At 52.8% G+C, this 141,843-nt stretch overlaps 2 protein-coding genes and 1 long non-coding RNA gene across 5 annotated transcripts; 2 read left to right on the plus strand and 1 right to left on the minus strand.

Moving 5' to 3' along the window:
* The first annotated feature begins 2,670 nt into the window (after positions 1-2,670).
* On the plus strand, positions 2,671-67,538 carry C1QL1 (complement C1q like 1). Its single transcript, XM_038385726.2, has 2 exons — positions 2,671-3,560; positions 66,932-67,538. Exons 1-2 carry the CDS (start codon positions 2,736-2,738, stop codon positions 67,109-67,111), a joined length of 1,005 nt encoding a protein of 334 aa, XP_038241654.2. The 5' UTR covers positions 2,671-2,735; the 3' UTR covers positions 67,112-67,538.
* LOC122457673 lies at positions 37,313-43,066 on the minus strand. Its single transcript, XR_006277331.1, has 3 exons — positions 42,958-43,066; positions 39,875-39,879; positions 37,313-37,332 (listed from the first exon to the last, which is right to left on the minus strand). It is a non-coding gene; the product is annotated as an uncharacterized LOC122457673 (long non-coding RNA).
* A 28,053-nt stretch (positions 67,539-95,591) lies between the features above and the next one.
* KIF18B (kinesin family member 18B) lies at positions 95,592-127,958 on the plus strand. 3 transcript variants are annotated; one of them, XM_038385528.1, is made up of 17 exons: positions 95,620-95,654; positions 95,844-95,899; positions 99,065-99,411; positions 100,898-101,055; positions 101,934-102,038; positions 107,710-107,820; positions 113,796-113,993; positions 114,353-114,529; positions 115,067-115,141; positions 117,840-117,952; positions 118,463-118,598; positions 119,261-119,361; positions 120,716-120,933; positions 123,606-124,191; positions 125,242-125,352; positions 125,708-125,805; positions 126,513-127,958. In XM_038385528.1, the coding sequence occupies exons 3-17, from the start codon at positions 99,090-99,092 to the stop codon at positions 126,617-126,619; spliced, it is 2,616 nt and encodes an 871-aa protein (XP_038241456.1). In that variant the 5' UTR covers positions 95,620-95,654; positions 95,844-95,899; positions 99,065-99,089; the 3' UTR covers positions 126,620-127,958. The 3 variants fall into 3 exon arrangements, with proteins under 3 accessions (XP_043359384.1, XP_038241456.1, XP_043359383.1); XM_043503449.1 differs by lacking the exon at positions 95,844-95,899 and having other exon boundaries at positions 95,592-95,654; XM_043503448.1 differs by lacking the exon at positions 95,620-95,654 and having other exon boundaries at positions 95,845-95,885; positions 99,062-99,411.
* The last annotated feature ends 13,885 nt before the right edge of the window (positions 127,959-141,843 follow it).

Raw genomic sequence — 141,843 nt, forward strand, 5'->3', positions numbered from 1 at the left:
CAGACTCCACTAGCTCCAGCAGCAGCCAGCATGGTTAGCCCCGCCGAGAGCCAGATGCAAGCTGGGATCAAAACTGGAGACAGCCAGACTCAGAGGCCACTTTTGAATATGCTGCTGCTACAGTGGCCCAGAGGGCCTAGGAGTCGGGGCACCCCCAGAGGAAACACAGAGACCCCGGCTGCAGCCGATGGCAGCCTGCTCAGCTCCCTTGGGGTGATTCATGCTGAGAGGCAGAGCGAATGTGCCTTTCCCTTCTCATCACCAGAGAGGGAGAGGACACCCCCCACCCCCGCCTTTCCCTTCCTCTTAAACTCACTGGGAGCCGCAGCAGCAGCTCATGGGCCAAGATGGCTGTTAATTAAAGGGCTGGCGCCTTCCCCTCTGCAAAGTTAGAAGCTGTTATTTTCCACTCCAGCAAAGCTTGGAGAATCCATCTGGGGCTGACATTGACGGCACTTGGGTGGTGAAGGGAGCACCCGTGGGTGGGGGGAGGCGATTTGAGTACAGATCTCCAGGTGGTGAAGGGAGCACCCGTGGGAAGGGGCGATTTGAGTACAGATCTCCGGGTGGTGAAGGGAGCACCCGTGGGGGGGGCGATTTGAGTACAGATCTCTGGGTGGTGAAGGGAGCACCCGTGGGAGGGGGGCGATTTGAGTACAGATCTCCGGGTGGTGAAGGGAGCACCCGTGGGAGGGGGAGGGTTGAGTACAGATCTCTGGGTGGTGAAGGGAGCACCCATGGGGGGGCGATTTGAGTACAGATCTCCAGGTGGTGAAGGGAGCACCCGTGGGGGGTGATTTGAGTACAGATCTCTGGGTGGTGAAGGGAGCACCCATGGGGGGGAGGGTTGAGTACAGATCTCCGGGTGGTGAAGGGAGCACCCGTGGGAGGGGGAGGGTTGAGTACAGATCTCTGGGTGGTGAAGGGAGCACCCGTGGGGGGGGCGATTTGAGTACAGATCTCCAGGTGGTGAAGGGAGCACCCGTGGGGGGGTGATTTGAGTACAGATCTCTGGGTGGTGAAGGGAGCACCCATGAGGGGGAGGGTTGAGTACAGATCTCCGGGTGGTGAAGGGAGCACCCGTGGGTGGGGGGAGGCGATTTGAGTACAGATCTCCGAGTGGTGAAGGGAGCACCCATGGGGGGGAGGGTTGAGTACAGATCTCCGGGTGGTGAAGGGAGCACCCCTGGGGGGGAGGGCTGAGTACAGATCTCCCCGCTAATAGGGGCACCCGGGCGCAGGTGGCTCTGTGCTGCAGGGAGAGGTGAGTGAAGAGTCATGGGGGGAAGTTTGGGACTCGCACCGGGACCCTGCCTGGGTGTCCGATGCCTGAAGGGTGGGTGTTGCCAGGGGACCTCACCTGAACAGGTGGGTGGGAGAAGGTCCAAGGGCAGCAGCAGCCCCCTAACCTGATGAACCCCATTTCAGCTCAAGTAGCCGCAGGGCCAAGGCCCAGGGAAACCCGGCAGCTTCTCCTCCTTTCCATGCCCCAGAGCGAAACTTCAGCTCGATTATTTACCAGGGGAGTCGGACCTTACCTCCCTCGCACCCTGGCCCCGTCCCTGGCCGGCCTGAGTCGGGGGCGCTGGAGATAAACTAGCTACGGGGCGAGACGCGCCGCGGTCCCCGCCCGGCTGCAAGGCTCGGCTGGGGCAGGGCTCGGCCGGGGCAGGGCTCGGCTCGGTTCGGCTCCGGCAGGCTGGGCCGGGGCACGGCTCGGCTGTGCGCCGCGGGAGACAGAAGCTGACAATGTCCTGAGGGCAGGAGAAGCAACTAGCTTTGTGCAGCAGGGCCAGGAGCCACGGCAAAGGGAGACAGGGCTGGCCGGGCCGGGCCGGGCCGAGCAGCGACCCCGGCGGGCTGTCCCCGCCGCCCCAGTGCCCGACAAACACTATAGAAGCGGGCGGGGCCTGGAGTTGACAACCAGGTTTGGGGAGAAAGAAACTGAGGCACTAGTGAGGCCGGGCCTGCAGGATCCCGTCTTGCACTAGGAATAATGAGCGGTGGGTCCGCCCCCCCCCGGAAAGTCTCTCGCTCCCCTCCCCAGAAGTGAGAGGAGCTTGCGGGCCGAGCGGAGCGGGAAGGGCCATGGTCCGGGAACCCCGCTAAGTGTGACTCGCTCGGCCGCCGGCCTCCTGCCAGCGGGGCTGCCTGGCGACTTCCCCGGGGTCGGCGGCCCGGTCCGGTCGATCTCAGCTGAGCCGTGGGACCGCAACGCCGGGAGCCGAACCTGAGACTCATTCCTCCGCTGGCTCCCAGAAGAGCGAAAAGCCAGAGAAACCCACGGGAAAGGTCCCGGGCCTGCTGGGTCCTTCGCTGTTATTTGTAACCAGCGGCAGACCCCGCCCCCGGGAGCCAGGAGACCCGGACCCCCCCGCCAGCCAGCGGCCCCCAGGAGAGCCGGACCCCCGCCACCCCGAGTCCTAGGGATACCCGGAGCTCCCTGGGCAGACCCAAAGCAGCTCACAAAGCGGCGAAGGTCACTTCTCCCCGGCCAACTTTCCAGCCGGGGGGCGGGGGCTGGGGCAGGGCCGGCCACCCCGCTCTCCCCCCCCCCCCCCGCAGGTATCGGCAGGAACCGCTGGTGGCGAAAATCGAAGCGCTCCAACCAGGGGCGCGACCAATCAATCCGCCGCCCCTCTGCCCGCCGTTCCCGGCCCCGCGCCCCCGCCCGCCCCGCCGCTCCTTGCCGGAGCCGGGCGCCTGTCCTCGCTGCGCTCCGGCGGGGGGGATCGATGGGCAGAGACCAGCCTCCCGCCGCTCCAGCGAGCAGACAGGCGGCGGGAGGAGACGAGCAGCCGGCCGCTCCGCCTGTGCTCCTTTCCCGTCCCGGGCTGGGGGCACAGCGCCGCGGTCACCCGCCCAGGGGACCCCCCGGCCCGCTGTCCCGCCAGGCAGCCCCGCCACCGGGCACCATTCCCCCGCCGGGGCGGCCGCGGCTCAGCGTGGGGAGGAAAACTTTGCTGGCTGCCGCGCTCGGCGTGGTGATGCTGCTGGCGCTGGTGATCCTCATCCCGGCGCTGGTGAGCTCGGCGGGCGCGGGCGGGCGCTACGAGATGCTGGGCACCTGCCGCATGGTCTGCGACCCCTACCTGGGCCGGGCGGCCGCCACCGCCAGCGCCCGGCCGGAGCCCGAGCCCCCCGGCGGGCCGCCGCCGCCCTCCACGCTGGTGCAGGGCCCGCAGGGCAAGCCGGGCCGGCCGGGCAAGCCGGGGGAGCCGGGCCCGCCGGGGGCCATGGGCCCGCCCGGGGAGAAGGGCGAGCGCGGCAAGCCGGGGCCGCCCGGCCAGCCCGGCCCGGCGGGGGGCAGCGGCGCCTTCAGCACGGCCACTTACAGCACCGCGCCCCGGGTGGCCTTCTACGCCGGGCTCAAGAACCCGCACGAGGGCTACGAGATCCTCAAGTTCGACGACGTGGTGACCAACCTGGGCAACAGCTACGAGGCGGCCACGGGCAAGTTCACGTGCAGCGTCCCGGGCACCTACTTCTTCACCTACCATGTGCTGATGCGCGGCGGGGACGGCACCAGCATGTGGGCGGATCTGTGCAAGAACGGGCAGGTGGGTGCGGGGCCCCCCTGGGGCGGAGAGGGGCAGGGCAGGGGCACCCCCACTCCCTCGGCGCGGCCGGAGCAACCCGCCACGGGGCAGGGGCAGCTCAGCGCCCCGAGCCGTGGGTCCGGCTCCTGCCTGGGAGGGCCGCGTGGCTAGCGGGTCTCCAGGCTCCCATGGCTGAGTTGGGGCCGAGCCCAGCCCCGGGAGCTGGAAGTTGCGCTGGAGAATTTATTTTTAGGCCGATTCTTCCCTCCCCACCCCCCAACAAAGTTTCTGTTCGAAGAACTGGGCGAGAAGGGTCCCGGGGGGTCCCGAGGCTGGTATGGGGGGAAAGGGGTCTCCAGGCTGGGGTCCCGGGGCTGCAGTGGGGTCTCGGGGCGGGGGTCCCGGGGCTGGTGGGGGGGGAAGGGGTCCCGGGGTTGCAGTGGGGTCTCGGGGCGGGGGGTCCCTCACGTCTCCTGGCTAGGGAGGAGACAGGCTGCACTTGGCAGGGTTCTCGCCCCCCTGGGGCTACGCTCAGGCTGGGAGACTTTTGGTGGGTTTCAGAGAGCGGCGAGCCCCTTCGGCCGGCTGGTCTCTGCCTGGTTCGTCCCCCAGCCCAGCCCCTTCGCCCCTGGGGGCGCGGGTGCATGCGGGACGCTGGGGTGGGGTTTGGAGGGGAAAGAGTCGCGAAGGGAGCCCTGGCCTCGCTCCCAGCCCCCGGGGCGGGTGACTGCGGACACCCCCGAGGGCTCCTGCCTGACGCCCGCTAATTGCGTTTCCCAACGGAGCCAGAGCTGGACAAAGCGCCCTGCCAAGCTGGTGCTTGCGGGACCCGCCTTGCGCCTGCCTCGGGGCCGCGTGGTGTCTGATTGTCCGTCTGGTCCCGCTGTCTGTCCCCCTGGGCGGGCGGATCCCGAGCTCCCTGCCTGGCTCGACAGGCCGGTCTCACTGGAAGGGCTGCGGCCATCGTCCCGGCTGAGGGCTCGGGTGCGAGGAGACAAACTTGTGCTCCGCTTCTCTCCCGCCAGGCTCTCCCGGGCTGGCTGAGCCGAGCCTGGCTCCGCGCCCTGGGGCGCAGTGGCGCTTGGAAGTTCACCAGCTCAGACACACCCTGTGCTGGGGCCCTCCCACCTCCCACCCCAGGGAAATTGCCAGGGACAGATGGGCTGCGGGACCTGGGGCCTTTTTACAGTGAATGGTTGCACCCCACTGCTTCTTCAGTTGGCCATTGCCCATGTGCAGTTGCCTTTCACAAGGCTCACCTGTGGGGTGCGATGAGTTTGGTGGGTCTCCTGTAGCTCCTGGCAGAGGGCTTCACCCAAACCACAGCTGCCTGCTGATGTACAGAGCCAGTGCTGCTCAGGCCAGAGGGGAAGGCCGGGATCCTCTGGTCTGGCCTCCTTTGTTAGAATATTTATTCATTCACCTGACTGTAGCACCCCCGGGTCCCAGCTGAGATCACGCCCCATGGCAGAGGTGCTGTAGACAGACCCTGCCCCCCACTAAAGAGACAAAGGATAGGATGAGAAACAGGCACTGCCATTTGCCCAAGGTCACACTGCCAGAGCTGGGACTAGAACCAACCTCACCTGACACTCTCAGTGTACTAGCCACTGGAGCCCACTGCCTTCTGTGAACCAGCAGAGACACTGGGCAGTCACAGCCTATACTTCCCCATCTGTACAATGGGGATAATAGAACCCTCCTTTGTCAAGAGCTTGGCAGCCAAGGAGGAAAAGTGACATGAAAGGTTATTTCTTCTTCTTGCTGCTACATTATAGATTGTTGTATTGACTCCTGGATTTGCTGTCTCAGGAGGCCAAAGGACTGGCGGGACCGTGGAAAGTGGAACTTAAATCCAGACAGGGGTTGTGGGCTGGGTGCAGGAAGGCCTGGATGAGGGTCTCTGACCTGTGTTATTCAGACCTCCGCCTGGATGATAAGAATGGTCCCTCCTTATCTCATGGGCAGCATCCCATCAGCAGGGGCAGTGTGTGCCAGCCTATGCGGCATCAGCTCTGGGCATACACATATGGCATCAGTCTCCAGGGCTGCCAATCCAGCACCTTTTACCAGGGCTAAATTCTCTTCACAATGTTAAGGCTTATTCATTCCCTCCTGCCACCCTAACACTGAAATATTCTTCAGAGGGGTTTACTCCAGCACCTAGCAAAATGTCCTCTGCCCTCAGCCACTATCGGTGTTCTGCCAAGCTGTCACGCTCCACCCCAGAGGTGGCTGCACACTGGTGGTGTCCCCAGTTTATAAGGCTCCTTGAGATCCCACTTAGAATGCCCTGCAGACCTCACAGAAATGTCAAAGACTGTTTTATGCACTGAAATCTACCTTCCTCTCCACAGTCACTAGAATCCCTCCCTTCCAAAGAAAAACTGTCTGTGATTTAATGCACAGATCATCAGCTTTAATAATGACTTTCCTGTCACACCTTAAATGTCACCTGAGCTTAATTTTCTTCAGTGTCACCCGCTATTGTAGTGGAGCAGTCGTGCCACCATCATTAAGGATGAGTCTCAGAGATTCATTTGTAGGCAAGGAAAATCTGAGAGTCACACCCTCCCCTTCGAGATGTGCTCCGGGGCTTTACATATCTACCAACTTCCATCCATAGAGCAAGCTTTCTCCTCTAGTCTTTTCCCTGTAGTTCCCATTATCATTTGCTAAATGTGGACCTGATCCTGTGTGCCCTGGACCCCCCCCCCCACTCCAAGAAACTCACAGTCTGAATGGATAAGACAGAGACAGGGCAAGAAGGAAAACAGAGGCAGAGAGAGGGCAGTCACTTGACAAGGTCATTGAGCACTCAGAGCCAGGATGAGACCTCAGCATTTGCTGCCCTCTTCACTGGGCCATGGTCCCTCCCTGTGCTCCCTTCAGACAGCCCCTCTTGTCAGATACTTTTGCTCTGTTAGCAGAACACAGAAATGCTTGGCCTAAACTTGGGTTCCTGTGTCTGGGCTCAGATGTGCAAGGTGCTGAGCATTCTGGCCCCAGCCCACCAAGGCACTTAGCAGGTGCCTAACTGGAAGCATGTGAGTCGTCCTATTGAAGCCAATGCCTTGAGTCATGTAATTAACGTTAATCATCTGCTTGGGTGGTTTGGAGCCATTGTGCTTAGCAGGCTCACATGCCGTCTGACAGGTAGGATGTATTCCTACCCCCATCAGCTCGGGCAAGGTTGGCCGCTGACTGCAGTAGGGACAGGATCTGGCCAATGTTACCTGTGTTTTCACCCACATTCTTACCTGAAAATTCCCCCTGTTAAAAGCACAACTAGCCAGCACCAACTTCAGAACTGCAGTTGGGCAGCCAGGGTTCTGAGGCAGAGTGGAAATATGGAAATAGTTAAATGAGAGACTTCGACTTGTGGGGTTGCTGCATTATGTGAATAATAATAATAATAAGTTGGGAGTAATAGAAATGGCTTTTTTCCTGTTCAAAGTATTATTGTTCTTACACATCCCTGATGTGCCCATCTCGGCTGCGTCCACCTGTTAGCCACTGTGTCAGGATGCAGTCGGGACTGCAGAATCATCCATAAAGCTACAGAGTGGGGGTTTCAGAGAGGATGACCAGAGACAGGCGTCAACATCCCAGGGGCTTCAGGCACTGAACTCCCTTCAGCTTTGCTGGAAGATTCCAGCCCTTGTTGGTAGTTAGACATTTCCTCCCTCAGGACTAACTTCTGCTCCCTACGGGCCCTCGGCGGCTCCCATTGAAATCAATGGGAAAACTCCCCTGAACTCTGGGGCACAGGACGAAGGCCAGAGTCAGCCCTGCACCTGGCCCCAGACCTCCCTCTCCTGCTCTGTTAGAGCCTGATCCACAGGCCATTGAACACGCAGGAGGCTATTGACTGACTGCAGGGAGCTTTGGATAAGGCTCCTGAGCTATCGTTTCCTGCACTTAAGTAACCAGCTGCAGAGGTCTCAAAATGGTGGAGGGCTGGATCCTGCTGACACTGGTTTACTTGGGGGAAGCCCCTTCTAGCTGCTAGAACTTCCCGGCCCCGCAGACGCTAAGTGCCATGTGTGAGGCTGGCTGCTGGGTGCAGGATGACCCCGAGTGCTCTGGCTGGAGGCAGGACAGCAGCGAGGTACATGCGTAAGGCCCAGGGGAATCATGGGGTTCAGCACGTGCTTAAAGTGAAATGTGCCGGTCCATCTCTTTTCGTGAAGTGGGGCCTAGCTTGGTGGTTGTACTTGCAAAGCCAGGCACTTACAGATGAACAGAGTAAATAAAATCCATTACGTGTGCCTCTGCAATCCAGTGCAATCGCCTTGTACCTGTTAATAACGGGGGTTGGGACATGCCAGTCTCCAGGCCCTGCTTATTAATGACTAACCCAATCTAGCTGTTACCGTATTTATCAAATACAATTCACAGGGGCGGCAAGTGCTCTGGGGGTGAACAGTGCTGGCTAAACGATCACTGGGATGAGAACTTGAATGGAAAATGTGACTAAGACACTTTAAAAAGAAAATTCGCAGTAATTAGTTTTCCTATCTAAAAAAAGGCAACATCTCCTAAATGGGAACAGAAGTTGGGGGTCAGTGTTGGAGGCTCCCAGCCCCATATATCCAGAATGGGATTCCCCCTCCCACTCCAGCCCCAATTATAATGGTGTGTGAGAGAGAATGAGTGAGAAGGGGAGAGGGAGTTAGGACTCCTGGGTTTTATTCCCATACCTAGGTGGGCTCATGATTTGTCTACTTGGCTGCATTCCTTTTGAACTATAATACCCAGGTGTCAGAGCAGAGGGCAGGGCAGTCCAGTGGTCAGGGGAGTGGCCTGGATGTCAGGACTCCTGGGTTCCAGTGATCACCACCAGTGGTTGCAGTGGGGAATAAGGACTCTTGGATCCTATTCCCACTTGTTTTCTGATCTTGGGCAAGTTCTTTAACCTCTCAGCACCCCCCTGTGAAATTGGGTTTTTACACTGATCTGCCTCCTTCTGTGTTTTGCGGCCAGACTTGGGACTGTCTGTGATGTGCTCAGCTGCGGGGGCCATGGGAGAGCAGGAATTCTTACCCAGGGTGGATGGACGAGGACTTCTTTCTCCAAGGGAGAGCTCTCTGTTGCAATAGGAACCTCGCTGTGACACTCCTAATTACCCAGATCATTCCCTTGGGTTCCCTGCGATAGCATCTGTTGGACACCAGCCCACATTAGAAAGAAAGAAAGTTCCTTTGAAGCAAAGTGCTGCTAATTACTGATGACATGATTGGAATCCATTGTAAATCTCCTGATCCTAGGGAAGGAGGGTGGAGCCATTGATTTCCTGTGGCTCTAGCAGGCCAGATTCTGCCCACCTTGCACTTTGCAAAGGGGGAAGGCAGCTGGAGATATTCCCGGCACGTTTCTGAGCCAGGCTCTGTCTGTGGCCCTGAGACACCGCTGAGCAGCCTGCTTCTCACCACAGTGATTGGCCCAGCCCTGTGTTTGGGTGCTTGGCTCAGCACTTGAGCACCCAGAGTCCTAGAGCTCCCCCCATCCACCCCATGGGCTGGGCTGAGTTGGGCTCAGCGGCTAAACCCAGAGGCTGATCCACATTGTTTTTGGCTTGCTCCCTTCTCTGCAAAAGCCCCATGTTGAGGCCTCTGGGCTGATGCTGCTCCATGCAGGTGGAACCCTCCCCCCATTGATTAGGAGAGTGCAGGATCAAGCTCATAAGCTGGGGCTCCCGGTTATGCATTATAGTCCCGACTCAGCAAAGCACACAGGCAACACCCCATTATAAACACATGCTAAAATCCATGGGGACTTCACCCCCAAAATTCCCCACCCCCCCGCCCTCCATTCCCCTGACGTCACATTGTCCCTTTCTGCTATGCCACATCCCCTGCCCCCTCAGCCTGCCTCCTGCCCCCTTGCATTCCCCTGCCCCCGCAGCCTGCCTCCTGCCCCCTGCATTCTCCTTCCCCCTCAGCCTGCCTCCTGCCCCCCCGCATTCCCCTGCCCCCCTTAGTCTTCCTCCTGCCCCTGCATTCCCCTGCCCCCTCAGCCTGCATCCTGCCCCCCACATTCCTCTGCCCCCTCAGTCTTCCTCCTGCCCCCCACATTTCCCTAACCCCCACATTTCTCTGCCTCCTCGGAGTTTCCTGCTCCCTACCACTGTGCCTTCCATGCTGCCCCTGCAGCCCCATTGCAGGCACCTCCACATTCCCCTGCCCCCTTCCTGGCTCTTCCCTTTGGGCAGCTCGTGGCTTCAGCCCTTGTGACAGTCATGGGAGATGGTGGCCATGTTGGATAAGGGTGACAATCGGTGAAATCCCTTTAAAAAGCCCCGGGCAGGTGGCGAAGGACAATGTCATGCTGCAGACAGAGGTGCTGGAACAAGGGGTGCTCGGGGCTTGAAGTGCTTTCCATCACAAGCAGGGTTTACAGTTTGGTTCAATGGCTCTCAGGCCCCCACTCTACACATTGTCCCAGCACCCCAGCTGCCACGGGGGAAGCTAGGGAGACCCAGCGTAATGATCCCCGGTGGCATTTGGCCTGGACGCTGGGTTGGTCCAACTCCTGTGCAAAGGGCGCTGGGATCTTTGGTTCAAGAGGGATAGGGGGCAGATACGAATGCAGAGAGACCCCAGCAGACCCCAGCCTTGCTCACGCAGCCTGAGCAGCTCCTCCCCGTCTGGCTGAAAACACTGAGTGGGGGGCCTGGGGCCACCGGGACCGGGCTGGAACGTTTCTAATTGAACCAGGCACATGGGGCTGAGGAGAAGGTCAGGCAGGGCCTGGGGACACCTCGCCACTCACCCCTCCTGCCTTATTACAGACGTGTAGCAAGGAGAAGGCTGAGGGGCTGAGACCTGAGCCAGGCGGAGCCTCCTTCCTCCGCTAATTGGGAGGAAATGGAGCGTGGGCATCCCAGGTCTTGCACTCAGCCCGCTGGGGAGAGTCGCAGCTGCCCCCAGAGTCGTCATCAGAGACCTGATCATGCCGAGTGCTCAGCACACTCCACTTGGGGTCCAGCAGATACCAGCACCTTGCAGGATCTGACCTTGCAGGCCTCTTCCCGCAGCCTGTGCCCACAGCCCTGCCCCACACTGCCCCATGGAAGTCTGTGACATCATGCACAGGCAAGGGATGTGGCTGGCAGTAAGAGCTGGAAAGGCAAGGCCCTTTGGACCCCAAAATGGGGTCTGGGAGCAAGGAGGTGGCCTGTCACAGGACAAGCCCCTCAAATCCTCTGGCTCTCTGGGCATGTCTCCATGACACCTCGTTCCCCAAAGCTCCTGCCCAGAGGAGGCTGCAGGTGAATTGTTCTAGCTTGTAAAATGCAAAAAACCAAACCAAACCAAACCTGCTCTTTGATATTTAAGTTTAATTTCCTCTGACAAACCCCAGCTCAGGGGTTGCTGATCTGTCTCTTATTTACTGCATTCCCACCACAGGGCTTCCTCCCTGCCCTCACGTGTGAATTTGCCTCTTGATAGGAAAACACCATCCTCTTGTGATAGCTGGTTGGTGCGTATTCCCAAGGGCTCTCATGCTGTGGTGCGGAGGGCTATGGAAATACCTGGGAGAGAGATTCAGCTTCCGCTTATTAGTTATTATTATGATTTTTATGGTGTTGCAGTGGATTTTAGTGCACTGCCCTGGGACTGCAGTATCCCAAGTGTCTGCACAGTTAAGCTACCAACGCAGCAGGAAATGCAACCCAACCCACTGTCCAGGGATTCAGGACCCCAGCGCTCTAGGGATGCTAGAGATCCCAGACTGTTGTGCAGAGATAGCTCTGGATTCCAAACACCCCAGATCCAGGGACTCCAGAGTTTTACTTTCAGACTCATCTTTATTGCCAAGCGTGTTGGGAGATGCTGTGCGTGTGAATGGCACTACACGGATAGAACACGCATTGCTGTGTGGTTACTGAGCTCAGTTGGGGAGAGTGTTGTTTAACCATAAGGAGCACAGTGGGGATTCCGGGCATTAGGGGCTCAGAGGGTTGGGAGCAGGTTGGATGTTCTAAAGCCGATAGTTTTGCAGCACTCATTATGTAATGAATCACAGCCTAGCCATGTATGGTATGTCTACACTGCAATAAAACACACACACACACAGCTGACTCTGGCTCACAGGGCTATACAATTGCAGTGTAGATGTTTAGGCTTGGACTGGAGCCTGGGCTCTGGGGCCCTCCTCCCTCATGGGATCTCAGAGCCTGGGCGTTTAAGCTGCGGTTTTATAGACTTTCAGCCTGAGCCTGAGTCAGCTGACCTGGGCCAGCCCTGGGTGTTTTATTGCAGAGTAGACCTACCCTTAGGCAAGGATCAAACCTTGCACTGTTAGCTCCAAAAACACTGGACTAAAGCAGCAACCCTTTTGGCTGGGAGTGACAGTTGCTCATCCCACTGAGACTGGCCCCTAGAAGAAGCAGGATCAATGTGCTAAACCAATGTCTTACACTGTGGCCAGTCCCTTTACTCAAGACCTCACAGGTGCCTCCTATTGCACAGTGACATGGCCATCTGCACATGCTCCACTTTCTCCATGCAAAACAAACCCATGTGCAAATGACACTGGTGCATGTGATCACCATTTTACACAGGCAGCCATAACACACACACACCTTGTAGGAGGATCCTTGGGAAAGCAGGTGACAGTTTCACGGCAGGAATCTGAAGGCACAGGAAGTGTGCAGCTGGCTGGGTGTGTATTGTCTTGTGCACAGATCAGGGTGCACATTGAGATTTGTGGGTGAATTTCGCAGTGCGGACACTGAACACTATAATCTGTGGTCAGCACAACCCCATATAGTCTGTGCTGAGCTTTTTATTACATGGGAAGCAACACTCTGCGGCCGAGTCACCTCGCTCCGGGGGGAGCTGCTAGTGGAGGACGTTCTGCTCACCAGACAGTAGGGCTGAAGGAGTCTCATCTCTCAGTGCTGGTGGCCGAAGCCGAGCCTTAGGGCCCAGTGATGGATTCTGGATGTTAGAGTGTCTGTCTTGTCCTAAACATGATTCTAACATCCCAGAATGAATCGGCTACTCATGTGTTCAGCTCTCAATCCCCAAGTCTTCAGGGTTTAATCGGTGGTTCTTGTCTTTCATAGATAATTATGGGTCTTAGGTGTGGAGCCCTTTCTTAACTGGGCTCGGTCAATTTCATTTCATTCCAAAGTACCTGACCCACCAGTGCCTTACTCCAGTGTTATGAAATCAGTGGAGTTATGCTGGCATAAAACTGGAGGAATGCAGCAGGGAATGAGACTTGAAATGTAGGTTTTCTTAAGTGGGGAGGGTTGAGGGGGTACAGAGTATAGTGTGACTAGCAGTGTTTTTGTGAATTCCTTTTAATTTCAAAATATACAAACGATTTTTGGATTTGACTCTTCTGTAGTATCCTGGAGACAAACGTAACCACAGCCTAACTGGACTAGTGCATCAGAACCAACAAGTGAAATTTACTAGAAAAAATAATTGAAGCCCCCTAATCTGGTTTCCAGTGTTGCACACCCCAAGTGTTCAGACATCATGAAGCAGAACCCCCAAAACCATGAAACTGACTTCAAATCACGAGATTAAAAAAACAACACCCCAAGCTGTGGGGTTTGTTGCCAGCTGGTGTCTGAGCCATCAGGGGGCACCTGGATTACATTTACGAGTTTTTCCCTGCAACCAGGAAATGCTAGAAACTTTGAAACAAACACCAAATATCACAAGACTTGCGATGAAAATGGTGGGAATTGGCAAGGCCAAGGTTTCCCATTTCAGGCATCATCTGTTTGAAATGAACAATGATCATGAGCACAGAGAAGTCAATCAGCTTTTAACTTGCTTTCAGATTTTGCTCTCTAAGGCCCAGCCCTGCGAATACTGATGTGTGAGTAATGTACTTGTGACCACAATCTAACTGAAGTCACTGAGACTGCCCCAGGGTGTGAAACCCTCCCCAGGCCTAAGGGTTTGTCTGGTCAGGACCGAAGGGGTTACCAGTCAGACTAGTCAGGAGATTTTGTTTTAAAGAGGGGAGTTTTGATTTTGATGGTGTCTCTTTCAGGCTCTTCTTTGTCCTAAAGATCAATAAACCCAGAGCAAGGCTTTGTGCAGGACAGAGCTTGTGGCCATTGTGATTTTCCTCCATGGACTTCAGGGGGTTGAGCAGAGAATGGGCCAGGGCAGATTGGGCCTTTGAGGCACAGTTTCCAGCGAGCTTAGGGCCAGGTTCTCACATGCATGGCACCCCCAGCTGGTTCCCAGCCTTCCCACGAGCTCAGCACCCCCTGGTCATGCAGTGTGCTGAGCTCCTCTGACAATCTGCCTCCAGATGTGGGTGCTGAGCTGCTTTGACAGGGCCAGCACTCTGCCCTCAGCCGTGCTAGCCATTGAGCTCACTGGGGTGGCACTATCGGAGTGGACGCTGTCCCTCGTGCCTTGTGTCTAAGCCATACCAATGCCCCTGTAGGCCAAGGCTCCCTGGCATCCCTCCCCGGCAAACGGAAGGATTATCTGCAAACAGCTGGGCAGGAGCCAGTCCAGTGGCATTTGGGTGGCAGCATTTGCAGATGACACAGAATTCTTTGGGGGGATGAAGGCAGAGCAGACGGAGGAAGTTCAGGGGGTCCAAACCCAGTTAGCCGGATGGCAGATGAAATTCGAAGTTGACAGATGGAAGTGAATGCACTTTGGGCAGGATCATTTGAACTGTTCACACAGTCTGCGCAGACCTCTTGGCTTAGGGCCCTGGGCACCAGTGTGGGCAGCTCTGTGAAGGCCTCAGCTCGCCGCCCAGCCGCAAAGGGCAGCAAGCACGGTGTATAAAGAATGGGCCAGAAGAATGATACTGGGAACAACTGTAATGTAAGTGTATAGCTCAGTGCGGGGCCTGCATCTGGCATCCTGTGCCTGGTTCTGGGCACCCCATCTCGAAAGGGTGAACGGAAATGGAGGGGTTCAGAGACAGGCAACAGGATGGACAATCTCCGTCTAACGAGAGAGTGATGTTCCCGGCACTGTTTATGGGCTGGAGTAGAAGGACACAGCCACCAAGAGGTTAAAGAAGGTGACTATTCACTAGGGCTTTCTTGGGCTTTCCTCTGAACCCTCCAGTGCTGGCCAGGACCAGACAGGATACCACAGAGTAAACGTCCCCCTGGTCTGACCCACTCTGGCAGTTCCTACACCCCTACTTACTGCAGTAAAGGGGGTGGGGTAGCACTGCGCTCTGCAGGGAAGTCTGGTCTGAAATGAGGGGTGTCCCTCGTAAAGGGAAGAGGCTCAGAGACTCAAGCAAGGCTGTGAGGACCTGCTGCTGTTGGGTGGGGAGGATGGGAGAAGATCGGGGTTTCTATTTACAGAAATGAGGGTGGGGATCAGATTCTGGAAGCACAGCAGAGGCCACCTGGAAGTTTCCTTTTGCCTCAGTTTCCCCACATGCAGAGAGGGGATCATGCTGCTGTCCTCCTTTGAGCTCAATGGATGAAGAGGGCTAGATAATGGCCAGCTGTTTGCATTGTTCCCTTTGTTTCCTTGGTATCAGACAATCCCCACTTCCCATGGCAGGCTGCACTGTCTCCATACAGAGCACCCGCAGCAACAGTCACAGGCATGGGCCGCATCTTGGACTTCCCTGCAGCTGGGTCCTCTTGCACCAGGGCTGAGCTTGGCCTGCCCTGTTCGCATGGTGGTTCTTTCCTGCAGGAGAAAGGCTCGCTTGCCAAGCAGGTTTGGGGGCGGGGAAGTGCAGGACTGGGACTGAGGAGCTAAGAGGAATATTAGAGATGGCTCGGCCTATAAATAAAAGCACATCAGGTGCTATCCAGGAATGAAATATTCATGAACAACTTCAGTGGCAGCCTCTTTGGAAGAAAGATGCTCCTTGTTCTATTGTGTGGCAGGGAGGGATCCGTGCGAAGTGCCGGTGAACGAACACGCAGCCCTCGGCAGGGCAAGGTTGTGTAATACTCACAGAAGCTGAAGGCGAAAGGTGAGCGTAGCCAGCCTGGGCAGGGGGAAAGGGGGACTAGAAATAAGGGACGGCACTCTGCGTTGTGCTGAGCAACTCGGTGAGGTGCCTTTGGACCTCTCTGGAGTTGTGGGGCAATCACGGGGACGGGGTCGCAGGAGATTTTATGCCTGGCCTTGCCCTTACCTGCCTGGGGACTTGGCAAGGCACTGCCCCTCCCCCCAGTGCTTTGGCGCAGGGCCTGGCTCTCCCCTGTCTGTGCTGCACCCGGCACCCGGGGTCTGATCTCAGCTGGGGCCTCCAGAGGGTGCTGGTCAATAGCAATAGTGGCCTTAGCTCCAGCAGCTCGTTAGCACAGGCTGGCCCTGATGCCGACTGCCTGGCAGGGCAGGACAGAGGTGTCTTTCTTGCAAGGTCTCCGTGCTATTCAATGGATGGGGGCCAAGGCTCCGGGGCTGTGTCTGGGAGAGCCAGGCAGGTCCTAGGGATGGCAGGTCATTCAGAGACACCCTTTCATACAGGCTACGGCCCTGCCCAGGCTGCACAGACACTGTAGATCCCATGGGACTCTGATGGCCAACGATTGCCCTCTGCCCACAGCCACTCAGATTGTGATTGACTGTGGGCCAGGGCCCCAGGCACTGCACGGACCCAGAGTGGAGAGACGGGCCCTGCCCCAGAGGGTTGGCAGCCTGAGTAGACGAGAGATACCAAGTGGATGCAGCTGGGGGAGCGCAGGGACACACTTAGCCAGTGCTGGCCAGCAGGACAGGCTGTGGGCTCAGCACACCAGCTGCCTGAACTCTGCCCTGCACGCCCCGATGGGCAGCAATCCAGTTGGCGGTGCTGTGTGCACACAGCTGAGTGCGAGGGGTGAGATAAATGTCTGATGAAATGGCCTTTAGATCCAACAACAAATGCTACTTGTCCAGGAGAGCAGGCGATTAAATGCCGGGGGGTGCTCGGGGGTTGTAAAGAAACTTTGACCTGAAGTTTGGAGCCAAATGACTTCTATGACCAGGAGGCAAAGGGCCAAAGAAAACTCAAGGGCTTCTGAATCCAGAGGGCTCAGTGGGGAGTAGATTGCAACCCGGCCTTATCTCCAGGCTGGGCAGAATTCGATGGGTCTAGTTTATCATTTTGAGGGGTATTATCAATGTTTATTTTTAAGCATTTTTTATTTTTATCAGTTCAAATTTTCACAGCTGCAGGACAGAGGGAGGGTCGGAGGCTAATTATTCAATGACAGAAGTCTCTGAGAAGCCCAGAGTTAAAGCTCTATAACCCTTGAAACACAAAGTGCCCAAACAGACAAAGTAAATATCCATAATCAAACTGCCGGAAGCTGTCAGGTAGCATTTCTCTCCCTTCGCCTCTCTGGGGTCGATTTCTGTTGTTATCGATGGAAATAGATTTTCACGGGTATGTGTGTGTGCGGTGAAATCCAGTTCCCCATATATAGTGGTACAAATCAAGTCCTTTCAAGCCTATTTATCCTTATCCTTAATAGAGGGGTGCAGCTCACTGAGACTAAAAGACCCAGCGTGCAATGATCTTGCTATTTTGATCCAATTAATGGAATGTACGGACCCAAGCCTGCAATGCAGCCTGCTCATGTGGATCAAGCTGAAGCACTGCATGCTGTGAACTGTAGTCTCCGTGGATCACACCCTGACTCAAACAGGGAGGTTGCATGCTGTGACATGTAGCCTGTATGTCCAGGGGAACGGGAACCTTCAGATGAAGATGTGGGCAGTCACAGTCCAACCTGTAGGACTCCCATGGGCCCCGGATCACGTCTGAAACAACAGGCATGTCCCTTATATGACTAGAGAAGTTTCCGGTCCAGTCGTTGCCAGTGGCACCAATGAATGATGATTGTACAGGCTCTACCTAATCCCCCTCGGTGTGACCAAGGCTTTGCTTCTCCTCGCTCCTCTGACTGAGAAAAGAATGCGTGTGAGAGAGTGAATCAGAGAGAAAGAGATTCTCCAGCTGTTTACGCTTTAGGGGTCTGTTGCATTTGCCCCGTACCTAGGAGAGGTGACTTGATGAGGTCTGTTACAGGAGTGGGCAGGCGGGGCAGGCGACATGCAGGAGGGCACAGTAGGTGATCATGACGGTCCCTTCTAGCCTTTGAGTCTATGACGTGCATAAGGCCCTTCATGGGGAGAAGATACCAGGCGCTAGAGGTTCGTTAGTCTAGCAGACCAAGACTGGAAGCTGAAGCCAGACCAATTCAATGAGGCATATTGTTTAACAGGTGGGTGATTGGAACTAACTCCCCCAGGGGAGTGGGGATTTTCCATCGCTGGGTGTCTTCAGAGCCAGACTGGAAGATGTTTTAGCCAACACAAGGTCCTGGGCTCAGTGCATGGTAACTGGGGGAAGTGTACTGGCCTCTGCTTCAGAGATGATCAAGGCCAGAAGGGGTCATTAGAACTTCATGAAAGCTGTGAATTGCCGTAGATTTTAGGCCTGTGTCCTGCTTCTGTCCATGGTTTTCTGCAGTCTCAGTCGTGCGTAGGATTCATCTTCCATGCCTGCCTCAAACTGTTGTGCAGCGTAGCTGTGCGCAACAAGCAGCTGCCAGGTCTCACCCCAGAGGTGACTGCACTGCAGTGATGGCAAAAACATCAATCTTCCCCTATGTAGCTTGTACAGTCATTGAAATGCCTCCTGGAATCAAAATGGCAGGAAGATGCTTCACAGGTGAAAGATCATTATAGTCATTCATCACAGTAGCAGCTCAGGAGCTCTGACATCCCATGTAATTGCCAGATAGGGGAGATCAAAGCTATTCCAGTCGCTGGGGAGAAACAAATGCACCTTTCCCTGGCTGATCTTCGGGGCTACTCCGGAGTGACCCAACAACAATGCCCCAGCAGAAGGGCTGTATCTCTGGGCATTGGAAGCAACCAGGTTTGCAGGCTACCAGGCAATACAAGCATATAACTGGGAGCTGGTTCCAACTGGTTCTTGAACACATTCCACCCACTGTTGAGAGTCCAAATTCAGCCCCTGCCTGGGATTTGACCTTAACATAGAAATTAGTAATAGCACAATGTAAAGATCAGCTCAAATCATCTTTCCAGGCTGGGATGTTCCTCCCTCTGGGCTGCTCAGTCCACACCCTAGATCCTCTGTCCCCAGAGACCCACTCCCACCTCCCTTGCATCTGCATGGGAAAATGAGCCACCTGCCTCAGCAATCAGTGGAACCCACTTAACCTTTCCCAGCAAGATTAACACATGCTGCCAGGGTGGGGTAGGGTGAAGAGGGTGGGACTCAGGCATAGCCCACCACCTTGTTACAATACGTTTTGTGGTCAATTTGCTGTTCCCCCTCCCAGACACTTACCCTCCCTGGACTCAGTTTCCTGTATGTGTAAAATGGGAATGATGGTATATATCATTACAGTTCTGCCACAGCCGCCAACATGCTGAGCGCTGTCCAGACACAGAGTAAGACGTTCACTGTCCCAGAGGACTCACAGTCTGACTAGGCAAGGCCTAGGAACAGAAGTGACGTGACCAAGGTCCCCAGCAGGTCTGTGGCAGAGCTTGGAACAGAGCCCAGATGTGGAGAGTCCCCGCCCAGTGCTCCAGCCACTGGGCCACAGTGTCCTTTTCTGAGTCCTTCTGCTTGACAAAGGTTAGTGACACTGCAATAGGTCCACATTACCCCTGTTTCACGGACAGGGTAGCTGAGGTACGGGGAGAGGAAGGGATGTGCCGATGGTCACACAGCCAGTTAGGGGCAGAGCAACAATCAGAACTTAGGAGACCCAATCCTGTGCTCCAACCATTAGCTTATGCTGCCTCTTCAGTCAGTTAGCGCCAGAAATAAATGACCATTAGCTTCTAGCAATATGGGGTCTGTGACACACAGGAGAGTAGTTCTGACTGAAGGCAGCAGGGAACTAGGCAAACAGCACCTAGGTCTGGGGCTTTATCCCTGTCTCTGTATTTTAACCTAATCATCTTTATTAAACACCCTTCAAAGGAGGGTTTATATAATCAAAAAGATCATGTAAAGCTCCCCCTGAGCAGCTGCTGCTCCATTCTGGCTCCATTTGCTGAATTGCTCCAGATGAATTTATATCTTTGCTCCTGGAAAGACCAGTAATTCCCCAGACAAACTACTCACTTAATCAGCACAAGGCTGGTTTTTTTCCTTGTCATCAAACTGGATGATGCCTGGCGTCCGCTAGGTGCATGCCTTGATAGCTGGCTGACCATTTTGCAGGACAGCAAACTGACTAACATGGGGTGAAACATCTGGATGTGGCTTAGCGAGAGACCTAGTGGCTATGGCATGAGATTAGGTGCTGGGACACCTGGGTTCTGTTCCCAGCCCTGCTGCTGGGTAAGCTGGGGTGACTCACTTGAGTGGCTGCTTCCCCTCCCATCCCTGTGAGCTCTCTGGGACAGGGCCGCTCTTGCCCCGTGTTTGTGTGTCACCGGTTCAGTCAGGGGCGATAATACACAGAATAATAAGAGGCAGGAGGAGGAGAGAAATGTCTGCTGTTGGGCCTTGAGCTATGGTGCAGCTTTTCCTGGCCTGTTAGATGAAAGGCGCTGGCTATGTGCATACCCACGTGATTCAGTACCGATGCTTAGCCCTTGCATGGTGCTTCGCATATTCCAGGCATTCTCCGAAGGGTTAATTAAGCTTCCCAACACCCCAGTGAAATGGGGATGGGGAAACTGAGGCACGGAGGGGGAAGGGGCTCAGCTGGGGCAGCAGAACAGGGCACGAGCTGGAATAGGGCTTGGGAGTTCCTGGCTTCAGGTCACCGGTTCAGTCCATTCCCGTTCCTGGCTGTGTTCTGTAAGTGGGATGGAGGGTGATGCCCCACCTCACCTTGGCTAGGGGGAGCAGTGCCACCACATAGCACCCTCCCACCTCCTCTGCTGTGGGAGAGCCTCCCCCCCCCACTTGTTTCAATTTACTTTAATCCCAGACCCCGGTCTGTCATTGGCACTAGATTTGCTGCGTGGCTGTAAGACCTGAATTAACTCACTGCCATTCTACCAAGAATTTCAGTGGGCAAACTCCTCCACTGTAGAGACTGCCCTGCAATGGTAAATCATTTGGCTTCTGTCTGTAAGTGAGTGAGGCCCTTGGATTATTAGTATCCAGTGCGTGTACATCAGGAGGGACAGAGGATGGCAAAACAAGCGTTCAGGCCCTCTGGTGCCTATCTGTCAATATCATTTTGTGTTTGTTTCATCCACTTGGAGGTAATTTGGGATCTCTAGTAACAGATCTGTGGCTACCTAGGAACTTTACAGTTATCACTGCAGCATGCCACGACCGCTTGGAAGTTACATCAGGGACAGAACCTCCTGACCCTAGAGCCAAGGTCCAACACCAGTTGGAGAATCTCCTTTAGCTGCTAGCAATATGGGATTTATGACACACAGCAGATTAGTTCTGAATCCAGCCAGCAGAGGGCTGGTGCCAGTTTGTTACATTTCTCTAAGGAGGTGAGAGGCAAACCGAAGCTTTGCTCTAAACACAAATCAGAGTGGAGCTGACATGGGTAAGGCTGGTTAGTGCCCCTAGGTCCCTGTTTCACAGCAGAGTTTGCTCTTCCTCACCAAGCTCAAGGGAGGAAGGTTATTCCAGGGGGAGGAGGCTGTGTACAAATAAACAATCAATGGGCTCAGACTAGAGCCTTAACTTAATCAAACTAGCTGCTCCACCCTCTTGCTGTCTGTGTCTTAGCCTAAGCTCCCTCTTGTGTTCACTAGTATGTGTCGCGTGTAACTCCCACTGTTCCTGTATGACTCGTAGACAGCTGCATTGTGTGCATACGGTGGCACCTAGTGGCCACAGCAGAGATCAAGGGCCTATTGTGCAAGGCACTGTACATATGCCCAGCGTGGGACAGCCCCTTTACAAGCTAAGTAAAGCAGAAAAAGGGCAGGAGGGGAAACAGAGGTGCAGTGGATCACCCAGCATGTCAACTGCAGAGCCAGGCCTTCCGCTTGCTGTTCTAGCCAGTGGAGCACACTGCCTCTCTTGCCTTGCCACAGAGCCGCTCTCTGGAGATTTTGAGCACTCTCATGCAGGCCCCAGGGACCTGGATTAGCATCAGCCTGTCTGAGGAGATGCAGTATGACAGAGTGGGTGGGGAAACTGGACTGGGACGCCAGAGCTCCTGGGTTCTGCATCTGGTTCTGCTGCTATTCCCTTGCTGCCTGACCGTAAGCAAGACTTGCTGCGTCACGTCCTCATTCTTTGCTTCGGTTGCAGAATGGGACTAATGGGACCGACGCCCTGGGAGATCGCTCGGGGGGGGAGGGCTGAGTGTCACCACTTATTACCCAGACTTTGTCCAAGCCCCCAGGCCAAGCAGCCTCCCCCTGGATCCAAGGTTTGTGGCCCGAGCTCATCTCTGCTCCAAGCCTTTTCCAGCTGCCCCCTCAGGGACACAAGTGCAGGAGACAGCCGCACCCCCGAGCCCAGCGTTGGATCTGCCATTTATCTTCACTAGTTAGGGGAGAATGTCGGAGACGGCAACTGTGCTGTGACAAGGCATCTCCTTAACGAGGGAAGATGAATGGCCACGGCGCGGGCACGCAGCTGATCTCGCCACGTTAATGTTTATCGAGCTGGCGGATGGGAAGGAGGGGAAAGGGCTGCCAGTCACAGCGCCGAGGATGCTTAAAGCAGCAGAATAAATGGCTCTTTCAGGGCTCTGTACCCATCAGCCCCTTGGCTCAGCCCCCTGGGAGGGAGCCGTGTGAAAGCCACAGCAGGAGCGGGGCAGTTCACACCCACCCAGAGCAAAGAGGCTTTGCCCTTGTCTAGCCCCCCAGGATCTCAAAGCATTGTCCGGGGGGTGATGATCAGGGCAGTGGGACTGCTTGGGGGTCTGGGCTCAGTTCCCAGCTCTGTCACTTGTGTGACTGGGCCAGCCAGGGGAGGATCAGTGTTTTCACCTGCCCCCAGCGTCCTGAGCAGCTCTGTCCATCCAGCCCTTAGTTCAGCTGAGCTCTCTGGAGACTGTGACTGCTGTGACTGCTGGGTACCTGGCCTGAACTTACCTGGGCCTCAGTTTCCCTGTGGGTCTGTCCTGTCTGCCCAGCCTGTGAGCTCTTTGGGCAGGACCTGTCTTGCGCTGTGTGTCTGGGCAGGGCCAGATTCTGATCTTGGGGCCACCAGGTGAGAAGGTCAGTGACTTGCACAAAGGTCACACTGCAAATTGGCAGTAGAGTTGGGAACAGAAGTCGGGAGCGCAGCTTTTCAGCCCCATACATGCTGTGCCCACAAGACTACGGTGCCTGGTGAAGGTGCCAGGGTTGGTGCCTTGGCTGCTGGTGCAGGGAGAGATCTTCATGCTTCATATTCCCACCACCCCATTTCTGTAATCTCTATAACATGGAGGAGCTTTAAGCACCCAGCCTGTGACAAGTATCTTACCCTCTGGAAATATAAATATCTTCCTCCTGATCACCTGTGCAGTGCCACTGATTGCAGCCGAGAAGAAAGCCTCATTAAGAGAGTTCTGAGATCAAAACTGACTCTCTCCAAGTAGCTGGCTCTGCCCTCTCCCATTGCTGTCTGCCACCCTGCGGGGAGCCAGCTCTTGGGAATGGCAATGTGGAAAGGAGGGTGTCTCAGGGCAGCTTTCCCTCCCCTGGGATTGTTCTCTGTCCTCACACACACCAGTGGCAAATCCAACCCTTTCTCTACAGTGCGCTACACCAGGCCTGGTCCCCTCCAACAAAGGGCTTTTACCTAAGCACAGAGCAAGCGTGGGAAAGCTCTCACGCCCCCCGCCCCCGGCCGTGTCTGGACTCTGTACTACAAAATTACGTCACCCTCACTTACGCCGGCACACGGCCTCCGCAGTAGTTACATCACTTCAGCATGACGGCGGTGCGGTGCGCGTCCTCCCCAGGGAGCATGTGTCTCGATTGTGCTGTCAGTGCAGGGCATTGTGGGATGGCTCCTGAAAGCCAGGAACAGTCGACATGAGCAAGGCAGTGTCTCCACTGACACTGCATCTGCCTAACTACACTGACCTGACTCTTCACCGCTCAGCGGGGTGCAGTTATGAAGTCGGGGTAGCAGGGCAGTGAGCTCGGGGCAAGTGAAATGTTACTGCAGACACTGAGGGCAGGTCTACACTGCAAATGTGCATCAGCACAGCTGGTGAAGATGCTCTAAGCCAACGGGAGAGCATGCCCCTGTTAGCTTCGTAACTCCACCTGTGCAAGAGGCGGTGGCCATGTTGGCGGGAGACACTCGAACTCCAGTTCTCCCGCTGACAGCACTGTCTCCATGGGGGGTGAGGTTGGCGTAACCACGTTGCTCAGGTGCGTAGATTTTTCACACCCCAAGCAACACAGTTATATCAACAGGTTTCAGAGTAGCAGCCGTGTTAGTCTGTATTCGCAAAAAGAAAAGGAGGACTTGTGGCACTTTAGAGACTAACAAATTTATTAGAGCATAAGCTTTCGTGAGCTACAGCCTTTTACTCCTTTTCTAGTTATATCAACATAAGTGTGTAGTGGAGGCCTGGCTTACGTAGTTAGGGTGTCATAAGCTGCCTTGCGTCAACCTACCTTTGTAGCGTAGGCCAGGCCTGAGGTCCTGCTCTTCTCTGGCCCTTCTCTTTCCTGCCTCTCTTTTAACTGTCCTCAGCTCATGAGCTGAATCACCCTGTTACCTGGAAAAAGAAAAGGAGGACTTGTGGCACCTTAGAGACTAACAAATTTATTTGAGCATAAGCTTTCGTGAGCTACAGCTCACTTCATCGGATGCATTACCTGGTTAACCATCCAGTCTTTAGCCCCTCATCCGCTCAGTGTGGCCTACGGAGGGACACTCGCCAAGTGCTCAGAGTGGGGAGCGAGCCGGCGACTCACCCCACTGCAGAGGGGTTATTAGGGTTTGACTGTGCTGCAGCAGCGCCCAGGGGCTTGTCGAGGGGCAGGCCTCTCTGGCGCTAGGTGCTGTACAAATACAGAACTCAGATGGTTCCTGCTCCAAAAGCTCCCAGTCAAAGTGTGTGTGTGTGTGGGGAGGGGGTTTGGTGTAGCTAGGGCCGTTCTGGCCTGGAGTTAGAATAGGGATGGGTAAGGACACAGTGGGCCATGCTAGAACAAGATGGGGGCTTTGTTCGCACCTCCCCTCCTTGGGATCGCTCATTTCCAAGAGTAGGTGACTGCTGTGCAAACAAACATGGCAGCAGTTCATCTGCTGAGTCCTCGCCATGCAGAGCAAACAGCCGCTGTCCACCCAGGCCCCCTTTGCTCTGGCCAGACGGTGGGTACAGATTTGAGTGCGCAGTGTCTGGCTGCTCTGGGACACTCTGCACAAAGCTCCCCACAAGAATGGCTGCCCCTCGCCACTGGCAGGCGAGGCTGCAGCGATTTAAAGGGACAGTGCAAGGAAAACAAAAGCATCTCTGTTATGCAGCTGAGTGTGCCGCAGTGCTGGGTCGGCGATGGCCCACTCGCCACCTGGGATGTTGGCACCTGAGCGAGAGGATTTGCTGTGCCCAATGCTACGGCTAATGGAACAGAGCCAGAGGGAGGGGTGCAATGCATACGCGCGAGCACTAGAGGAAGCACAAAGGAAAGGCCCCCGAGGCAGTAGTGGTGTGCTACAGGGCACCCCATGACCCCAGCGAGGGCCGGGCTGGGCCTGGTGAGCTCACTGCCTGGCTCAGACAGCAGAGAGTGGGGAAAGGCAGGAGTGTTCTTCCCATTCCAGCTGGGGAATTGAGGCTCTGGAGATTAAAGGGCAGCCGCTCCAGAGCCCAGCTCCCATCCAGGCCCCCAACTAAGGGCCAGATTTTCAGAAAATCAGCACCTGGGGGACACGCCTGCTAAGCAACAGGGGCCTCCCTTGCAGCCACGCCCCGTGGCGAAGAGCAATCCGTGCCAGGCGTCAGGACAGCTCCATGTGCTCTGAGACACTGGCCCTCTGTGCTTGGGGGGATTTCCAGGGCACTGCCGGAGACACTCAGGGCAGCTCACCTGGGGCCGGGACAGTGAGGATCCCCAGGGCCCAGCCCGGGATGGGCACAGCCGCTTGGGAGCTGACTTGTGATGCTGGAAAGGGAGCGGTAGCTAGCCCTGCTCTGGGGCTGCCAGAACCCCAGCGGGTATCACCGCGGTCACAGACCCCATCCTCAGGCAGGCCACAGGGCCAGGGTGCTGCAGCAGGTAGATGATGGGGCCTTTATACCGTTCACAGGAGGCAACCGCTGCTGCAGAGCCCATTCTGAAGTCTCCGTCAAGCAGAAAGGAGACAGGGCTGGGCTGTGACTCTCTGTTGAAGCTGCTGGCCACAGACTGCCCCCTGCAGTTCTCTCTGGCTCTGGCTCCCAGCCTGTGCTGCCTTATGGCCCTCAGATATTAGGGACTGGCTGGAGAATGGATGGCTGATGATGCTACAGAAACTAGACTCTGTTATTCTAGTTGTATGCTTCTGTACTGCCCTGGGAACCATGCCGGAGCAAGGGGAGGCAGCCAAGGAGGGGCAGGACCTGACGCCTGGTCTACACTATGAAGTTAGGTCAAGGGAAGTCACCTTGTGGTAATCTATTGGCGTGTGTTTGTTGTATCAACCAGGCAAGATACTAACAAGCTTCAACAGGACTTTATTTTCAAAGTGGAAACCTCTTTACCAAGCTGCTGCTGCTGCACCCTCTGTAGCTTTCCCCAGCCTCTCAACTCCTCCCCCCGTCTTTCTGTTTCCTGTCCTTTCTGACTCCCAACAGCCCAATTCTAATAATTACAAGCAACATCTACACACCACAGTGTCACACTCGGCATTGTTTCCGGATGCCCCACTACAGCAGTGCAGTAAAACCACCTCCCTGATTGTCGTGGAGCCACGACCGACCTACTGAGTGTAGCACTGCATGACCTGTGCCAACCCCAGACGTCCCCTGGCAGGTGCCACAATGCACCATTCTCTGCGACAGTGACCGCTCTGCTCACACCTGTAAACTCCACTGCCGGGGTCACAGAGCCTGGAAGCCCCTTACAGCCCCCTGAGGGTTTTTGAAATGCCTTTTCCTGATTGCCCAGCTTGGCAAGGACACCTACACCCTCGCTGTGTACAACTGCCCAGCCAACCAGGCCAGCTCCATGCACTAGTTGTGCTCCGGCTTGGAGTAGACAGGAGGTAATGGATCTCCTCGGCCCAGCTACCGACCAGCTGTAGAAACATGGACATCTCTGAACAGATCATACAAGGGATGCAGGAGAAGAGCTACAACAGGGACCAGCAGCAGCGCTGCGAGAAAGCCAGGGATCTGCAGCAGGTATACCAGAAGGCCAGGGAGGCCAACAGTCAATCCAGTGCCAGGCTGCAGATCTGCCACTTTCACAACATGCTGCCTGCCATCCTCAGCAGAGACGTCCCCACCTCCCAGCAGCCCAAGACAGAGACCCCTGCTATGAACAGGGAGGTGGAGGAGGAAGAAAAGGAGCCGGGGAGATGCGGCAGAGGACTCCATGCCACAAGCTAGGGCCTGCTTAAGACTCTGCCACAGGCCAACCAGTCCTGCCAGCTGAGCATGAATCTGGCTGATGAAGGAGACGGGAACCCGGGTAAGGGTGTACGTGCATTTCTCCCCACAGTGTTTAAGTATAAAGATGCCACCTGGCCCATCCCCAAGTGAGCAAGATCCTGGCATTGACTTTTTGTTGTTTTAATTGGAGAAGAGCAGCTAGAAGTACAACAAAAGAGATGGCATCTGGGTAGAGTTGGCATCTGCTTTGCATTCCCCTGGAGAGTTAGGCGGCAGGGCATGCGGAGCACTTTGTGGCTGTGCCTAAGGATGCCCCTTTTATCCTCCTGAGAGATCTCAGCTAAACTATCCTGGAGCTACTCTGCAATCCTCTCCTGGAGGTTTCTAGGGAGGCAGCCATGTCCTCCTCCATGGCAGGACACGTTCCTGCACCACTCTGCCCTGGGTTCAGCTGACACTACTGCAGCGCACAGGCTAGTGGGCCTGGGGGTTTTGGGATGCCAGCAGCAGCTGTGCTGTGTGCCTTCGTCACCCTCGGGAGTGAGGTATCAGTTCAAACACCACTGCCTGGAAAATGGAGCCCAGCCTCGGTTCCATTGTCCTGGGCTTGTGTCTATGGATAGGAACCAACCTTTCACAGCTTCTTTCAACAGAGAATCCTTCACCCCGGCAGGCCATGCTCACATGGCTGGGGCTGGAGAGCGGAGCTGGGCCAAGGCGCTCTACTGCAGCAGTGCCAATAAGTATTTTTTACTCAAAGTGTTTATGTGAATAAGGGAAGTGAGTTTGGAATCTTATCTTCCCCTTTCCACTGGGACTGTAAATCCCACAGAAGAGGAGGAGATCCACTGACAGTGTGGAGAAAGAGCCAACAGGAGACAGGCCCAGGAGTTCCAGCAGGACAAGGAGAGGGAGATGCACCAGGACACAATAGGGCTTCTCAGGCAGCAAACCCAAATGCTTCAGATCCCAGTTGGCCTACAGGTCCAAAAATCCAGGACTCTCCACCCTTTGCAGTCCTTGGAGAAATCACTGGTCACTGCTTCCTACACCCCCAAAAATACCATGGGACATCATGGGGCACATCAGTACCCCTACCACTCCATGCCAAGGGACAGCAAGGAAAACCACAGCTTCACAGAGACTGACCTGTGAGAACCACGGCTGGGGTATATGTAGCCACAATGGACTACATTTGGGCACTGAAATGGGCATAGCTGTTTGCTTTCTTTCTAATTTGAAATTATCACCCCATGAATTATGTTAAAAATTTTCATGACATTGCCGGTGGGGAGTTTTCCTCATTGATTTTCTGTACTGGTTTTTCCCATGCAATAAAGTTCTGTTTTTTGGGGAATCAAATTATCTTTATTAGTTCACAACAAATATTGCAGAATGGATAGCAGCAGTCAAAGCAAATTGTATTTGCAAATGAACCCCAAGCACCACAGAATTCATAGCTTCAGGAAAACACCCAGCCATATTTATAAATGTACAACAAGTACCACAGAATTCAGAGTTTAAGGAAAACACACATCATAGTTATAAATGCACAGCATACACTACACTGTTCTTAGCAGCACTCAAAGCTGCAGGCCAGAGAACGGTCCAGCACAGAACACTGCTGGGGCTGACTGTTAAAAGTGCTCTTTCAAAGCCTCCCTCAACCACACAGCTCTACGCTGAACTCTTGTACTGACCCTGGTATCTGGCTGTTCAAAGGCAGCAGACAGCCACTCCCCATCCGCCCTCTACTCTGGCAGCAGCTTTTCCCCCTTTGCCTTACAGATTTCATGCAGGACTCAAGAGGCAGCTATAACACTGGAATATCTTCCTTACTGAATCTAGTGAGTAAACACCGCCAGCGTCCCTTCAGTCTACCAAAGGCACATTCAACTGTCCTTCTGCACCTGCTGAGCTGGCAGTTGAGTCTTTCCTTGCTGCTGTCAAGGTGGCCGGTGTACGGCTTAATGAGCCAGGGGAGCAATGTGTGGGCTGGGTTCCCTAGGATCACTCTTGGCATTTCAGTTTTGCCAGTGGTAATCCGCCAGTCGGCAAAGAAAGTCGCTGCTTGCAGCTTCCTAAATAGTCCTCCGTCCTTAAAGATGCAAGCATCATGCACCTTCCTTGACCAGCCAACACTGATGTCAGTGGAGCGTCCTGGGTGACCCACCAGTGCTTGCAACACCATAGAAAAGTCACCCTTTCTGTTTGATATACTCTGTGGCAAGGTGGACTAGTGCCAAAATAGGCTGTGCATGTCATCTATTGCTCACACACACAGTTCAGGAGCCCCATTGCTGCAAAACCATCCACTATGACCTACACGTTGCCCAGAGTCACAGTGCTGTGTAGCAGGAGATAGTTAATGGCCCTGCACCCTTGCATGACAACAGCCCCACAGTGGATTTTCTAGCTCCAAAATGAGCAATCCAGCATTGCAAGCTTCCAGAATGCGATCACCTCTCGCTTCCCCACTGTCAATGCCATGCCCCTCTTGATCTGCTGATCACAAACAGAAAAGAATTGGTAGGGGAAGTAGAAGTGGGTGGCAACCTGGGCAGCAGTGACCATGAGATGGATGAGTTCAGGACCCTGACAAAAGGAAGAAAGGAGAGCAGCAGAATATGGACCCTGGACTTCAGAAAAGCAGACTTTGGCTCCCTCAGGGAACTGATGGGCAGGATCTCCTGGGATGCTAATACGAGGGGGAAAGTTGTCCAGGAGAGCTGGCTGCATTTTAAAGAAGCCTTATTGAGGGTGCAGGAACTAACCATCCTGATGCGCAGAAAGAATAGCAAATATGGCAGGCAACCAGCTTGGCTTAACAGTGAAATCTTCGGTGAGCTTAAACACAAAAAGGAAGCTTACAAGAAGTGGAAACTTGGACAGATGACTACGAAGGAGTATAAAAATATTGCTCAAGCATTCAGGGGTGTAATCAGGCACAATTGGAATTGCAGCTAGCAAGAGATGTGAAGAGTAACAAGAAGGGTTTCTACAGGTATGTTAGCAACAAGAAGGTCAGGGAAAGTGTGGGACCCTTACTGAATGGGGGTGAGAGGCAACCTAGTGACAGACGATGTGGAAAAAGCTGACATACTCGATGCTTTTTTTGCCTCGGTCTTTACAGACAAGGTCAGCTCCCAGATGGCTGCACTGGGCAGCACAGTATAGGGAGGAGGTGATCAGCCCTCAGTGATGAAAGAACAGGTTATGGACTATTTAGAAAAGCTGGACATGCACAAGTCCATGGGCCCAGATCTAATGCATCTGAGGGTGTTGAGGGAATTGGCTGATGTGATTGCAGATCATTGGCCATTATCTCTGAAAACTCGTGGCAATCGGGGGAGGTCCCAGACAATTGGAAAAAGGCTACTGTGGTGCCCATCTTTAAAAAAGGGAAGAAGGAGAATCCGGAGAACTACAGACCAGTCAGCCTCACCTCAGTCCCTGGAAAGATCCTGGAGCATGTCCTCAAGGAAACCATTTTGAAACACTTAGAGGAGAGGAAGGTGATCAGGAACAGTCAACATGGATTCATGAAGGGTGTGTCACACCTCATCAACCTGATTGCCTTCTATGATGAGATAACTGGCTCTGCGGATATGGGAAAAGCAGTGGACGTGATATATCTTGACTTTAGCAAAGCTTTTGATATGGTCTCCCACAGTATTCTTGCCAGCAAGTTAAAGAAGTATGGATTGCATGAATGGACTATAAAGTAGATAGAAAACTGGCTAGATTGTCGGGCTCAATGGGTAGCAATCAATGGCTCGATGTCTAGTTGACAGCTGGTATCAAGCAGAGTGCCCCACGGGTTGGTCCTGGAGCTGGTTTTGTTCATCATCTTTATGAATGATCTGGATGATGGGGTGGATTGCACCTTCAACAAGTTTGTGGATGACACTAAGCTTGGGGGAGAGGTAGATAAGCTGGAGGGTAGGGATAGGGTCCAGAATGACCTCGACAAATTGGAAGATTGGGCACAAAGAAATCTGATGAGGTTCAATGAAGACAAGTGCAGAGTCCTGCACTTAGGACAGAAGAATCCCCTGCACTGCTACAGGCTGGGGACCAACTGGCTAAGCAGCAGTTCCACAGAAAAGGACCTGGGGATTACAGTGGACAAGAAGCTGGATAGGAGTCAGCACTGTGCCCTTGTTGCCAAGAAGGCTAACAGTATATTGGGCTGCATTAGTAGGAGCATTGTCAGCAGATCGAAGGAAGTGATTATTCCCCTCTATTCAGTACTGGTGAGGCCACATCTGGAGTATTATGTCCAGTTTTGGCCCCGCCCCCCACTATAGAAAGGATGTGGACAAATTGGAGAGAGTCCCGCAGAGGGCAACAAAATGATTAGGGGATTGGGGCACATGACTTATGAGGAGAGGCTGAGGGAACGGGGCTTATTTAGTCTGCAGAAGAGAAGAGTGAGGGGGGATTTGATATCAGCCTTCAACTCCCTGAAGCGGGGTTCCAGAGAGGATGGAGCTCGGCTGTTCTCCGTGGTGGCAGATGACAGAACAAGGAACAATGGTCTCAAGTTGCAGTGGGAAAGATCTAGGTTAGATATTAGGAAACACTATTTCACTAGGAGGGTGGTGAAGCACTGGAATGGGTTCCCTAGAGAGGTGGTGGAGTCTCCCTCCTTAGAGGTTTTTAAGGTCAGGCTTGACAAAGCCCTGGCTGGGATGATTTAAGTGGGGATTGGTCCTGCTTTCAGCAGGGGGTTGACTAGATGACCTCCTGAGGTCCCCTCCAACCCTGATATTCTATGATTCTATGATTCAATGCAGCGCTTGTTCTGGTGTCACTGCATTGCAGGGCTGGGGCGAGCTCGGCACACGGATCCAGGAATGTGGCCTTTCACATCAGAAAGATCTGCAGCCACTGCTCCGCTTCCCACTCCTGCTTACACTGCAATCCCACCAGTCAGTGCCCAGAACCAGTGCTCCACCGTCTGCAGCTGCTCCGTTTTGCACTATGTCCCTCTATAAACGGTCCTCCATGAAATCCTCCTGTTCCCATTTGCTGCCGAACTTCCTGCGGGCCTGCAAATCAAGGAGAATTGTGCGTCTTGTACGTGCAACATTCACGAGGACCATGCAGAGCTCCGCAGCTCCATGCTGCCCTCAGAGACGGCAGAGTCCGAAAAGTGCTGTGCGGGTTTGTGGAATTTTTAAGAAAAGGCACAAAAATTATGGGCTATGGGTATCATTATGGGATGGAGAAAGTTGCATACTGGAAGCTTGACCCCTAGCGCCGAGAGATCCTGCGTGAGTCATTTCTATCCCACACACACTGTGAAAATTTCCCAAAAGGCCTTGTGTTGGATGGTGGCACGGGGCACACTAAGGTACCTACCCACGATGCACTGCACTTTGCATCTACACAAGTGCTTCTGGTGGGTATGCACAGAGCCAGCCCAAGCAGTCACGTATGCACGTGCACAAGCGAGATACAAACTTTGGTGGCTATACACTGACGTAACTTGCATCGTCCATAGTTTGTAGTGTAGACAAGGCCTAAGATGCCCCAGCTCAGAGGAAATGCATCTCCTGTCTTTCTCTAGGGGACATCTCATCTTGCATTAGGTTACCCCAGGGGTCTCCAGCTTATTCATCGTGTGGGACACACCTTAGCAGATAGATTTTCTGGACACCTCCTTTCCCTGTGCCAGGGGCCAGAATTTTAAAAGAACTCTGCATCCCTGGTACCTGCTCGTGAACGGCAGCTGGGCCCTGGGGAAGATCTGGTACAGCTGTAGGTGCTGAGCCCAGGACAATGTAGCCCTGAGTGACCAGAGGCTCTGTACCATGGACCCCACTGTGGGAACTGCTGCTTCCACCACTGCTTAAGGCTGAGCAAACAGGAACCCCCTGGAAAGGAAGTGAACAACCCAGGTGTGCAATCGGCCTCTTGTTACTGTGAGCTGGGCCAAGAAAACTCTCAGCAATTACTCCAGCTGCTTGGGAGAGTCACCAAGTTCAATGTGGAGATGCAGTCACCCTCCCCCACAAAAGCCCTGTACAGTGGAATCGCATCTTATGCGGGGGTTAGGTTCTAAAGTCCACGCATAAGGCGAAAATCGCATATAATCAAAATTACCCTTGAAAATCCCTTAAATGACCCATAAAGTACAGTATACCCTCCATCACATTATAATTGGGATCGGCATCCATAGCGCTGCGGATCCATGAGAACGTAATCCTTGTGTACGTGGCCTTGAAACAGCGAATCACACCTTGGTCGAGAGGTTGGAGGATAGAGGTGGTATTGGGGGGAGAAAGACGACTTTAACTTCATTATGCGCAAACCAGAGTGCCACAGGATAGCCAGGAGCATTGTCTACCATCAGCAGCACTTTAAAGTCAAGTACTTTCTCTTTGAGGTACTCCTTGACCTCCGGAATGAAACACTTGTCGAACCGATCCAGAAATAATGCTGCCATCACCAAATCCTTTTTATTTGATTGCCAGAACACAGGCAGGAGATTTTTGTTCTTGCCTTTTGCAGCCCCTTAGAGCAAGCCCGGCTTTATTGAATGCCCAGCTGCATTGCCATAAAATAACACAGTCACACAGTCTTTAGCTGCTTTGAAGCCAGGGGCTTGTCCTTCTGATTTCGAAATGTAAGTGTGGTTGGGCGTTTTTTCCAGAAGAGCCCAGTTTCGTCAGCATTAAAAACTGGTTCCGGAAGATAGCCCTTTTCTTCTAGGATTTTCTTTAATTGTTCGGGTAGGCTTTTGCTGGCTCTTCATTGGCAGACGCAGCTTCACGAGTAGTCTGCACGTTTTTGAGGTTGAAGCGGTTCCTAAAACTGTTAAGCCAACCTTGTCTGGTTTTGAATTCCTTCTCATCAGAAGGCTGTCCCTCTTCAGCGGGAGGTTTGAACAGCATGTAGAGGCTAAGAGCCTTTTCTCGCAACATGTTGCCATCAATAGGCACATGTTTACGGTTCATGTCTTCCAGCCATAAGTTTAATGCCTTTTCAGTCTTCACTAAAGTCTTATCATGTACCTGGCTCGTCACCTTAGCAGTTATTGGAGCACTTGATGCCACGGCTTGATGAATTTCTCTCTCTCGAATCTTGATGGCACAGATGCTAGATTCGTTGCGGCCATATTTACATGTTGCATTGGAGACCGATATACCGTCTCTCAATAAGTCCAATACAGCCAGTTTTTCTTCCAGCATTGGAACAGATCACTGTTTCTTCGGTTGAGCACCAGATGAAGTAGTTGGCTGGCATTTAGTGGCCATGTTGTTACAGAAAAATACATATCTGTAAACACTAGAATCACACTCAGCGCATCGAGATGCTCACACTGTGAGAGGTGAGCGGGAACTGAGACCAACTGAAGAAACAACAGATTCACGTCTCCCATCTCACATTCACTCCGGGGCATACCTCATTGAGTGGAATGGTGGGCAGAATCACCTGCACTATTTACAGGTATCTTGTTATTTTTCTTTTTTTTGCTGAGCGCGTATAGTTGAATTCGCGTAAGTTAAATACGCGTATGATGCGACTCGCCTGTAATCCAGGAGCTGCGAGGGGCCCGATCCGGGACCAAATTTAACCAAGCCAAAGCTGAGCCAAGGCTATTTTGAGGGCTGCGAGAGGTTCCAAGCTGGGACGTGCAGGTGTCAGCCTGATGGGCCTTTGGAGGCAAGGAAACAAAGGCAAGCGGTGGGCAGGGAGGCTGAGCCCTCTCTAAATGCCCTGATCTTTGCTGCCATCGCCTTCGCGTTCCATGGCTGCAGCTGATCCTGGATGGGCCTGGAGAATCCCTCTCTGGAATCAGGATCATAGGATCACCGGAGGAGGCCCCAAAGAATCCAGCCCAAGCTTCCCCACACTCGGCTCAGGTGCTCTTGGCATGTGACTGAGTGTTGGGCTTTCCCCCGGCCATCTCCACCTCTCTCTGGCCTGGCTGCGCTATTGGTTTGTGCAGCACAGTGGTTCTCAACCGCTTCCGTACCGTGACCCTCGCTCCTGCATGGCAATCCTGCCCCCCTCCCAGCTAACCTGGACCTACTTGGGGCCCCTTCCATTTAGCAATAGAGGAGGGTCAGAAGGGTCAAGACTCTGGGGAGGGGGGGTCAGAGCTCCAAGGCTGAAGACCCATGGTGTAGGGAGACATTTATTCTCCCTCCCATCCAAGGGTCCCAGGTGACCCATGTGACTGCAAGTGACAGGAGGAAAGTGACCGCACATTCCAGTGCTTTCAGGACAGGCACCAGGCTTCATCACCTGTCCCGAGTGCTTTTGTGGCCACAACTGAAATGTGCTGGGCTTCCAGCATCTTCTGTTCTGTGGGAAGCTTTACCATGACTGCTCCCCCATCCATCCAACCTCATGCATCCAGACCCCCTCATACCCAGACCCTCTCACCGAGCCTCACCAACCTACACTCAGAACCTCCCCCCCAAAATGAGCCCCACTCCCCCTGCACTTGGACCACCCTGACGAGCCACCCATACCCGGATCCCTACCCCACTGAGCCCCAACCAGCTGCACCTGGATCCCCACCCCATGAGCCTCACTCCCCCAGCATCCAGACCCTCCACTGATCCCACACACACCCAGGCCCCCTGCTGAGCTCTATCCCCCCACGTCTAGACCCCCCTGACAAGTCCCACTCCCCCTGCACCTGGACCACCCCAACAAGCCACCTGCACCCAGACCCCCACCCTATTGAGCCCCAGCAACTGGAACCCCCCCCAATGAGTCCCCTACACTCAGGCCCTCCTGCTGAGCTCTATCCCCCCCGCACATCCAGACCCCTAGCCACATTCACCTGGACCCCCTGAAGGGTTGTATTACCATTGCACCCAGAACCCTCCAACAAGCCCCTGTGCATCCAGAGCCCCCCAGCCCCGCCCACACCCAGATCCCCTACTGAGCCGACCTCACCCAGATTGTCCCACACAGAACCCTCTCAGCCCACCTGGTGGACCTGGCATGGAGGGGCAGGACCCTGGGGTGTTTCTGGGGTAGGCCTGGTCCTTGCGCTGTGTCAGGGTTGGGTGCAGCCTCACTGCTGAGTCTGTGTCCTGTGGGGAGTTGTACAGTGATCTCCCACCTCTGGGCAGCCAGTGGCCTATGCTCCCCGAACGCCATGCTGGAGACTCCACATTTATTTGACAAATAAAATTTGCAGAATTTTAAAATATTGTGTGCAGAATTTTTAATGTTTTGGAGCAGAATGCCCTCAGGAGTCCCGCCCTGGTGACTCTACACCTCGAAGGGTAGATGCTTCGAGGCACAGGGGGCTGCACCTGGCCTGCTGGCTCCCTGTCTGCCAGAGGCTGCCCTGCCAGGTTCTGCTGCAGAGGTTGGAGGGTCAGAACAACAGCAAGGACAACTGCTTGAAAGGGGGTTCCAAAGAGGATGGATCTAGACTGTTCTCAGTGGTGGCAGACGACAGAACAAGGAGTAATGGTCTCAAGTTGCGGTTGGGGAGGTTTAGGTTGGCTATTAGGAAACACTATTTCACTAGGAAGGTGGTGAAGCACTGGAATGGGTTACCTAAGGAGGTGGTGGAATCTGCTTCCTTTTAAGTTTTTAAGGTCAGGCTTGACAAAGCCCTGACTGGGATGATTTAGTTGGGGATTGGTCCTGCTTTGAGCAGGGGGTTGGACTCGATGACCTCCTGAGGTCACTGCCAACCCTGATAGTCTATGATTCGATGATCCTAAGGACAGTGCAGCTTGTCTCCTAGGCTCGGGCGCTGCACCTGGCCCACTGACTCCCAGTGTGATCCCCCAAGACAGGAACTGGGCCAGAAACAGCGGGGTCCCAATCCTGCAATCAGCTCCTCAGACTTCGGGGTGGGGGCTTGGCAGGCACCATATGGCTGCCTGTGGGAAGCTCAGGGCCAGGTGCGGGCCTTGGACTCCTGTGTGGAGACAGGCAGGCAGGGGTAGCAGTCAAAGGGTGGATTTTAAACTGGTGGCTACTCCTGGAGCTCTGACGCATGCAGCCCCCTTTCCCTCTCACTGCCCCCCAAGGGCCAGGCCTGTCCGTGTGCTCCCATGCAGCCAGACAGGCTGAAACCCGGCAGCCTGGTTCCAGGATTCTGCTGTGCGGCAGACAAGAAATAACGTAGCAGCTTCATTCCTGTGACAAACAGCTGGGTCCCCTGTGATCACTGGGAGATGAGTAACCAGGAAAGACAGCAGCCTCTGTGCTGTTTGCTCAGCCGCTCCGTTCGGTGGATTTTACACCAGCCCCCGGTTTCATTCCCCGCTTGGATTGACACCGTGTAACTGCCTTGTGAGACAGCCTGGGTGGGGGAGGGAATGTCTTTTGTTGGCCCAACTCCTCTGGAGAAATAGACACGCTTTGGAGCTCCACAGACGAAGAGGAAGAGGAAAGAAGAGCTCTGTAGCTCGAAGGCTTGTCTCTCTTACCAACAGCAGCTGGTCCAGTAACAGACATTACCTCACCCACCTTGTCTCCCTGACATCCTGGGGCCAACACAGCTACAACTACCCTGCAACCAACTGCCCCCTGGCCATTCTCAGGGGAAGCTGGGGGCTTTGCCAAAGGGGTAGATGGCAGGTGGCCTCAGAGGAAGTGTGGAAAGCTGTTAGGGATTGTGGGTAAGCACATTACCTGTGTCTCTCTGTCCCAATGCTCAGCAGCAGTGAGAGAGTTAAACCATCTCTAGGTTTCAGAGCTAAGTCCCATGGGGATAAATGGGGTTGTTCACCCCCACCCCCCCCGAGCTGTTGTTTCAGGCTGTCTGCAGACCCCGTCAGTGTCGCTGCCTCCCACACTCAGCTCACTCCCTCTTTTGCAACCACAAGGCTGGGGCCGTATCTCTGCAAGAAAACCTCGGCTCATGGACACGGTTCTGCGGCAAGTGCTGGACCAGCTGCTGGGAACGCTGTTAGGAACCACCTGGCTCCATCCAAACCCTTTTTACCAAAGAAACAAAAACAAATGAGGAATTTCCATGCCAGACTGGGTCTGCCAGTCTCATGGCAGCAGCACATCTGGTGTGGAAGGCCCCGGCCAGGCAGAAACCCCCCGGCACAGAGTCAGCACAATTCCGCCTTAACTCTGAATTTCCTGGACGTGCTGCTTCAACGTCCACCTCACTGCTACCATGCTCCATTTTCACTGTTCTTTATAAAGCACAGGGTGAGATTCTGAAATGCTTCCCAAGGCACCGCACAACTCTGTAGCAATGACACTCATTTACACCAGCTGTGGATCCAGCTCAGGTGTGGGACCCGAGTCCTCACTGCATTAATCCAGTTACTGTCTGTGTCCCCCCTTGAAATCAGTTGTGACACAGGAGTAACACAGTGGTGACCCAGGACCTTTATCTAGAGGAGACCGGGGGCCGGATCCTCAAATGGCACAAATTGGTGTATTGACTTCAATGGAATGATGCCAATTACCCAGCGGAGACTCATTCTCTTCTCAGACACAGTCGTCCAGATTCACTGGTGTGCTCCGGTAATGCAAAGCAGTCACAAGCCAGTTTCAATGTTTGCTGGCTTTGATGGAGTTACACCGAGTTACACCAGCTGAAGAGCCAGCCTGGGCTGCACTTAGTAACCCAGCTCTGAGCTTCCTCGTTAAGGCAAATGAAGCCCAAGGTGCTAAGTGCAAAGGGTGCGCACCTGCGAACTCAGTGACATACATGGACCAGACCTAGAGCCCAGCACCCAGCACTGGGGCAGACTTTCACAGGGGTGCATGCTGGACTCTGAGCTCTTGGCAATCTGGCCTGTCGAGTCTGATTCTTCTCTTCTGTCCTGATGTTAGCAGGTGTGATGTGTATACTACTAGGCTCAGTGCTTTAGAAATCCATACGACGTCTGCGGCCGGCTATGTAACACCTGTCTGTACAGCATTAAATTAGCAAACAGCTTTCACCCTCAGGGCTTTGCACAATACAGGAGATTCCAAAATAGATCATTTCACCCAGCTCTTAGGTGGCACCCAGAAGCTGCTGCACTCACACAGCAACACAACAAAAGAGCTGATGCCCAGAGGAGATGGTAAGGGGATGGGCAGGTTATAATACCCCAACTGAAATTTGGCCCTGGCAATGGCGTTACCCCCTAACTTCTGCACACAGTTTACACGTCCCATTAAAGGCAACAAGCCCCAAGGAACTGAGTGTCACGTGTGCGTGGCAGGGTCCATATTGTTACCAGTATTACAGTATGCCACAGTCACTGGGACCTATGCTCCCAGCTCAATCGGGCACTGCTGGGAATCCATCCGAAACCACAAAACCCAAAGAGCAGGAGAAGAAACAGAGGAGCAGGTACCTGCCCAATGTCACTAGCATAACCAAGAATAGAACCCAGGAGTCCTGGCTCCTGGTCCACGCAGTCAAACTGCCCCACTTGAACTGTACAATACCTCCCCTCCCAGCCCAGCCAGGCACCGGGGCAGAGGAATGGGCACCTCCTAACAGTGTTTCCTTGGGTGTCTTTCATCCAAAGCCTATTCCGAGGGCTCCTGTTTCCATTAGGTACTCAGTCCATGGCAGTGCACAGGGTGCTAGGTGTGGCTGCCGCTGGTCTGTGCAGTAGGTTGCAGAAAGGGGTATTTATCCACAACCTAAAAGTGTCCCGTGATACCCCTGGCTGGGCTGTCAGCGGCGGACAGCAGCAGATCACTGCACCTTAAAGCCAGGCTCCCTGCTCTGGTCGGTGGGGCTATAGCAGGCTCAGGCTCATCCCCTGTATCTGTGACCCAGCCCTGCAGGAGGGGCTCAGAGTGCCACACAGCGTGGCATGGCGTGGGGGGAGTTACAGCCTCCCCCTGAGCTTCAGGGGTCAAATACCTGGCCAGGCTGCTGCTTGTGACACAATACCCTGAGGGGAGGTCACTGGCAGCAGGGATCAAACCCGGACCCCCCAACTCTAGCTCCTGGAGCTGGCGCAGATGGCGGAAACTCCTGCTGCTAGAGCTAAAGGCCTTGGCTTTGCTCACTGTGCTGACAGCCCACCCAGAGACCAGAGGTAGAGTGAGCCGTCACTTCAGCCCTGGCTAGTTTGGTTTTTAGCCTCCCAGTCTTGCCTGGCGTCAATCTGCCCTTCTGCAAAACAGGAGCAAACCCTGGGGCCAAGAAGCCTCCTGACCTAACGAATTTGCAAAACTGGGGCCATTGTTTTGCCTCCAGCACTTCTGGGCTGGGGGAACAGAGCCTGAGAGCCTGGTGCACAGGTGAGGAGTTCAGGGCAGGCAGCCCAGTCCTGGACTTTGCTAATTAAAAGCCAGGGTTCTCCCGCTGTGCAGCGCTTAGCGTGTGAACTTTAACCCTGCTAAAATACAACTCATTGCAGACCCAATGCCCCTGGAGTTATTTACCCTGTGGAGCAGCCTCCACCGGCGAGACGGAGCACCCCACCTAGAAACACCGGGGGCAGGGTGGGGAGACCCAACGCCAGGTTGTTCTTCCACATCAGGCAGAGCGGAGACCTGACTCCACACCCTCACATCTGGGGGAGCGTCCCAGCGCTGGGCTAAAGGTTATACCGGGGGCGGCGGGGGGGAGCGTCTCCCTGGGTGTTTGAACAAAAGAACTTAGGCTGCCACCTGCGATGAGGGGTCACGGCTGAGAATCACAAGCAGAGGTGCCTAGAATCCTTTGAGGGCAGGGCTTAGGGCATCCCCCTCTCCTTGGCATTTCCTAGTGCCTAGTGTAGGTGGCTTCCCACTCAGCATCTGGATCCCATCCTCACGTGTCTAACTCTCCTAGGCCTGCACAGGGAGCTGGATTCTGTAGGCAGCAGGGCACCGAGTCTAAGGAAGGAGCAGTGGACACTCCCTATAAGTGCGGGAGCCACTGGCATCTGAACTGTAGCCTTGTCCCCTCTCACTGCCCCTCCTGCCCCAAGCCAGCCCCCCACTCACTCCTCTCCATCGCTCGCCCTTTCGGCCAGTAGAAAGAGGGAGGGCATAGCACTCTCACTTTTAAAAGTGATGGGGCCAAGGCCCACCCTATTCTGGCCCCTCTGCTCTAAGGCCCCTTTGTGGAGCTAGCTCTTATTCCCTGCCCTAGCTGGTAGATCAGACCTGCTTTTAGTGCACCTGCAAGACTGACGTGTTAGGGCTAATGAGAACCCAATGAAGATTGTGGGAAGGGGGGTTGTGGGGTGGGGCATGTGTGTGTGTGTGTGACAGAGAGAGACTACATTGACAGATACATTTCCATACCCCAGCCTCTGAATGCGCTTGCATTTGCCAGGTGCAATGGCCTGTGTGTGCACTGCCAGTTGTCTAGCACCAGGGATGCACAAGGACAAGCATTGTCCCTTCTGTGCCCTCCAGCAAGGCCGGGTTCAGTCTGGTGGGAGAGGGAGGCTGGCAGCATTTTGGGTGCACTCTTTGTCTATTTAGTTCCTGCCCTTTACTGTTTTGCCAACACCCTGGCCCAACGCCAGCCATTCTATTGTTAAACTACCGTGATTATTTCAGTTCCAGTTTTTAAACATGAGGAACCAACTGTAATGGAGAATAAAAACTGTTTAATTTTGGCACATAACTGGTAGTAATACACATAGTGATGGTATGGATTTAATGACCTAATAGGTACTCTTATTAATAGGTACACCACTGCGCATATGCAGAATTCATGTCCCCTGCAAATTTCTTTGCTTCCCCTCAGAAAAAATGACATTCTAACGTGGAAGCTGCAAGAGCAGTCACACCTCACTCCCTAGCTGCTCAGGTACATCATTTCAGGCACCTGGAGTAGCTGGTGGAGAGGGAAATCACTGCAGAGCTAATCCCAGCTGGGCTGGAGGCAGGAGAGGACAGGACTTCCTCTTCCCCTGCAAGGAGTGTCTGGGGCAGTGTCAGACTCACCCCCAGAAACCTCCCCCAGCTGCAGGAAGCTCAGCATCCTCCCCTGCTTCTTCCCCCATCGTTCCTCAGCTGCTGGGGGAGGGATCACTGTATGGGGAGCTGCTCCCTCATCCACCCAACTCCCTTGCAACTGGACCTACTATACCCAGACACCCACACCAAGCCTCCCCCCATATACGCAGAACTGCCCTAGCGCTCCATACCTGAACCCCACCCCATTGAACCTCAAACCTTGCATCTGGAGCCCCCTGCACCCAGACCCCCTGCCTCCGGACCCCCACCCCTGCAGCCAGACCACCCCGCACTGAGCTCCCTGCACTCAAACCCCCACTCTGACGATCCCCACACCCCTGCACCACTCTGAGCCCCCACATCCAGACCCCCATGCCATTGACTCCCAGTTAGCTACATCCAGACCCCCACCCCACCAAGCCCCACTCCCCCAGCACCCAGACCCTTCCTGCTGAGACCCCCACACCCAGACCCCTCTGCTGAGCCGCAACCACTTTCACCTGGAAGCCACTGCAGAGTCCCATTGCTCCTGCACCTGAACCCCCCGCGCCCCCAATGAGCCTCTGTGCATCCAGACCCCCACCTAGATCCACCCCCACTGAGCTGCCTGCACCCAGATTGTCCCACACAGAATCCTCTCACTTGACACCTGGATCCCCCCACACTGAGCCCCTCCACACTTGGATCCTGCCTGGTTGAGCCTGCCTGCCCCACACCTGGTGCACCGGGTCCAAAGGGGCAGGACCCCAGGGTGTTTCTGGGGCAGGCCTAGGTCATGTGCTGTGTCAGGGTTGGTTTAATCCTCACCACTGAGTACGTCTCCCCAGGATGGGGAGGCTGCAGGGTGATCTCCCACCTTGATGCACTGCCGTGCTGGAGCCTCTGCATTTATTTATTGACAAATAAAACTTGCAGAATTTTGCAGAATTTAAAAATATTGTGTGCATAATTTTAAATGGGGGGGGGAGAATTTTTAATTTTTTGGCACAGAATGCCCGCAGGAGTAACCTAATTACCTGCAGTTGTGGTATGCGGTGTTGTGTAGCCATGTCAGTCCCAGGATGTCAGAAAGACAAGATGGAGGAAGGAATATCTTTTATTGGACCAACTTCTATTGGCCACACAGAGCTCTTCTTCAGGTCTGGGAAAGGTACTCGGGGTGTCACAGCAAAATGCAACGTGGAACAGGTTGTTTCGCATAAGTAATTAGCACATATGTAAGGGACCATTCTAGGCGAAGTGACCCTCCGCAATCATATGGCAAAAAGGGGGGTCAGTGGGTTTCAGATTGTGGTAATAAGCCATAAACCGGTGCCTCTGTTCAGTCTGTGATGTTCAGTGTTTAGCGAAGTTATGAATTTAAGCGTCCAGGCTCGTCTTTTGAAAGTGTTGTGCAGGTTTCCTGTCAGGGTGAGGACTGACAGGCTACACAATGCTAAGCTATCTATTCCACGGTGCATTTAGCTGTGACACTCCGAGTAGCTTTCCCAGACCTGACGAAGAGCTCTGTGTGGCTTGAAAGCATGTCTCTCTCCCCAACAGAAGTTGATCCAATAAAAGATATTACCTTCTCCACATTATCTCTCGTGTTTGGTGAAGGCAGTTTTGAGTGTGTTAAGGTGTATATCCCGGACTTTCTCCTCAGAGCATATTCTGTGGTATCTGACTGCCTGGCTCTAGATAACAGATTTCTTGGTGTGTTTGGGGTGGTTACTGGATCTATGAAGGTACGTGTGGTGATCCCTGGGTTTCTTCTACATAGTTAGTTGTCTGTAGAGTTCTATCGTTCAAGCTGATCATGGTGTCCAGGAAGTTGATGCTAGTGTGGAAGTGTTCAAGAGAGAGTTTAATTGATGTGTTGAAGTTGTGGCGGAAATCGATGAGGGAGTTTAGGTCATTTTTCCAGAGGATAAAAATATCATCTATGTATCCCTGGTAGATCACTGGTTTTGTGCTGCATTTCTCCAGAAATTCTTCTTCAAGGTGGCCCATGAAGAGGTTGGTGTATTGGGGAGCCATCCTAGTAGCCATGGCTGCTCCCACAGTTTGGACAAAGTGTTTGTTGTTGAACGTAAAATTGTTATGGGTGAGGATGAAATGGATGAGCTTGGCAATGTGTTTGGGGTGGTGTAGTGAGGTGGAGTGGCCTCCCTACAAACTGGAGAGCGAGGGACCACTACATTCTCCCTAGTAGGTGGAGCCAAATCCACCCCGCCCCCCCCCTTGCCAGAAGTACCAGGGTGGGAGAGGAAGTGTAAAAGAAGAGCCCTGGAACTCAGTTCGGGCTGGACCACCAGAAGGACCAGATGTCTGTTCCAGAGAGCTCAGCCCTCTGCAAGATCGCAGAGCAGCCCCCAAGTGGAGCTGCACCTTGCTGTCAGAGAAGACAGAAGACCCCAAGGAGGGGCTGATGTGGCTGCTGCCTGATTGCGAGGTGATGAGACAGAGCCCCAGCTCAACAGATCACCAGTGACTAAGTGCGGTAGGAAGTAGCCCAGGGGAGCTAGACCTTGATCCACTTGTGCTGCTGGGAAGTGAGACAGTGTGTTTCAGTGGTTTCCCCGCTGACCCAGTGGGTAGGACTGCTCGCCACTTATAGGGCCCTTGGCTGGGAGGTGGTAGATGGGCTTGGCCCGGGTCCCTCTACCCTCTGCTGCCATCACACACCTGTGCATTGCCCTGCCCAGAGTGTCCCCTATTGATTACTGTCTGCCTGTAGTGAGGTGGAGTGGCATCTCTCCCCACTTGAGAGTGTGGGACCACTGCAGGTGGAGATCTGAGTGTTGTCCATTGTCTTGTAGATATTTGAGGCAGGCAGCGATGCCGCCATTGTCAGGGATGTGGATGTAAAGGGAGGAGACATCCAAGGTGGTGAGGAGGGTGTTCTGAGGGAGGTTGTTAATGTTGCGGAGTTTGTGGAGGAAGTCAGTTGTGTCCTGGAGGAAGCTGGGCCTTTGCTTGGTGAGTGGTTTGAGGATGGTTTCTATGAGTCCTGATATTCCTCCAGGCAGAGTGCCATGGCCAGATAGGATGGGTCTGCCTGGGCGCCCTTGTTTGTGTATCTTGGGGAGCATGTAGAAGATCTGTGGGGTAGGTTCATGGGGGATGAGTTGTAGAGTTTCTCTAGGGGCTGTTTGGTGAAGGATTTGATGACACCCTTAAATTTCTGGGTGAACTGTGGTGTGAGGTGTTTTTTGAGTTCCTAATTGTTGCTGGTGTAAGAGAGTTGTTGATTGGGCTCATTAATGTAGTCATCACGATTGAGGCCTAGATGGCACCCCCTTTGCCTGCTGGTTTGATCACTATCTGGTACTTAGATTTCAGGGACAGTATAGCTGTCCTCTCAGTGGTGGAGAGATTGTGATGGATGTGATGTTTGTTAAGGATTTCACAGTCAATTGTTTTCCTGACGCAATCAATGTAAAGATCAACAGTGTGGTTATGTCCACTCTGCCGTGTCCAGTCAGATGATTCTTTTTTCTTAGGATGGTCGGTGGGGATGCGGTAATTGTGAGTGATGTCATTGTTGTGAAAGAATTCTTTGGCAGAAGAATTCTTCTAGTCCTCCACATGATTGTCAGGCACCAGGTTCTGCTGGTGCAGAAGTTCAGTCCCACTTGGGGTTAGTCTGGATAAATTGATGATGTTTGGGTGTCATGTAGTGTCCATGTGGGGGATACTGCTGCCATGGTTTCTCCAGGAAATGGTGTTCTGGGGGTTGTAGGGTAGTTGTAGTTGGTTCCACTTTTTGTTTTTGGGTTGGATGGCTGTCATCAGGTTTTTCTGATAGTTTTTGGATTTCTCACATGATTTCCAGGTGACTTTCCTGATTTCTTTCTTGCAGTGTGTGAGAGCATGTGATGATTTCTTGTTTGATGGGGTCCCTTCTGGATGATGTGAGGTGTAGTAAGTGACTCCTGTTTTTCTGAAGTCCGTCTGCAGAGTTGTTCAGCATGATTGGAGATGTAGGTGTGGTCAGAGGGTTATAGATGGTGACACCTCTGAGGATGTTGTTTTGTTTCTTGCATTTGCTTGGGAAGTCGCTGTCACTATTAAGTTTAGCTGTGGTATTCAGTTACATTTTCTAGTGGCCCAGGTAAGAGAGTGTCAAATCTTGGCATGCTAAATGGTGCTCTCTAGGGCCAAAGGGCTCTTTGGGTGTTTGTTCTCTCATGAGCCTGCACCCGGCCAGGGATCACCATTTTTCCAGAGTGATGTGCTGGACTGTGTCTAGTAATCTCAGAATAAAGGGTTAAGTGTGTGGAGATTTCCAGTGAAATCTTGCAAACCAGTCATCGTACAAATACACTGTAATGCTGTTCAAACAGTGTGCTACTAATATTCATTCTCTTAAAACGATGAGATTCAAATGAGAAGTTAAACTCGCAAGAAATGATTGGACATCAAATTTCCCTTCCTTATGGCCTGGAATTTTGACACTTGCGCCAACAGTCTTTTTGCCCCAGAAAGGGACCAGGCAGCACTCCACCGAGTTAACTAATGAAAGCGTGTCAATTATGGTTCTGTTTATGTCACATAACCATCTGATTAAGTGCCTGATTAGAAGTTGTCAGGGTTCCCGCCCCACTCTGAGCTCTGGGGTACAGATGTGGGGACCCACATGAAAGAACCCCTAAGCTTATTTCCCCAAGGCACAAATTCCTTCCTTGTCCTTGGACAGTATTGCTGCCACCACCAAGTGATTTAGACAAAAATTCAGGAAAAGGGTCACTTGGAGTCTCTTGTTCCCTAAAATATTCCCCCAAGTCCCTGTGCCCCCTTTCCTGGGGAGGCTTGAGAATAATATACTGACCAACTGGTTACAATGTGAGCACAGACCAAACCCCTTGGTTTTTAGGACACTGAAAATCAATCAGGTTCTTAAAAGAAGAATTTTATTTAAAAAAAAATAAAACAATCACACCTGCAAAATTAGGATGGAAGGCAACTTTACAGGGTAAATAAAAAGATTTAAAACACAGAGGATTCCCCTATGACTCTGCTTCCCAGTTACAAAACAGGAATGAAATTACCTCTTAGCATAGGGAAAATTCACAAGCTAAAACAAAAGATAATCTAACACATTTCCTTGCCTTACTTACAATTTTTGTAATCTTAAATGCTTATTTCAGGTATGTTTTCAGGAGATGTTTTTCTGCCTGGTCTCTCTCTTCGTCCAGAGAGGGAATAAACAAAGAGAGCACAAACGAAACCTCCCCCCGCCCCCAGCCCCAGATTTGAAGGTATCTTCTTTCCCCATTGGTCCTTTTGGTCAGGTGCCAACCAGGTTTTTGAGCTTCTTACCCCTTGCAGATAAGCTGCTCAGGAGGAATTTTAAGCTACCCGTAGCTGTATGTTTATGACAGAAGTGCACCACTGTAAATTGACGTGTAGTGACACAGTCTAGCTCCGACCTGTTTAAATGTAGATGAAAAGTTTTTAAATTAAATACATGGCATGATGGTAAATAGGGAAAATAAAGTGAAGTGTGTCTGCCCAGCCCCCATCAATTCAGCCCTCCCAGCCGCCCACCAGTTCTGCCTCTAGCCCCACATCTAGCCAGCCCCCCACCAGTTCTGCCTCTAGCCTCCCATCTGCTCAGCCCCCCCACCAGTTCTGCCTCTAGCCCCGCATCTAGCCAGCCCCCCACCAGTTCTGCCTCTAGCCTCCCATCTGCCCAGCCCCCCACCAGTTCTGCATCTAACCCTCCCCATCTGCCCAGCCCCCAACAGCTGTAGCCCACGCAGCCTCAATCTGCTCCTGCTGGGGCTCTTCACCCCTGTCTTCCAGGTGGAGGGGGGGGGAGCTGCTGTGGAGTCATCCCCCCCAGATGGGTGTTACAGGGAGGGTGGGGGACGTAGCCAGCCCTGCTCACAGGAGGTGGGGGAAGGAGGGAGTGGAGCACTGAGCTCCCTCCACCCCTGCCCTCCCAGTGAGAATAGGCTAGGCTCCTGAGAGAAGCGGGAGCTCTGCTCCCCAGGAGACAGGACGGGGTGGCTGACACCCAGCAGCGGGGGCCAAACGGGAGCCCCTTGCAGCCATACCTGGCCCACAGCCGCCAACTGAAGAACAATGCAGGAAATGAAATACAGTTTGGGGGGCCTTAAAATCTGAGAGCCCCGGCTGCAGCCCCTAAAGCCCCTGTGCTAATCGAGCCCTGCCCTCAAGGCAGCACTGGGCTGGAATCCTTCCCTGCTGGGGTCTATGCTTTCCAGGGGTGGCAAAAAGAGATTCCCTGCCCCCCTTTTTTCTGCCCTCCAATATCACCTCAGGCAGGAGTATGCATGAAGGTGGGAGGGGCCCTTGTAGGGGTGCAAACTAGAGCTGTCGATTAAGCGCAGTTAACTCACATGATTAACTCAAAAAAATTCAGCGCAGTTTTAATCATGCTGGTAAACAATAAAATAGCAATTGAAATGTATTAAATATTTTGGATGTTTTTCTACATTTTTCTATATATTGTATTCTGTGTTTTAACTGAAATCAAAGTGTACATTATTTTTTATTTCAAATATCTGCACTGTAAAAATGATAAACAAAAGAAATAATATTTTTCACTTCACCTGATACAAGTGCTGGAGTGCAATCTCCTTGTCGTGAAAGTGCAACTTACAAATGCAGATTTTTTTGTTAGGTAACTGCACTCAAAACCAAAACCATGTACAACTTCAGAGCCTGCAAGTCCACTCAGTCCTACTTCTTGTTCAGCCAGTCGCTAAGACAAACAACTTACAAAAAAAAACTTTGTTTACACTTACAGGAGATAATGCTGCCTGCTTCTCGTTTACAGTGTCACCAGAAAGTGAGAACAGGCGTTTGCATGGCACTTTTGTAGCCGGCGTTGCAAAGTATTTACATGCCAGATATGCTAAACATTTATATGCCCTTTCATGCTTCGGCCACCCTTCCAGTTGACTATGCTGCTTCCATGCTGATGACGCTCATTAAAAAAAATAATATGTTAATTAAATTTGTGACTGAATTCCTTGGGGGAGAACCGTATATCCCCTGCTCTGTTTTACCTGCATTCTGCCATAGATTTCAGGTTAGAGCAGTCTCGGATGATGACCCAGCACCTGTTGTTCTTTTTAAGAACACTTTCACTGCAGATTTCACAAAATGCAAAGAAGGTACCAATGTGAGAGTTTGAAAGATAGCGACAGCCTCGACCCAAGGTTTAAGAATCTGAAGTGCCTTCCAAACTCTGAGAGGGACGAGGTGTGGAGCATGCCTTCAGAAGTCTTAAAAGAGCAACACTCCAGTGCAGAAACTACAGAACCCGAACCAACCTTCTGCTGGTGGCATCTGACTCAGATAATGAAAATGACCATGTGTCGGTCTCAGGGCCGGCCTTAGGGAAAATGGCACCCTGGGAGAATTTGTATTTTGGTGCCCTCCCCCCATCATTCCTGGCCCCCACGGGCTCCCTGGGTTTTCCACACTCCCCCCCCCCGGGCCCTGCCACCTCCCACAGTGTTTAATTTGTATTGAAAGAGATGCCAGAGTTCAGACATGGCTCAAATTAAGCCTTGGCAGGTCAGCCTGATACTTTAACCAGGACTCCAGGGACTGCTTAGGCACCTGAAAACTCTAAGGTTTTTGCAGATAATAACTTAGGAATTAGCTGACAGGAGCACTGTATCTAATTGTTATATAAAGAAAGAAAAAATATATACAAACTCCAATTAAAGCCACGTTTAAAGTTTATATGTAAATTTAGAAACAATCAGGAGATAATACAGCAAGATATTCCCAATCCCAAACCTTGAGGTGTCAGTTCTAGATCTTTAACGTAGATCTCAGAAACACACGTTTGATACCTTGTACGCTATCTTTATTAGAGATACATAAAAATAAATAAAATCTACTTAAAATCTGTGTTACTGCCATTATCTACTAGTCAATTGTTTTTCACTAAAAACATAATTTTAACATATGTGATTGAGGGTTGTTTTTCTCTTTTATTAAGGAAGGGAATTAATTTTTCTAATTATTTTGGCATTTATGTTTACAGATTACAATCATGTCTGGGATTCACTAACATTTGACTCCATCATTGCTATTGGTATCAGAGCTGGAACTGCATTTATTTTCATGAAAATTTTAAGTTATTTACAGATATAACTAAAAATACAATTTGAAAATAAGCGACCTTCCTCTGCCCCATGTCTAAAGTTCTGTGTTTCACTAACATTTTTAAACTGGCACTGCTACGGTTAGTACAATCTAAAGTTACATTCTAGGAGGATACTATTATTTGATTGTACCACTTTAAATAATGAATGACAAAGCACAATATGATAATAACAGTAATAATAATAATTACTCTGCTAGGACAGATTAGACATTTTAGAACTCAAGACTCAAAGAATTAAATGTAAGCATGAGAGAGAAATAAAATTATGAAATGCACAGACCAGGCAAAAAACTAAAACAACAGCACTCTGAAAGAATAAAATTACAGAGAACATATGTGCATTGCAGGAAGTACCAATAAGTAACAACAGCAACAACAATATGAAGTGAGCTGTAGCTCACGAAAGCTTATGCTCAAATACATTTGTTAGTCTCTAAGGTGCCACAAGTCCTCCTTTTCTTTTTGAGAATACAGACTAACACGGCTGCTACTCTGAAACCTGTCAACAATATAATTATGTGTTGGGGGTGAGTGTGAAAGAGACAGCGTGTGTGAGCTGTGGGAGCGTGTGAGAGACTGTGCGCTGCCCCTTTAAGAGAGTGGCACTCACCAGCTTGAAGGAAAGCTCCTTCAGACACAGCAGCAGCTGCCTGCAGCTCCGCCCCCTCTTGGTGAGCCCTGTCCTCACCCCCCGCACCCGCACTCTGCGGAGATGGGTACATGGGTGGGGGGGGCAGGGGACACCCTGATATCAGAGCCCCTCCTCCCGCCTCTCCCCGTACAGCAAACGGGAAGCTCCCAGGAGCAGTTGGCCAGGGGCAGCTCCAAGGCAGGGGGCAGAGCCGTGGGGCTGAAGACACCAGCAGAGCAGCTGGGGAAGGGGACCCCTGCTCAGAGGCGCCCCATTTATAACGATGCCCTGAGCTTTTGCCCAGTTTGTCCCTATGTAAGGCTGGCCCTGGTCGGTCTGCACTGCTTTGGATTGTTAGAGAGCAGAACCCGTCATCAACATGGACGCAGGTCCCCTGGCATGGTGGTTGAAGCATGAAGGGACATATGAAACTTTAGCGCATCTGACATGTAAATATCTTGCGACACCAGCTACAACAGTGCCATGCAAACACCAGTTCTCACTGTCAGGTGACACTGTAAACAAGAAGCAGGCAGCATTATCTTCTGGAAATATAAACAACTTGTTTGTGTGAGTGACTGGCTGAACAAGCAGTAGGACTGAGTGGACTTGCAGCCTCTAAAATTTTACATTGTTTTATTTTTAATGCAGTTTTTTATACATAATTCTACATTTGTACATTCAACTTTAATGATAAAGAGATTGAACTACAGTACTTGTATTAGGTGAATTGAAAAATACTATTTTGGTTTTTTACACTGCAAATACTTGTAATCAAAATAAATATAAAGTGAGCACTGTGCACTTTGTATTCTGTGTTGTAATTGAAATCAATATATTTGAAAATGAAGAAAACATCCACAAATATTTAAATAAGTGGTATTCTATTATTGTTTAACAGTGCGATTAATTGCAATTTATCGCAATTAATTTTTTTAATCGCTTGACAGCCCTAGTACAAACACGTCCCTGCTCGCTCCCACCCTCTCATAGCTTCATAGATCCCAAGGCCAGAAGGGACCATTAGACCATCTGTTCTGACCTCCTGCATAGCACAGACCAGAAACCTGCCCCAAATAATTCCCAGCACCGAGCGGTTAGAAAAACAGCCGGTCTGGATTTTAAAATTGCAAATGACGGAGACTCCATCCCCACCCTGGGTAAGTTGTTCCAATGGTTAATTAACCTGAGTGGTAAGAATTTACACCTTATTTCCAGTCAGAATTTGTCTAGCTTCAACTTCCAGCCATTGGATGGTGTTATCCCTTTCTCTGCTAGACTGAAGAGCCCATTATTAAATATTTGTCCCCCATGTCCTCTTGAATTTAAAGAGCCAGAGGGATTCATAGAGTCATAGATACTAAGGTCAGAAGGGACCATTCTGATCATATAGTCTGACCTCCTGCACAATGCAGGCCACAGAATCTCACCCACCCACTCCTACGAAAAACCTCACCTATGTCTGAGCTATCGAAGTCCTCAAATCGTGGTTTAAAGACTTCAAGGAGCAGAGAAGCCTCCATCAAGTGACCTGTGCCCCATGCTACAGAGGAAGGCGAAAAACCTCCAGGGCCTCTTCCAATCTGCCCTGGAGGAAAATTCCTTCCCGACCCCAAATATGGCGATCAGCTAAACCCTGAGCATATGGGCAAGATTCACCAGCCAGATACTACAGAAAATTCTTTCCTGGGTAACTCAGATCGAAACCCCCCAGCCTTATCCCAAGGCAGAATCCTGTAGAGCACTTGGAAGCAGTCAGGGCCAATGGTTCCTGCCATCATTTGATACAGAAGGACTAACAATTAGACCAGGCCACTGGTCTAGATCCAGCAATCCCTGGACAACAGGAGTGGGAAGAATCTAGTGGGTGATCCAGTGCATTCCCCTCCCACAGCTAGTGCAGGCCTGTGACCTCCACCTGGGCCCTCTGTGCTCATAACAAACCGGCACCAAATTCTGTGACAGCCACTCTGTGGCAGCAGCCATTAGAGTCCACTGCATCATATGTGTAGTCTTGGCCACGGGAGACCGTTTGTTCCTGCAGGAGGTGCACATTGCTAACAGGGAGGTAAGTAAGCCTTGGAACAAGCTACCAGGGGTATGGGGGATCCTCTGTCCCAGGAACCCTCTAAACCAAGACAGGACGTCTCTTTCTAAGAGGCTCTTAACTCAACCAGACACTCTGGGCTGGCTGCAGGAACCCCAGGGTGCCGGCCTGCGCTCTTCAGGAGATGAGACATGTTACCGTCCCTTCCAGCTGTAAAACCTCCAGCTCTGTGAGTTCCACCTCCTCGTGCACACATGCCACATGGGGCACACACGCTCCACACACACACACACCACATGGGGCACACACATTCCACACACGGGGCACACACACTCTACAAACAGCACACACACTCCACACAGGGCTCACACGCTCCACAAGCTGCACACACAAACACCAAACAGCACACACACACCACATGGGGCGCACACACTCCATACATGGTGCACACACACTCCACACACGATGCACACACACTCCACATGGGGCGCACACACTCCACACGTGGCACACACACACTCCACACAGCACACACACATACCACATGGGGCGCAGACTCCACACGGGGCACACACGCTTCACACACAGCACACACGCTCCACACAAACAGCATACACACTCCACAAGGGGCACACACACTCCACACACAGCACACATGCTCCACACACGGCGCACACACTCCACATGTGGTGCACACATTCCACATGGGGCGAACACACTCCACACGCAGTGCACATGCTCAACATGCACCGCACACACTACCAGGGGCGCACACACTCCCCAGGGGTGCACACACTCCACACGCACTCCACACACTGGGCACACACACTCCACACACAGCACACACACTCCACACACGGGGCACACACACAACATACGGTGCGCACACACTCCACACGGGGCACACACGCTCCACATGTGGCGCACACACACACACACCACATGGGGTGCACAGACTCCACACGGGGCACACACGCTACACACACAACACACATGCTACACACACACAGCAGACACACTGCACACGGGGCACACACACTCCACATGGGGCACACATGCTCCACACACGGCGCACACACTCCACACGTGGTGCACACACACTCCACACATGACGCACACGCTCCATACGTGGCACACACACTCCCCAGGGGCGCACACACTCCCCAGGGGTGCACACACTCCACACGCAGCACACACACTCCTCAGGGGCTCACACACACTCCCCAGGGGCGCACAGCTTCAGTGCTCTTCAGCATAAAAATTCACAGCCAATTCTGGACACTGATGTCCCCAGAGAGGATTTTTGCAGTGCTCTCCAAATGGCCCAGCCCCACTGCCCAGGCCCGGGCTCCGTTGGGTCCGTCCCGGTGAGCCAAGTCACAACCACCATCTCTCCATGTATGCCAGAGAAAAGGGGAGCCTCTTGCCGACTTCAGTGGTTCTTCTCCCAGCTCCCCCAGCCTTGCTGCTACCCTGCTCACCAGGCTCCTTTGCTCAACAGCCTGCCCCTGGGTGCTGGCTCTGGCTCCCCTGCCGGCCCCTTGGTTCCTCGCTCCATGGAACAGGGAGGTTATTAGTAGGGGGCCAAATTGATCGCAGGTCTCTCAAGGCCAGGGGAGGTTATACCAGGGCGGGATCCATGACAGCCAGTGGGATTACACCGGGGAGGGAGCTGGCCTGTTTTCCCTGCCGAACTAATAAGAGAAGGCGAGAGTGGGCTTCCCCTGGTGATGTTTCATGAAAGTCGGCCCTGCTGGGTCCCTCTGGCTAGCACTGTATGCTCTCCCCTCTCTGCCCAGCTCTGAGTCTCTGGCACGTAGAAGGGCTGTGTGCAGGGCGAGAGCCAAGCCCAGCGGTGGCACTGGTTATTAATCCATTGCTGTGGGTGCTGTTTGGATAAGCAGGTTCCTATTTGTGGGTGGCTGCTCTGTGTCCAGGGGGGCTGGAGTCCCTGGTGAAGTGGGGAGCTGTGCACAGCTTTGCTCTCCCCCTCCCATGAGATCAGTTGCACTCATGCTGCCAAGTTCTGCACTTATCTTGCCTGCTTCATAAAACCAGGTGAATCCCAGGGCAAGGTGACAGCAGCGTTTGCTGAGTGACTGAAAATAAAAGAGCAAAGAAAAAAATGGGGCATATCCATTAGCAGTGCCTCTGCATGCGCTGCTGGAGAGTGGTCTGGCAGGCCAGGCGGTGCAATGGTACAGCTCTGGGCCAGCGTTTCTCTCCCATGCCTGCCTATGTCTGCTCTGACACAAGGCTACTGGTGTGCACATGGGGGCTGGCTGATGGGGAGTTCCCCTGGCCTGGAGTCTGTGTCAGATCCATGTAAGTCACTCTAGGCTGCCCCTTTGCAAGCCCTGGGGCTGGACTTGGCTAGGGGGTGGGCCCACAGCACATGCTGTTACAGGGATTCTGGGCTGTGCCGCAGACCACAGGTGGGCAGAATGGGTTGCTGTGAGTTAAAGTCCCTGGAGCAGCTTAGACTCTCGGGGTCACAAAGGTGGCAGAAAGCCCCTGGACTTCCTTGCCCTCCCCTGTCACTGCTGCCATGGTGCCGCGAGCTGAGTGCAATTTGCATCGTGTCTAGGTTTGGTGCTGGCCAGCTCCTACCTGAACAGCCATGATTTGTGATCGAGTTGTGTCTGCAAAGCATACAGCCCCCTGCAGCACTGAGTGTCCCAACACACCAGCCCCACCCTAGCACAGAAGATCTGGCTAATGAAATGGATGAGAACCTTCAAACAAACCCCACCAGCCCATGTCCTCCACCCATGCACAGGGAGATGCACAAAAGGGCAAACGAGTTCTCCCACCCCTCTCTGTGCCATATTTTGAAAATGATGTTTATTTGGTGCCCTTTTCTTGACAAATCCGCCCCTCACTGGCTTCTCTCAGACACAGAGAGAATACGGGGCAATAGTAAGTGTCTGGTTCGCCACTTACACGGATTTTACATTGCTGTAGCCCCACTGATCTCAGCAGGTTACTCCTCATTCACACCCAGGAAATGAGAACGGAGTCAGGCATCTGAGGCCAAATCTTCAAAAGAGCCAAGGGGCAGGTTTCCTTGGAAAATCTGTCCATGGTTTCTGAGATAGTTTCTTATACACACACACATACACACACACACACACACTTTATTATTTATATTACAGTAGTGCCTAGATCCAGGGCCCTTCAGGCTGGAGGCTGCACTGGTCCCCTCCAAACAGTTTAAAATCTAAACGACATGACAGACAAAGAGTAGAAGAAAGGAAGACTCATTGGCCCCATTTTGCAGAAGGTGACCCAAGGCACAGAGAAATGATCTGGCAAATCCCTTCAGCACATGAATTCAGTGGGATTCTTTAAGCACATGCTTAAGAGTGTTGGATCCAGGCCTCAGGAACAGATTCACAAAGATTTCTCAGCTCCTAAAAGTGCAGCCAGCACCTACTGGGACTGACCTAAGTACCTAAGCTGGTTAGGTGCCTGTATCCTATTGACATCTCTGGGAGTTAGGTGCCTAACCTGCTTACATGCCTTTGTAAACCCCACTAGATGCCTGTCTACATGTAGGTGCCTGAAGACCCTTAAAAATCTGGCCCTAATTGACTTGGCCAAGGTCATTGGGGGAATATGTGGTAGAGTCCCCCTGGAGGGCCTGAAGCACAAAATCTGTCTGTCCAGCCTCTGCCAAGTTTCTGCATAAATAAATACAAAAAGAAAAGGAGGACTTGTGGCAACTTAGAGACTAACAAATTTATCTGAGCATAAGCTTTCGTGAGCTACAGCTCACTTCATCGGATGCATTCAGTGGAAAATACAGTGGGGAGATTTATATACATAGAGAACATGAAACAATGGGTGTTACCATACACACTGTAACGAGAGTGATCACTTAAGGTGAGCTATTACCAGCAGGAGAGTGGGGGGGGGGACCTTTTGTAGTGATAATCAAGGTGGGCCATTCCCAGCAGTTGACAAGAACATCTGAGGAACCGGGGCGGGGGGGGGGGGATAAACATGGGGAAATAGTTTTACTTTCTGTAATGACCCATCCACTTGCAGTCTCTATTCAAGCCTAAGTTAATTGTATCCAGTTTGCAAATTAATTCCAATTCAACAGTCTCTCGTTTGCATTTGCTCCAACCCCTCAGACAGAGATAAACACCTACAAGATCTCTATCAAGCATTCTTACAACTACAATACCCACCTGCTGAAGTGAAGAAACAGATTGACAGAGCCAGAAGAGTACCCAGAAGTCACCTACTACAGGACAGGCCCAACAAAGAAAATAACAGAACGCCACTAGCCATCACCTTCAGCCCCCAACTAAAACCTCTCCAACGCATCATCAAGGATCTACAACCTATCCTGAAGGATGACCCATCACTCTCACACATCTTGGGAGACAGGCCAGTCCTTGCTTACAGACAGCCCCCCAATCTGAAGCAAATACTCACCAGCAACCACACACCACACAACAGAACCACTAACCCAGGAACCTATCCTTGCAACAAAGCCCGTTGCCAACTGTGTCCACGTATCTATTCAGGGGACACCATCATAGGGCCTAATCACATCAGCCACACTATCAGAGGCTCGTTCACCTGCGCATCTACCAATGTGATATATGCCATCATGTGCCAGCATGTACATTGGTCAAACTGGACAGTCTCTACGTAAAAGAATAAATGGACACAAATCAGACGTCAAGAATTATAACATTCAAAAACCAGTCGGAGAACACTTCAATCTCTCTTGTCACTTGATTACAGACCTGAGAGTGGCTATTCTTCAACAAAAAAACTTCAAAAACAGACTCCAATGAGAGACTGCTGAATTGGAATTAATTTGCAAACTGGATACAATTAACTTAGGCTTGAATAGAGACTGGGAGTGGATGGGTCAATACACAAAGTAAAACTATTTCCCCATGTTTATTCCCCCCCCCCCCACTGTTCCTCAGATGTTCTTGTCAACTGCTGGAAATGGCCCACCTTGATTATCACTAAAAAGGTTCCCCCCCCCGGCTCTCCTGCTAGTAATAGCTCACCTTAAGTGATCACTCTCGTTACAGTATGTATGGTAACACCCATTGTTTCATGTTCTCTATGTATATAAATCTCTCCACTGTATTTTCTATTGAATGCATCCGATGAAGTGAGCTGTAGCTCACGAAAGCTTATGCTCAAATAAATTTGTTAGTATGTAAGGTGCCACAAGTCCTCCTTTTCTTTTTGTGAAAACAGACTAACATGGCTGCTACTCTGAAACCTGTCATTAAATAAATACCGTCTCCTGGCTGCAAACAATCTCTCAAGTCCAACAGAGAATTGTTCCGAGGGTAATTGGAGGAGGTCTCCTTGAAGCACTAGACTGTGGGAACAGTGCTGCGTTGTTTTTTTAAACTATGTCTTTATATAGGAAATTTAAATAGGTTTAAAAATCCAGCCATGAAATATCAGAGACAAAACATAATAATTACAACAGGTTTCAGAGCAGCAGCTGCGTTAGCCTGTATCCGCAAAAAGAAAAGGAGTACTTGTGACACCTTAGAGACTAACAAATTCATTAGAGCATAAGCTTTCGTGGGCTACAGCCATGGATGCATAGAATGGAACATTTAGTAAGAAGAGATATATATATGCATACAGAGAAGGTGGAAGTTGCCATACAAACTGTAAGAGGCTAATTAGTTAATGAGCTATTATCAGCGGGAGAAGAAAACTTTTGTAGTGATAATCAAGATGGCCCATTTAGACAGTTGACGAGAAGGTGTGAGGATACTTAACATGTGGAAATAGATTCAATATGTGTAATGACCCAGCCACTCCCAGTCTCTATTCAAGCCTGAGTTAATGGTATCTAGTTTGCATATTAATTCAAGCTCAGCAGTTTCTTGCTGGAGTTTGTTTTTGAAGCTTTTCTGTTGCAGAATTGCCACCCTTAAATCTTTTACAACAATAAGCTTTTGTTCAACGAAACGATGCACAGCAATATTCTCCCTGGAGCTCTCTGGTTAACAGGGTGTTACTGTCCTAGAGAGCGAGCATCTTCACATTACATGTTGTTTCTGGTGGTTTTATTAAATTGATTGATATTCCTGATTACACATCTTTTAGCAAACCAGGCATGTCTATCAAATGTTAATATTTAAAAAATGTGGACAGGTGTGCTGGGTTCTTTGCAAGTGTGAATGCAAACAAATCTCTAAGTATCTATCTGTTCTCTTTTTGGAGTAGCAGCCATGTTAGTCTGTATTCGCAAAAGAAAAGGAGTACTTGGGGCACCTTAGAGACTAACAAATTTATTTATTATTTATTATTTATTTATGCCACTGAATGCATCCGATGAAGTTAGCTGTAGCTCACGAAAGCTTATGCTCAAATAAATTTGTTAGTCTCTAAGGTGCCACAAGTCCTCCTTTTCTTTTGCGAATACAGACTAACACGGCTGCTATTCTGAAATTTATTTATTGTAATTTGTTAGTCTCTAAGGTGTCACAAGTACTCCTTTTCTATCTGTTCTCTATCTGTTTGCTGGGAACATAATTGGTGCATTAATTTTCCATAACACCCACCTCCCGTATTATTTGAATCATTGTGGTTGAGCTATTTTATTTTTTCCAAGGGAGGCTCTCAGTAGCTGAGCAGCTACTAGCATATGAGAGATTAATTCTTCATTTCCTCTTGTTTCAGAGTAGCAGCCGTGTTAGTCTGTATCCACAAAAAGAAAAGGAGGACTTGTGGCACCTTAGAGACTAACAAATTTATTTGAGCATATTTTACAGCTACAGCTCACTTCATCGGATGCATTCAGTGGAAAATACAATGGGGAGATTTATATACACAGAGAACATGAAAAAATGGGTGTTACCATACACACTGTAACGAGAGTGATCAGGTAAGGTGAGCTATTACCAGCAGGAGAGAAATAATCAAGGTGGGCCATTTCCAGCAGTTGACAAGAACGTCTGAAAGGACTGCTAAAGGATCCCGCCCCCAGCCTAAGAGGGGGATCCACAGGACCTGGAAACCAAATGAGTACAGGGGACAACTAATGAAATAACAGGGACAGGAGTTTGGTCAAAGGGTCAAACAAAGGGAACCAGAGGGGGACACCAAGCAGAGAACCCCGGACAGCGCCCACTGCTCCTCAATACAGGAGATATATTAGCCCCAGGTTAAGTAGGTCCCTTTTCCCTGGGTAAGGGAAGGTTCCAGAACAATCAGGAACTTTCTAGAATCAATTAAGAGAGGCAGGCTAATCAGGGCACATGGGTTTAAAAAGGCGCTCACTTCAGTTTGTGGTGTGTGTGCAAGGATTTGGGAGCAAGAGGCGCAAGAAGCTGAGAGTGAGAAGGCGTACTACTGGGAGACTGAGAAATCCAAGTATTATCAGACATCAGGAGGAAGGTCCTGTGGTGAGAATAAAGAAGGTGTTGGGAGGAGGCCATGGGGAAGTCGCCCAGGGAGTTGTAGCTGTTGCACAGCTGTTCCAGGAGCCACTGTAGACAGCTGCAATCCACAGGGCCCTGGGCTGGAACCCGGAGTAGAGGGTGGGCCTGGGTTCCCCCCATCCCTCCAACTCCCTACTTGATACCGGAGGAGTTGAACTGGACTGTGGGTTCCACCAGAGGGGAAGGTCTCTGGCCTGTTCCCCGATCCACTAGGTGGATCAGCAGAGACTGCAGGGTTGTTCTTCTTCCTTTTCCCCATGCTGGCCAGTGATGAGGCTAACTGAGTGAACGGCAGATTTGAGCCACGAAAATGGCCAAACTGAGGGCTCCTGTGAACCTCTGAGGCGAGCAAATCCGCCAATAAGCGCAGGACCCACCAAGATAGAGGAGGAACTTTGTCACAGTATCTACACTCATTCTTGGTCTTTTCTTATTCCATATGAATTCTAACAACATTCTCTGTATTCCTGCTAGGATTTTATCTGGAATGGTTACAAAAGATTTTAAATCAAGAAAGATAGAACAAAATGTTCATTTTGATCATGGCTATGTGTCCTAACCAAGAAATTGCATGCTGTCCCCAACACTCCAAGCTCTTTCCATTTGTTGATGCAGTAGTTTGACATTTAGATCATAGACCTCTTCGGGAGATTTGAATTCCCAGGTATCTTTTAGAATTTGTTGCCTGTTTGTACCCAAATGTTTCCGGGAGGAATGACTTTGAAGAATCTGGCAAACGTATAGCTAGCTGTTCAGATTTGGCATAATTTGCATTAAAACCAGATGCTTTCCCAAAGTCCTGGATTTCTTTCTCTACTAATTTTAGGGAAATATTTGATTTAAATAAAAATAGTATTACGTCATCTAATTATAAAGCTATTTTCTGATGTGTCTCTGCAAGTTTTATTCCTGTGGTGGATTCATTGTTCCTTATCCTCAGTGCAAAATGCTGCATGGCCAAAGCCATGTGCAAAAAGCAAAGGAGACAATAGACAACCCTGCCTTGTCCCACTGTGTGATTCCACTACAGCTGCTTTTGGCCTGGTATAAGGAGCAGTTATCCAGGTATAGAACTGGGGCCAATGGCTGTATAGGACAGGACTTGAAACAGAAAGTTCCAATTTTGGTTTCAAAAGCTGTCCATGCATCAAGCAATATCAAAAGAAATCGATGTTTTTTTGAGCTGGCATAATGGATGAATCCAAGTACTGTCTGATTTTTGTCTGTCCTTAATGAATCTGATCTGAGCTGAGTTTATATAAACAGAGAACATGGACTGCAATGGGCTAGCTAGTATTTTTGCTAAAATCTTTATGCTAAGATTCAGAAATGATATGGGCCTGTCAGAGCTAAATAAGGTAAATTGCACTATACAAGAGGTCAGACTAGATGGTCAACAAATGGTCCCTCTGGCCTCATAATCTATGAATCCAGGGTCATTTCCAACGTTAGGGAGAACAACAACAGTAGTTTCTGTCATAGGCTGTGGAAGTTCCTCCCCTAAAAGAATGGCATTGAAGGTATATCTCAAAGGACTCCCAAATACCTCCTTAAATACTTTGTAATACTCAGCTGGAATGCTGTCAGATCCTGGAGTTTTACCACTTTTCATACTTGTGATTGCCTTTAAGATTTCTTCTTCTGCTATTTCTTTATCTAAAGTTTCTTTATCAATTTTGTTTATCTTTGGCAAGCCTGATATTTCCAGATATAGAATAGTAGCATTGTAGGACTTGAAGGGACCTCGAGAGGTCATCTAGTCCAGTCCCCTGCACTCATGGCAGGACAAAGTATTATCTAGACCATCCCTGGCAGGTGTTTGTCTAACCTGCTCTTAAAAATCTCCAGTGACAGAGATTCCACAACCTCCCTGGGCATATATGACTCATGCCTCCCAATACCAGGTACCGAGGAGAGGGGATGGGGTGGGCCACTGCCCCAGCCAGTCTCTCTCAGGAAGCCCCCATGCTGCAGAGCAGTGACCCTCCCCTTCCACTCCCCATCAGGGGGCAGGCGCAGTGGGAGAAGGACAGAGCCCTTCTTCCTTCCCCACCCCGGCAGGCCAAGCAGAAATCTGGGGGGCACTTGACCCCACATGCCCCCCCTACACATCACCTATGTGACCTCTAGTCAATTTATTCCAGGGCTTAACAACCCTGACAGTTAGGAAGCTTTTCCTAATGTCCAACCTAAACCTCCCTCGCTGCAATTTAAGACCATTGCTTCTTGTCCTGTCCTCAGAGGTTAAGAACAATTTTTCTCCCTCCTCCTTGTAACAACCTTTTATGTTCTTGAAAACTGTTATCATGTCCCCTCTCAGTCTTCTCTTCTCCAGACTAAACAAACCAAATTTTTTCCAATCTTCCCTCATAGGCCATGTTTTCTAGACCTTTAATCATTTTTGTTGCTCTTCTCTGGACTTTCTCCAATTTGTCCACATCTTTCCTGAAAAGTGTTACCTAAAACTGGACACAATACTCCAGTTAAGGCCTAATCAGCACAGAGTAGAGTGGAAGAATTATTTCTCGTGTCTTGCTTACAACGCTCCTGCCAATACATCCCAGAATGATGTTTGCTTTTTTTGGAATAGCATTACACTGTCGACTCATATTTAGCTTGTGATCCACTATGACCCCCAGATCCCTTTTCACAGGACTCCTTCCTAGGCAATCATTTCCCATTTTGTATGTGTGCAACTGATTGTTCCTTCCTAAGTGGAGTACTTTGTATTTGCCCTTATTGAATTTCATCCTATTTACTTCAGACCATTTCTCCAGTTTGTCCAGCTCATTTTGAATTTTAATCCTGTCATCCAAAGCACTTGCAACCCCTCCCAACTTGGTATAGTCCACAAACTTTATAAGTGTACTCTCTATGCCATTATCTAAATCATGGATGAAGATATTGAACAGAACTGAACTCAGAATTGATCCCTGCAGGACCCCACTCATTATGTCCTTCCAGCTTAACTGTGAGCCACTGATAACTACTCTCTGGGAACAGTTTTCCAACCAGTTATGAACACACCTTATAGTAGCTCCATCTCAAAAGTGTTACTAAAGTCAAGATATACCATATCTACTGCTTCCTCCCATCCACAAGGTTTGTTACCTTGTCAAAGGAAGCTATTAGGTTGGTTTGACACAATTTGTTCTTGACAAATCCATGCTGATTGTTATTTATCACCTTATTATCTTCTAGGTGTTTGCAAATGGATTGCTTCATTATTTGCTCCAGTATCTTTCCGGGTACAGAAGTTAAGCTGACTAGTTTGTAATTCCCTGGGTTGTCCTTATTTCTTTTTTTATAGATTGGCACTATATTTGCCCTTTCCAGTCCTCTGGAATCTCTCCCGTCTTCCATGACTTTTCAAAAATAAACACTAATGACTCAGACATCTCCTCAGTCAGCTCCTTGAGTATTCTTCTAGCATGTATTTCATCAGGCCCTGATGACTTAAAGACAGCTAACTTATCTAAGTAATTTTTAACTTGTTCTTTCCCTATTTTAGCCTCTGATCCTACCTCATTTTCACTGGCATTCACTATGTTAGATGTCTGATCACTTCTAGCCCTAAATGGCCCCCTCAAGGATTGAACTCACAAACCTGGGTTCAGCAGACCAATGCTCAAACCACTGGGATATCCCTCCATTGCCCCACACCCCCCATGTCATAGTTGTATTTATTTACTAGCATTTCGAGTTCTTCCTGCTTATTCCCCATACTTCTTGCATTAGTATACAAGCATTTCTTTGAATAACTTCCTTCTCACTCTGTTTTCTAGATCATCCAGTTTAAGCTGCACCCCTCTCTCTCTGCTTCATGAGTGCCATGTGGCTCTCTCTCACTTGCTTCTCTTAGGCCATTCTCTACAGGCTCAGTGACACACTCTTCCAAGTCCATAACTTCCTTCGTTACTGCTCAAAGCATGGTTGTCAGATCCTCTCTCATGACCGTAAACTCCGACATCACTCCCCACTGTCTGCTAGCCTTTGGTAGCCATTTGGGCTTCTGCAGCCCTGGCATTTCTGCCTGATTTGCCTGCCATATGTTCACTTGGCATCTGAGAGATCTCTCTCCTCTCCTCACTGCAAGCTGAAAACACTCATCTGAGTGAAGGATCATTTTAAATTTTCCGATTTTTTGGAGACTCTGCAATTCTGTGCTCGGGTTTTGGGGGAGGTTACAGAGGGGTTGATCATGGGTGGCGGGTATCAAAGACTAAGTCTCCCCTGAAGCAGGCCATGGCCCTGCCCAATCTCTGCCCCGAGGCCCTGCCCTCCTTCCCCATTTACCCTTAAACTGGTGGGGAGAGCTCAGCTTCAGCCGGCAGCCTGGAGTTAGGGCCTGCTGGTGACACGGGGTGGCACTCGGGCCAGGCCTGCCTGGGGGTGGTGGTATCAGGCCAGAGGCCCAGTGTGGCCCAGGGGCCAGGCCGGCGCTTGGGAGGGCCAGCCAGCATGGCTGGGGTGGGCAGGCTGGGGCTCCTCCAGCCATGGAGGGGGAGTCTCCAGGTGCCTCTGGTCACGGGAGGGGGCCTTGGGGCTCCAGCATACGGGGGGCAGGGCCTCAGGTGGAAGGGGCAAGGCCATTGGGCTAGCCTCCTCAAAGGCGGGGTTCACCTGCCACCCATGGGGTCGATGGAGGCAGATTACTTTGCTATCCCCTCAGAGCTCAGACTTCAAGCTGCCATGTTAGTTGGGCCCCTGCTGGTCTCCAGTGCTGCTGGGGTTTTTTAATTCCTGAAAATTATCCTCACTTTTATTTTGGTGCACTCCTAGAAATCCCCCCCGAAGTGTTAAGCTGTAAGGAGCTATGAGAACAAGGGCCCCCCTCGTATTTGGGCCAAGCTGTAGCACAAAGGTTTTTATTTATCAATGAGCCATGATAGCTGCCCGTGTTTCTCACATGGTATCAACCTCGTGTTCAAGGGATACAGTCTCAGCCTTCCTGGTGGGCTCTTCGCTGGGAATAGATGTTAGTTCTACATGGAACTTTTCTGAGACCAAAACTGTCGTGCCCCAGACTGGGACTTGGAAAATCTAGGTTCAATTTTCTGCTCTGCTACAGACTCGCCCTGGGACCTGGGGCAGATCCTGAGGGGCCAGACTTTCAAACAGTTGGTAGCCAACAGGAAAATGTGGCTCAGTCTCCATCCATCACAGGGGGCTGATGGTCCATCCTGGGCCTGGCTTGCCGGTGTTAGCCTGCAGGCTGTGTGGAGCAAGGACTGTCTCTAGGCGAGGCTATGTGCCAGGCCCTGCTCTTGGCTGAGCCCCCTAGGAGTTCCTGGAACAATCACCCGAGCAGCCTAGCTGCGAGCTGTCCGGCCAGACCTGTCTCACCGAAAGCCTTCCCGCCGCCTGATTGACACTTGCAGCATCGACGCCCCAGAGCACCCCAGCCAGCCCCGCTTGAAACAGAAACACAATCAACAAGTGAAAAGGGACGTTAATCACGTCCAACCCACAAGCCCCCAGCCCCTCCCAGAAGCAGAGCTTACCACAGAGAGGGGCTGCCCGAGATGCCACTAGGGGCTTTGCTATGCTATTGATTTTATGGACAAGGTACCTAGATACTATGGTGATGGGCGGCCATATAAAACCCTCAGATAGAAGGGTTCCCCTTAACTTCCCTCCCCCTCAGGAAGCTGGGCTCTGGGCAGGGGAGGGGATGTCCTTGTACCCCTCCTGCTCTGGCAGCTCTGCTCCATGGGCTCAGAACAGGCTCTCTCCGGGTGCTAGGCGTGTCCCTGCACTCTCAGCAGAGACCTTATGATGCCACTCCTGTCTGCGCCAGGGTCATGCTGCACTCAGAATTGATCCCTGCAGGACCCCACTCATGTCCTTCCAGCTTAACTGTGAGCCATTGATAACTACTCTCTGGGAACAGTTTTCCAACCAGTTATGAACACACCTTATAGTAGCTCCATCTCAAAAATGTTACTAAAGTCAAGATATACCATATCTACTGCTTCCCCCCATCCACAAGGTTTGTTACCTTGTCAAAGGAAGCTATTAGGTTGGTTTGACACAATTTGTTCTTGACAAATCCATGATGACTGTTATTTATCACGGCACCTCCAGAAACATCTGCCTTCACCGTGCCTCCCTCCCAATTTATAACCTGCCCCTTCCCTTGCTGCCTAGCCTTGCCCAGCACTGATCCTTCGCCTGCTCTTCTAAGGAGTCCTTTCCTTTCTTCTTTACCTCTTCCATTTCCCCGTCCTGCCTTTCCTCTCTTCGCCTTTGCTCGCTCTGCTCCAGCTGCTTCTTTCTTTCTTTCTTTCTTTCTTTCTTTCTTTCTTTCTTTCTTTCTTTCTTTCTTTCTTTCTTTCTTTCTTTCTTTCCCTCCCCTTGCCAGTTTCATAGATTCCAAGGCCAGATCATCCAGGCTGATCTTCAGTAGGACCCAGGCCATAACCCCTAGAGCAGATCTCTTAGAAAAACATCCACTCTTGAGTTGAACATTGTCGGTAGTGGAGAATCCATGCCCACCCCCAGGAAGCGGTTCCTATAGTCTCCAGTTCTCCGGCTCCACTCCTTCCTGAGACCTGCGCTGGCTGCAGGTTTCCTGCCATTGTGCTCCTGTTAGCCTCCCCATGATGTGGACCCCGCCACAGTCTTGCAGGAGGAGAGTGAGGGGGGCTGGCCCAGGCAGGGCAGGGCTAGGGGACACTGCGCTGGGCAGGAAGGGGCCCAGCCTCTGGCTCATGGTCAGGGAGGCAGCAAGGCATGGGGTCTGGGCTCCAAACAGCCCTGGTGATTCGTGCAGTGAGCCGGGATGGGGGCTGGCTGTGGGGCGACAGATGACCACGATCTCTCTCCTCCCGCAGGTGCGGGCCAGTGCGATTGCACAGGACGCGGACCAGAACTACGACTACGCCAGCAACAGTGTCATCCTGCACCTGGACCCCGGCGACGAGGTCTTCATCAAACTGGATGGCGGCAAGGCTCACGGGGGGAACAACAACAAATACAGCACGTTCTCGGGCTTCATCATCTACTCGGACTGAGCTCGCCCTCGCCAAGCAGACTGGGAAGGCTCCCCAGGCGGGGCCCATCCCTAGAGCATGGCCCGGGGGTCTGGCCCCGGCCTCCCTGCCACATGGAGTGCTGGGGAGGGCATCTGGCTGCCGACAGTGAGACCCTGACATCTGCTCCTTTCCCTTCACTTCTTTCCTCCCCACAACAGCTACGCAGCCCCCATGAGCCCCATCTCACCTGATGGCCACGTGACCCCTCGTGAGCTCCGTCTCAGCCCCCGATGGCCATGTGGCCCCCACAAGTCCCGTCTCAGCCCCCAAAAGCCACGTGGCCCCCCATGAGTCCCATCTCCCCCCCATGGCCATGGCCACGCAGCCCCCCGTGAGCCCCATCTCACCTCCCGACTGCCACACGGCCCCTCATGAGCCCCGTCTACCCCCCGACAGCCTAGTGACCCCCCTGTCTCACCCCCCAATGGCCACGCAGCCCCCCCATGAGCCTTATCTCACCCCCAAGGGCCATGCGGCCCCCCGTGAGCCCCGTCTCACCCCCAGACGGCCACAAGACCCCTCATGAGCCCTGTGTCACCCATGATGGCCACGCGGCCCCCCACAAACTCCCTTCCATCCCTAATATCATGTGGCCCCAGTGAGCCTCATCCCATCCCCCAATGACCATGTGGCCCCCCACAACCCATCTCACCCCCCCGATGGCCACACAGCTTCTCATTAGCCCCGGCCCACCCCCTAATAGCTACGCAGTGCCCACAAGCTCCGTTCTACTCCCAACTACCACACAGCCCCTGGCGAGCCTTGTTCCACCCCCCGATGGCCACACGGCACCCCATGAGCTCCGTCCCATCACCCGGTGGCCACATGGCCCGAGAGCCCTATCCCACCCCCTGACAGCCATGCGGCCTCCAATAAGCCCCTTGCACCACTGATAGCCACACGGCCCCCCGCATGCCCCATTCCATCTCTCTCCTCGGCAGCTACCGAGCCCCCCTGCAAGACCTGTTCCATGTCCTGGTGGCCGTAGAGCCCCCCTGACCCCCCCAAGAGGCACATAGCCCCCGTAAGCTCCAGGTGCACACAGCCCATCACCACAGCTCCCGTGGCTTACACCCATTCTGGGGGAAGGTGCCGGGGAAAGGCCAGTAGGGGGAGGGAGGAATGATCCACCGTAATATAACCTGTCCTGTCACCAGCCCGACCCCTTACAGCCCTCACTGCAAATTGGGTATTAAGCCCACTCGGCACCCGTGACCTCCCCTCCCCTTCACCCTACTTGGCACACCTGCCCTCTCTCCCCCAACTTGGGCCCCGTGCCCTCCCCTCCCCCATCACTCGGTGCCCGTGCCCTCTCTCCCCCCACTCAGTGACCATGTCCTTCCACACTCAATGCCCATGCCCTCCCTTCCCCTCCACCCCCACTCGGCACCTGTGCCCTCCCCTCCCACACTCGGTGACCATGCCCTCCCCCACTCCTTGCCCATGCCCTTCCCTCCTTTACTCAGCGCCAATACTTTGCCTCCAGCTTCCATGGCTGTTGTCCCTCCTGCAATGGTGAGAAGTGGGGGGGCGGTGGGGGGCTCAGAGCCCTGCTGCTCCCAGGTTCTGTCTTTGCCCTGGGAGCAGGCAGATCCCAGCTGGGCCCCAGGAGGGCACAGGGTGAGCGCTGGCTCCAGCGGGGAGGGCGGGCAGCTGTTCCTGGGCAGTCAGCCGCTCATCCCCTCCCACTGGCTTGGCTGCTGGGTCCTCCCAGACTTTCCCCAGTGTGACAGTCCTCGCTGGGGGGCGTGGACTCCCCAGCCAGCATGTACATATGTACAGGATGCGTGTATATTTATATGGGGGCCTCTCCTGGGGAGCGGTGCGGGACAGCTGGAACTGCAGCCCCCTCCCCCGAAGAATGGGGTGGGGGAGACAACGCCACCATGGGTGCACCAGCCTCCCTTCCGCACAAGCCCTCGCAGGTGGAGCGAGGGACCCGGCCATGTCAGTCCCCTCCCCGATGCCCGTCCCGATGCCAGAGCTGGGGCTGGAGGTCAGGCGGGGGCAGGGATTGATTTTCTTACCAATATCAGAGCAAATCCGCGGTAAATCAGAGCTGTGACCTCTCCCGAGTCTGGTTTCTTCTTCCATGCGCTGCTCTCCACGGGCTCGGCTTGGCTGTCCCGCCTCAGGGACAGGGCGGGGAGCGGGCAGGCAGGAGTGGGGAGTTGCCAGACACGGCCTTTCTGAAACTCCATCACAGCCCGGAGCCAGGGTCAGATCAGCAACCATCTGTCCGTCCATCCATCTGTCCGCAGCCAGGCCTCTGGCCCTCCATCCCTCGATCCTTCTATCCAGCCAGCCAGACAGTCCTCTGTCTATCCATCCCTCCAGCCAGCCAGCCCTCCGCTCATCCCTCCATCCCTCTCTCCATCCATCTGTCCAGCCAGCCACCCCTCTGTCCATCTGTCTGTCCGTCCATCCATCCATCAATCCTCCCTCCCGCCATCCCTCTATCCTTCTGTCCAGCCAGCCAGACCTCTGTCCATCCATCCCTTCATCCATCCTTTTGTCCAGCCAGCCAGTCCTCTGTCCACCCATCCCTCCATCCATCCCTCCATTCATCCTTCTGTCCAGTCAGCCACCCCTCTGTCCATCTATCCATCCGTCCATCCATCCCTGTATCCCTCCATCCATTCATCCCCCGATCCAGCCAGCCAGCCCTCTGTCCGTCCGACTCTCCATCCATCCTTCTAGCCATCCATTTCTGTCTGTCCAGCCAGCCACCCTTCTGTCTATCCGTCCCTCCATCCATCCCTCTGTCTAGCCAGCAAGCCCGCCAAGCCAGCCCTCCCTCCCTCCATCTATCCAGTATCACTCCATGGGCTTGAATTAAACAAACAAGCAAGCTAATAAATGAACCCCCACCCATTCACTAAGCTGGCATGTTCACTTGGGGGTGGGGGCAGGCACCCAGGGGAGGCTGCTGGAGGCGTCACATGCCAGGAAAGGGTCCTGACTGCCCTCTCCCCAGGCACACTGAGCAACAGAAGGGTGCTCGGCCCCCACCCCGTCAATGTTAGGATGAGCTGGTGGGGAAAGGCAGTGGAGGGAGGGGAAGGGAGAAGGGGGAGAGAGCAGCTGGGGGAAGGGGCATGGAAAGGGAGGGGAGAGGCAGCAGCTGGAGTGGGAAGGGAAGAGGGATCTTCTCAGCCTATGCGCAACGTGCCTCAAGTGGCTCATACCCAGGAGTCATCACCGAATTTGGGGCGCTGGTTGGATAATTCACTTCCCGGGCCCAGGCCCGTACTGACAGGGAGTGTGCCAGGCCCCCCTAGCCGTGCCCCAGCGGTGGGGACCGCGCCAGGCCCCCCGAGTCATGCCCCAGCGGCGGGGAGCGCACTAGCCCCCTGAGCCATGTCCCAGCGGCGGGGAGCGCGCCAGGCCCCACGAGCCGTGCCCCAGCGGCAGGGAGCGCGCCAGCCCCCCCGAGCCGTGCCCCAGCGGCGGGGAGCGCGCCAGCCCCCCGAGCCATGCCCCTGCGGCGGGGAGCACGCCAGGCCCCCCGAGCCGTGCCCCTGTGGCGGGGAGCGCGCCAGCCCTCCGAGCCATGCCCCTGCGGCGGGGAGCGCGCCAGGCCCCCCGAGCCGTGCCCCTGCGGCGGGAGGGGATGGTGCGGGGAAAACGCTAACGAAAAGGTGAGTGAGGCCCGGAGCTGAGGGTGTGGGGGAAAGGAGCAAGTGTGAGATAACGGAGAGTGGAGGAAGGGGGCTCTTGTCTCAGGCTCTCTTCCTACTACAGCTCTCAGTGGGAGAACCTCACGGCTAGTGCAGGCTGGCCACCGTCTTCCCCATCCACGCTGGCCGGCAGCAGGTCTAAGCACTTTGACGTGATTAGCAGTGGTTTCAGCTGTAGTGGTCACTCAACAAAATAAAAAACTCTCAGTGGAGCCTAATCAGCTCTGTCTTTAAACAGGAGAGAGGAGCAGGTCCACTAGCACCCGTGACTCTTAGAGGGAGCCCACACCACCAAGCAAAACATTGCACCCGCTCTCTCTCCCCTGGGGTCAGCCATCCAAACCATTAGGTTTCAGAGTAGTAGCCATGTTAGTCTGTATTCGCAAAAAGAAAAGCAGTACTTGTGGCACCTTAGAGACTAACAAATTTATTAGAGCATAAGCTTTCGTGAGCTACAGCTCACTTCATCGGATGCATTTGGTGGAAAAAAAGCGTGAGTGCAGTTTGGTTGAGGGTGATCAGTGTTTAATTTGTAATGAGAGAGATACCTGGACTCAAGCAACTTTTGTATTTTTATAACTGATGTGGCAAGCCCAGAGGCCCCAAGGCTATGAATTACCAGGCCTAGATGTGCCAGGGCTCAGACCTGGCACGAATTAAGCACTGAGGGTGACTCCCTCAATCAGGATACGCTAAGTCCAGCCCTTCTGCCTTTTACTCATACAAGAAGGATAACAGCATTTCATTCAAAACTAAAGTGATTTATAACCCAGCACCAGCCAGAACTGATCACAGCTCTGTCTGCTGGATACCTAGGCAGAAAGGTGTGTTCATGTACAGTCAGTCTGGTCCTGAAGCCTTCCCTCCCCCTGTCCCTCACCTCATCACTAGCTGTCAGGGGACAGCTGGCTCAGACCTTGCTTACAAATCATAATTTGAAAATATTAGGTTGGCGGAGATCGCCAAAACGAATGCATCGACATTGTCTGAAAAATCAACAGCTGTGTGAGGAAGCTAGTCTTTGTTCAGACTTTTCAAACTCATTCTGCTTTCTCAGGTACAAGTATTTTCTCATACACTGTATCTGCTTTTTCAAATTTCAAATCAATGACTAAACTGGAAACGCTGCATATAACTAGTTGGTCACTGGGGAGTGTTGTGGAAATTCAGGGGGCGTGTACACCCTCCCTAGCGGGGGGGGAGCATCCCTGCCACCAGGCCTCACCCTGAGTGGGAAGCATCACAGGAGCTGTTCCTTCTCCCGGGCTCGCAGGAGAGCCCTATTGGCAGATTTGCAACATTGGTCCCATGTTCCCACTGAAATGACCTGGTGTAGCTGAGTGTCCCTGCTCCTGGCACCGCAGTCTGGTTCCACTGGCATTGCCAGGACACTGAAAACGCTCCCCTGAACAGCACCAGGGGGGTGTGGGAATCTGTCAGGTGCAAGCAGGGTGGTGGGGTGAAGCTGTCAGGGGACAGACCTGCCAGCAATGCTTCACCCTCCCCAATCCACCTGGGCTAGACTCTTCAGCAAGAGCAACAGGAGAGGTGCCCAACCGACCTGCCTTGGTCTGAGGCTGCCTGGTACAGTCCTGTGATCCTGGTGACAGCCGCAGACAGACAGACAGACAGACAGCTCGTCGGCAACCCTGACAGATCTAGGAACAGCTCCCAGTTCGGAGCCTTCGAGCACCCCCAGCTCCAGCTGAAATTGATGGAACTTGTTGGGACCGTGCTGACAGGCAAGCAGGCTCTCCCGGCCAACGCACAGGACTGTGAGCTGGAGCCTTGTGTTCTGTGCTGGGCTCGCTGCGCGGCTGCAGGCAGGGCCCTTCCCAGCTCTGGGCCTCCGTTTCTCGCCGGGGGGGCCTCGCACCAAGACCCTAGAAGGTGCTATGGAAAGGCAAAATGCACTGATAATAATGATTCCTAACCCCCGCCCTTCTCGGCTACAGCTCCCAAAGTGCTCTGCAGAGGGCAGACTCCTTTGCCCCTTTTTCCAAGGAGCAGGGACGTCAGACAAAGGCCTGTGTTCAAGCACATGCTGATCTCGGTAACAGAGCTGGGATCTGGGGGAAAGTCTGGCTCCAGAGCCCGGCCCTTCTCTGGTCAGGGGTTTATTTCCTGGGGTCGCTGGTGTTTTCTTCTGCCCCATGGAGCAGGGAAGCTCCTCCCTTGTTCTTTTCACCCTTCCGTGCAGCTGGAGCACTTTGTTGGTAAGGTTCCAAATGGACCCGGAGCAGGCGCTGAGCAATATTAGCACCTCTCCTCCCAGGGACCCGTGCGCAGCCCTTACCGAGCCTGGCCCGATTGGCATCTCAGTGGCATGAGACAAGGCTGGCTGCACAAGCTGAGTATGGCATCTCAGAGTCCTGGCCAAATTCCAGCAGGAACCCATCTGTCCTGCATCCCCTGCCCCATGGACCATGGGGTTCTCCCTCCTTTCCCTCATGTTGTACACTGTGAAACTGCCCCAGAGGTGGCTGCACTTGAAAACACAGGGACTCAAACTGTGCAAGTCAGCAGGATGGTTCCAGTCTATCAAAGCCAAGGGGATCTGAGGGCGCCCAACCCCCTCAGGACCCAGCCTGGGCAGTGCTTTAGCCTTGTACGAGCACAGGGCAGCAGGGTGCCTGCAGCACTCTCTGGTCTGCATGTGCCGGGTTGCTGCAGCCCCAGCAGTCCAGCCGGGGGCGTTAACCTCTCGCCCACGCCGGTGCAGTCACCACCTGGCTCTCCGGAAAAGGGAGAGAAGAACCGTGGAAGGAGCTCTCAGTGCGGCTGACGGACGCACAGACAGCTCTTGATTTAGCCTGGGCCACTCCCAGACGCTTCTGCCTCTCCCCCTGTGTCACCCCACTTCTGCGGGCAGCCTCAGCGGCAGTGTCACTTTCTCAGCTTGCCGCTGACTGGGTTGCAAGCCGCACGTGAGCACAAAGCACTTGGCCAGCAGACGCTTCCTTCCAGCTCAGTGGCTCCCTGACACCTAACCCAGCCTGACAGCTGCACCCGCGTGCTGCGCCGCTCGTCAGGCATCGGCATCGCTGTGTGGGGAGGGCCAGGGTCAGTGCACCTGCCCAGGGGAGGGTTTGGGGCACGGAAGCTGAGAACTGTGACCCCCCCACCCGCCCCTCCCTGGCCCAGCCCGAGAGCGGGGGCACTCCGGGACAAGCAAGCAGCTTCTCAGCTGCAGTTGGATGCAGGTGGCCCTAATACACCAGCCTGGGTGCCATGCAGCTGGTGATGGAGGGAACCACATGAGCAGCCTGCTTCTTTCGACTGGCATCCCTGGAGCGCTCAGGCTAGGAGAGCAGCTGGCCTGGAGGAGGGCACCCTGCAACACATCTGGGAGCGCCTCAGAGGATGGGCATGAGGAACCAGCCACACCCTCTCTCTGCACAATAGTCGAGGTGCTGTTTACTTTGCATGGCACCTCTCCCCAGCTGAGCTGTGTCCAACCCCACTCCACCCTCCGCTCTCTGGTCTAAAACAGCTGGGAGGGAGGGAAGCAGCAAGTCACCCCAGGAAGCCATGCTAATAGCAAGCAGCTGCAATGGGAGGGCGCAGTGAAAGAATGAAGCAGTTACAGGAGGCCAAGGGGATGGCAGGTGGTGGTTACAGAGGTTGTGGGTGTTTCAGACAGAGGTTACGGAGAGCGTGGTGGAGGCAGGGAGCAGTTACGGAGGCCAGAGTGGTTGCAGGCAGAGGTTACGGAGGCCGTGGTGGAGGCAGGCTATTGTTACGGATGCCGTGGTGGAGGCAGGTAGCGGTTACGGAGGCCGTGGTGGAGGTCGGCAGAGGACGCAGAGCACACGGAGGCCATGGTGGAGGCAGGCAGCACTTACGGATGCCTTGGTGGTGCAAGGGAGCAGTTACGGAGGCCGTGGTGGAGGCAGGGAACAGTTACGGAGGCCGTGGTGGAGGCTGGTGGCTGTTATGGAGGCCATAGTGGAGGCTGACAGCGGTTAAGGAGGCCATGGTGGTGGCAGGCATATGTTACGGAGGCCGTGGTGGAGGCAGGCGGCCGTTACGGAGGCCGTGGTGGAGGTAGGCAGAGATGGAGGCCGTGGTGGTGGTAGTAAGAGGTTACGGAGGCCGTGGTGGAGGCAGGCAGCGTTTATGGAGGCTGTGGTGGAGGCAGGCCTCGGTTACGGAGGCAGTGGTGGAGGCAGGCGATTGTTACGGAGGCTGTGGTGGTGGCAGCCAGAGGTTACAAAGGCCATTGTTGAGGCAGGGAGGAGTTACGGAGGCTGTGGTGGTGGCAGGAGAGGTTATGGAGGTCGTGTTGGAGGCAGGGAGCAATTACGGAGGCCATGGTGGTAGCAGGAAGAGGTTACGGAGGCCGTGGTGGAGGCAGGCCATTGTTACGGAAACCATGGTGGAGACAGGCAGAGGATGCGGAGGCCGTGGTTGAAGCAGGCTATTGTTACGGTGGCCTTGGTGGAGCCTTGTAGTGATTATGAAGGATGTGGTTGAGGCAGGCAGCGATAAGGGAGACCATGCTGGAGGCAGGTAGTTGTTACAGAGGCCGTGTTGGTGGCAGGCAGTGTTTACGGAGATCGTGATTTAGGCAGGCAGAGGTTACGGAGGCCGTGGTGGAGGCAGGCAGTGGTTACGGAGGCCGTGGTGGAGGCATGCGGTTGTTACGGAGGCCGTGGTAGAGGCAGGCAGCAGTTACGGAGGTTGTGATGGTGGAAGAGAGCAGTTATGGAGGCCGAGGTGGTGGCAGGCATGATTACGGAGACCGTGGTGGAGGCAGGCTATTGTTATGGAGGCCGTGGTGGAGGCAAGTAGCTCTTACGGAGGCCGTGGTGGAGGCAGTCACCAATTACAGAGACCGTGGTTGAGGCAGGCAGTTGTTAGGGAGGCCGTGGTGGTGGCAGGCAGAAGATACGGAGGCCATGGTGGAGGTAGGCAGAGGACACAGGGGACACGGAGGCCACGGTGGAGGCAGGCAGCAGTTACAGTGGTCATCATGGAGGCATGCAGAGGTTACAGAGACTGTGGTGGAGGCAGGCAGAGGTTACGGATGCCGTAATGGAGGCACGCCATTGTTACGGAGGCCGTGGTGGAGGCAGGCAGTGTTTACGGAGGTCGTGGTTTAGGCATGCAGAGGTTACACAGGACGTGGTGGAGGCAGGCAGAGGTTACGGATGCCATAGTGGAGGCACACCATTGTTACGGAGGCCGTGGTGGAGGCAGTCAGTGGTTATGGAGGCCATGGTAGAGGCAGGCAGCCATTATGGAGAGCATGTTGCAGGCAGACGGTTGTTAAAGAGGCCATGGTGGACGCAGGCAGTAGTTACGGAGGCCGTGGTGGAGGCATGCGGTTGTTACGGAGGCTGTTGTGGAGGCAGGCAGCGGATACGGAGGCCGTGGTGGTGGCAGGCGGAGATTGTGGAGGCAGACAGCAGTTACGGATGCCGTGGTGGTGGAAGGGAGCAGTTACGGAGGCCGTGGTGGTGGCAGGCATGATTACAGAGGCCGTGTTGTAGGCAGGTGGCTGTTACAGAGGCCATAGTGGAGGCAGGCAGCGGTTACGGAGTCCATGGTGGTGGCAGGCATAGGTTACGAATGCCGTGGTGGAGACAGGCGGTTGTTACAGAGACCGTGGTGGAGGCAGGCAGAGGTTACAGAGGCCATGGTGATGGCAGGTGGTTTTTACGGAGACCGTAGTTGAGGCAGGCAGCGGTTATGTAGGTCGTGGTGGAGGCAGGCAGATATTACAGAGGCTGTTGTGGAGGCATGCAACAGCTACGGAGGTCGTCGTGGAGGGAGGCAGAGGCTACAGAGGCTGTGGTAGTGGTATGTAGAGGTTACGGAGGCAATGCTGGAGGCAGGCAGCAGTTACGGAGGCCGTGGTGGAGGCAGGCGGATCTTACGGAGGCCGTGGTGCAGGCAAGCAGCGTTTACGGAGGCTGTGGTGGAGGCAGGCCGCGGTTACGGAGGCAGCGTTGGAGGCACGCGATTGTTACGGAGGCTGCTGTGGAGGCAGGCAGAGGTTACGGATGCCGTGGTAGTTGCAGTCAGAGGTTACGGAGGCCGTGGTGGAGGCAGGCCTCAGTTACAGAGGTCATGGTGGAGGCAGGCATCAGTTACAGAGGTCGTGGTGGAGGCAGGCAGCGGTTACGGAAGCCGTTGTTGAGGTAGGGAGCAGTTACGGAGGCTGTGGTGGTGGCAGGGAGCCGTTACGGAGGTGGTGGTGGAGGCAGGCCATTGTTACGGAGGCCGTGGTAGAGGCAGGCAGAGGTTACGGAAACGGTGGTGGAAGCAGAGGGAGGATACGGAGGCCGTGGTTGAGGCAGGCTATTCTTACGGAGGCCATGGTGGCGGCTTGTAGCAGTTATGGAGGCCGTGGTGGTGGCAGGCATGATTACGGAGGCCGTGGTAGAGGCAAGTAGCTCTTACGGAGGCCGTGGTGGAGGCAGTCACCAATTACGGAAACCGTGTTTGAGGCAGTCAGTTGTTAGGGAGGCCGTGGCGGTGGCAGGCAGAGGATACGGAGGCCGTGGTGGAGGTACACAGAGGATGCAGGGGACACGGAGGCCGTGGTGGAGGCAGGAAGCAGTTACAGTGGTCGTCGTGGAGGCATGCAGAGGTTACGGAGACTGTGGTGGAGGCAGGCAGAGGTTACAGATGCCATAGTGGAGGCACGGCATTGTTACGGAGGCCGTGGTGGAGGCAGGCAGCGATTACGGAGACCGTGGTGGAGGCAGGCTGTCATTACAGAGGCCATGGTGGAGGCAGGCAGTGGATACGGAGGGTGTGGTGATGGCAGGCGGAGGTTATGGAGGCCATGGTGGAGGCAGACAGTGGTTACGGATGACGTCGTGGTGGTAGTTTATGCATGCAGAGGTTACGGAGGTCGTCGTGGAGGTAGGCAGAGGCTACGGAGGCCATGGTGGAGTCAGGTAGCCTTTACGGAGTCAGTGGTGGAGGCAGGCCAGTTACGGAGGGCTTGGTGGATGGAGGTGTTTTTTATGGAGGCCGTGGTCGTGGCAGGCAGCCATTACAGAGGCTGTGGTGGAGGCAGGCACCGGTTACGGAGGCCGTGGTGGAGGCATCCAGTTGTTACGGATGCCGTGGGGTTGGCAGTCTGAGGTTACAGAGGTCGTGGTGGGGGCAGGCGGCCGTTACGGAGGCCGTGGTGTCGGCAGGCAGTTGTTACAGAGGCCATGGTGGAGGCAGGGAGAGGTTATGGACACCGTGGTGGTAGCAGGCAGAGGTTTAGGAGGCCATCATGGAGGCTGGTAGCGGTTACGGAGGGCGTAGTGGAGACAGGCAGAGGTTATGGAGGTCGTGGTGGATGCAAGCGGTTGTTACACACGCTGTGGTGGTGGCATGCAGAGGTTGCAGAGGGCGTGGTGGAGGCAGGCGGCAGTCACGGAGGCTATTGTGGTGGTATGCACATGTTACAGAGGACGTGGTGGAGGCAGGTAGTGGTTACAGAGGTCGTGGTGATGGAAGGTGGTTGTTACGGAGGCCGTGGTGGAGGCAGGCAGAGGTTACTGAGGCCGTGGTGATGGCAGTCGGTTGTTACGGAGACCGTGGTGAAGGCATGTAGCAGTTACGGAGGTCGTGGTCCAGGCAAGCAGAAGTTACGGAGGCCGTGGTGGAGGCAGGGAGTAGTTACGGAGGCCATTGTGGTGGCAGGCAGAGGCTACGGAGGCCATGTCGGAGGGAGGTGGACGTTACAGATGCCATAGTAGTGGCAGGGAGAGGTTACGAAAGCCGTGGTGTAGGCAGGGAGAAGTTACGGAGTCCATGCTGGAGGCAGGCGGCTGTTAAGGAGCCCGTGGTGGAGGCAGGCAGCCCTTACGGTAATGCTGGAGGCAGGGAGTGGTTACGGAGGGCGTGGTGGACTCAGGCAAAGGTTAAGGAGGCTGTGGTGCTGGCAGACGGAGGTTACGGAGGCCGTGGTAGAGGCACGGAGCAGTTGCAGAGGCCGTGGTGGAGGCAGGGAGCAGTAGTAACGGAGGCTGTGGTGGTGGCAGGCAGAGGTTATAGAGACCGTGGTTGGGCAGCTGGCTATTACGCAGGCCATGGTGGAGACAGGCTGTAGTTACGGAGGCCGTGGTGCAGTCAGGCAGTGGTTACGGAGGCCGTGGTGATGGCAGGCAGTTGTTACGGAGACCGTGGAGTGGTAGTCAGAGGTTATGGAGGGCGTGGTGGAGGTAGGCAGTGGTTATGGAGGCCGTGGTGGTGGTAGTCAGAGGTTACGGAGGCCATGATGGAGGCAGGCAGCAGTTACTGAGGTCGTTGTGGAGGCAGGCAGCAGATACGGAGACGTGGTGGAGGCAGGCAGTGGTTACGGAGGCCGTGGTGGAGGCAGGCGGTTGTTTCGGAGGCGGTGTTGGTGGCAGAAAGTGGTAACGGAGGCCGTGGTGGTGGCAGGGAGCGGTTACGGAGGGTGTGGTGGAGGCAGGCAGAGGTTTACTGAGTCCGTGGTGGAGGCAAGCGGTTGTTACGGAGGCCATGGTGGAGGCAGGCAGCGGTTACGGAGGCCGTGGTGGAGGCATACTGGTGTCACGGATGCCGTGGTGGTGGAAGGGAGCAGTTACGGAGGCCGTGGTAGTGGCAGGCAGGGGTTACAGAGGCCGTGGTGGAGGGAGGTGGCTCTTCCGGAGTCCATGATGGAGGCAGGCAGCATTTACGGAGACCATGTTGGTGGCAGCCAGAGGTTACAGAGGTCATGGTGGAGGCAGGCAGCGGTTACAGAGGTCGTCGTGGAGGCAGGCAGAGGCTACGGAGGCTGTGGTAGAGGAAAGTACAGGTTACGGAGGCAGTGGTGGAGGCAGGCAGCGGTTACGGAGGCAGTGGAGGAGGCAAGCGGCGGTTACGGAGCCTGTGGTGGAGGCATGTGGCCGTTACGGAGGCCATGGTGGAGGTAGGCAGAGGTTATGGAGGTGGTGGTGGTGGTAGTCAGAGGTTACGGAGGCCGTGGTGGAGGAAGGCAGCGGTAATGGAGGCAGTGGTGGAGGAAGGCGGTTGTTATGGAGTTCATGGTGGAGGCAGGCAGACGTTACAGATTCTGTGGTAGTTGCAGGAAGAGGTTATGAAAGCCGTGGTGGAGGCTGGGAGAGGTTACGGAGGCCATGGTGGTGGCAGGCAGATGTTACGTAGGCAATGGTGGAGGCAGGCAGAAGTTACGGAGGCCGTGGTGGATGTAGGCAGAGTTTACGGAGGCCGTGGTGGTGGCAGTCAGAAGTTATGGATGCAATGTTGGAGGCAGGCAGCGGTTACAGAGCTCGTGGTGGAGGCAGGAAGAGGTTACGGAGGCCGTGGTGGTGGCACTCAGAGGGTACAGAGGCCGTTGTGGAGAAACGGAGCAGTTACGGAGCCCATGTGCTGGCAGGCAGAGCTTACGGAGACCGTGTTGGAGGCACAGAGCAGTTACGTAGGCCTGGTGGTAGTAGGCAGAGGTTACGGAGGCCATGGTGGAGACAGGGGCCTGTTACGGAGGCTGTGGTGGAGGCTGGCCATTGTTACGGAGGTCGTTGTGGAGGCAGGCAATGGTTTCGGAGGCCATAGGGGAGGCAGGTGGTTTTTATGGAGGCTGTGGTCGTAGCAGACAAAGGTTTCGGAGGCTGTGGTGGAGGCAGGAAGAGGTTACGGAGGCCATGGTGGAGGCAGGCAGCGGTTATGGAGGTCGTCGTAGAGGCAGGCAGAGGCTACAGAGGCTGTGTTAGAGGCAGGTAGAGGTTACGGAGTCTGTAGTGGAGGCAGACGGTTGCTACATAGGCCGTGGTGGAGGCAGGCAGAGGTTACAGAGGCTCTGGTGCTGGCAGGCAAAGGTTACGGAGACGTCGTGGATTCAGGCAGAAGTTACAGAGGCCGTGGTGGTTGCAGGCAGTGGTTACGGAGGCCGTGGGGGAAGCAGTTCGTTGTTACTGAAGCCATGGTCATGGCAGGCGAAGGTTACGGATGCCGTTGTGGAGGCAGGCAGAGGTTACGGAGGCCGTAGTGGAAGCAGAAGAGAGGTAACAGAGGCCGTGGTGGAGGCAGGCAGCGGTAACGGAGAACGTGGTGGAGGCAGGGAGAGGTTACGGTGGCCGTGATGGAGGCAAGCGGTTGTTACGGAGGCCATGGTGACAGCATGGTGGAGGCAGGCAGCGGTTACGGAGGTTGTCGTGGAGGCAGGCTGAGGCTACGGAGGCTGTGGTAGAGGAAGGTAGAGGTTACCGAGGCCGTGGTGGAGGCAGGCTGTTGTTACGGAGGCCGTGTTGGTAGCAGGCAGTGGTTAAGGAGGTCGTGGTTTAGGCATGCAGAAGTTACGGAGGGTGTGGTGGAGGCAGACACAGGTTACGGAGGCCATGGTGGAGGCAAGCGGTTGTTACGGAGGCCGTTGTGGAGACAGGCAGCAGTTACAGATGACGTGGTTGTGGAAGGGAACAGTTACAGAGGCCGTGGTGGAGGCAGGTGTCTGTTATGGAGGCCATGGTGGAGACAGGCAGAGGTTTCGGTGGTCGTGGTGGAGGCATGGAGAGGTTACGGAGATGGTGGTGGAGGCAGGCAGAGGTTACGGATGCCGTTGTGGAGGCACGCCATTTTTACGGAGGCCATGGTGGAGGCAGGCAGTGGTTTCGGAGGCCGTGGTAGAGGTAGGCAGCGATTACGGACACCGTGGTGCAGGCAGGCGGTTGTTACAGAGGCCGTGGTGGTGGCAGGCAGTGGTTACGAAGGCCATTGTGGAGGCAGGCAGCGGTTACGGAGGCTGTGGTGGTGGAAGGCGGAGGTTATGGAAGCCGTGGTAGAGGCAGACAGAAATTAAAGATGCCGTATTGGTAGAAGGGAGCAGTTATGGAGGCCGTGGTAGAGGCAGGGAGCAGTTACAGAGGCCGTGGTGGTGGCAGGCAGAGGTTACGGAGGCATGGTGGAGGCAGGTAGCTGTTACGAAGGCCATAGCGGAGGCAGGAAGCGGTTACGGTAGCCATGCTGATGGCAGGCAGAGGTTACGGATGCGGTGGTGGAGGAAGGCAGAAGTTACAGAGGCCGTGGTGGTGGTAGTTAGAGGTTACGGAGGCCGTGGTATAGGCAGGCAGAGGTTACGGAGGCCGTGGTGGTGGCAGGGAGCAGTTACGGAGGCCATGGTGGTAGCAGGAAGAGGTTACGGAGGCCGTTGTGGAGGCAGGAGGTGTTACGGAGGCTGTGGTGGAGGCAGGCAGCCATTACGGAGGCCGTGGTGGAGACAGGCCATTTTTCCAGAGGCCGTGGTGGAGGCAGGCAGCCGTTACTGAGGACATGGTGGAGGCAGGCCGTATTTACGGAGGCAGTGGTGGAGGCAGGCAGGGGCTACGGAGGCGATGGGGGAGGCAGGTGTTTGTTACGGAGACCGTAGTCGTAGCAGACAAAGGTTAGGGAGGCCGTGGTGGAGGCAGGCAGAGGTTACGGTGGTCGTGGTGGAGGCATGGAGAGGTTACGGAGATGGTGGTGGAGGCAGGCAGAGGTTACGGTTGCCGTGGTGGAGGCATGCGGTTGTTACGAAGGCTTTTGTGGCTGCAGGCAGCGGTTACGGAGGCTGTGGTGGTGGAAGGCGGAGGTTATGGAGGCCGTGGTGGAGGCAGCTGGCTGTTACGAAGGCCATAGTGGAGCCAGGAAGCGGTTAAGGAGGCCATGCTTGTGGCAGGCAGAGGTTACGGATGCCTTGATGGAGGTAGACGGTTCTTACGGTGGACGTGGTGGAGGTAGGCAGAGGTTACAGAGGCCATGGTGATGGCAGGCGGTATTTACAGAGGCCGTGGTTGAGGCAGGTAGAGGTTACAGAGGTCGTGGTGGAGGCAGGCAGAGATTACGGAGGCCGTGTTGGAGGGAGACAGCAGTAACGGATGCTGTGGGGGGGAGGCAGGGAGCAGTTATGCACGCCGTGGTGGAGGCAGGCAGATGTGACGGAGGACGTGGTGGAGGCAGGTGGCTGTTACGGAGACCATGGTGGAACCAGGAAGCAGTTACGGAGGCCGTGGTGGAGGAAGGCGGTTGTTACGCAGGCCGTGGTGGAGGCAGGGAGAGGTTACAGAGGCCATGGTGACGGCAGGCAGCCATTACAGAGTACGTGGTGGAGGCAGGCGGCCGTTGCGGAAGTCGTGGTGGAGGTAGGCAAAGGTTACGGAGGCAGTGGTGGAGGCAGGCGGTTGTTACAGAGGCCATGGCAGAGGCAGGCAGCAGTTACGGAGGCGGTGGTGGTGGCAGTTAAAGGTTACAGAGGCCATGGGAGAGGTAGGTGGTTGTTACAGAGGCCGTGGTAGTGGCAGGCAAAGGTTTCGGAGGCCGTGGCGGAGGCAGGCAGAGGTTACGGAGGCTGTGGTGGAGTCAGGCAGCGATTAAGGAGACCGTGGTGGAGGCAAGCCATTGTTAAGGAGGCTGTGGTGGAGGCAGGCAGTGGTTACGGAGGCCGTGGTGGAGTCAGACAGTGATTAAGGAGACCGTGGTGGAGGCAGGCAGAGGTTACGGAGGCCGTGTTGGTGGCAGGCAGAGGTTACGGAGGTCTTGGTGGAGGAAGGGAGAGGACACAGAGGCCGTGGTGGAGGCAGGCAGAGGACACAGAGGCCGTGGTGGAGGCAGGTGGCTGTTACCGAGACCATGGTGGAGGCAGGCAGCGGTCACGGAGGCCATAGTGGTGGCAGGCAGAGTTTACGGAGGCCGTAGTGGAGGCAAGCTTTTGTTATCAAGGCCGTTGTGGAGGCATGCAGAGGTTACAGAGGCCATGGTGATTTCAGACGGTTCTTACGGAGGCTGTGGTGGAGGTAGGTAGCAGTTACGGAGGTCATAGTGGAGGCAGGCAGCCATTATGGAGGCTGTGGTGGAGGCAGGGAGCGGTTACGGATGCCGTGGTGGTGGCAGGGAGCAGTTACGGAGGCTGTGGCGGAGGCAGGGAGCAGATACGGAGGCTGTGGTGGTGGGAGGCAGTGGTTACAGAGGCCGTGGTGTAGGCTAGTGACTGCTACGAAGGCCATGGTGGAGGCAGGTAGCATTCACGGAGGCCGGGGTGGTGGCAGGCAGAGGTTACGGAGGCCGTCGTGGAGGCAGGCGTTTGTTATCGAGGCCGTGGTGGAGGCAGGCAGAGGTTACAGAGGCCATGGTGATGTCAGACGGTTCAAACGGAGGCTGTGGTGGAGGTAGATAATGGTTACGGAGGTCATGGTGGAGGCAGGCAGAAGTTACGGAGGCCGTGGTAGAGGCAGGCAGCGGTTACGGAGATCGTCGTGGACGCAGGCAGCTGTTATGGAGGCCATGGTGGAGACAAGGAGTGGTTACGGAGGCCTTTTTTGTGGCAGTCAGAGGTTATGGAGGCCATGGTGGAGGCAGGGAGCAGTTACGGAGGCCATGGTGGTGGCAGGCAGCGGTTACGGAGGCCGTGGTGGAGGCAAATGGTTGTTATGGATGCCATTGTGGAGGCAGGTAACCGTTATGGAGGCTGTGGTGGTGGCAGGCAGAGGTTACAGAGGCCATGGTGAAGGCAGGCGGTTGTTACGGACGCCGTGGTGGAGGCAGGCATCGGTTACGGAGGTCATGGCGGAGGCAGGCACCGGTTACGGAGGCCATGGTGGTGGCAGGCGGTTGTTATGGAGGCCGTGGTAGAGGCAGGTGGCGGTTACGGAGGTCGTGGTGGAGGCAGGCAGCGATTACGAAGGCCCTGGTGGAGGCAGACAGCCGATACGGAGACTGTGATGGAGGCAGGCAGCCGTTTCGGAGTCCGTGGTGGTGGTAGTCAGAGGTTATGGAGGCCGTGGTGGAGGCAGGCAGAGGTTACAGAGGCTGTGGTTGTGGCAGGCAGATGTAACGGAGGCCGTGGTGGAGGCAGGCGTTTGTTACAGAGGCTGTGGTGGTGGCTGGCAGTGGTTACAGAGGTCGTGGTGAGGCATGCAGAGGTTATGGAAGTCGTGGTGGAGGCAGGCAGAGGACACGGAGCCCGTGGTGGTGGCAAGCAGGGGTTACGGAGGCCGTGGTGAAGGCAAGCTGTTTTTACGGAGGCTGTGGTGGTGGTAGGTGGATATTACGGACGCCGTGGTGGAGGCAGGCAGCAGTTACGGAGGGCGTCGTGGAGGCAGGCAGTTGTTACAGAGGCCATGGTGGAGGCAGGCAGAGGTTACAGAGGCCATGGTTCTGGCAGGCAGTTATTATGAAGGCCGTGGTGGAGGTAGGTAGCGGTTATGGAGGTCGTGGTGGAGGCAGGCAGAAGTTACGGATTCCATGGTGGAGGCAGGCAGCAGTTACGTACGGCGTCGTGGAGGCAGCTAGAGGTTATGGAGGCCGTGGTGGAGGCAAGAGGACGTTACGGAGGCCATGGTGGAGGAAGGCAGCAGTTACAGAGGCTGTGGTGGTGGCAAGCAGAGGTTACAGAGGCCATGGTTATGGCAGGCGGTTGTTACGGAGGCCGTGGTGGAGGCAGGTTGTGGTTCTGGAGGTCGTGGTGGATGCAGGTGGCGGTTACGAAGGCCGTGGTGGAGGCAGGCAGCCAATACGGAGGCCGTGATGGATACAGGTAGGTGTTTCAGAGGCCGTGATGGAGGTGGCAGAGGTTACGGGGTCCGTGGTGGTGGTAGTCAGAGGTTATGGAAGCCGTGGTGGAGGCAGGCAGCAATTACGGAGACCGTGGTGGAGGCAGGCGTTTGTTACAGAGGCCGGGGTGGTGGCTGGCAGTGGTTACAGAAGTCGTGGTGGAGGCAGGCAGAGGACACGGAGGCAGTGGTGGAGGTAGGCAGAGGACACGGAGGCCGTGGTGGTGGCAGGCAGAGGTTACGGAGGCCGTGGTGAAGGCAAGCTGTTTTTACGGAGGCTGTGGTGGTGGCAGGTGGATGTTACGGAGGCCGTGGTGGAGGCAGGCAGAGTTACGGAGGCCATGGTGGAGGCAGGCAGCAGTTACAGAGGGCATCGTGGAGGCAGGCGGTTGTTACGGAGGCCATGGTGGAGGCAGGCAGAGGTTACAGAGGCCATGGTTCTGGCAGGCGGTTATTACGAAGGCCGTGGTGGAAGTAGGTAGCGGTTATGGAGGTCATGGTGGAGGCAGGCAGCAGTTACGTAGGGCGTCGTGGAGGCAGCCAGAGGTTACGGAGGCCGTGGTGGAGGCAAGACGTTGTTACGGAGGCCATGGTGGAGGAAGGCAGCGGTTACAGAGGCTGTGGTGGTGGCAGGTGGAGGTTACGGAGGCCGTTGTGGAGTCAGGCAGAGGTAACGGATGCCGTGGTGTAGGCAGGCGGTTGTTACGGAGGCCATGGTGGAGGCAGGTTGTGGTTCTGGAGGTCGTGGTGGAGACAGGCAGAGGTTACGGAGGCCATGATGAAGGCAGGGAACGGTTACGTAGGTCATCATGGAGGCAGGCAGAGGCTAAGGTGGCTGTAGTAGAGGCAGATAGCCGTTACGGAGGCCGTGGTGTAGGCAGGCAGAAGACAAGGAGGCTGTGGTGGTGGCAGTCAGAGGTTATGGAGGCCTTGTTGGAGGCAGGGAGCAGTTACGTAGGCCATGGTGGTGGCAGGGAGAGGTTACGGAGGCCATGGTCGAGGCAGGCGGCTGTTACGGAGGCCATGGTCGAGGCAGGCAGCCGTTACGGAGGCCGTGGTGGAGGCAGGCAGCCGTTACGGAGGCCGTGGTGGAGGCAGGCAGTTGTTAGAGATACCGTGGTGGAGGCAGGCAGCCGTTACGGAGGCCGTGGTGGTGGCAGGCAGCCGTTACGGAGGCCGTGGTGGTGGCAGGCAGAGGTTACGGAGGCCGTGGTGGTGGCAGGTAAAGTTACGGAGGCCGTGGGAGAGGCAGGTTGTTGTTATGGAGGCCGTGGTAGTGGCAGGCAAAGGTTACGGAGGCCGTGGTGGAGGCAGGTAGAGGTTACGCAGACTGTGGTGGAGGGAGGCAGAGGTTACGGAGGTCGTGGTGGAGGCAGGCTGCTGTTACGGAGGCCGTGGTGGAGGTAGTAAGAGGTTACGGAAGCCGTGGTGGTGGTAATCAGAGGTTACGGAGGCCGTGGTGGAGGCAGGCAGAGGTTACGGAGGCCGTGGTGGAAGCAGAAGAGAGGTTACAGAGGCCGTGGTGGAGGCAGGCTATTTTTACGGAGGCCGTGGTGGAGGCATGTAGAAGTTATGGAGGCCATGGTGGAGCTATTCAGCGATTTCCGAAACTGGTGGAGGCAGGCGGTTTTTACAGAGGCCGTGGTGGTGGTAGGTAGAAGTTTCGGAGGCCATGGTGCAGGCAGGCAGTGGTTATGGAGGCCGTGTTGGAGTCAGGCAGTGGTTACGCAGGCTGTGGTGGTGGAAGGCGGAAGTTATGGAGGCCGTGGTGCAGGCAGACAGCAGTTATGGATGCCATGGTGGAGGCAGGGAGCAGTTACGGAGGCCGTGGTGGAGGCATGCAGAGATTACGGAGACTGTGGTGGAGGTAGGGGGCTGTTACGGAGGCCATGGTGGAGGCAGGCAGCGGTTAGGGAGGTGGTCGTAGAGGCAGGCAGAGGTTACGGAGGCTGTGCTGGAGGCAGGCGGCTGTTACGGAGGCCATGGTGGAGACAGGCAGTGCTTACGGAGGCCGTGGTGGTGGCAGTCAGAGCTTACAGAGGCCGTGGTGGAGGCAGGGAGCAGTTACGGAGGCCATTCTGGTGGCAGGCAGAGGTTACGGAGGCCGTGGAGGAGGCAGGCGGTTTTTACGGAGCCCATGGTGGAGGCAGGCGGCCGTTAGGGAGGCCGTGGTGGAGGCAGCCCATTGTTATGGAGGCCGTGGTGGAGGCAGGCAGCGGTTACAGAGGCCTGGGGGATACCGGTGGTTGTTATGGAGGCCGTGGTCGTGGCAGGGAAAGGTTACGGAGGCCGTCATGGAGGCATGCAGAGATTACGGAGACCGTGGCGGAGGCAGACAGAGGTTTCGGTGGTCATGGTGGAGGCAAACAGGAGACACGGAGGCCATGGTTGAGGCAGGTAGCCATTACGGAGGCCGTGGTGGAGCTAGGCCATTGTTACGGAGGCAATGGTGGAGGCAGGCAGCGTTTAGGGAGGTCGTCGTAGAAGCAGGCAGAGACTACCGAGACAGTGGTAGAGGCTGGTAGTGGTTACGGAGGCCGTGGTGGCGGCAGGCAGCGGTTACAGAGGCTGTGCTGGAGGCAGGCGGCTGTTAGGGAGGCCATGGTGGAGACAGGCAGTGGTTACGGAGGCCGCGGTGGTGGCAGTCAGAGGTTACGGAGGCCGTGGTGGAGGCAGAGAGCAGTTACGGAGGCCGTGGTGGTGGCAGGCGGAGGTTACACAGACCGTTGTGGAGGCAGACAGCGGTTACAGATGCCGTGGTGGTGGCTGGGAGCAGTTACGGTGGTCGTGGTGGAGGCAAGCAGGAGACACAGATGCCATGGTTGAAGCAGGTAGCCATTACAGAGGCCGCGGTGGAGGCAGGCAGAGGTTACGGAGGCCGTAGGGGAGGCAGGCCATTGTTACGCAGGCCGTGGTGGAGGCAGGCAGCGAATATGGAGACTGTGGTGTAGGCACGCGGTTGTTACAGAGGCCGTGGTGGTGGCAGGCAGAGGTTACGGAGACCGTGGTGGAGGTCAGCAGTTGTTACATAGGCCGTTGTGGAGGCAGGTGGCGGTTACGGAGGCTGTGGTGGTGGCAGGCGGAGGTTATGGAGGCCGTGGTGGAGGCAAACAGCTGTTATGGATGCCATGGTGGTGGCAGGCAGAGGTTACGGAGGCCATGGTGGTGGCAGGAAGAGTTTACGGAGGCCATGGTGGAGGCAGGCAGAGGTTACGGAGGCCGTGGTGGAGGCAGGTGGCTGTTACAGAGGCCATGGTGGAGGCAGGTAGCAGTACGGAGGTCGTGGTGGAGACAGGCAGAGATTACGGAGGCCGTGATGGTGGTAGTCAGAGGTTTCAGAGACCGTGGTGGAGGCAGGCAGCGGGTACGGAGGCCGTGATAGAGGCAGGCAGCGGTTATGGAGACCGTGGTGGAGGCAGGCAGAGTTTGCAGAGGCCGTGGTGGAGGCAGGGAGCAATTACGAAGGCCGTGGCGGTGGCAGGCAAAGGTTATGGAGACTGTGGTGGAGGCAGACAAATGTTACAGAGACCATGTTGGAGGCAGACAGAGGTTACGGAGGCCGTGGTGGAGGCAGGCGGTTGTTACGGAGGCCGTGGTGGAGACAGGTAGCGGTTACCTAGGTCACGGTGGAGGCAGGCAGAGGTTACAGACGCCGTGGTGGAGGAAGGCAGTGGTTACAGAGGTCTTGGTGGAGGCAGGTAGAGGTTACAGAGGCCGTGTTGGAAGCAGGCAGCGGTTATGGAGGCCGTGGTGGAGGCAGACAGAGGCTACGGAGGCTGTGGTAGAGGCAGGTAGAGGTTACAGAGGCCGTGGTGGAGGCAAGCAATGGTTACGGAGGCTCTGGTGGAGGCAGGCAGCGGTTACAGATGTCGTGTTGGAGGCAGGCAATGGTTACGGAGGCTGTGGTGGAGGCAGTCGGTTGTAACGGAGGCCGTGGTGGAGGCAGGCAGAGGTTATAGAGGCCGTGGAGGAGGCAGGCTGTTGTTACGGAGTCCTTGGTGGAGGCAGGTAGAGGTTACAGAGGCCATGTTGGAGGCAGTCGGTTGTTACATAGGCTGTGGTGGAGGCAGGCGGTTGTTATGGAGGCCGTGCTGGAGGCAGGCAGTTTTTACGGAGTCCATGGTGGAGGCAGGCGGTTGTTACGGAGGCCGTGGTGGAGGCAGGGAGAGGTTATAGAGGCCGTGGAGGAGGCAGGCAGTTGTTACGGAGTCCTTGGTGGAGGCAGGCCGCGGTTACGGAGGTCGTGGTGGAGGCAGGCCGCGGTTACTCCATCATAGTATGGAGACCTAAGCAAAAGTTTTAAAAAATACGGTTTAATGTGAACTGAAATGAAAACGTTCTTTTTTTCTTCCTAAATCGGGAAATCCCCCCAGATGTTTGTTTCGGAATCGTTGCCGCTGTGTGTTTCTAAAAGGAAATTAGCTCCCCAGCACTGCTGCCAGCATGTCAGTTTCACTCAGCATCTGAGCAGCTCCCTGGGTCTGCGGCTCTAGGGCAGCCCTGCCAAGCGGCCAACAGGCTAGTCTGGAGTCTGGAAGGCCCCCTGCCCCAAAGCTACAGAGCCTTGGACCCCACCCCAGAGCCGCCAGGCTACCGGCTCCACAGGTGTGGGTCTCCGGGCTCCCTGCTGCAGATCGAGGAGCCAGCCTCCATTTGAGTCAGGGCTCCCAGGGTCTCCAGGATCCCTGCCGTGGAGCTGGGACCGTGGAGTTCCTGGGAGCCTGGACACCCAGGCATGGCTGGTCTGTCCCTGAGCTGCTGACCTCAGAAGCACCAGGATCCTCTGCAACCCACCAGGGTCCAGGCAAGTTTCTGTGGGAAAATTTCTGACCAGCTCCAGTGGTAAGACATCTCTGTACCTCCCTCACTCTGGACCCAGGCCCCACATGACAGTATCCTCAGACCTAGCAGCTCTTTGTGAGGTTCCTGAACCAATGAATCCAAATCTTAGTGCTGGAGTTGGCTTTGGAGCCGGTCTACAACCCCCTGACCCCTCCAGGAACAACCCCTCCTCAGCCCTTGCACCATTTCCCTAGTGCCTTTTATTCCAAATGATCCAGAAGCACTTTTCAGATGGTAGACACTCCTTTCCACTGCAGTACAGCCATTTCTGGGGTGGAACACACTAGCCAGTTTGCAGCACACCACAACAGAGTAGGACATCAAAATGATGAGAAATTCTGTATTCAGCTGAATTTAATTCCCCAAATGGGCCCCAGACACCCTTAGAAATGGGTGCATGTGGCAGTACTAGGGGATGTGGGTTCATTTCCCCCCTGAGCTTGGGAGTTGATTTCCTGACCCCCCGAGCACAGAATCAGCCATGGAGGCGGGGAAGCTGGCACACACAGTGCTGCTTGTCACATGGAGGGCTGGTGACTAGCTCGGAGGGATATAGCCCCAGTGAGACGCTGCTGCCTGGAGCAAGCAGTGCTTGCATATCTGTTTTCTGCTTCATTCGATCATTCGCTCCCCTTGTGTTCTGTTCTGTTACCCCCGGTCCCAGACACTGCCATGCAAACACGCCACCAAGTGCCAGGCTACCAGCCTCCTCACCAAACAAGTTGCTCAGAGAAGCCAGTACTATGCACACTGAACTTCAGGTGACGGCCAAACTAACCCCAGTTTAGCTTGCTGTATGTGACCGAGCAGGGGCCTAGAGGTCAGGACTCCTGGGTTCTATTCCTGAGTCTGACATTGTGGCCAAGTCATAACCCCTCTCTGTGCCCCATTCGTAAACCAAAGGTGATCATACAGCCCTAGTTCATAAGGCAGATGAGAGGAGTTCTTAGTCCAAGGCTTTGCAGCAATGACACCTCTTCAGAATAAAAGCAGTAGGGGAATGCAAAGGATCAGATCATTACCTGGAGCTGGACTCACACAGCCACTGGGCCCTTCTCCCTTGCAGGGTCCCGGAGCCCAGGCTCCAGTCCAGGTCCAACCGTCTACACACAGTGAAACAGCCCCTTAGCCCGAGCCCCACAACCCCAAGTCAGACGGCCTGGGCCAGTGGCGGGTGTCAGGGTAGACATACCCTATGTTACAGCCTGGCCACAAAGCCAGTGGATCTGGCTCCCCACATGACTTAAGCCGACACAGTGGCTCTATGCCACTTCCCACCAGGGTCCCTGGCACAGGGCCATGGCCCCGGAGCTGCACTCCGGCTACTCTCAGCTGCTGAAATGGAACCTTAAAGCCACAGGCCTCTGAGCGTAGGTCAAGCACCTCTGAGGCTGCTCTCACTCATCCTGACAGCTGGCTCCAGAATAGGGGAGGTCCGGAGATGGCCCTTTGCCCTGTCCATTCCTGTGCCAAGTACGAAGTCTCAAGCTGGGCACTCAAAAATTAAGAGACCCAAAAATTAAGAGGCCATTTTCAAACCACAAAGCCTGATTCACACACAGCTCTGCTACGGCACAAGCCATTCCACAAACAGATCTCTCAGAACTTGGTACTTCCCCTTCCTTCCACTCTGAATTTATCCTTCGCTCTTCTGGCTGTGGAGCCACAGCTGCCTTTGCAGGGTTCTTTCCCCTGGCAATGAGAAGGAATATTTTGAAACTCTGGAATCTGAGGTGTGAGCTGTTCTAATCTCACTGGCAGGAATCAAACCTTTACTTCTCCCCGGGAGGTGATAATGAGAGAGGCACACACAGCTGGAGCATGTTAAAAGCAGTGCTAGCCTAGGCTACAGATGTTGCCAAAAAGACACTTCTCCATCTGTATCCCCTGCCCTCCGCAGAGGAGTCTCCAGCTGTAATAGTACTGGCTGGAGGGGGCTAAAGTCTCTGGTAGAGAGCCAGTATTCCCATTGCGCTTGATGGTCTCCACCACCTAGAACCTGTGGACCATGATCATGAGTAGAGCTGGGCAAAATTTTTCAGACAAATAATTTATTCACTTAAAACTGCAGCTTTGGTCAACCTGAAACAATTTGCAAATGTGATCAGCTTGGGTTTGGCTGGGAAAATATTTGTCAAGGCCAGTTTGAGAACAGTAGGAGTGTCCCTACCCCCCTACCCCTTTTATAGCCTCAGACCAGAGGCTAGGCTGCTTGCCCAGAACATAAAAGTCCCCGATTTCAATCCACACTGGAGCAGGGACTTGATGTCAGAGGCTACCCCCCACCCCCAGGTGAGCAGCCAGACCAATGGATATAGGCTATGTTAGGGGAGAGAAAAGGAGTACTTGTGGCACCTTAGAGACTAACAAATTTATTTGAGCATAAGCTTTCATGAGCTCATGAAAGCTTATGCTCAAATAAATTTGTTAGTCTCTAAGGTGCCACAAGTACTCCTTTTCTTTTTTGTGAATACAGCCTAACACGGCTGCTACTCTGAAACCTGTTAGGGGAGATGACTCTCAATTCCTCCTGTTGAAGCTGTTCTACTTTGTATAAATACTAAATAGTCCTTGGGTCAGTGTGTGAATGAGAACAACACTGGACCCTGGTGCTTCAGACAGACAGGTGGGTGATAGGAGATATGAATTCACATTTTCTCTCCACCTGATTCAGAGGAAAGATTTGAATCCCGTCTCCTACTTGGCAGGTGAGTGTCTTCATCACCAGGCTATAGATATGCTGTTTCTCTCTTTTTGGCCCATTGAATTTGTATGTGGTTATTTAAAGTGGACCAGGTTCAACAGGAGAGCTTGAGAGCTCTTTGCTCCAGCCTAGCCCGCACCCTGGTGGGTTGGCAGAGGGATTATCTGAGTTCAAATCCCTGCTCTGGAAGAGGAACTCAAACCTGGGTCTCCCACTTCCCACATGAGTGTGCTAGTCCCTGGCTAAAGATCACAAAGGAATGCATGGTTGCTGGCCTGGAACAGAATTTTGTTGCTTTTCAAACATTTTCAGAACTGAACCAAGTATTTTCCTAGGTGTTTCCATGTGGTGGCCAAAGTGCCGTATCGGTTATTCACCAGCTCCAATCATGAGTCCACCAGAGCAGGAGCTGAGGTATCCTGAGGGGGAAACATTTTGCAGTTGTACTACACATTGTCCCCCAGGGGGCAGCATGGAACCCTAAGAAATGCTTCTTTCTTGTGCATGGCGGGGCAGGTGCTTTCTGGAAGACCGGAGCTCAAGGCCGACAGGTGAAGTGGGAGAATGGAGGGAGTGGGCCACAATGGGGGGAGGGATAGCTCAGTGGTTTGAGCATTGGCCTGCTAAACCCAGGGTTGTGAGTTCAATCCTTGAGGGATCTGGGGCAAAAATTGGGGATTGGTCCTGCTTTGAGCAAGGAGTTAGACTAGATGATGCCCTCCTGCGGTCTCTTCCAACCCTGATATTCTATGATTCTATTCTATGTCATGGGCTAATTTGCATGTTCTGCTCTCTGGGTAAATGGGGAAGACTGAAACCCTTTGTACTTGCTGGCAGGTATAATTTCCCATATACCTCAGGAGCTGTATAATGTACCAAATGTGAACACTCTGGAATTCCACACTCCCAAACTCTGATATACTTATGGCAGATACCTGGCAGGGGAAGGGAATAGGAAAACATCTGCAAGTTGTCCAATGGGGAAAGTGGAGCACCCGAATCTAGACAGCTGTGGGCCCAGACTGGAAGGTCAAGCTCAGTAAGGAATTGGTGGGTCTTTTTGAACTTTTAAGTAGGATCTTTTTGGTGAGTCTTCTCTTAGAATGTGTTGCTCTGATTGCCTTGGGTGTATTAAAGCTACTCCAAATGACAAGGGGTTATGTGCCTGGGTATTTCAGGCTCTGGGTGTGGAGAAAGGTAATAGGGAGGTTTACGTTTTTAATTTGTAAAACATGAAACATGGACAAAGTTTTAGCTGGGGCTGGGATTTGAGCCATTTACTTTCACTATGTTAAGTGGAATCTTAAAATATTATTAGAACCAGGCCATTATTACTGCAAATAATACCACCCCAGCTGAAGGGTTATACAGAGCAGAAAGTGCCCCTGTCAAACCTATCATGTATTTCTAATCCCTCTGGCTCTGAAGCAGAGCCATTGACTTCACTGTGGTTGCATTTGCTTACTCCAGGGATTAATTTGGCTGTTTGGTTTTGGTGGGCCTGGTGAACCTTCACAGCAGAACCACCTTATGACCCCAATGTACAGTGTTTGCTTTATTGTGCTGCATGTTCACCCCCACTTCATTTCTGTTTCAGCTTCCCACAAGGCCTCACCAGCTCCCCACAAACTGCCTGGCCCTCCCTCCATGGAAGGGCTGGTAGTCCAGTCCAACCCTTGAACTATCAAAATAAGTGACAATCCCAAAGGATATTTCCACAGCTTTCTTAAGGGATGTTAAATCCTTGGCCCTTTCATGTGACCTAGAGTTGTATATTGTGGAGCTGGGATTTTCAAAGCCTCCAAAGGGAAATTTCCATTGATTTTTAATCAGAAGCAGGTATCCAAATAGGAGGGTTTGACAATCCCAGCCTGGGTGTATATTAGCAGTTCGACAGCGGGCACTGAAGAAAATAAAACCCAGTAATATATAGTGAATCACAGGGGCCCAAGCAGTTATTGGCGTTGCTGGTGCTTAGGGGCAGCCCTGTGTGTCCAACCCTGCAGATCCCCCATGCTGACCGCACCCCACTCCATAGCACCATCCATTTGCATGGGTAGCCCCTTCCCAGGGGGGGATCTCAACTGCTTTACTAGCCTCAATCCCCACTGCGGGACTGGGCGTCTGGGCTCAGCGCTACCATGCGGCGGGTGGGGAAACTGAGGCCCCCAGAGGGCAAGGGCTGTGCCCACCATCTCTGCGTAGCGGCCGTGGCTGAGCTGGCAATGGGACCCATCCGCCCTGCTGAGGGGGCCTGACCAGTGACCTCCAGCCCACGCGCGGTGCACCCCTGGAGCGGGACCCCCTGCCCCCATCCCCAAGGGCCCAGTGCCGCAGTATGTCCGCGGGACCCTTCCTCAAAGAACTACAAAAAGAAAAGGAGGACTTGTGGCACCTTAGAGACTAACAAATTTATTAGAGCAGAAGCTTTCGTGAGCTACAGCTCACTTCATCGGATGCATCCGATCATCTGAAGTGAGCTGTAGCTCACGAAAGCTTCTGCTCTAATAAATGTGTGAGTCTCTAAGGTGCCACAAGTCCTCCTGTTCTTTGTGCGAATGCAGACTAACACGGCTGCTACTCTGAAACCTGTCAAAGAACTACAACTCCCGGTGTGCCCTGCGGCCCCCTCCGTCTGAGGACCCTCCTATTGGGTGTGTGAAGGGAGCGGGCTCCGCCCCCTGGCGGCGCAGAGCCAATCAGAAGGAGGCTGGCCACCAATGGGGAGAGCGGCCGGGCGTTGCCGGGCGATTTGAAAGGCGGCAGGCGGAAGTGGCTGGTCGCGCGGGCCCCGTTGCACGGTAAGAGCCGCGGCCCCTCCGCTCTCGGGCCGGCCCCCCCCGAGGGTCGCTCCTGGGCCGGGGTCCGCTTTGCCCAGCGCGCCCGGAGCCGGAGACAGGCCCAGCGGCGGGGCGGGGCGGGGCGGGGGGCTGATTATTTGCAAGCTCATTCCAAGTTCATCACTGTCTTCTTCTCAATTTCTCCTTTAGGAGCTGAGGACGCGCCGCCTGGTGCTCACAGCGCTACGGGAGTGGCTACGTTCAGGGTAAACTAGGGTGTGTCTGGTTCTCCCTGCCCCAAGTATCCACAGAAATTAGTAGGATCTGCGGGTGTGGGGCAACTCTGACGATCGGGCCATCCCTTTCCAAAACAAACAAAGGGCTTTGCTGATCTGCACGGTGTCTGTGGAGAAGCTAATAGGGAGCAGAAGGGATCTTTCATGACCCCCTTTTCTGGCGTCCTTGCACTAATAAATATAAGAAGAGGATATATGACCTTTAACCTCTAGATCGGGGTGGGCAAACTTTTGGGCTTGAGGGCCACATCTGGGTATGGAAATTGTAGGGCAGGCTCAGGAGTTTGAGGTTGAGGTGTGGGAGGGGGTGAGGGCTCTGGCTGGGGGTGCGGCCAGAAATGAGGAGTTCAGGGCGTGAGAGGGGCTCTGGATTGGGGCAGGCAGGCAGGGAGGGTGGAGTGGGGCTGGGGATGAGGGGTTTGGGGTGTAGGAGGGTGCTCTGGGCTGGGCCTGAGGGGTTTGGAGGGTGGGCAGGGGATCCGGGCGGGGGGAGGCTCAGGGGTGCAGGCTCCAGGCGGCGCTTACCTCAAGCAGCTCCCAGAAGCAGTGGCATGTCCCAGCTCTAGTGTAGCTAGGCAGCTCTGCTGCTTGCTGCCCCATCTGCAGGTGCTGCCCCTGCAGCTCCCATTGGCTGTGGCTCCTGGCCAATTGGAGCTGTGGGTGTGGCACTTGGGGGGGGGGGGCAGCATGCAGAGCAGAGACCCCTGGCTGTCCCTATGCATTGGAGCCCGACTGTGGACATGCCGCTGCTTCCGGGAGCTGCGCGGAGCGGCCCCCAACCCTGCTTCATGGCTGGAGCACAAAAGCGGGGCAAGCCCAGACCCCACTCCCCAACAGTAGCTTGAGGGCCGGATTAAAACGGCTGGTGGACTGGATGCGGCCCGCGGGCCATAGTTTGCCCACCCCTGGTCTAGGTTTAGTTTGAATCTATCTCCCGTTGGCAGAGACCAGCACATAGCTATCATCTGGTGGCTATCTAACCTTTGGAAAGAGATATGCTAAAACAGAAGATATCATAGTACCACTGTATAAATCCACGGTATGCCCACACATGGAATATTGCATACGGTTCTGGTCACTCCATCTTAAAAGAGAGAGATTAGAATTGCAAAAGTTCAGAGAAGGGCAACAAAAATGACTTAGGGGTATGGATGAGATTCCATAAGATGAGAGGTTAAAAAGACTGGGACTGTTTATCATGTCCTTAATGTCTTTTCTAAGAGGAAGATCTATAAAATCATGAATGGTATGGAGAATATTTACTGGGGCTGTCAATTCATCACAGTTAACTCACGATTAACTCAAAAAAATTAATCACGATTACAAAAATTAATCGCACTGTTAAACAATAGAATACCAATTGAAATTTAAATTTTTGGATTTTTTTTACATTTTCAAATGTATCTATTTCAATTACAACACAGAATACAAAGTGTACAGTGCTCACTTTATTTTTTTATTACAAATATTTGCTCTGTAAAAATGATAAGATAGTATTTTTCAATTCACCTCATACACGTACTAGAGTGCAATATCTTTATCATGAAAGTGCAACTTATAAATGTAGGGTTTTTTTGTTTGTTTTGTTTTTGAGTGCAGTTACCCAACCAAAAAAACAATGTAAAACTTTAGAGCCTACAAGTCCACGATGATGAAAATGAACATGCGTTGTCCACACTGCTTTAGTTCACTATTGAGCAGAACCTGCCATCAGCATGGACGCATGTCCTCCGGAATGGTGGTTGAAGCATCAAGAGATATATGAATCTTCAGTGCATCTGGCATGTAAATATCTTGCGACACCAGCTACAACAGTGCCATGTGAACGCCTTTTTCTCACTTTCAGATGACATTGTAAACAAGAAGCGGGCAGCATTATCTTCTGCAAATGTAAACAAACTTGTTTGTCTGAGTGACTGGCTGAACAAGAAATGGGTCTGATTGGACTTGTAGGTGCTAAAGCTTTACACTGTTTTGGTTTTGAATGCAGGATTTTTTGTGCATAATTCTAAAGTTGTGAATTGAACTTTCATGATAAAAAGATTGCACTACAGTACTTAGGTGAATTGAAAAATACTGTTTCGTTTTTTTACAGTGCAAATATTTGTAGTAATATAAAGTGAGCTCTGTACACTTTGTATACTGTGTTGTAATTGAAATCAATATATTTGAAAATGAAGAAAGCATCCAAAAATATTTTAATAAATGGTATTATTATTGTTTAACAGCACACTTAATCGCAATTAACTTTTTTAGTTGCTTAACAACCCTAATATTTACCCTTTCACATAACCCAACAGAGTTTTCCTGATAAAACTAATAAGCAGCAGGTTTAAAACAAATAAAAGGAAGCACTTTTTCAATACAATGCACGGTTAACCTGTGGAACTCATTGCTGTGGATGTTGTGAAGGCCAAAAGTATAACTGGATCCAAAAAAGATGTAGATAAGTTCATGGAGGATAGGTCCATCAATGGCTATTGACTGCCAGAAGCTGGGACTGGACAACAGGATGGATCACTGTTCATTTCCTCTGAAGCATCTGGCACCAGCCACTGTTGGAAGACAGGATACTAGCCTAGATGGACCAGCGATCTGACCAGTATGGCTGTTCTTATATGAAATGAACTGGGCAGATGTCAATCCAATGTTTGGACAGGTCACCCTATAAACAAAATGTCATTGCAGTTGGCAGCGCTAACTGCCTTTTTATCAATAGTTACAGCAGAAAGACAAAGGACTGAACTCCCCCCAGAGGAGATTAAGCACTGGTGGTGGTGACGGGAGGCATGAGGGAGTAGGGGTAGGCAAGGTTCCCATGTTGTACTTCTGCAGATAGATAGGCTTTAGTCTCTGGACTGTAAATCTGGCATTTAGAGCATTACGTAGCATGTGAGAGGCAAATAGGTTGATAGCCAAGAACATATGGCAAACAGCAGTCCCGTATTTTTAAATAAAGGGGACTATTGCCCTGAGAAGAGGGTTTGTTCCCTAAGTGGTTGCTAATTCGGATCCATTCGTCTTGCCAGCCCCTCTGGATTTTTGGATCATTGAAAAGGTGTGAATCCAACGATCAGTGACGGGTGTTAGGTGTCCTGCTTCTGACTGTGGCTTTTATTCCCTCTTTGGATTCAGTACTGACTGAAGCTGCTCTGCAATCATGGTGTCAGTGCTGCCCACAGAAGAGGGCAATGTGGCAGTGGTGGTGCGGGTACGGCCCCAGAATCAACAGGAGCGGGAAGCGAGTCGTCACGCTGTGGTGCAGGTGATCGGTGACAGCATGTTGGTGTTTGACCCTGAGGAACCCCGTCTATCGGGAGTTTTTACAGGCTTCCGGGGGCATGATGCCCCCAAGCGGAAGGGCAAGGACCTGAAGTTTGTCTTTGACCAAGTGTTTGGTGAGAGTGCTACACAGGAGGAAGTATTCCAGCCCACAACTAAGGAGATCCTGGATGGGGTGCTGAATGGGTACAACTGCTCTGGTAAGGAGCCTTGGTGTGGCATTTTATTTGGCTTCATCATACAGAGTTAACTGAACACGTTGCAGGGTTAAGTATGCAGTGAACATAGTCAAATGCCATTGCTCAGGGCCTGAGCCAACTCCTTGCAGTGTGTGGGGCGGGGATTTTTATCACATCCAGCACTGTAATTTGCAGGAAGCTGCTGCACGTAAAAGAGGCTCTTCCACTTTTTTTTTTAATTCATTTGATTTCCCCCAACAGAGCCACCTTACCACTGTTTGGTCCACACAATTAAACTTTAATAACTGAGCTGATGCCTGAGATGGGATCCGAGGCCAGACTGGCTCAATAGAGGATCAGGCCTGGTCAGTCCTGTATTCCTGTAGACCAGCGGTTCTCAACCAGGGGTCCATGGCCCTCTGGGGGGCCGTGAGCAGATTTCGGGGGTCTGCCAAGCAGGGCCAGTGTTAGACTCGCTGGGGCTCAGGGCAGAAAGCCTAAGCCCTGCCATGCAGGGCTGAAGCCCGAGGCCCTGAGCCCCACCACCCAGAGGCTGAAGCAGAAGCTGAACACCTTAGCTTCACGGAGGCCCCTTTGGTGTGGAGCCCCAGGCAATTGTCTGGTTTGCTACCATCTTCTGTTGGCCCCACCAAACATGGAGCTCCCCTTTGATATGAAGACTTTAGTGCATTTCTGTAAGTCAGCCATGCTGGTGCAGTAATAACAAAATAAAAACAGAAGGGAGTTGACTCGTGGTTAGAGTCTGGGACTGGGCATCAGAACTCCTAGGTTCTATTTCTGGCTCCTTTGAGGTGCATTGTGAGCACAGATCTGTGACTGGCTCTCTTTACATGCCCTTCTTATGCTAAATATTTTTGAGATCCTTTAACAATACTTTGTACTTCTACAGGATCTTATTAATGGGGGAGAGACTATGAAATGACTAGAATACCATGTCCTATTCAGAGGTCAACACTTTTAAAAGGATGTTGAAAAATTGCAAAGGGCTCAGAGATGAGCTACAAGACTGAGTCAAGGTCTGGAAAATCTGCTTTATAGTGAAAGATTTAGGAAGCTCAATCTTGTGAGTTTATTAAAGAAGAGGTTAGAGATGACTTGATCTTGTCTATAAGTATCTAAATGGGGAGCAGATTTCTGATATTAGACGGCTCTTTAATCTAGCAGACAAAAAGCATAATGAAATCCAGTGGCTGGAAGCTGAAGCTACATAAAAGCAGAGTAGACAATAGGTGCAAATTTCCAACGATGAGGGTAATTAACCATTGGAACAATTTATCTAGGGATGGGGCTGATTCTCTGTAACTTGAAATCTAAATCAAGATAGAGCATCCTTATTTTAAAAAAAAAATAGACCCTGGCTCAATCCCAGAGGGGGTTGTAGGAAATATTGGGTGAAATTCTTTGCTCTATATATAGGAGGACAGATTAGATTATCGTGGTCTTTTCTGGCCTTTCAATTTCTAGTGTCTTGTCTTTCTATTTCCAGTGTTTGCCTATGGTGCCACAGGTGCAGGAAAAACCTACACCATGCTGGGCTCTGAGAAGAGTCCAGGCATCATGTACCTCACCATGGTGGAGCTTTATAAAAGGATTGAGGCAAGGAAGGAAGAGAAAAGCTGCGAGGTGCTCATCTCCTACCAGGAGGTACCCGGGTGTCTGACGCTACCTCCTTCCATCTGCTACCACCTTGAAGAAGAGGTGTCAGGAGGCAGTAGTTAGGATTACATGGCTCTATCCCCTCAGGTTCAGAATGGTGCCAGCAACTATGCCACTGATTAGGCTAGCTGGTCCTGGGGTGGGAAAGAAGTTCTGTCTCCATTTTTCCCACTTTTTGGCATCCTCTCACTGCACCACAGACACTGTATAATGACCCTCCTATGCTTGCCTTTATCCATTAGGGAGGGAAACTTTCACTTGTGTATTCCCTTCTCCCTAGGCCATTACTGAGTCCAACACAGTGTATTGTGTCGACACCCAGCTTCCTTGTTGGAGCAGAATCTATCTAAAATCCCCAGTTTGAACTCTCAGGTGACCTGTCAACTGGGTTTTGTCCCTAGCTCCACAACTGCTTATGTGAACTTGAATATGCTGATTCACTTCTCTGTGCCTCTGGTAATATGGCAATACTTCTCTGCCTCACAAGGATGATTAAGGGGTGTGTGGTTTGTGAGGCTTAGTGTTTGTGAAGCACTGAGATTCCTGGATGAAAGGGGCTCTTAGAAGGGCAGTGGCATGGGATAAAGTCCTTGTAACCGTCATAACACTGTCCTTGAGAGTAGGTGCTTGCATATATGGTGTTGCAGCACTCTTCCTTGATGGAATTTGTGTAAAGCCTTTCCAGGGTATCAGCCCTTCCTCCCTAGGAAGAACTTATCTGATCTGTTTGAACTCCACTCTCTTTGCTCCTGTTGTAATCTATTATACTGTCTAGCTCCCTCCATGCAAAGACCTTCCTCTGGCCTCCTGCACCTAGCTTCCAAGGGTCACTGTTTAGGATGTTTACTCTTGATTCCTTGTTCTAGGTGTACAATGAGCAGATTCATGACCTCCTGGAGCCAAAGGGCCCTCTAGCAATCAGGGAGGACCCAGAGAAAGGGGTAGTGGTACAGGGTCTCTCCTTCCATCAGGTATGTATAAGGACTCCCCACAACAAAAGAGTGCATGGACTAGGCACAGCTATAGGTCTAATTGGGTTTCAATAAAGGGAAAATAACAGAGGAGAAGTTACATTGCTTGAGCCCTTCCCACTGTTCCTGAAGAGCTGGGTGACTGGGGGTCTACAGTGCTTCTTGGGGATAGCCAGGATTGTGAGGCACCTCGCTACCACCTACCCATAGTGTGAGGAAGTCTTGTTTGTTCCTGGCATGGGTCAGTTAGTCAACACCACCGGCCCCTGGCAACGCAAGCTCGGCCTTCCAGGCCTCCACAGGCCCCACTTGCTCTTTAGATGTTAGCGATAGGCACGCCTCAGCCCCCAAGTCCGCAGAATATGTCCTTGGAGAAGTCCTGGATCTCCTGGGCACTCACAGAATTTCCAAATCCCTGTTCCCAAAAGAACTGCATACCACAGGTTACTAGTGACACAGCTCTGCTTTACACACAGCACTTGGCTGCGGGAATTAGAGTGCCTGACGTTAATGAGGATATTAATGTAATATGCAGTGTGGAAACTTGGTGGAATGAGAGTGATCAATGGCCCAGGATAATACCCGGGTACAAAATATACAGGAATGGAAGAGTAGGTCATACTGGTGAGGGAGTGGTGCTATATCTGACAGAAGGCATAGTCAAAGTAAAAATCTTAAATCAACCTGTACCCTAGAATCTCTATGGATATGTACCCCTTCTGCCCGGCAGAGTTGGCAGCAAGGGCCGGGTTCAGTATTTAAGGGTTCCATTCCAATAACACAATGCAAAACCGGCTTGAGCCCTCACCCAGTGACCTGGGACAAATATATAGCACTCCTGCTGTGTGCTTCCAAGAGGCAATACTTCCCCTCTTGCAACACAGAGTCTGAGTGTAGCAAAGCCTTTTAATAACAGAGAGAAACAATGTGGCATTATGTTGGGGAAACACCACCAACAGGATTCCTAACACAACCCATGAGCAAAAAAACCCACCCCAAGCAAATGGGGCCTTGTTCTTTCCCTTGGATTCTTGAGTCCAGCAACCCAAAAGTCCAACACCCCAAAAGTCTCTGTTCGAAAGTTTATCTGCAGAGTTTTACCTCCCAACCTGGGTGGAGATAGATGGGGGGGGGGGGTTAAGGGGCACCTTACGTGGTCCAAAGCCAATTGCCCCACCCCTCCATGGGGCTCTGCTCTGCTCCACCAGCCATCCCACAAATTGCTCTGCTCTGCCAGCCACCCCCATGAGCTGCTCCAGGCATCCCACAAACTGCTCCACTCCACCAGCTGCTCTGCTCTGCCCTGCCCTGCCCTGCCAGCCATCCCACAAGCCACTCTGCTCTGCAATATATCTTCAGGCTCCCCCATACTTAACACAACACTCGGTGATTTCAGCTCTTAGTAAGTTTAGTTCTTTTGTGATTTCAGCTTGTAGTAGGGGAGCCTCAGTACTGGTGCACCATTGGCCCAAAATGAATTCAGCTCAACAGCCTGTAACTAGATTCCTAATAAAATTAAAATTAGCTCTGATATTCCACAGTGGAGAGAGGAGAGAGTGCAATTAGCATGCAAGGCCCGCACCAGGGGGCCTATACCACCAGGTATTAATATCTATCCCCAACCTCTCTCTATTCACTGCGTTTTGGAACCCATGACCTTTGCCTAGCAAGTGCTGCTTAGTGGATGGTGAGTCCCTCCATCATAAGAAAGGTCCAAGTACAGTTCCACTGTCCTTGATTCACATAACCATGATAATAAGTTTATTCTTGCCCTAATAACAGAGAAACTGGGGCTCTTACAGCAGCCAAAGTGACCATCTAGGCAGAGTGGGTGTACCTATGCAAATGAGATCAGCCCCTGACGTTCTTTTCCACATCCCACCATGACTCCCCACCAGATATCAGGGTAGAGCTCATCCTGACTCTGCTACAGATAGAAATTCCATGCTTGAAGAATAAAAGTATAGCAGTAGGAATATCCTACCAGCCACCTAGTGATCGTGATTGTGAAATGCTCAGGTAGATTAGAGGCTACAAAGGCAGAAAACTCAATACTGCTACTAGTAATGGGGGGATTTCAATTATCCTCAGATTGACTGGGTATATCCCCTCAGGGTAGGATCCAGAGAAAATTTCAAGACGCCATAAATGACTGCTTCTTGGAGCAGCTAGTCTGGAACCCACAAGGGGAGAGGCAATTCTTAATTTAGTCCTAAGTGGATCACAGGATTTGGTCCAAAAGGTGAATATAGCTGAACTGCTCAGTAACAGTGACCATAATGTAATTAAATTTAACATCGTAGGGAGAAGAATGCCAAAGAAATGCACAACAGTAACATTTAACTTCAAAAAGGGAAACTACAGAAAAATGAAGAGGCTAGTTAAATGGAAATTAGAAGGAATAGTTACAAGGGTGAAGTGCCTGCAAACTGCATGGAGACTGTTTAAAAACACAGAGGCTCAAACTAACTGTATACCCTTGAATAATAGTACAACAACAAAAACCACTAAGAGAACCAAAAAAAATCACCATGGCTAATCAAGTAAAGGAGGTGTTACAAGCAAAAAGGCATCCTTTAAAAATTGGAAATGGAATCTTAGTGAGGAAAATAGGAGCATAACATCTGGCAAGTCAAGTGTAAAGGTATAATTAGGCAGGCAAAGAAAAAATGTGAAGAGCTAAAGCCACAAAACTAAGATTAAAACAAAATTAAGTACACGGGAAGCCTACCACTGTACGATCTAGCTGCTACAGAAAGCACTCAAGGAAGACAAAGCCATTGCGGAGAAGCTAAATGAATTCTTTGCATTGGTTTTCACTCTAGAGGATGTGGGGGCCTCCCCCACATCCAAGCCATTCGGTTTAGGTGACTAATCTGAAGAACTGTCCCAAATTGAGGTGTCAATAGAAGGAGGTTTTGGAACAAATTGAATTGATAAGTGACCAGAACTTAGAGAGCTGCAAATATTCATCCAAGAGTTCTGAAGGAACTTAAATATGAAATGGCAGAAAGACAAAGTAGTATGTTACCTATCACTTAAATCAGCCTCTGTAGCAGATGACTGTAGGGTAGCTAATGTAAGGCTGATTTTTTAAAAATATCTCCAGTAGTGATTCTGGTAACTAAAGGCTAGTAAGCCTAACTTCAGTACCAGGAAAATTGGTTGAAACTATAGTAAAGAACAAAATGATGATACATAGATGAACACTTGGGGAAGAGTCAACGCTGCTTGTGTAAAGGGAAAAAATACCTCACCAATCTACTAGAATTGTTTGAGTGTGTCGTCAAGCATGTGGACCAGTGGATATAGTGATGTGGACTTTTAGAAAGCATTTGACAAAATCCCGCACCAAAGGCTCTTAAGCAAACTAAGCAGTGCTGACGTAAGAGGGATGGTCCTCTATGGATCAATAATTGCTTAAAAGATAGGAGACAAAGGGTAAGAATAGGAGTAGGTCAGTTTTCACAATGGAGAGGGGAACAATGGGATCTGTACTGGGACAAGTGCTGTTCAACATATTCAGAAGTGATTGTGAAAGGAAGTGAACTGTGATATGGCAAAGTACACAGACAAAACAAAAGTATTCAATAGTGAAGTCCAAAGCAGACTGTGAGGAGTTACAAAGGGATCTCACAAAACTGGATGACTGGGTAACAAAATGGCAGATTAAATTCAATGTTTAACTGCAAAGTAATGCACACTGGAAAAAAATAATCCCAACTATACATTCAACACGATGGGATTTAAATTAGCTATTACCACTCAAGAAAGAGATATTGGAATCATTGTGGATAATTCCTTGCTAAATGTTGATTGGCTGTCAAAAAAAGCTAAAACAATGTTAGAAACCATGAGGAAAGGGATAGATGATAAAGCAGAAAATATGCCACCTTATAAATCCATGGTACACCCATACCTTAAATACTGGGTGCAGGTCCGGTTGCCCCCACCTCAAAAAATATATTAGAATTGGAAAAGGTACAGAGATGAGTAACAAAAAATGTTTAAGGTTATGAAACAATCTCCATAGGAGGAGAGGTTAAAAAGGCTGGGACCATTCATTTTAGATGATAGATGACTAAGAGGAGGGGAAATATAATAGAGGTCAAAAAATCATGAATGGTATGAAGAAAGTGAATAGGGAAGTGTTCTTTACATCTTTACATAACACAACAAGTAGGTGTCATCCAATGAAATTAAGGCAGCAGGTTTAAAACAAACATAAGGAAATACTTCACACAACCCACAGTCAATCTGTAGAACTAGTTGCTGTGGATGTTAAGGCCAAAAATATAACGGTTTAAAAAAGAATTAAGTTCATGAGAAATAGGTTGGCTGTTAGCCAAGATGGTCTGGGTGCAAGCCCATGCTCCGGGTGTTCCTAAACCTTCAAATGCCAGAAGCTGGGACTGGACAGGGAATGGATCACTTGAAATTGCCCTGTTCTCTTTATTCCCTCTGAAGCATTTGGCATTGGACACCGTCAAAAGGCAGGATACTGGGCTTGATGGATCATTAGTCTAACACAGCATAGCCGTCCTTATGTTAAGTTTACTTAATAATAAAGAACAGAAATTCAAATGATAGCAAGCACAAATATTGGAAACAAAGATATACATACAAAATAAAATCATAGCACATGTACTAGAGCCTAAGCTTAACAAATAAGACATTATGTTATACAGAGCAAAAGCTCCCCCAAAATCCTTCTAGTGTACTTCAGCCAGGCAGTTGTCTTCTATTCGCGAAACAAGCACACTATCAGCTTACTTCCTAGGTGAAAGATGGACATTGGGTCTCTATACCTACAGTTATAGTCCCAGAAATCCATTGTCTGTACTTGGAAATAGGATAACCCATGATGCTTGTGTTTTCCTGTCTATAATCTCCCCTAGAGCCTTTGCAATCCCTTGATTAGCATTTTGCTCAGATTGAAAGTAAGCTTTCATTGTGAAGTACCCAATACTCAATTTGCACATAGACTGAAAGATAAATATCTCTGGCCTGAAAGAAACTTGTTTCTCATCTGGTGACCAGCCCCACGTCAAAGACCCTAAGAACATTATGTTCAGTGTATTTACATAACTTTATATTGATCAGCCATATATTCACTTCACAATGGTTGTGAGAACTGGCAGGATACAGGCTTTCAGCAGAGACCTTACATGACACCCTTTGGCAAACTAATATATAGATACCACACCTAGGCATTCCCTGTAACTCAGGGATTCCCAAACTTGGTTCGCGACTTGTTCAGGGTAAGCCCCTGGTGGGCTGAGACACACTTTGTTTACCTGAGCATCCACAGGTACGGCCGCTCGCAGCTCCCAGTGGTTTTCCGTTCCCAGCCAATGGGAGCTGAGGCAAGCGGTGGCCTGGCCCACGCCGCTCCCCGCAGCTCCCAGTGGCCCTGCTTTTGCCCATGCTGTACCCATTCTTTGGATAAACAGGGCTTCAGTCTCAAGGGAGATTAATGTGGCATCTTTTCCCAACCCTATGCTCACCTTCCCCACAAAGATTTGTATGCACCTACTAGTGCATTGGTTGATGTGCTTACAAGTTCCTTGGGAGGGGGGAGGCATAGCTTCCCCATATGGGTGAGAGCTGCAAAGACCTCCCATTTGAAGCACTGTACGGTATTGATCTTTCTCTCTGTGTTCCTTTCCAGCCAAAATCAGCAGAGCAGCTCCTGGAGATGCTGGCAAGTGGGAACAGAAACCGCACACAGCACCCCACAGATGTCAATGCTACTTCCTCACGCTCACACGCAGTCTTTCAGGCAAGTAGCAGCAGCAACATCTACTAGGATGTTATCAGGACTCTCATCTTCAGGCTTCTGTGCCTAAATTGAGCCAAATGAAGAAACAGGAAGAAAGCTCCTGCTGGCTTGGAGTGCAGGGTCTCCAGTTATTCTGTTCAGTACGTTAAGCAGGAGGATTATGTCTTCCTCTGAAGAATCTGGCAGTAGCTACTGTCAGACAGAATACTGGGCTGGACCATTAGTTTGTTCTTGCAACTAGAGCAGACATATTGGGTCGTCCGCTTACTCTCTGTCCTGCAGGGTAGGGTTCTCCTGCAGTGAATCCAGTGACATTTAAACAAGTGCTGGGACTCCCCCTCCCCCACTTCCCTTGGAAAACTTTTTTTTTCCCCCTTTTTTTGTTTGTTTTTGTTTTATCCCTGTACCTCTGTGTATTGCAATGAACAACTAGCCTCCTTCCTTGGTGGCCTATTTGCAAGTTATTTCCCCCACCTTCCCTTTCGTCAGTACTTATACACACAGACTCTCAAACTTTCCTTGGAAATCAGTCCCTGCAGCTTACAATCACTTGCTACTCTTTTCTGAAAACCTTCCAATTTCTCTTCAGAGTGTTGTGCCCAGAATGGAGAAAATGAGTAACTCCAGGACTGTACGAAGAGACTATGATCTCTCTGACTGCAAGCGCCTTTCTAACTTGCTATCATTCGCCCCAGCTCTCACCACTCCGGTTTCCCAAGTTCTCTCTCCACACGAAGCAGAGGTGTTTGGGATGATTTTTCCTCAGATAGATTAGCTGCATTTTCAAGGCTGAATCTGCTGGTGTGCTGCACCTCGGACACTGACTAGCCAGCTCCAGTCCAGGTTAGGGCACTTTGCCAGGAGGAAGGTTTAGTCGTTAGGGCCTGGACTCCCAGCTGGCCACACTAGAAACCCTTCCTGTAACGGGGTCGGCACCCACCTCCCGCGAGCACCCACTCTGTTTGGGTGTGTCTATGATCTTTAAACCAGTCTAGCCCTGGTATGGGGCTGTATCCCCAGGGCTTCCTCCCTGGAGACGCTATCTTCCTACGGCCCTCCCCAGGCTCAGTCTCTACTCAGTGCCCACAGCCAGCCAGGAGCTCCTTCATTGCTTCCTCAGTCCCTGCTAGCAAACTAGCTTTGGGTTAGTCCTAGCAGCCAGCCAGGAGCCTCTTGCTCCCTCAGTCCCTGCCCACACTGAGCTGTCTGTGGCCCTGCTGCTTTTCCAGTCCTTTCTCCTCCAGTCCTTTCCAGGGCTTCTCCCTGCAGTCCTTTCTTCTCCAGCTCCAAGCAGCAACTGCCCTGTCTCTGGCTCTGTTGCTCCTTTTTATAGGGTTCACTCTAGCCTGCTTGGAGGACTTCTCCACTGCTCCTTACCTGGGACGAGTGTGGCAGGACCCTGAGGCCTCCATGAGGGGGCCTCTGGGCCTAGTCCACCCCATCACGCCTCCTCTCCTACTGGTGCCTTCTGCCTTTCACTAGCCCAGTTTCCTGTCTCTGACAGTGGCTAATGCCAGATACTTCTGAGGAGATGAATGTAACGGTAATTATCTAGTCATCCATCTATCCCCTGTTGTCTAGCCCCAGTTTCTGGCAGTTGGAGGCTTAAGGACACCCAGAGTATGGGGTTGCACCCCTGACCATCTTGGCTAATAGCCATTGACAGCCCTATTGTCCATGAACTTATCTAATTCTTTTTTGAATCCAGTTATACTTTTGGCCTTCACAACATCCACAGCAATGAGTTCCACGAGTTGATTGTGCATTGTGTGAAGAAGTACTTCCTTTTGTTAGTTTTAAACCCCATTGCCTGTTAATTTTATCAGGTGACAACCCTCCCCCCCACCAGTGCTTGTGTTATGTGAAGGGGGTAAATAACACTTTGCTATTCACTTTCTCCACACCATTTATGATGATATAGACCTCTATAATGCCACCTTTTAGTTATCTATCTTCTAAATTGAACAGTCCCCGTCTTTTAATCTCTGCTAATATGGGAGCTGTTCCGTCCCCCTAACTATTTTTGTTGCTCTTCTCTGCACCTTTTCCAATTCTAATATCTTTTTTGAGATGAGGCAATCAGAACTGCCCACAGTATTCAAGATGTGGGCATACCATGGGTTTATATAGCAGCACTAAGATATTTTCTGTCCTATTATCTATCTCTTTCCTGAGGTTCCTAGCGTTCTGTTAGCTTTTTTTGACTGCCACTGCACATTGGGCAGATGTTTTCAGAGAACTATCCACGATGACTCCAAGATCTGTTGCTTGAGTAGTAACAGTTAATTTAGAACCCATCATTTTGTATGTATAGTTGGGATTATTTTCTTCAACATACATTACTTGGTTTTTATCAACACCGAATTTTCATTTGCCATTTTGTCACCCCGTCACACAGTTTAGTGAAATCTTTTTGTAACTCTTCACAGTCCTCTTTGGATTTATCTTGAGTAATTTTGCATCATCTTCAGATTTTGCCACATCACTGTTCCACCCCTTTTTCCAGATCATTTATGAATATGCCTCTCTCTATTGTGAAAACTGGCCATTTATTCCTACCCTTTGTTTCCTATCTTTTAACCAATTATTGACTCATGAGAGGACCTTCCCTCTTATCTCAGGACTGCTTAGTTTGCTTTAGAGCCTGTGGTGCGGGACATTGTCAAAGTCTTTCTAAAAGTTTGAGTGCGCTATATCTACTGGTCACTCTTGTCCACGTGCTTATTGACACCCTCAAGGAATTCTAAAAATTGGTGAGGCATGATTTCCCTTTATAAAAGCCATGTTGACTCTTCTCCAACGTATTGTGTTAATCTATGTGTAAATTTCCATTCCATTCTTTACTATAGTTTCAACCAATTTGCCTCGTCCTGAAGTTAGGTTTAGTGGCCTGTAATTGTCAAGATTCCTGCTGGAGCCTCTCTTAAAAATCGGCATCACGTTAGCTACTCTCCAGTCATCTGGCACAGAGGATGATTTAAGTGATAGGTTACGTACCACAGTTAGTAGTTTTGCAATTTCATATTTAAGTTCCTTCAGAACTCTTGGATGAATACCATCTGGTCCTGGTGACTTACTACTCTTTAATTTCTCAATTTGTTCCAAAACCACCTCCATTGACACCTCAATCTGGGACAATTCCTCAGATTTGTCACCAAAAAAGAATGGCTCAGGTGTAGAGAATCTCCCACATATCCTTTGCAGTGAAGACCGATGCAAAGAATTGCTTTAGCTTCTCCACAACAGCCTGGTCTTCCTTAGCCCTTTGATCATTCAGTGGCTCTACTGACTGTTTGGCAGGCTTCTTGCTTCTGATATATTTAAAAAGTAACAGCAAATTTTTTTCTGTGTCATTAGCTAGTTGTTCTTCAAATTCTTTCTTGATCTGCCCTATTATACTTGACCTGGCACAGTTTATGCTCCTTTCTCTTTTCCACACTAGGATTTGACTTCTAATTTTTAAAGGATGCCTTTTCGCCTCTCACCCCCTCTTCTATTCTGCTCTTAAGCCATAGAGGCATATTTTTGGTCCTCTTACTGTTTTTTTGGTTTATTTTTTTGGTTTGTTTTTTGTTTTTAATTTGGGATATACATTTAATATGACCCTCTATTATTGTGCTTTTAAATAGTCTCCACGCTGTTTGCAGGTATGTGACTGTTCCTTTTAATTTCTATTTAACTACCTACCTTATTTTTGTGAAGTTCCTGTGGTGGGTTTCTTTGGCATTTTCATCCCACAAGGATGTTGCATTTAATTACATTAAATTAAACCACTGTTATGGAGCGGTTCAGCTATATCCACCTCTTGGACCAGATCCTGTGCTCCACTTAGGACTAAATCAATAATTGTCTCTCCCATTGTGGGTTCCAGGACAAACTGCTCCAAGAAGCAGTCGTTTTATGTGTCTAGAAGTTTTATCTCTGAATCCCTTCCTGAAGTGACACATCCAGTTAATATCAAGATAGTTGAAATCCCCAGTTATTATTGCATTTTCTGCCTTTGTAGCCTCTCTAGTCTCCCTGAGCATTTCACAATCATGGTCACCATCCTTGTCAGGTAGCAGGTCGGATATTCCTACTACTATACTCTCCTTTAACCCATGTAAGGCTGCCGGCCCACTGGGACAGCCACTGCTCAGAGAGAGCTAGTGAGGTGAGGAAGGGGAGTAGTTAAGGCTTTGTGTGGGGATGAGAGCGAGAGAGTAGTTGAGAGCAGGGTTTGCTTCAGATCATTAGAACAGCCATACTGGGTCAGACCAGTGATCCACCTAGCCCAGTATCCTGTCTTTCAACTGGTGCCGGATGCTTCAGAGGGAATGATCAGAACAGGGCAGTTTATCAAGTGATCCATCCTCTGTTGTCCAGTCCCAGCTCCTAGCAGGCAGAGGTTTAAGGACACCCAGAGCATGGAGTTCTGTCCCTGACCATCTTGTCTAACAAGCATTGATGGACCTGTCTTCCATGACCTTATCTATTTTTTTTTAATCCAGCTATAGTATATCAAGAATCTATAAACTCCCTTAATGGGTCAGAGCCCCACAAATCTCATTACTTATGGGCCAACAAATGGCAATGACTTTCAGTCACGGAGCCAGAGGGTGAAGCTGTCCTAGAAATGAGAAGCCATGTGTTTGCAACCCTGGCTGAGCTCCCCCTTGTGGATGTTTACCAGGTTGCTTTTGGGATGCAACTACTAGATCCTACATGCTCTTAGAGTGTTTGGGTCTGGACAGAGTCTAGTCACTGTCTCAAGGTCTGGGCTTCCAGGCACTTTCAGGATGCGGATCCTCTGTCTAGCACCCCTTCCTGAGATATACGATTCTGCAATCCAACTACTGCTGACCTGCCCAGTAGCAAATGCATGCTCCCCAAAGTTCCTCCAAAACTATGGACCCTCTGGATTGCTATTTCACCCTTCGGAGACTACATGACAGTTAAAACAAGGGACGCACAGAATCATCAAAGGAATTTCTCAACCAGTCATTCTTCACTGATAGACAAAGCACAAGAGAGATACAAATCTACAGAATATAACAAACATCTGCTCATCAAACACTCCTTCCAGCATCCTCACCACTCTGAGAGCCCTTTGGGGTTTGGTCAGTCCTTCCAGAGTCCCAGGACCCTCCTCCCCTCCCGCACAGCCTTGTTATCTTGTTCTGGTCAGTCAGAGAGCCCTTGGTAAGAGCAGAACTTGTTCTTTTATACAGCTCCAGTCCCCTCTGTCAGGTGCCCCTACCCCCCAATCAACTTCAAGTCCCTTGTCTGGTGTGTCATTGCTTGGTTAAAGCCCATCTACAGTTCAGACTGGGGACACTAATCCCCTTGAAAAGCCCACCACCCAAGGGACAGTTTATTGTTCTAGGACACCTCCATTTGAATTGAAGACCATCCAGGTTAGTGACTCTTGATTGCTCTCTTGTTAACCCACTGCTAGTGGGCACAGTCTCTGCTAATACCTTCTAGATATCCCAGTCCAATATGATGGAGGGTAAAAGGCAAAAGCGAAGGTGCAGTACAAGTTACAATCAAAATGGAGTTTGCAGACTGATACAGACATACCCATGCCAACCTGTCATATTCTGTATCCATTACAAGTTCTCCTCCCACAACCTGAGACCAATCAGAGTTGGCCTTATGGCCTGTGAGATCCTAGAACTGAGTGTGGGGAAGACTGGGCAGTGTTTTCTCTCCTCTAGCCCCTCAGCCGGGGGAAGATAGTTGACCTGTAGCTTGGCAACATGGCACAGTAGATCAGTGAGTGGAGAGGATACTCAGGCTCTTGCTGTCATTGCTTGTGGTGATGGCTAGTCCTGCAGTGAATCTCTTGCCTGGTGGCCTTATCAGACCCCAGGAGAGGTCATGTTCAGTTCTCTGCTGTCCCCTACGATAAGACGTTGCCTGCTCGCTGGGCTGAGCGGGTTGTGAGGCCTCGCCTTATCTTTCCTCACAAGCCTTTCTTCCTGTCCTTGCAGATATATGTGAAGCAGCAGGACCGTATCGTTGGCATCACTCAGGACCTGCAGGTGGCCAAGATGAGCCTGATTGACCTGGCAGGCTCGGAGCGAGCATCAACCACCAACACAAAGGGAGAGCGGCTCCGAGAGGGTGCCAACATCAACCGTTCATTGCTGGCCCTGATTAATGTCATCAACGCCCTGGCTGATGCAAAGGTAATGCCCCTGCTCCACCCTTCCACAATATACCCTCCTCGGAAAACCACCATGCATTCCTGCAGTACAAAGGGCAGGGGGGTTAAAAGGACACTTGACATAAGGTATTTCCTTGTCTGACAAACCTAAGGAACTCTCTGCTGCAGGATATTGACACATCTAGCTCAGGAAGACTTCATAGGATTAGGAATAGCCTCTGACATTAACTGTGGTAAAACAGGGCTGGACCAACTGCCTCTTCAGGCACTTGCTTCCTAGCCTAGGTTCATGGGAATGAGTCTGAGCATTAGGATATTAGCATGCTAGGATTCCTAGAGATACCTGACAACTGAGGTGGGTCCCCTGATCTCTCCGAACAGAGCAGGAAGTCCCACATCCCATACAGGGACAGTAAGCTCACACGGCTGCTGAAGGACTCTCTTGGGGGCAACTGCCGGACCATCATGATTGCTGCCATAAGCCCGTCTGCACTCGCCTATGAGGACACCTACAACACGCTCAAGTATGCCAATCGGGCCAAGGAGATCAAACTGTCGGTGGGTCCCACACATCTGTGTACAGACCTCTATCTCTATGGTGCTCCTGTGTTGAGAGGCTGTTGGCAAGTGGGCTGGGGCAAAAGCTGGCTCTGTGAGGTTCATCATCTACCATAGTGCCTCTGGATAATTAAAGGGGTCTTAGTTCAGTTAATCCACTGGTAGACATTCATTTAGATCTCTGAACTATCTAGTCCTCGTATCTATGCCTGCTTTGGGGACAAGCCCAGCTAGAGTTGCTGATGGTGATGCAGCTCAGTCTGGAGGAGATGTGAACATTGGCTAAAGCCAAGCGTCACTTCATGGGTGGGCATTAATGACCATGAAAGGGAGCTTCTCCCTTCAGAATTGTCCCTTTGAGGTGTTCCCTACATCACAGGGGTATCCCAACAGTACTGCTTAACCTAACCCATAGAGTAACTGGGACCCAGCAACAGGACTCACTGGCCTCTCAGTTCTCTTGCACAGAGCCAGGGCTATTCCACCTCTGTTCCTTTAACCTGCTCTCCTCCTCCCCACCCCCTTTCCACCCTGCAGCTGAAGAGTAATGTGCTCAGCCTGGAATGCCACATCACTAAATACGCAGCTATTTGTGAGCAGCTGAAAGCAGAGGTGAGATGCCTTACGGGGGCTGGTGAGTGGTTCTGTCTGTAGCCCTTGCCAGAGACCAGCACTGCTCTGGGATTGTAAGTACCATGAGTTCTGTGAGAGGCTCAGAGCATTGGCTGTGCTGCCGGAGAACTGCTTAGCCCAGTCAGTAGGCCGTGTCTTACGTTAAGGAAGAGCAGAGGACTGGAATGGACTCTTCTAGGGCTGCAATGAGAGCTCTGCTGCTGGACATATCCAGGGGCCCAGGTATTCTGAGATCCTGCAGCACTTGCTCTAGAACCCAGTAATGAATTGCTCTCTGCCTTGTTTGTGAAGAGAGCATCCCAAAGGTGAATGGCATGTAACTGCTGTAGCCCTGCCTGCCCTAATCTGCAGCAGGACAGCCAGAAACAATGGCACTGAAGTGTGAATTGCCCAATGATCCCCAAAACTTTTAGTGTCCCCAGCCAGCTGCCAGATTCTCCACATTCCCCCTTACCTCTTCTACAAGGCAAATGGTCAATAAACCTGCAACACCCTGAAAAATGTTGGGGCAAAATAAGACTGTAAGGCTTACAACTGAGTGTGCCAATCTCAGGTCAGACTGTCAGAAAACCCATGGTGTGTTCTGTAATTAGATTTCACCAAGCCGGTAACAAATGTGTGCTCCTGGATCACCATACCAGTCTGACCATGGAGCCACAGACAGCCCCCTTAGGCTCTCCAACCCCTCTTTACCATCCAGACAAATTGAACTTTGTGATGAAAGGCTATTAACACCACAGATCACCTCATATTAGGTTACTCCCAACACCAAAGGTCGGTTACTTACCCCGGATCAATGGATACTCAATCTCGCACCAAAGACAACGCTGACAGCCAGTTTCTCTAAAAAAAGAAAAGGAGTACTTGTGGCACCTTAGAGACTAACAAATTTATTAGAGCATAAGCTTTCGTGAGCTACAGCTCACTTCATCGGATGCATTTGGTCCGATGAAGTGAGCTGTAGCTCACGAAAGCTTATGCTCTAATAAATTTGTTAGTCTCTAAGGTGCCACAAGTACTCCTTTTCTTTTTGCGAATACAGACTAACACGGCTGCTACTCTGAAACCAGTTTCTCTAGTAAACTAACTAAAGCTTTATTAGCTAAGAAAAAGAAATGAGAGTTATTGAGAGGTTAAAGCAGGTAAAATGCATTCACAGGGAGTCGGTTTGTAAGTCCACTATGATAGCAGAGATGTAGTGAGCTGCTAGATTTCAATAAGTCTCTCAGTGTTACACAGAATAACTGTGGGGATCTCCATCTACTTGTTCAATATTCCACCCTGTTAGAATCCAAAACAGTTCAAAGATGCAGGATCATTCCCTTGAACCAGTATTTATAGATTCTTGCTCACAGAAAATTAGCTGACTGCTTCTGTATCCATTGTTGAACTCAACGACTCTTGCTTTGAAGTTAGCCTTCTACTTTTTGCATTCACAAGTAATGTAAAAAGAAAAGGAGTACTTGGTGCCACAAGTACTCCTTTTCTTTTTGCGAATACAGACTAACACGGCTGCTACTCTGAAACAAGTAATGTAGTTGCAGTGACATACCTAATGCAATTGCCTGCCACTACATTCTAATAGGGATAGAGAAGTGAAAACAATACAAGTATCACTCATTAGTTTTCATGCAGTTTACACACCACGTAAATTCTCACTAACATACACTTTTGATCTAGGGTTAATTAAGTAAGGGGTATACCTAATGTAATGCAATAGTAAACAACAGGTTATAGGTAAGTGAAGACAATAACATCAGCATTTTGCTAGTTTTCATGAATTTAGAGCAAATGTAATTAGGGGGCATATGTCATGTAAATGTAATGTGATAACATCCCCCTTTGTGAATTGGCTTGAACACACAATGACCTTTTAGCATTTCTTTGCTATCCACACACCAGTGAATTGCCCTATTGCTCCAGCCTGAGCTGGCAATCTGCTAGACAGATCACAACACTGACAAATGTTGGGGCAGAATAAGACTGAACTGAATGTCAAACCAACACAGGGCTAGTGCAGTGGCTGGATTCTGGTAACTACCTCCTTGGAACACTTGGACCTGAAGGTGCTGCACAGTCTGCAATCTGATACAGAATCCAGGGGGGTTGGCAGACTGCCTGGGGGAAGAAGGGAATAAAGGGCAGGTCCCTGGCTGCTCTCCAAGTGGGGGGGAGGGATAGCTCAGTGGTTTGAGCATTGGCCTTGCTAAACCCAGGGTTGTGAGTTCAATCCTTGAAGGGGCCATTTAGGATCTGGGGCAAAAATTGGGGATTGGTCCTGCTTTGAGCAGGGGGTTGGACTAGATGACCTCCTGAGGTCCCTTCCAACCCTAACCTTCTATGATTCTATGATTCTATGACTCCAAGTGTCATGGGTGGGGGCTGGGGAGGGGTCTCCTGGAAATGCACAAACTTCTCCTGACTGCAGTTTCTGTAGTGGAGTGTGACTACAGGCTCATGAGCAAGTGGCGGACATGCTTGGGGATATGCTTGTGGTGTCCCTTGCTGCTTACAGGTTCAAGTGAAGGAGGAACACAGCAAGTCCTAAGTGTCAAGGTCTCTCCTGCAGTGCGTAGGCTGCTGCTCTCAGAAGTAAGGTGTAGCTTTGTGGAGTTGCCAGCGAATGCCATGAATGGATGGGGAAATCAGATCTAAATAGGTTGAATGTCCCTTGCAGGTGTCAAATCTGCGAGAGAAGCTCCAAGCTTATGAGAGAAAAACCCAGGATCCAGACCACCAGGTTCCAGCTCCTCAGGCACAGTCTAGCCCTTGGCGGGTGGAGCTGCTCAGGTACGTTTTGTTGACCATCAAATCTTGTCCTTCCAGGAGCCTGAACAGTGCTGAATGCTATATCCTATCCCCCAGGCTTCCCCCATCAAGGATTTTTAGGGTTCATTTTACTCTTGATTGTGTCTGAAAGCAGAGCTGATTGGAATGCAGCCACACCTGTTGACTCGCTAAGCACATGGTCATGTCAGTCATACACTCCTGCCTATGATGAAGCCATAGTCTGTCCACCTGTGCTTCCCAGAGCCCAGATGGGCAGGGTGACTCATTGACGAGTGAGAGGGAAGGTGGTCCATGAAGGCCTTTTGCCAGACTAAGCACAGAACAAGACTTGCAAAATCTGACTGTAAAAGAAAGGTCTCCATGAGGGTCTCCATCTCTGACCTCCCCAGAGAAGCCTGTAAGTGGTGGCAGCAAACACTGCAGCTTTCCACCCAAATCTGCTCTGGCAACTGCTCCTAAAGAGCTTGTCTCCGTGTCGTTATGGCTGCTTCTTCCTCTGCATTGCTACAGGTCAGCACAGGCTGCACTGGAGGTGTCTCCAGATCATGAAGTCCCTGATAAGTGTAACCAGGAAATGGTGATACAGCAGCAGGAGCTGAAAGTGAGACCATCCTTTCAGCAACAGGACCTGGGAGCAGTGGAACAGGTGAGAGAAGGGGCCAGTTGGCAGAGGAGCGCTTGGGCAGGTATGGAGACTTGGAGAGAATGAGACAGCAGCAGGGTGAGGGGAAGAGTAGGATAGGTGAGGGTGACCCTGAGGAGTTGAGACACTGACGAGGAATAGCAGGGCTATGGCAATATCTATGGAGGGTGAGCAGCGGGGCGGAGTAGAGAAGCTGGGAATTGTGGCCTTGGAAGATGAGCATTATCATGGGGAAAGGATAAGAGACTGCTCCAAAGCTGCACTCAGCCCCACAGGATCACGGCTCTGCAGAACACCTCGCTGATGGCCATCCCCACGGCACCTTGTTTTGTGCCTTAAGACAAGGGTCTAGCTGAGGAGCTCTCCACTGCATAATGCAGTACAAGGTCTCACGGCTCAGAGAGCAGTGGACATGTGATGTGCAGTGCAGCCCACTAGTCTCTCATGCTGCTTGGTTCTGTTGTAAAGTACAAGGACAGCCCCATCTACATGACACACGTTATTGTCTGGGGGGCCAGTTACAGCTTGTGCTGAAGCCATGTCCTCTGCTCTACAGTAAACTCTCTCTTTCCTCCATTAAACCTGTGCCAGGTGAGAGTGGCAGGAGCTGGCAAAACTGAGCAAAAGCATTCAATACTAACGTTCCCTCCTTGTGATCAATTCAGACGCCAGAGAAGGAACTTCATGACTATGCCACAGATCTTCAGCAGAAAACCAATAAACCAAGCTCTCTGCTACAGGAACTGCCCCGGGATCAGACACAGAGGTGAGTGTTCCCTCACCACCTCCCCCACTGCTGCCCCCACATACGTGCACATAGGAAAAAGGGCCGTGCTCCTTCCTGTGGCGAGGTGAACTGTGCGGCAGTACTGGGGTGGGGCTGTGCCCAGGCTGAAAGAACCAGTGCAGTCTGCAGGGTGCTTGTACTCCTCATGGTGATTGTGAAGGGACAGGAGCAGTTAACAGGGATATAGGGCCTCTGTAGTTACCTGTCCGATAAAGGCAGCACCTATCATAGCCCACTGGAAACTGATCATCTGGAATACCCCTACCTGATCCTAATGGGTGATCTCTGTAAAATGCTCCAGGGGGAGACAAAACCAAGGCCTGGCCAATGTGCCATGTGCGGGGGAGATTCCTTTTTTTCCTGTGCCAAAGCTGCCATAGGAGGTCTTGGTGTCGAGGAACAATAATGGTCCAGCCCAAGTAATGTATATACTAAGGTACTAGTGGTAGCAAAGTAACTGCCCTTTCTCCAAGAATCCCAGTAATATGGATTCTGCCAGCAAAGCAGAGTCAGAATTCCCAGTGTGGCAAATGGTATGTGAACCTGAACTTCAGACTGGTAGAATTCATCTCCAGAAGCTCTCCTTATGTCCTGGGCTTCTATAGGTTGTGCCCTGGGATGGGTCCATGACCCAGTCTGCTGGGATCTCTGCCCCAAGTCTCTTTCCAGAATGGATCCCTTGGGAAAGTTACTCTTCAGGAGGAGCCCTGGGAAGGGGGGTGTTTAACTTTAAAACCTGGCAAAGTCTCACTGCCAGCCTGGCCAAGAACCAGAGGTGCCAAAAGCCCAGCCCAGCATCCCAAGTGCCTGCGATACCTGCTCTGGAACCAAAGGATGACTACAGAGTTGACAACCTGCAGTTTCTGTTGCTGGTGAACCCATCAAGCAGCAATTCCTTCTCTGCAATTGCAGTCTTAAAATAGTTTGACCAGATCTTACCACCTTGGATTGGGCTCCACTGCCTGATCCATTTACAGCTGAGGTGCAGACTTCGGACTGGCAGCAAGCTGCAACACTGCCATATTGTAAAGTTTGGCCATCCCTTGCACTAACAGTCTGTGCTCTTGTGCGGCCCTAAGAGGACACCTGGACTTGAACAGGCTTGTCTGGGTGCTTCCTGGAACCAATGCAGGTAGGTGGTATGTGGAAGTGAGGTGCTGGTGATGTAACCTAGGTGCCCAGAAGACCTAGGCTGAAGTCATGATTTTCAGCTAACTGGTTCTTGGGACCAGGTTCTCACCTGACATGGGAGGCACGCTACACTGTGCTAGACTATTGGAGACAGTGTTCATCTGCTCCAGTGAAACTCACGTTACGGCCCTTTCTATCCCAGGCTGGTAATTGCTGTCCTGCGTGTTGCACAAAGACAGTACTCTCTGCTGAAGGTTGCTAACCTCCTAACTCCTGACATGGTCTCAGAGTTTGAGGAACTGGAATACCTGGTGCAAAGAGGAACCAGTAGGAGTCAAGAGCCAGCTGGGTCTCTGGGCGGATCCGAGGTGACCAGTGAAAGCACCCCAGCCCAAGAGGAGCAGCAGCATTCGGATAATGGTGAGATTGTGTGGGTGTGGTCTCCAGAACAACTGGGCCTCAACCCCTACTTTCTGCTGTCCCCCCAGGATTTGAAGTATGTGCATGAGTGACAGGGCAGAGGAGCCTGGAAGGCTCTGTTCAGTGGCTCACACTTTGGGGTCGTCACTACTGTCCTCCCTCCCAATGGAAGTGGCTGCCTGTCTTGGAGCCTCCCCTGAGGCCCAAACTCCCTAGCAGGCTAGAGCACAGCTGGGTGCGGCATATGTAGCCCCTGGCTACACGGAGCATTAACTTGGTATCTGGGACCCAACTTAAACGCCCTTTGAGGACAAAGGCAACTTGAGGGTGGGTGGGCAACTGAGTGGATACAGCACTGGGGATCCTAGGACTTGGTGCAGTGGCACAGCCTCTACCCCCAAATAAGTACCTCTGTTTAAAATCAACCTCAGTTTAAAAAAAAAAAAAAAAAAAAGGGAGTAGTTGTGGCACTTTAGAGACTAACAAATTTATTTGAGCATAAGCTTTCCTGAGCTACCGCTCACTTCATCGGATGCATGCAGTGGAAAATACAGTGGGGAGATTTATATACACAGAGAACATGAAAAAATGCCCCCCAACCTGAAGGAAATACTCACCAGCAACCACACACCAAAACCACTAACCCAGGAACCTGTCCTTTCAACAAAGCCCGTTGCCAACTGTGTCCACGTATCTATTCAGGGGACACCATCATAGGGCCTAATCACATCACCCACACTATCAGAGGCTCGTTCACCTGCGCATCTACCAACGTGATATATGCCATCATGTGCCAGCAATGCCCCCCTGCCATGTACATTGGCCAAACTGGACAGTCTCTACGTAAAAGAATAAATGGACACAAATCAGATGTCAGGAATTATAACATTCAAAAACCAGTTGGAGAACAACTTCAATCTCTTTGGTCACTCGATTACAGACCTAAAAGTGGCAATTCTTCAACAAAAAACTTAAAAAACAGATTCCAATGAGAGACTGCTGAATTGGAATTAATTTGCAAACTGGATACAATTAACTTAGGCTTGAATAGAGACTGGGAGAGGATGGGTCAATACACAAAGTAAAACTATTTCCCCATGTTTATTCCTCCCCGCCCACTGTTCCTCAGACGTTCTTGTCAACTGCTGGAAATGGCCCACCTTGATTATCACTACAAAAGGTTCCCCCCACCCGCTCTCCTGCTAGTAATAGCTCACCTTACACAAAGTAAAACTATTTCCCCATGTTTATTCCTCCCCCCACACACACGTTCTTGTCAACTGCTGGAAATGGCCCACCTTGATTATCACTACAAAAGGTTTTTTACCCTTGCTCTTCTGCTGGTAATAGCTCACCTTACCTGATCACTCTTGTTACAGTGTGTATGGTAACACCCATTGTTTCATGTTCTCTGTGTATATAAATCTCCCCACTTATTTTCCACGGCATGCATCCAGTGAAGTGAGCTGTAGCTCACAAAAGCTTATGCTCAAATAAATTTGTTAGTCTCTAAGGTGCCGCAAGTACTCCTCTCCTACTCTGAAACCTCAGTTAAATCATTTCAGCTCTGAGCAGATGAGCTCTGAGTGCAGGTCATGGCATTGGTCACACTTGGTTCATGTTTGAAGGCTTTCTCTATAACTAATAAGGCCCAGGGGCATTTTTTGTTTCAAACAAACCAACCTGTAGATCCTGCAGTGCAATTATACACAAGTTTTAAAAATTTGAATGTGGCCATTTATATGGCAGTTTAATCGCATTCACAGAAGCCTGGGCATAGCTCCAGTAAGCCATCTCCCAGCACTGTATAGCTGAAGTTCTACAAGGCTCCTCTCTGTGTACAATAGGTCAGTATTTTCTGGGTTTACCAATCAGGGAAGTGAGGCTTAGAGAGTTTACAGGGTTTATTTTTAATTATATGTTTAGACTTCAGTACTCTTGGTGCGTGCACTAAACTCAACCCAGTGACACCACAGCTCTTCCAGCTGCTGGCTACCCTTTGCCCCAAAAACTGGGGAAACAGCATACATAGAAGGGCCTAAGTATCTGTCTCTCATAGATACTGTCACCCATCTCCAGAGGCACCTGCCATGTAAAATCAGTAGCAATGCCAAAGTGCCTAAGGGACTTCAGAGTCTCAGGGACTTCCCCTGACCCTGCCCCTTACTCTGCTCTGGGCAGATAAGGCTTTTTGTTTGTTCTTTTAGACTTGTTCTCTTGAGATTGACTTGTTCCAGGATAATGTTTACTACTTTGTTGTTTTGGTTGGCTTGGGTAGAAGGGGTGCCATGCCTGGCCTCTGGATTGTGGGGAGGGGAGACAGCAAATGTGAACCTCTAGTGCCCCTCCCTGAGAACAGCCTGCTAGCAGCCACCTTCCATGTAAACCAGAGGGCTGGTTTTACACATCAAGCTCAAGCACACCAGGCAGTGACTGATGTCTTAGAATCACTGAGGAGTTGGGCATCATCTCTCTGTGAGGCAGAAAGAGAACCCAGAAGACCTAACTCCTAACATCTATGACTATGCCAGCATGGCCTCTTACCTGCTTTGGGTTGGGGCATGCACTGCTTGGTGACTGCCCCAGGTGTCTGGTCTGGATGGGCTGGCACTTAAGAGTATAAGGGGAAATGTGGCTATATCTCTTAACACTCTACTTACCTACTCTCCTAGTGGTGCCATTGGCTGCTGGGCTGCAGGGTGCACCTGCCACAGAATGTGCTGCCCCAGTGACAAGGTCTGTGACACAGTCCTTGCAGGAGCTTGCGTTGGTCCTTAGTCCTTCATCCAAGACTCCCAGCCTGCCAACAAAGAAGAGGAGGAGATCGGAAATGAGCAGCCCATGCAAAACAGGAACTCCTGCCATGCCAAAACGGCAGGCAAAGCGCCAGCGGAAATCCTCCCTTCCTAGCCGGCGAAGGGGCTCCACAAATGAATCAACTGCTCCTCCAGTGACAATCAGTCACAGCACCCCCATTGTTAAGGAAGCTAAACCTTCTCAACTAGTGCCTTACTGCATCCCAAAACCCTGCCCATCAACAGTCACCAAAAGCCGGATCCCCCTGACAACATGTGCTACCCAAAACTGCTGCACTGCAGCTACGCTGACCATCCAAGACCTGAATATAACCTTTGACCTTGCTGAGGACAGCTGTTCATCTGGTGTGGACCATCCTGTGAAATTCAGTGCCCCGGAATTCCCTGGCTGGGAGAACATCCAGTGCATCTTGAAAAAGTCTGAAGTTTCCTTCATGCCCAGGTTAGTACTGCTAGGGCTCCTGCCTACCAGTTCAGCTGTAACCTGCTCACTGTGTAGCACTGGGTCTGGATGGGAAACTGGGCTGGTGAATTTCACTCTGCCTTCTAGTCAGTTTCATTTTCTGGTTCAGCTGTACTAGTAGGATGTTCTTGTGGCTTTGAGTCAAAATGCTAGAAGGGAATTCTTTCTCTGAGACTCATAAGCCCCAAAACTAGCAGTCAGATATGTGAACAAACACCAGTCTAACCTTGCACATGCATTGTTTATGTAGAATTGGAAAGTGTTTGAAAAATCCATTCCTCCTTGTCTTTTCCTGTCGATATTCAAGAGGAATCGCTTCTTCAGATAGCTTGTCCAGCTCTAAAGACTTGTTAGAATCCAGCAGTACCTCGCTTCTCCTCTGAATGCTGTCTTAAAGCACTTAGCAAATGCTGATAAATTAATGATGAGACTGTTCCATTGTATCACCTTTATTTTGACTCCTGCCTGCAGCTGCATTTCAAAAATGACTCTGGTTTGAGCTGAGTGGTATAAACCGAACGTGTATTAGTATGTAAATGCTGGCTGGGAATGTGCTTGGTGACAAAGTAGATACTCCAGAATACCCTTTATATAAGAATTGGAGGGGAAACTGCGGCACAGTGGGGTAGTGACTTGCCCAAGGTCACCTTGCAAGCCAGTAGCAGAGCCAGGAATAGCGCCCAGGAGGCCTAACTTCAGTCTCCTACTCAAATCTATAGATACTGCGGCCTTGCTTGGAACTTTAGTTATAAAGGTTTGCATTTCATCCATCTAGCTGGTGAGTGAGGCCTCAATTCCCTGACTGTTTATGGAGTTAACCCCTCAGTAGTCTCAGTTAATGTCCCATTTCTCCATGGTGTAGCCCAAAGGGCTAGCTTGCCTTTATTATATTCACTGCTTTGCCTTCATTGTAGGAACTCTTCTATATTTACAATGGCAATGACAGTCCAGAGGAGATGGGCGTGAGATTTTGTCTAGGAGAGAGTGTTTCAGTGCATGTGTGTTAACTTGTTATCTGATTGGATTCAGAGTCGCCGTGCCCGTGTTCACCATGAAGGGCTCCTCCATCCCACCTGGCAGCATCCCGAAGCTATCCTCAGACTCTAAAGCAATGGGACAGAAGAGAAAGCGTTCTGTGAGGTAAGAGCTTGCTGGATGCAGCCAGCCCAAGACCAGATCACCAGCTAGTGGATTGTGTAAGGTCCATATCCTCCCTCTCTGGTTCCCCAGCAGCTGTCCAGGGAAGCCCATGGAGAAGCAATTGTCTGGGGGAACCACTGGAGCATGCAGTTCTGGTGTTTCCCTTCTGAGCCTGACTGCTCTCCTTCTCCTGTAACAGGCCTTCTCTCCCCAGTGCTGAGGCAGGTGAAATGGCTGCAGGATTGATCTTGAGGGGCTGAGGGGGATAAAGGTAACGTGACTGACGCTGTTCAGGAGCCCTGCCTCTAGGGGCTGGGATTGAAATGTCGCTAATTGCCCTTGCCTTCCTCTTCAGCACTGCCTCCCGCTCGCTGGGTGGGCTGCGGAGCAAGAGCCGAATTGCCAGGCTCCAGAGCAGCACTGTGAAGTCCTTGCAGACCCCAAGTATCCCAGGTAACCCCTTCTCTTCTTGGTGCTTGGCTAGATAGACTGAGGAAGGAGGGCCCCCAGTCTGGGCCTTCCTGGTCGGGGATATACTGTGGGAGCAACCCCTGGGCTCAGGCAGGTGCTAGGCCTGGCCTTGGCTAGTGCCAGATGAACCTCCCCTGCTACATCTGAGCAGTGGCCCTTCTACTCAAGGGTGGGGAATAGCTGCCTGAGATGCCAGTGTTGCAGTGACTAGGTAAACTATGACAACTTACGCAAATCCTTGTGTTTCCCCATTGTGTCCAGGCAGCCCACCCTGGGGTGCCTGTACCCATCCCCCACTGCCATCTGCTCCCAACAGCATGCTCAGCCCTAGGGTGCAAAGAGTGCCCAGCCTCATTGAACCCCCCGTCTGTCAAAGAGCAGCATGCGTGAGCCCTTGGGGGCTGGACTGGGGCGGGGGGAGGGTAGAAACATGGATCAGAAGATCCCTTCCTTCTTCTGTGCCGAGCAGTGGCTCTGGCACGACCCCTTGAGCTTTAGTGCCTGTAGAGCACAAGGGGAGGAGGGCAGCGAGTCTGTGAAGGAAGGATGTGGAGCAGGGGCGGGAAGTGGGCTTCATTGTAGAAGTGTGGGCTGGCTGCCAGCCTGGGACGCTCCAAGGGCTACAGGTGCCATATCCTGCCCAGCGATGCTCAGGCCTCTGCTTTTGTTTCCCATGTTTTCACCTCCAGAGCATCCTTCCTGCCCTCTGGGCAAGAGCAGCAGAGTAGATCTCCAAGCCGCTGGTGGAAAAATGCCGGCTGTCCCCGGATCCCAGGCCATGAAGCTTTTCCGCTGAAGTGTCCTTGGACCCGAGGGTCATCAATGCAGGGGCCGCTTGGCCGTTTTAGCTTAGCACTGCCTGCCAGACAAGGCCTGGGACAAGGCCAGCATCTAGTGGATCTAACCCTGGAGCATGGACCTCTTCCCCCTCTCCTCATGTACAGACTGGGCTCAAACCTCCCTTCTGTGGCAGGGTTCCCTGAGGGGGGAGCTGTCCCCTTGTCCTGAGCTGCCACTCCCTGGCGTTTGGGCAGCACTCCCATCAGTGCCAGCTGTTCAGTACAGTCTCCTCAGGGCTCTCCTGATCCTGCTGCCTCTCTTGGCAGTGAAGCAAGGAAAGGAGGAAGGCAGCGCTGCTCCTACTGTCTCCTTGCCCTTTCCCCATCCTGCTCCTCATCTCAGCATTCTAAGGAGAGAAGACTGGAATGGGGCGTTCTGCCGGCAGTTCTCTTCCCCAGCCCAGATCCTACTAGTGTCCAAAAGCTCCTTGTTGGTGTCTGGCACGAAGGCCCTGCAGCACCCCGGCATACCCAGCTCCTGAGCTGAGCAGCTGTGGCAGAGCACTGCAGGGCTGGGGGCACACTGCTGCACCTCCACACACCCCAAAGTAAAACTTCCTTGAACCCTCCTGCTCTGTGCTCTCCCATGGCCACACTGCTCTTCTTACCTGCCCTGGCCAGAAATATCTCTCCTCGAGGGCCAGAGTCTGATCTCAGTTACACCAGTGACTTCACTGGAGTTGCTCAGCATTCACATTGTGCCTGGCTTGGTTTTACTAATGGAAACTGCCTGGGTTCTTAGCTGGGCTGTGGGGAGTCTCCTGAGCAGTGCAAATGGGCTGTGCAACTCTCCTCCAGTCAGCCCTATATTTTATACCAGATGGATTATCGCTGTTCTGTCTTTAGATCCTGTGTAAACTCCTCTTCGGTGTCTAGTGCTAACAGATGGCTGCGGCACTTCCATTTTTTATAAAGCTCTTAGGTGTGATACTTCTCACTTCCCTCCCAGCCAGAGCCTGTCATGGAGCTGCTCGTGGATGGCCCTGCTGCGGCTCCCTAGTTGGCCAGTGATTTAGGTGCCCAACGAGCCTGTCACTTAGGGCCCAGACTCCCTCAGCCAAGGCCTCTGCTACCCCGGTGTTGTGTTCAGTGCTGCGCCAGCTGCAGCTGGAACTTTTCCAGTGCGCCTGAGGGCAAACAGCGTGAAACATCAGGTAACTGGGCGTGATCTAGAGAGAAAGTATTGTGTGTGAGCGGCCCCACCTCCTGCTAACACTAACCAGGGGGCTGGCTCAGCAAGGACACTTCAGTGGGAACTGTCCCAACCTCTCAGTTCTGCTGGAGCCTCCTCTGCTACCCTCTCAATCTACTGTTGGTTTCAGGCCAGATCCAGCCATTGGTTCACATCATCCCCTCACCAGTGCTCGGCACTGCATCTGCCAAGGGGAGGGAAAAGAGTCTCACTAGCGACCCCCTGAAGTTGCTTCTTCTCTGCACCCCGAACCCAGCTCAAATCACCTTCCTCTGTACAATCAAACTCTGCCTCCCAGATAGCTTTGCATGGATCTTTATGAGGCCTCGATTTTCTTTTCCTTCTAATACTTATGTGCTGGCAGAGGGGCTTTGAGGCTATGTCTGCATTGCAATAAAACACCTGGGGCAGGCCTGCGTCAGCTGTCTCAGGTAGTGGGGCTATAAAATTGCAGTGTAGACCTTTGGGTTCAGACTGGAGCCTGGACTCCGGTACCCTACAAAGTGGGAGAGGGAACAACCTGAAGAAGAGTTCTGTGGAGCTCATAAGCTTGTTTCTCTCGCTAACAGAAGTTGGTCCAATAAAAAATATTCCCTCCCACACCTTGTCTCTCTAATATCCTGGGACCAGCTCAGCTACAATAACCCTGCATCCATTTGGGGGAGAGGACTTTCTTGCACAAAGCCTTGGGCCCAGACAATCCAGCTGAAGATTCACAAAAATGTTACAATCCAATGAGAAGGGTGTAACAATAACCCAATAATTTTAAATATGCCATTCTGTTTAGTATGCTAATACCAGGCTCATTTCCCAGCGAGCTGTCCCCTTTGCTCCTGATGCAACCCTTCCTGACAGCCAGCCCCGGGTTTGCTTAGCGATCTGCTACTTTCTAACTCCCCGCTGGGAAGTGGGGGGGTTACAAACTTCCACTGCCCTAATTATTTCAGCCCCTTTCTGGTGTAACACTGGAGAGAGCTGGCTTGCAAAGGAAGATGCTCGTGTGCACCCAGCTTCGCATTGTTGGAGGCTGGAAGATTATAATTAAAACTTTCAGCTCCCTTAAAGTTTGATCCTCTCATTAAGAGGTAGATGGGGGCTGGGGGGGAGAACCCAGCTTTGCCTCCCTGCAGCTGAAGTGACTGACGTTTTTCACAAGAGACGTTAACGCTTTGATCCCATCTGTGTAGGAGCTGGGAAAAAATAAATATCTGGGGAGATTAGCTGAGACTTTCTGTTCACCCCAAAGACCTTCCCCCGCCCTCCCTGCACCATCTCTCTCAATCCTTCCTTCCTGCACAGAGGAAAAGCCGTTGCCTCAGCTAACAAGCTCGCAGAGCTAAGCCGGCAGACGCGCTGCCTGGCAAGGTGAGGCGGACAAGCCATTAGAAAGTGTCGCAGTGAGTCAGAGTTGCCTGCTGTTGTTTTAAAAGGCCTGGGTGTGAGATCAAATGGGGGTGCAGGTGGAGCTGGATGCTGCAGCCAAATCCTCCAAGCTGCGCCCTGCTGCAGGTGAGATCTGCACTGCCTGGGGTGAGCATGCCCACCAGCTGCTGCCGGAGCAAAGCTAGGGCAATGTCTCCGCTATTCAGAACTAGGCAGCGTGGTCGAATGGCCAGAGCAGGGAACTGGGTTCTGCTCTTGACTTGCTGCCCAGGTCACACCCTTACTGCTCATTTATGGTTTCTTGATGTTCCCGAATGCGGGCTGGGGTCCCCGGTGCAAACACGTAACAGGAGAGCGAGCCTCTGCCCTGAAGAGCTCAGTCTGTGCAGCCAAGATGGGGATGAAACATGTAAGTGGAGGGATCAGGGTGAAGGGTAGCAACCAACATGCGATGTCTCAGGGCTTTGGCTGTACGTGGGTCAATGAGCCTGCCTATCTCCTGAGGTGCTGGGAGGGTTAATTAACTGCACATGGGTGGGCTAGTGTCACCAAGGTGGGGGGTGTTGTGACGCTGAGCGGCGTAATGCCCAGGAATGCTGGAGCCACGAAGCCAAGTCAGGTGCCCAGGCTTCTGCTGCGATGAATGGGGAAAGCTGGGCCCCTGGGAATGGAAGCCACCTATGCCAGCCAATGGGTGATGCTGACCACAGGCACAGGGGTGTGTGCTAAGCCCTGCCCCTCTCTCGGTGATGTGGGGGGATGGACAGATTTGAATTGGGGTCTCCCATCTCAGTGCCCTAACCCCAGCGCTACAGGTACATTCTCACACTGGTCCAAAGGACACTGATTATTTAGTCCACAGCATCAGCAGGAGAGATTGAGGGAGCCCCACAGCTCACTGGTTAGGATGCTCTCCTGAGAGCTGGAAACCCCTGGTCTCCTACATCCCCGGGGAGTGCTCCAGGATAACGGTCACCACCGTCTTCTCTGCTGGCCAGGCCTTCACTGGGGCCCACACTGGTAGGCAGCCTCTGAGCACCTACTGCCTCAGGCCTGCATGTGACAGGTGGCCACGTGCCTAGCCTCGCCCCACCGGACATGGGTGGGAGATGGTGTCTAGATGGCAAGAGGAGGCAGCTGTGCGTGTGTCCCTGAGGCAGAAATGTAAGCGCTTGGTGAGCTTTTACCCTGGGAGTTTCAATACCTGCAGGGTCGGGCTGGAGTTTTGTGGGGCATAAACCAGGACTTAGGCCCCTACATGTCTTCGTGAATTATACCCATGGAGCTGCTCGGATGGGAAGGGCTGAGGCGATACTGTAACAAACCTGCAGCCACCTAGTGCGTCACCTCCCCATGCTGCACAGCAGGGCACCTGGAGCTCCCGGGGGTCAGGAAGCCTGGAGCTCAAATCCTCCTGCTCCAGGAATCCAGCCCCTGAGCCAAAGGAGAAACTCTCCTGGGAGTTAGCGCTTGAGGGACTGAGGCAGCTCTGATTCCACCCAGTGGAGGGCAGTGCTTGCACATGCAGGGTCTCGTACACATAGACTGTAGGTATTTTTGAAATGAAAGGAGAGAGATTTGCACTTGGGGAATCATAGAATATCAGGGTTGGAAGGGACCTCAGGAGGTATCTAGTCCAACCCCTTGCTTAAAGGGGGACCAAGTCCCAATTTTGGCCCAGATCCCTAAATGGCCCCCTCAAGGATTGAGCTCACAACCCTGGGTTGAGCAGGCCAATGCTCAAACCACTGAGCTATCCCTCCACCTGACATGGCTAGGTCCCCTGTTTAAATTATCAGGCATTTACACAACCACTGTAGCAACATATTGCCCCTAGCGCCACACAGAGGCCAGGGCTGAAGGCCAGGGTTCAAGGGAAGGCACTTGTAGATTTGGGCTTGGTGAGCAGAGGGCATCTGCTGCAGGGGGCTGATCTGCTCCAGCTCTGGTTTCTCCTCACAGCAGTGTGGCCTAGTCACCCGAGTCCTAACATTAAGGCCAGAAGGGACCCCAGATCATCTGGGCTGACTGTCTATACAGCTCCGCAGGGAAGGGCTGGATTTTCCATCTGGAAACATGGAGTTCACCACACCCACAAAAGTACTTCCCTGGCCAGTAATCACCGTGTACAAGCCGGCAAAGTATGGAAATGCTGCTTGCGAATGGACGAGCGCTAGCATTGGGGAGATCGAATGGTGTGGAGCGTGATGTCACCCCACCGTCCTTCTGTTCAACTGGGATAACTTAGATCAATAAAGCCGGGGGAAATGCTTAAAAGTAAACCGTGCGGTCCTCCAGCACCATTACAGACACATAAAAAGCTAAGTCTGCCAAGCCTGTGTACAGCCCAGGGCCCCACCAGCCCCAGCCAGCACCCGCACATGGACCCCAACAACCGAAATGAGCCCAAAGTGTCACAGTCTTCAGGACACTGGACTATGCCATGCCACAGGCCGAGGGGGGCCAGGGCCCAAGGCCCCTGCAAGGGTGGGGAAAAGATTATATGAGATACACCAGGATAATCCTGGCCAGTGACCGCCCCCCTCCCCCAGGCTGAGGCAAATGCGAAACCCCCCCAAGGCCCCTGCTAATCTGACCTGGGAGGATATTCCTGCCCCAGCCCACATGTAGCAACCAGTTAGACCCTGAGCTTGTGAGCTAGACCCATCAGCCAAGCACCTGAGAGAGAAAATGCCCAGGGCCACCTCAGAGCCCTGGTGCTCCCCATCCTGAGGCTTCAGAGGAGGGAGATAAAACAAACAAAATAAAAAAACAGACTATATTGCAGGGGTCCCTTCCGGTGATTGCCTGAAACCATGAGATTTTTAGAACTATAAGACATAACATCTTAGGGAGGTGATTAAGAAGAAGCAGAAAGCATACAGGGAGTGGAAGATGGGAGGGATCAGCAAGGAAAGCTACCTTATTGAGCTCAGAACATGTACGGATAAAGTGAGATAGGCTAAAAGTCGAGTAGAGTTGGACCTTGCAAAGGGAATTAAAAGCAATAGTAAAAGGTTCTATAGCCATATAAATAAGAAGAAAACTAAGAAAGAAGAAGTGGGGCCGCTAAACACTGAGGATGGAGTGGAGGTTAAAGATAATCTAGGCATGGCCCAATATCTAAACAAATACTTTGCCTCAGTCTTTAATAAGGCTAAAGAGGATCTTGGGGATAATGGTAGCATGACAAATGGGAAGGAGGATATGGAGGTAGATATTACCATATCTGAGGTAGAAGCGAAACTGAAACAGCTTAATGGGACTAAATTGGGGGGCCCAGATAATCTTCATCCAAGAATATTAAAGGAATTGGCACCTGAAATTGCAAGCCCATTAGCAAGAATTGTTAACGAATCTGTAAACTCAGGGGTTGTACTGTATGATTGGAGAATTGCTAGCATAGTTCCTATTTTAAGAAAGGAAAAAAAAAGTGATCCGGGTAACTACAGGCCAGTTAGTTTGACATCTGTAGTATGCAAGGTCCTGGAAAAAATTTTGAAGGAGAAATTAGTTAAGGACATTGAAGTCATGGTAAATGGGACAAAATACAACATGGTTTATAAAAGGTAGATCGTGCCAAACCACCTGATCTCCTTTTTTGAAAAGTAACCGTTCTTTAGATAAAGGAAACGCAGTGGATCTAATTTACCTAGATTTCAGTAAGGCATTTGATACCGTGCCACATGGGAATTATTAGTTAAATTGGAGAGATTGGGGATCAATATGAACATCAAAAGGTGGATAAGGAATTGGTTAAAGGGGGAGACTACAACGGGTCCTACTGAAAGGTGAACTGTCAGGTTGGAGGGAGGTTACCAGTGCAGTTCCTCAGGATCGGTTTGGGACCAATCTTATTTAATCTTTTTATTACTGATCTCGGCACAAAAAGTGGGAGTGTGCTAATAAAGTCTGCAGATGATACAAAGCTGGGAGGTATTGCCAATTCAGAGAAGGATTGGGATATTATACAGGAAGATCTGGATGACCTTGTAAACTGGAGTAATAGTAATAGGATGAAATTTAATAGTGAGAAGTGTAAGGTTATGCATTTAGGGATTAATAACAAGAATTTTAGTTATAAGTTGGGGACGCATCAATTAGAAGTAACGGAAGAGGAGAATGGACCTTGGAGTATTGGTTGATCATAGGATGACTATGAGCTGCCAATGTGATATGGCTGTGAAAAAAGCTAATGCGGTTTTGGGATGCATCAGGAGAGGCATTTCCAGTAGGGATAAGGAGGTTTTAGTACTGTTATACAAGGCACTGGTGAGACCTCAGCTGGAATACTGTGTGCAGTTCTGGGTCTCCCATGTTTAAAAAGGATGAATTCAAACTGGAGCAGGTACAGAGAAGGGCTACTAGGATGATCCGAGGAATGGAAAACTTGTCTTATGAAAGGAGACTTAAGGAGCTTGGCTTGTTTAGCCTAACTAAAAGAAGGTTGAGGGGAGATCTGATTGCTCTCTATAAATATATCGAGGGATAAATACAGGAGAGGGAGAGGAATTATTTCAGCTCAGCACCAATGTGGACACAAGAACAAATGGGTATAAACTGGCCACCAGGAAGTTTAGACTTGAAATTAGACGAAGGTTCTAACCATCAGAGGAGTGAAGTTTGGAATAGCCTTCCAAGGGAAGCAGTGGGGCAAAAGATCTATCTGGCTTTAGATTCTACTCGATAAGTTTATGGAGGAGATGGTATGATGGGATAATGGGATTTTGGTAAGTAATTGATCTTTAAATATTCAGGGTAAATAGGCCTAATCCCCTGAGATGGGATATTAGATGGATGGGATCTGAGTTACCCAGGAAAGAATTTTCTGTAGTATCTGGCTGGTGAATCTTGCCCATGCTCAGGGTTTAGCTGATCGCCATATTTGGGGTCGGGAAGGAATTTTCCTCCGGGCAGATTGGAAGAGGCCCTGGAGGTTTTTCACCTTCCTCTGTAGCATGGGCCATGGGTGACTTGAGGGAGGCTTCTCTGCTCCTTGAAGTCTTTAAACCATGATTTGAGGACTTCAAGAGCTCAGACATAGGTGAGGTTTTTCGTAGGAGTGGGTGGGTGAGATTCTGTGGCCTGCGCTGTGCAGGAGGTTGGACTAGATGATCAGAATGGTCCCTTCTGACCTTAGTATCTATGAATCTATGAATCTATAACCTGGACGGGGGCCAGCTCTCTGAACCGTTCTGTGTTCTTCCAGACACAAGTGTCATGCAACCTTCTCTGGTGATCCCACACTGCTGTCAGTGAAGCATCTCTGGTGAGCAACCAGCACTGGCATAACTATGCATAAGTCGCCCTTTCTGTTGATGTACTCCCTAGCAAGGCGGGCTGGTGACAAAATAGGGCTGGGCGTGCCATTTATCACCCCATCACAATTAGGGAACCCCATTGTTGCAAATCCATCGACCAAGTCCTGCACATGGTCAAGAGGCACAGTGCTGCATAGTCAGGAAATGGTTAATGGCCCCCCACTATGGATTTTCCAAATCCAAAATGGTTTCTCACCCACCGGGTGCAATCTAGCATTGCAAGTTTCCTCAGTGCAATCACCACATGCCTCTCCACTGCCAGGGCAGCTCTCGTTTTGGTGTTCCTGTGTTGGAGAGCTGGGGCAAGTTCAGAGCACAGATCCAGGAATGTGGCATTTCACACCTGAAAGGTCTGCAGCCACTGCTCATCCTCCCAAACCTGCACTATGATGTGACTCCACCAGTCAGTGCTTGTTTCTCAGGCCCCGAAGCAGCACTCCACTGTCTCCAGCTGCTCCATGAATGCCACCGACAACCCTGAATTTCAGCTGTCTCTCAGCAAACTGTCCTTCAGGAAATGCTCCTGTCCCCTGCTCTTGCAGTACTTTCTGCCGGTCTGCAAAACCCAGAAGAATCAGACTTCCTGCAGTTGCAACATTCGTGAGAACAGTGCAGAGCTCTGCGGCTGCACGCTTCTCTCTGCGATGGCAGAGACCAAAAAGAGCCATGGGGCTTTGTGGAATTTTTTTAGAAAGGCACAAAAATTATGGGCTATGTGGATAGCATGACAGGAGGGAGAAAGTTGCATGCTGTGAACTTGACCCTTAATTCCCAGAGATCTCTGGGCAAGTCATTTCTAGCCCCCAACGCATTGCAAAAATGTCCCAAAGGGCCTTGCACCAGACAGCAGCATGTGGTGACAGTGGACGAGAAGCTGGATATGAGTCAGCAGTGTGCCCTTGTTGCCAAGAAGGCCAATGGCATTTGGGTTGTATAAGTAGGGGCATAGCGAGCAGATCGAGGGACGTGATCGTTCCCCTCTATTCGACACTGGTGAGGCCTCATCTGGAGTACTGTGTCCAGTTTTGGGCCCCACACTACAGGAAGGATGTGGATAAATGGGAAAGAGTACAACGAAGGGCAACGAAAATGATTAGGGGTCTAGAGCACATGACTTATGAGGAGAGGCTGAGGGAGCTGGGATTGTTTAGTCTGGAGAAGAGAAGAATGAGGGGGATTTGATAGCTGCTTTCAACTACCTGAAAGGGGGTTTCAAAGAGGATGGCTCTAGACTGTTCTCATGGTAGCAGATGACAGAACGAGGAGTAATGGTCTCAAGTTGCAATGGGGGAGGTTTAGATTGGATATTAGGAAAAACTTTTTCACTAAGAGGGTGGTGAAGACACTGGAATGCGGTTACCTAGGGAGGTGGTAGAATCTCCTTCCTTAGAGGTTTTTAAGGTCAGGCTGGACAAAGCCCTAGCTGGGATGATTTAACTGGGACTGGGTCCTGCTTTGAGCAGGGGGGTTGGACTAGATGACCTTCTGGGGTCCCTTCCAACCCTGATATTCTATGATTCTATGATTCTATGTGGCACCCTGGGACAGCTGTCCGGGGTTGCACTGCAGTTTGCGTGGTCACAAGCATGCCTGGTGAATATCTGCAGAGCTGACACAAGCAGCCAAGTACGTACGTGCACGAGCGAGTGCACCAACTTGCCGGCTGTGCGCGGATATAACTTGCGTTGACCATAGTTTGTAGGGTTCACATGGCCTAAGGGTTTGGTGAGTTCTGTGACTCCAGACACCTTGAGACGACAGATACTGATTTTTCCCCCCCAAACCAAGAAGCAGAAGAGGGAATAGATACGTTACAGGAGCTCAGACCTCTGGAGGTCTCAGGAGACAGTAAAACTCCTCTGACTCCAGACAGGGCGTTTGCAGGACACGTGATTCCAGCTTCTGGAATTGCTGAGAAACAAACCCTAGAGCAGGGGGCCGGCAACCTATGGCACCGCGGCCCAAACCCGGCACACGAGCCAATTCCTAATGGCCTGCTGCGGCCCTGCCGCACCCGGGCAGAAGCAACATGCCACGAAAAATCCTGCCAGGCCCGGCCCGTACCTTTCCACCCCCTGCCCACCGCGTGCCCCTTGCAGGGCAGGCAAGCTTCCCCCTCCCCCGCGTGCGGGTTCCTGCCCCCCGCTTCTTCCCTCCTGCGGCCCGTCATCTGACGGCCCTGGCTACGGAGCGGAGCGGGAGAGGGAGAAGCGGAGCCGCAGGGCTCCTGACTCCTGCACCCCCCCACATACCCCCAAGCCTGCTCCGGGACCTTGGGGAAGGGGGGGAATCAGGGCATATCCCCTCCAGCCCCATGGCATGAGCCGCTCAGGGAGGGGCTGGGAGCAACCCCACGACCCCAGCCCACACCCCCAGCCGTCTTCCCAACCACTGCACCCCCCCCAGCCCTCTGCGCTGACCCCTGCACCCCCCCAGCCCTCTGCCCTGACCCCTGCACCCCCCCACACCCCCAGCCCCTCTGCCCTGACCCCTGAACCCACCTCACACCCCCCAGCCCTCTGCGCTGACCCCTGCAGCCCCACACCCCCCAGCCCTCTGCGCTGACCCCTGCACCCCCCCACACCCCGCAGCCCCTCTGCCCAGACCCCCCACACACTCCATCCTCTGCCCTGAGCCTGCACCCCCCACACCCCCAGCCCTCTGCCCTGACCCCTGCACCCCCCACAACCCCCAGCAGCCTGCGCTGACCCCTGCACCCCCCACACCCCCAGCCCTCTGCCCTGACCCCTGCACTCCCCCACGCCCCCCAGCCCTCTGCCCTGACCCCTGCACCCCCCCATACCCCCCAGCCCTCTGCCCTGACCCCTGCACCCCCCCACACCCACCAGCCCTCTGCGCTGACCCCTGCACCCCCCGCCCTCTGCCCTGACCCCTGGACCCCCCCATTCCCCCCAGCCCTCTGCGCTGACCCCTGCAACCCCCCGCACGCCCCAGCCCTCTGCCCTGACCCCTGCACCCCCCACAACCCCCAGCAGCCTGCGCTGACCCCTGCACCCCCCACACCCCCAGCCCTGACCCCTGAACCCCCCCCCACACCCCAGCCCTCTGCCCTGACCCCTGCACTCCCCCACGCCCCCCAGCCTCTGCCTGACCCCTGCACCCCCCCACGCCCCCCAGCCCTCTGCCCTGACCCCCTGCACCCCCCACACCCACAGCCCTCTGCGCTGACCCTGCACCCCCCCGCCCTCTGCCCTGACCCCTGGACCCCCCCATTCCCCCCAGCCCTCTGCGCTGACCCCTGCACCGCCCCACACACCCCAGCCCTCTGCCCTGACCCCTGCACCTCCCACACCCCCCGCCATCAGCGCTGACCCCTGCACCCCCCCAGCCCTCTGCCCTGACCCTGCACCCCCCACACCCCCCGGCCATCAGCGCTGACCCCTGCACCCCCCCCAGCCCTCTGCCCTGACCCCTGCACCCCCCACACCCCCCGGCCATCAGCGCTGACCCTGCACCCCCCAGCCCTCTGCCCTGACCCCTGCACCCCCCACAACCCCCAACAGCCTGCCCTGACCCCTGCACCCCCCACACCCCTCTGCCCTGACCCCTGCACTCTCCCGCAACCCCAGCCCTCTGCCCTGACCCCTACACCCCCCCAGTCCTCTGCCCTGACCCCTGCACCCCCCACACCCCCCAGTCCTCTGCCCTGACCCCTGCACCCCCACACCCCTCAGCCCTCTGCGCTGAGCCCTGCACCCCCCCAGCCCTCTGCCGTGACCCCTGCACCCCCCTACACCCCACAGCCCTCTGCCCTGACCCCTGCACCCCCCACACCCCCCAGCCCCCTGCCCTGACCCTGGACCCCCCCACACTCCCCAGCCCTCTGCCCTGACCCCTACAGCCCCCCACACACACCCAGCCCTCTGCCCTGACCCTGGACCCCCCCACACACTCCCAGCCCTCTGCCCTGACCCCTACACACCCCCACACACCCCCAGCCCTCTGCTCTGACCCCTATACTCTCCCACACACCCCCACACACCCCCAGCCCTCTGCCCTGACCCCTACACACCCCCACACACCCCCAGCCCTCTGCCCTGACCCCTATACTCTCCCACACACCCCCACACACCCCCAGCCCTCTGCCCTGACCCTGGACCCCCCCCACACCCCCCAGCCCTCTGCCCTGAACCCTGCACCCCCACACACACACACCCCAGCCCTCTGCCCTGACCCCTACAGCCTCCCACACACCCCCAGCCCTCTGCCCTAACCCCTACACTCCCCCACACACCCCCACACAACCCCAGTCCTCTGCCCTGACCCCTACACACCCCCACACACCCCCAGCCCTGACCCCTACACACCCCCACACACCCCCGCCCTCTGCCCTGACCCCTATACTCTCCCACACACCCCCACACACCCCCAGCCCTCTGCCCTGACCCTGGACCCCCCCCCACACACCCCCAGCCCTCTGCCCTGACCCTGGACCCTCACACACACACCCCCAGCCCTCTGCCCTGACCCCTACAGCCTCCCACACACCCCCAGCCCTCTGCCCTAACCCCTACACACCCCCACACAACCCCAGTCCTCTGCCCTGACCCCTACACACCCCCACACACCCCCAGCCCTCTGCCCTGACCCCTGCACCCCAAGCCCTCTGCCCTGACCCCTGCACCCCCCACTCCCCCCAGCCCTCTGCGCTGACCCTGCACCGCCCCACACACCCCAGCCCTCTGCCCTGACCCCTGCACCCCCACACCCCCGCGCCATCAGCGCTGACCCCTGCCACCCCCCCCGCCCTCTGCCCTGACCCCTGCACCCCCCACACACCCCCCGGCCATCAGCGCTGGACCCCTGCACCCCCCCAGCCCTCTGCCCTGACCCCTGCAACCCCCCACACCCCCCGCCATCAGCGCTGACCCCTGCACCCCCCCAGCCCTCTCCCCTGACCCCTGCCCCGCCCACAAGCCCCCAGCCCTCTGCCCTGACCCCTGAACCCCCCCCACACCCCAGCCCTCTGCCCTGACCCCTGAACCCCCCCACAACCCAGCCATCCTTCCCTGACCCCCACACCCCCCAGCCCTCTGCCCTGACCCCCCACACCCCCCAGTCCTCTGCCCTGACCCCTGCACCCCCCACACCCCCATCCTCTGCCCTGACCCCTGCACCCCTCAGCCCTCTGCGCTGAGCCCTGCACCCCCCCACACCCCAGCCATCTTCCCTGACCCCCGCACCCCAGACCTCTGCGCTGACCCCCCACACCCCCCAGTCCCTCTGCCCTGACCCCTGCACCCCTCAGTCCCTCTGCGCTGAGCCCGGCACCCCCCAGCCCTCTGCCGTGACCCCTGCACCCCCCTACACCCCACAGCCCGCTGCCCTGACCCCTGCACCCCCAAGCCCTCGCCCTGACCCCTGCACCCCCCCATTCCCACCCGCCCTCTGCGCTGAACCCTGCACCGCCCCACACACACCCAGCCCTCTGCCCTGACCCCTGCACCCCCCACACCCCCCCTCCATCAGCGATGACCCTGCACCCCCCCAGCCCTCTGCCCTGACCCCTGCACCCCCCCACCCCCCGGCCATCAGCGCTGACCCCTGCACCCCCCGCCCTCTGCCCTGACCCCTGCACCCCCCACACAACCCCGGCCATCAGCGCTGACCCCTGCAACCCCCCCATCCCTCTCCCCTGCCCCTGCACCCCCCACACCCCCAGCCCTCCTGCCCTGACCCCTGAACCCCCCCCACCCCCAGCCCTCTGCCCTGACCCTGAACCCCCCACACCCCAGCCATCTTCCCTGACCCCCGCACACCCCCAGCCCTCATGCGCCTGACCCCCCCACCCCCCAGTCCTCTGCCCTGACCCCTGCACCCCCCCACACCCCCCCAGTCCTCTGCCCTGACCCCTGCACCCCTCAGCCCTCTGCGCTGAGCCCTGCAACCCCCCCAGCCCTCTGCCGTGACCCCTGCACCCCCCCTACACCCACAGCCCTCTGCCCTGACCCTGCAACCCCCCCACCCCCCAGCCCCCTGCCCTGACCCTGGACCCCCCCACACTCCCCAGCCCTCTGCCCTGACCCCTACAACCCCACACACAACCCTAGCCCTCTGCCCTGACCCCTACAGCCCCCACACACACCCAGCCCTCTGCCCTAACCCCTACACACACCCCACCCACGCCCACACTCTGCCCGACCCCTACACAGCCCAACACAAGCCCCCAGCCCTCTGGACCCTGACCCCTACAGCCCCCCACACACTCCCAGCCCTCTGCCCTGACCCCGATACGCTCCCACACCACCCCCACACACCCCAATCCCTCTGCCCTGACCCCTGCACCCCCTCTATACAACCCCCACGCCTCTGGCCCTGACCCCTGCAGCCCCCCCACACACTCCCAGCCCTCTGCCCTGATCCCTACACCCCCTCAGACACCCCAGCCGCCTGCCCTGTACCCCTGGCACCCCCCACACACCCACAGCCCTCTGCCCTGAACCCCTGCACCCCCCACAACAACCCACCCAGCCCTCATGCCCTGAAACCTGAACCCCCCGACACACCCCAGCCCTCTGCCCTGGAACCCTGAAACCCGCCACACACACCAGCAGGCCCTCTGCCCTTACCCCTACACCCTACCTCGAACACCACCACCCCCAGCCCTCTGCGCTGACCCCTGTACTCCCCACACACCCCAGACCTCTGCGCTGACCCCTGCACCCCAAGCCCTCTGCCCTGACCCCTACACCTCACCTCACCACGCCCCCAGCCTTCTGCCCTCACCCCTGCACCCCTCACACACCCCAGCCCTCTGCCCTGACCCCTGCACCCCCTCACGCACCCCAGCCCTCTGCGCTGACCCCTGCACCCCCGAGCCCTCTGCCCTGACCCCTGAACCCCTCAGCCCTCTGCCCTGACCCCCGAACCCCCTCACACACCCCCAACCCTCTGCCTAGACCCTGCACCCCCCACATACCCCAGCCCTCTGCCCTGACCCCTGAACCCCCCACACCTCCCAGCCCTCTGCCCTGACCCCTGCACCCCCCACACACTCCAGCCCTCTGCGCTGACACCTGCACCCCCCCAGCCCTCTGCCCTGACCCCTACACCTCCCCACGCCCCCAGCCCTCTGCCCTCACCCCTGAACCCCCTTACATACCCCCAGCCCTCTGCCCTGACCCCTGCACCCCCACACACCCCCAGCCCTCTGCCCTGACCCCTGCATTTCCCACACACCCCAGCCCTCTGCCCTGACCCCTGAACCCCCCAGCCCTCTTCCCTCACCCCTGAACCACCCTGCCAAACCCCACCCCTCTGCCCT

This window comes from Dermochelys coriacea, chromosome 27, assembly GCF_009764565.3.
Source record: "Dermochelys coriacea isolate rDerCor1 chromosome 27, rDerCor1.pri.v4, whole genome shotgun sequence".
NCBI lineage: Eukaryota > Metazoa > Chordata > Testudines > Dermochelyidae > Dermochelys > Dermochelys coriacea.

What these genes read in the sequence shown, in the direction of transcription:
- KIF18B (XM_043503449.1), top strand. Translation starts at nt 99,090, where the DNA reads ATGGTGTCAGTGCTGCCCACAGAAGAGGGCAATGTGGCAGTGGTGGTG. An exon ending in GAAGTTTCCTTCATGCCCAG is followed by an intron (nt 124,192 to 125,241) that starts GTTAGTACTGCT and finishes GATTGGATTCAG; the next exon opens with AGTCGCCGTGCCCGTGTTCA. An exon ending in AAGAGAAAGCGTTCTGTGAG is followed by an intron (nt 125,353 to 125,707) that starts GTAAGAGCTTGC and finishes CTTCCTCTTCAG; the next exon opens with CACTGCCTCCCGCTCGCTGG.
- C1QL1 (XM_038385726.2), top strand. Translation starts at nt 2,736, where the DNA reads ATGGGCAGAGACCAGCCTCCCGCCGCTCCAGCGAGCAGACAGGCGGCG. An exon ending in ATCTGTGCAAGAACGGGCAG is followed by an intron (nt 3,561 to 66,931) that starts GTGGGTGCGGGG and finishes CTCCTCCCGCAG; the next exon opens with GTGCGGGCCAGTGCGATTGC.